We start from the raw sequence: 139,216 nt of genomic DNA on the forward strand, positions 1-139,216 counted from the left end.
AACTGTCCTTTTAAAATCACAGGGTTTTTATTTTGCTGTATAATCACAGTAAGTAATTTATATTTATCATTGATAAAATAGGAAGCATTTTTTGCTTTTCTAGATCATTGTGTATTTCTCCTTTTTTTTCTTTTTTTCATGTTATCTTTGATAAAAATATTAATTTTTTTTAAAGGAACCAGTCACTTCTCTGGAAGAGATAAATACACTTAATATAGGCCCACTGCCATGATGTTGGCGATATTTCTCCCCAGCATCTAAATTCTAACCAGCTGTAAATATATCATCAACATAAATAAAATCATTGGCTTTCTCTTAACTACAGAGAGAGCATTTTAATTTGGAGACAGGTTTCCTCACAGAGTGGAGGTATCAGTAATCTGGACTTGCCCCAAGATTATATAGCCTTAGTTCTAGAAGAAGGTGAGACAATTGCACAACAATTTATATTTTGTCCCATATTGTATGAAAATTGTTTTCCAACTTTTCCTGGACCTGTTTCCTGGTCATTATCCACAGTGCACTCAGAAATACTGTGGTACTAAGGTTCTTTCTCACCACCATAATTTTTGACCAGCCTTAAAGCATAACAAATTTAAATAATTAATGTGAATTAGTGAGATCTTTCTCCTCATCACTTTTAGGTAGGACTTACCTCCTGGTCTGAAGAAAAGGAACACACAGGCTAGAAGTAGGGAAGCTGGAGCCACATGCATCCCTACAGTCTCCAGATCAAAGCTGGTCCCCACTGGACAGACCTTTGGCACAGAGAAAGAAATTGTCCCCTCTTTTTTCTTTCTGCACTGGGCTGGACTGGCCAATGGTTTGAGGCCAGCTTGCCCTTCCAGCCTGTAATTGCTCAATTTATACAAAACCATTGTTCAGACTGAGCAGCCAAGCCAGAGAAAGCAGTTGCATTAAGTGAAATGAGCATTTCAAGTCACCTTGATATTGCTATGCATTGACCCTCTGGCCATCACCAGGGACAGCATGGCCATTTCCTCTACTTATTTCCAAAGTAGGCTCAAAGCGGCTTACAGTCGCCTTCCCATTCCTCTCCCCACAACAGACACCCTGTGGGGTGGGTGAGGCTGAGAGAGCGCTGATATCACTGCCCAGTCAGAACAGTTTTATCAGTGCTGTGGCGAGCCCAAGGTCACCCAGCTGGTTGCATGTGGGGGAGTGCAGAATCGAACCTGGCATGCCAGATTAGAAGTCCGCACTCCTAACCACTACACCAAACTGGTCAAAGAACCTTTGACCTAATCATGAAAACACTTAAATAAGGAGAAAAATCTCACACTCACAGTGTCCTTCACTCCCTTTCTCTCTTTCTGTTTCTCTCTTTATCTCCCTCCCTCCCTGATCAGTTTTTATTCTTGAAGGTCTCCAGGCCCCCACCTGGAGGTTGGTAGCCCAGCTGGCTACATATGGAAACAGAATCAGGAATCAAACTCATCTCTTGAGATTAGAGTCTGCTACTCTTTAACCACTTCACCACACAGGATCTCAAGAGCACGGGGTGGGAGAACCCAGGATGGTCACAGTGCAGGTGTATGTGCTAGCATCCATTTTATTCCTGGGTGCAAGGCTCTTTGCCTATCGTTTAGAATAATGACAAGAGTTGTGGACACATGGCTTTGACACTTGTGGGCTATACCTGAGGGTTTGCTCATTACTATGAAATTGGGAAATATCTGCATTTATTGTTAAGGAAATATGTTGTCCGATTATATATTTTCCCCACAAAGTATAAGAGTGGGACTCCCCTCCCTCACGACGTCTCATTTAGGATGAAGAGAGAGACTTGACTCTCTAGGTGTTTGTGTCCATGAACATGCCTGTGTTGTGAAATCCACAACCAAAACTATAAGGCCTGCACAAAGGTTGAAGCCTATGTTCATTTTCCATTTGGCCTCCTAAGACAGAATAAAAAGTCTGATAAAATGACCCATTTCACCAATCAGGCCACCTCTGAGCATCAGTCAACATGGGCTTGTAGCTGGCTTCTTATTATCTACTGAAGGTCAACTGGTATGGTAGAAAGATGCTCAAATCACTGTCAATTCTCTCCAGATCTTCCTCAAAGCACAGAAGATCTTCAAAATGCTTCCCTGGACCTGGGTTTTCTTAGTAAACTCCAAGAGTGTTTCTTCTACTCTGATAAGCTACATGGACTTTCTCAGTGGCAAGATGCATGAATTTCCTCAGGGTGTTTTTTTATTCACAGAAAGCAAACTCTAAGCAGTTATGTGACCATGCCTTGAAGGCAATGTTAACTATTGTTCAGATGACAATCTCCTAGGAGGAAAAATGTCTAGAGCTGCTTCTCGTTGCATTATGACCCCACCCTTCCCCAATCTGGGGGGGAAATACAATCCAAGGAGTCCAGCGTTTAATTTGCTCCAGTTAAATAAGACAAAGGATGAATTGGAAAATACATGAACATCCAAGTGTGTCTTCTTTTTAGAAAGGGACATAATGGACTCCCCATTGAAATGTAGTGCAGTAAACCATGTGACTGACCCAGCGTGTGATCTGCTGTGGGAGGGAGAAACAAGGCTCACACACTGATGCAGGATGACAAGCAATATTTATATGACACTTGTTTCAGCTCTTCTGTTTGCACGAATTACAATTATCTTCGGTTACAAAAATCTTTATCGGAACAGCAGAAAAGACTATATCGTTCTCCACGACGATGGAGTTTCCCTCTGGTGCCACACAATTCTATGTGTTCTTCATTACAACCCCTGTGTTGACGGATTAGAACGCGGTCTGGGTTAGGAAAGAAGATCTATTAGTGAGACGTGAAAAGAGAAGAAGGAAATCCAGGATCCCCTTAATCAAGAGCCTCTGATTGTCAGGGCTGATGGGCAGGCTTTGCCATCACCAGGGTCTGATCCACAAAAATCAGTGCTTTATTATTCCCATAGGAGGAAAGGCAGCTTTCTTCCTTTCAGGGAAAAGGGTGCAGAGGGACAACTTTTGGATAGGTCCCTGGTTTGATGATTCCAACAGAGGAGGCAGCTAGCGTTCCCAGCTCCTGGCAATGGTGAGGAGCCAGGCGACTGTGGTGTGGCCTCCGTTGAGTATGTGGCCAGCCTTCTGTGCCCCCAGGGGCATCATGGAGACTAGGGCCTAGTCTGCACACAATAGATAATGCAATTTCAATGCACTTTAGAAGTAGATTTTCCTTTTCCGCACAGGAAAATCCAGCTGCCAAAGCACATTGAAAGTGCATTATCCTGTGTGTGCAGACTAGGCCTAGGAGGAACCGAAGCCTTCCCCAGAGGAGGTGGCTGGCCTCTCGACATCCAAGGGGTAGCAAGGCATCTAGTTCCCATAGAGAGGGTCTTCCCACTGAGGGCCAATCAATGGTCCAGCATGTCGTCAGAAGGACAATCATGATTTTATGTGATATGATGATGAGATTGGGATGGGGGAGGGTTTAGAGTGGTCCTCTCATTCTGCTAGAGCAATGTCTCAGCATTTCTGAGTTTAGCCAAGAAATTTTGTCATGCTTCAACATGGTGCCCCCGCCCCATGTCTGCACTTTCCAGCAAACTTCTGGGTGCCAGGTACCTGATGAAAACACTAATACCAGACCTCCCTCCTCTTTGTATCTGTTTCATAAGGGAGTATTTGTGGCAAGGAATAACTTCTTACCTCTAAATACCTGGACGCTAGAGCAAACTCCATCCGTTTCACATGTAATGCTCATTCCCAAGTAGCACTCTTTTTCTGAATCACAGACTTGGCATTTTATGGCATCTGCTGTAAAAGATGAACATTTTTTATTCGGATGGCCCCTCTTGCAAAAATATCCCTTAGTGGAATGGTCTCCAAACTAAGGGTGTCCTTTAAAAATGGCTAGTCCCTGCCATTTTCTTAAAGGAATGCAGTGCAGGGCCCCAGTGCTGCCAACTGCAGTAAGCAGCTGTCCCTGTGGACCTCCACTGGATGAGTGAAGAAGGTGAAAATCTGGGAGGCTACCTTAGCAGACAGGCATAGCTACTGCTAGAATCTACCTGCTCTTGTCCAAGGCTATGTTTCCTGAGTCCTTTGCTGAATTCTAGAGAAGAAGATAATTAAAATCTAGGGGAATCTTTAAATTGAGTAAATCCAAATTTGTATTCCATCGTAAGGGGAAGGGAGCTTCTTCAGATGAAATCCCAGATGTGTTCAAAGCCCTTTTGCTTTTTCTACAAGGAAATGGCTGCCATTTAGTCCAAACAGGAAAAATTTTAAAAAGTTACTTGGTCCCAAAGTTGTCACATTTCCCATTGCCATTCTGGAGAAAGGTCTATAGAACAACACAGGAAGTGGACTCCAGTGATATCAATGGCCATCCAGATTCCCAAGAAAGGCTGTGTAATTCCTGGGGGACTCCAGCAGATTGAGAATCCCTGCTCCAGATTAATAGCTGGGAGGGCATTTTTGTTGACCTCCTTAGATCAAAGGGAGATCATCAAGATTGACCACATATTCTCCTAATTGCTGCTCTTTCTGTCTAAACTGTGGAAAGTACAAGTTTTTCACAGTTCTGCAGGCGGTCTGAGTGCAAGAGAAGGCAGGCATTCATGCTCCAGGTCACATCTCCTCCTTTTCATTTCTCAACTTCAACTATGAGACAAGAAATTAAACTAATTGATTGATGGATATTTTATCAGTGATGGAAAGAAGACTGCTGTGGTCGGATGCCTTTTTTCTTTAGACTATAATTCAGGACATTTAGCCTCTTAAGGATTTATTGATTAAGCTGTGGAAAGCTTAAAGAATAAAAGATTATGGGAAAGCCTGGTATTAGATTAGAAGTTTCTGTGCTTTGGAGGTTTGGGGATGTTTTTGAACTGTACTCTTCAAAAATACATTGATGTGTCAAATGTGGTGTGGGTGGAAAGTTACTGGATTTACAATGATGAACGGGACAGCTGGGGGAGCATTTGTTTATGTTCACAGGATTGTTTCAAGGGGACAGAGATAACATAAAGACTGGTTTACAGAAACCTGCTTAGAAACAGTTCTCGAATGAGGCGAGACTGAGATGATTGCACAACACTTTATATCTCGTCACACTTTATACAAAAATTGGTTTTAAATTATTCTTAAATCTGTTCCATAGAAAACCCAGAAATATCACCGTGTTAAGATTACTTCTCACCACCATAATTTCTAACCAGCCCTAAATCAACATCAAACAATTAAAACAACATGTTTCAGTGGGGTCTTTCTCCTCACCACTTTTAGGTAGGACTTACCTCCTGGTCTGAAGCACAGAAGCATGCAGACTAGAAACAGGGATGCTTGAGCCGTATGCATCCCTACATTCTCCAAAGCTGCTCCCCACTGGACAGACCTTTGGAACAGAGAAACTGTCATCTCAGAGCTGGGCAGCCTCCTTTTCCTTGCCACATCGGGCTGGGCGGGCCATTGGTGTGAGGCCAACTTGGGCTTCAAGCTTGTAATTGCTCAATTTTACCAAACAATTGTTCAGACTGAGTAGCCAAGCTAGAGAAAGTGAAATAGGCCTTTACAGTCTCAACGGGTCCTCTTGATATTGCTGTGCAATGACCCGCTGACCATTACCAGGGACAGCATGGCTATTTCCTCTACTCTTGTAGGGTCATGTGCGATCAGATTCAAGATTTACAGATTTCAATAAATCTGTTATTGTTTATGGGGGAGAGGGAAGATGGCACTGTGTAGTCCAATCTTGAGAGTTTGGTAATTGGGTGGGCGAGTGCCAAAGAAGACTCTGCAGAGGAATCCCCCTCACTTGCTTTAAAAGCCCCTTCTGGGGTCTCTATAAGGTGATTGCAACTTGACAGCAATTATTTTAGTTAAACACAAAATGTTCCAGAGAGCCTCGAGTCTCAGCTGAGCTAGATTCAGACATGGTGGCAGCCTCCCAGCACCTGAAGTAAGTCTTCACTCATGGTTTGCAGTGTCAGACATTGTAGGGCTTCATCAATTTCTTGAACCCAGCAGAGGCCACCAACAGTTCAGAATTTCAACACATGCAGTATGGACTCTTTAGGAGCCCATGATCCTGAACAAAGGGTCCTTCCTTCTCAACTGCAGGGGAAATTTGGAAGTCCTAAAGGGCAGGGGCGTGGGGTGAGTCCCCTTGTCATCTGCCATCATTCTCGCCATATGGATCTTGATATATGAAGGGTTGGGGAGGGTTTCCATATGAAGGGTTGGGGAGGGCATAGGCCTCCTGCCGCCCATACGTAGCTGGTATAAGGGGACTTCCACATGCCTGATTTAACCTCCACCTACACCACCATGCTTTTTAAGCATCAGTTTTAAAATAGTAATTGGATATCATGATACTGATGAAATAATATAATAACAACTGTAGAAGTTCTCTGAATTTCCTAGCTTTTTTATTTTTCTTAAATGAATCTCACCCATGTTGTTAGGGAAATGTGGTATCCCATTGTATATCTCCCCCACAAAGTGGGACTCCCCTGCCTCACACTGTTTGGTCAAAGATAAAGAGAGAGACCTGACTCTTCACCCATCCTGCTCTTCATATATTTGTGTGTCCATGAACTTGGCTATGGTATAAGTTCTGCAACCAAAACAATAAGGTGGGCACAAAGGTTAGAGCCTGATTATGTATTTGGCCTCCAAAAATAGAACAGAAAGGCTGAGAAGATGGCCCATTTCACCAATCAGGCCACCACTGAGCATGTCAACACAGGCTTCTGGCTGGCATCCTATTATCTGTTGAAGGTCAACTAGTATGGTAGAAAGACACTCAAATCACTGTCATTTCTCTCCAAATCCTCCTCAAAGCACAGGAGAGCTTCAAAATGCTTCGCTGGACCAGAGTTTTCTTACTGAACTCCAGGAGTTCTTTTTTGTACCCTGATATGCTAGCTGGGCTATCTCAATGGCAAGATGCATGAATCTTGAGTTGAGGGAGTTTCCCCAGGGTGCTTTTTTTATTCACAGAAAGCAAACTCTAAGCTGTAAGTGACGGTGCCTTGGAGGCAATGTTTACTGTTGTTCAGGTGACCATCTCCTAGGTGGAAACATATTCAGAACATATTCTGAAACTTATCTTTGCATTCTGACCACCCCTCCCCAATCTGGGGAGGAAATAAGGTAAAGGATGAAATGGGAACATACATGAACATCCAAGTGCATCTTCTTTTTAAAAAGGGACAAAATGGACTTCCCATTGAAATGAAGAGGTGGGGCAATAAACCATGTAGCTGATCTAGCATGTGATCTGCTGTGACTTTAAATGGCAAAGGGAGGGAGGAACAAGTCTCACACACTGATGCTGGATGACAACTAATATTTATGTTCTACTTAATTGGCAGAAGGGTTACAAGCGAAGGTGCTCTAGGCACTGCACCCACTCCTCGGGTGATTCCTCCTCAGGGGAAGAAAGGGAGGATGCCCACAAAGAGGGGTGGTTTGGTTGGAGGGGGCATTTGTACCAGGCTTGGGTGCTTGGCTTCACAGGAGGCGGGCTGAGGCCAAGCACCTAGTGGAATCTGGAAAGCCAGTTGGGGCCCTTTGGAAACCCCAGGTATTCAGATACTGATGCTCCCCCAGGTATCCACCTCCCTAGGAAGTTGTGGGAGAGAGCCCTTGGAGGGGGGTATTGACATCAACTTTGTGCAAACTGGAAAATGGGGTGGAAATAAGAGGAAGTGGCATGATAAGAAGAAGCAGGAGGCACCAAAATGTGAGCAGACCTTCGCTCATTGGTTGCAGGGGTCTGCTGAATATATAGCCCTCTTGGTGGTGGCCAAGCCAGAAACGGGTTGGCAACTTGCCTGACCCAAAGTCCAAAGAATATGCAAGGGAGGAGGCAGTCCTCAAGTATGATCAAGATTTTACCAGGTAGGATTTAAAACATCATGACACCTGGCTGGTGAAGGTGGGGCCCAGTATGCAGGTCCAAAGGGAGAAGGAGCATAGAGGCACTCAAGGATGAGAGCCCCTTCTGGTGTCTCTATAAGGTGATTGCAACTTCACAGCAATTACTTTAGTTAAACACAAAATATTCCACAGAGCAGGGAGACTCAGCTGAGCTAGATTCAGACATGGTGGAACCCTCCCAGCACCTGAAGGAAGTCTTCACTCATGGTTTGCAGTGTCAGAGATGGGGCAGTAAACCATGTAGCTGATATAGCTTGTGATTTGCTGTGACTTTAAATGGCAAAGGGAGGGAGAAACAAGGCTCACACACCGATGCTGGATGACAATTAATATTTATGTGCTACTTCTCTTAATTCTTGCGTTTTCATGAGTGTATCTCCTAGGTTACAAAAATCTTTATCAGAACAGCAGTACAGTTCATATCGATGATTTTTAAGCGGAGGGTAATTCCCTTTGGTCCCACAAAAACTTTGCCCTCACCAGGTCTGATCTACAAAAATCAGTACTTTATTGTTCCCATTGCATAGAAAGGGAACTTTCTTCCTTACAGTAAGGGTGGGTGGGAAAGGGTGTGAAGGGACAACTTTTGGATAGGTCTCTGGTCTTGATGATTCGGGCAAAGTCTGCCACGTGCAGCACAAATCCCCATACTGAGGTCTTCTTCTGGGTAGAGTGATGTGATGTGGCAACTTGTAGCTTCTGGTCCTGGCTCCAACCTAGTGGAATGAGCTCCCAGAAGAGCTGAGGGTCCTGCTGGAGTTGTCAACTTTTCACAGGACCTGCAAGATGGAGCTCTTCCACCAGGCGCATGGTTGAGGCCAGGGCAGAGCCCCAGCATTCCAACTAAGGAACCCCCCAAGGCCTATCAGAACTGCTCCCACTCTCTCCGGAAGAGAACTTGGCCTCTGGCTAAACAGGGTGGGATAGGATTGGGTAGAGAGGATGTAACCACTGCTGCCTTGAGGTTGTTGATGTGATATGGGGGAATTTTATTGGGGTTTTATTATATTTTAATGTTTTACTATGTGAACCACCGCGAGACCAACTGGGGAGTAGCGATATATAAATTGAAAGAAAGAAAGAAAGAAAGAAAGAAAGAAAGAAAGAAAGAAAGAAAGAAAGAAAGAAAGAAAGAAAGAAAGAAAGAAAGAAAGAAAGAAGAAGAAGAAGAAGAGTTGGTTCTTATATGCCGCTTTTCCCTACCTGAAGGAGGCTCAAAACGGCTTACAGTCGCCTTCCCGTTCCTCTCCCCACAACAGACACCCTGTGGGGTGGGTGAGGCTGAGAGAGTGCTGATATCACTGCTCGGTCAGAACAGTTTTATCAGTGCCGTGGCGAGCCCAAGGTCACCCAGCTGGTTGCATGTGGGGGAGTGCAGAATCGAACCTGGCATGCCAGATTAGAAGTCCGCACTCCTAACCACTACACCAAACTGGCTCTCAGAAAGAAAGAAAGAAAGAAAGAAAGAAAGAAAGAAAGAAAGAAAGAAAGAAAGAAAGAAAGAAAGAAAGAAAGGCCCAAATAGATCTTTGATATCACCAGCAATTTGACCTTGAGTGTGTTAAAGCGTTAAATTTCCTTCTAGCATCAGTATCTGTCATTGAACCACTGTTTCAATGAAAGGTGCAGTTTTAGTTGCCCTTTAAGTAGTATAATAAAAGTTCCTTCTTCCTCCCTGTCACTCTGGACTCTGAGGTCTGAACTGCTCCTCTCTGAGCACTTCATTCCAATTGTCCTTCATGATACTGAAAACATTGTATAGCTTGAAGAGAGCTGTCAGGTAAAACCCAACAAATAGTCCTTGGGTCCCATGAAGACTAACAAGGCATGGTGGAAAAAGCATTGGGGAAAGGGGAAATAATCTGTAGAGCTTCTGTTCTGCACAAGTGTTAGATACACCAGAGTATGAGATAAGGCCCCAGTCAGAACTGCCATACATCCACACTTCCCAGCATTCTGCTGGGTGCCAGCTACAAGGGGGAAACCCTAATACCAGACCTCCCTCCTCTTTGCATCTGTTTCATAAGAGAGTTGTAGAAAATGAGTCTACGTGGAACAACTTCTTACCTGGTTTTAATTTGAGGATAGAGCAACCTTTGTCACTTTCACGTATCTTGCCATATCCCAATTGACAGGATTCTGCAGTTCTACAGATAATGCATTTTATGGCATCTGCTGTAAGAGACAAAAAAAAATGTATTCTGATGACCCCCAACATCCTTAGTGGGATGTGCCCCAAAACAAGGGCATTCTTTTAAAACGGCCAGTGCCTCTCCTTTTCTAAAAGGAAGGCGTTGCTAGGGGCCGATGGTGCCAACTGCAGGTGTCCATGTGGACCTCCACTGGATGAACGAAGAAGATGAAAATCTGGGAGGTTATCTTAGCAGAAAGGCATTCTCTGGGCTGGGCTGGGCTGGGCAGTGATATGCTGCCGCCCTCGATCTGTGTAAGTTCTCATGTGGCTGAAGAGCAATAATGTATTGTACGTAGAAAGCAAAGCTCTGCACTTGGAAATAACTGAATGATTTATTTTATTCATGTTACCTTTCTTACTTGGAGTCAAGGTGAATTACACGGAGTGAGCCAGTACAATTGAATGGTAGAACTAACCAAAAGTCTAAAAACAGAACTGAAGCAAAGCATTAAGTAGCAAAATGTAGCAGTATAGAACATTTTCCCTAATAATTTTTTCAAGTATTGGTCTCCAGTAAATAAAATCATTGGGTTTAGTGTATTCTTTCGCCTCACACAGGACTGTATTCTGTCCAGACCAGACAGCTGGAATGTTTCAAATATTATACTATTTTAATTATCAATGATTCTTTTATGTAACTTGATCACTGGTCTAGTTCCGTAATAAAGTTTTTGATTTGATTCTTTCACCAACACTACAGAGAGAGCATTTTAATTTGGAGACAGATTTCCTTACAGAGTGGAGGTATCAGTAACCTCGATATGCCCCAAGATCATATAGCCTTCGTTCTAGGAGAAGAAGAAGAGTTGGTTCATATATGCCGCTTTTCCCTACCCGAAGGAGGCTCAAAGCGGCTTACAGTCGCCTTCCCATTCCTCTCCCCACAACAGACACCCTGTGAGGTGGGTGAGGCTGAGAGAGCCCAGATATCACTGCTCGGTCAGAACAGTTTTATCAGTGCCGTGGTGAGCCCAAGGTCACCCAGCTGGTTGCATGTGGAGGAGCGCAGAATTGAACCCGGCATGCCAGATTAGAAGTCCGCACTCCTAACCACTACACCAAACTGGCAAGACCATTGCACAACAATTTCTATTTCGTCCCATGTTGTATGAAAGTTGTTTTCAAATTGTTCCTAAACCTGTTGGCCATTATCCGTAGTGCACTCAGAAATACTGCGGTGGTAAGTTTCCTTCTCACCACCATAATTTTCAACCAACCTTAAAACAAGATCAAGCTTAAATAATTAAATTAATGTCCTTTTAGGAGATCTTTCTGGTCACCACTTTTATGCAGGACTTTCCTCCTGGTCTGAGGCAAAGAAACACACAGGCTAGCTGCAGGGAAGCCTGAACTAAATGCATCCCTACAGCCTCCGGATCAAAGCTACTCCCCACTAGAGAGTCCTTATTCTTAAATCTGTTAGTCATTATCCATAGGAAACCGAGAAATATCGCTGTGTTAAGGTTACTTCTCACCACCATAATTTCTAACCAGCCCTAAATCAACATCAAACAATTAAAACAACATGTTTCAGTGAGATCTTTCTCCTTACCACTTTTAGGTAGGACTTACCTCCTGGTCTGAAGCACAGCAACACACAGACTAGAAACAGGGAAGCTTGAGCCACATACATCCCTACAGTCTCCAAATCTTCTCCCCACTGGACAGACCTTTGAAACAGAGAAACTGTCCTCTCAGAGCTGGGATGCCTCCTTTTTCTTGCTGCACTGGGCTGGCCAAGCCATTGGTTTGAGGCCAGCTGGTGCTTCCAGCCCATAATTGCTCAATTTATATTAAGCCATTGTTCGGACTGAGCAGCCAAGCCAGAGAAAGCAACTTGTATCAAGTGAAATGGGTCTTTACTGGCTCCAGGGGTCACCTTGATATTGCTGTGCATTGACCCTCGGACCATCACCAGGGACAGCATGGCCAGTTCCTCCACTCGTTTTCACATGGATGTAGGGTCATGTGCAATTAGATTCAAGATTTACAGACTTCAATTAATCTGTTATTGTTTTATGCGGGGAAGGGAAGGTGGCAGGGTGTAGTCCGATCTTGAGAGCTAAGCAAGGTTGGTGCTTGGGTGGGCGAGTGCCAAGGAAGGCTGCAGAGGAAGGCCATGGGAATCCACCTCACTTGCTTTAAAAGCCCCTTTCTGGGGTCTCCATAAGTTGGTTGCAACTTGACAGCAATTACATGTATTTTGTTTAAGATTCCGCAAGACTCCACTTTGTTTTAAAATCTGAGAACCTATGACCAAATCATGAACACCATTAAATAAGGAGGAAAATCTCACAACCTTTCCTCCTCCCCTTGAACCAGACCTTGGCTTCCAAAGCAGCTCATATTAATCCCAAAGAAACAACAGCTTTAGTTAAACACAGAATGTTCCACAGAGCGGGGATTCAGGCATGGTGGGAGCCTTCAAGCACCTTTTCATGCTCATCGTTGCAGGAGATGGAGATGGAGATTTGGCTCTAGGAGCACTGAAGCATTTAAGCACTGCTGAGAGCTGTATAAAAGCCACTCTTCTCCTGCCAAAGCAATTTCTGCCACTTGCTGCCAGCACATCTTTGGATGTGCCAGAGCATGTTCAGGATAAGGGCTATGAGAAGCAGGACTACTTCTTATAGGACATTTATTGTTATTGTTATTGTTGTTGTTGTTGTTGTTGTTGTTATTATTATTAATGATGCCAGTTTGGTGTAGTGGTTAGGAGTGCGGACTTCTAATCTGGCATGCCGGGTTCGACTCTGCGCTCCCCCACATGCGACCAGCTGGATGACCTTGGGCTCGCCACGACACTGATAAAACTGTTCTGACCAGGCAGGAATATCAGGGCTCTCTCAGCCTCACCCTGTGGGGTGCCACAGGGTGTCTGTTGTGGGGAGAGGAAAGGGAAGGCGATCGTAAACTGCTTTGAGCCTCCTTCGGGTAGGGAAAAGCGGCATATAAGAACCAACTCTTCTTCTTCTTCATTATTATTATTATTATTTGATTTATTTCCCGGCACTCCCTAAATAGGCTCGTGGCGGGTAACAATAGCCTTAAAACCCCACATTAAAACTCCCATTAAAAGACTTTAAAAATTCCCAACATGGCGGGAAAAAATACCACTCCACCCCGTACCAGCCAAGGCGATGGAGAATGGAGAACGGCGATGTACACTTCAAACCTTGGGTGGGCAGGGGGAGGAATTCTCTACAATTTAGAATTGTATTCATTTCCAAACATCCCCAGGCAAATTGTTTCTTTGTATAGTTTACTCATCTCTTCCCTTAACAATCAAAGCATAAAAGGGAATGTTTCCAAACTGCACCTCCTGTAATTACAATCAACATGTACCTAGGAGGTGTCTGATTCGGGAGCAAGTGGGCATTCTGCGCATTCACCAGAAGCTTCAGGATAATGGCTGAGCTAGCATTCCGTTGTCGTAGTCCAGACGGGGAGCAAGAGGCATGCAGCCTTGCCCAGGGTCATGGTTCCTCATGTCTGTCTTCATTTCCTCATAGGCAAACTCCTACCCCTTATCCCTGCAATCTCTCTATATGAACAGCAGTTGCTTTCTGACTTGATTCCCTCCTTCAGCTATGTCGCTTTATTGACTGCCCTTTATTGACTTGAATCCCTGCCCCAATTCTCAGACTGAAAAAAGATTATTTAGGAGAGGGTTTGTTAGAATTATAGAATAGAAACAGAGTTGGAAGGGACGTCCGGAGTCATCTGGTCAAACCCCCAGCACAAAGCTAGGATTGTAGCCAGGATTGCAGGTTGGTGTAGTGGTTAAGAGTGCAGATTTTTAATCTGCCGAGCTGGATTTGATTCCCCAGTCCTCCCCCACATGCAGCCAGCTGGGTGACCTTGAGCTCCTCACAGTCCTGATAAAGCTGCTCTGACTAATATCAGGGGGCTTTTTGCACGCCTTCAAAATCGCACAATGGTTGCCAATTGGAAACGCTATTGATTTGCCATAACGCATGACGTCGTAGACAATCTGCCACACACCTGAAACCAATCTGCAAAAAGCGCTTCCTTGTAGCGCTTTCAGGGGAATCCCAAAAAGTGGATTCACCCTCCGGAAAGCGCTACACTCTTGCAACCAATCTGCAACACTAGCGAAAAAGACCTGTGCGTTAACATTGTTGCGGTTTCTTCAAAGTCCCTCCTCCTGAGCCTGTCCTCCAAACTTCCGGCGAAGCGATCGCCATTTTTTTTTCTCCGAGCGAGCGGGGATAAACGCACCAGCGAGCCTCTTTCTGTTTAGAGGCTTCCCTGGCTTCAGTCCTTCACCTTTAGTCACTAAGCACAAACCACAGAAAAGCCCGTTTGCTGAAATAAAGTCCCTTTATTTTTTACACATTAATTCAGCCGAAAATCGGGCCCGTGAGAGGGGGGGGGATTTTTTTTTTCACTCGAGGCAGCGTGGCAACGATCATACGATCAAACGACAGCTCACATTAGGCAGCTGGATGGGTCTCTCCGTTGCAACGAATCTACACAGATTCGTTACAATGGGTCTGTTTTTTTTTTTAAAAAAACCTTTCTTAAAGGGAAAGGGGCTGTTTGGGAGCATGCTAACGGCTGCCCATTGGCTGCTTGACGGCCAGGGGCGGGACGAGCTTGGCAATAGCGCTTCCTTTCTAGCGATTTCTGCCGAGACCGGAAGCTGTGGGAAACGCTACAAAACGCAACTGGATTCCACTACAAAGGCAGGTATGCATAACGACGAATTCCACTATTTTAAATGGCGATTTTTCATTCAGTGACCAATTTGCAACAAAGATCCCGGTGCGTAAAGCCCCCAGGGCTCTCTCAGCCTCACCTCCCTCACAGTCTGTTGAGGGGAGAGGAAAGGGAAGGCAATTGGAAGCCACTTTGAGACTCCTTCAGGTAGAGAAAAGCGGCATATAAGAACCAACTCTTCTTTTTCAGTAATTTCAGGGCTCTCTCAGCCTCACTTCCCTCACAGGGCATCTGTTGTGGGGAGAGGAAAGTGAAGGCAAATGTAAGCCACTTTGAGACTCCTTTACGTAGAGAAAAGTGGCATATAAGAACCAACTCTTCTTCTTCTACATTGCACACAAATTCCACCACCATGGAAAATGGCATAATCCACAAATCAGTCTACCAGAATGAGGAATGTCTTGAAACAAGTTTAGTAATGCGCAGCAAATAAAACATCATGTCTCTAAGGTCTGTTGTAGAACTGAGGCAGGATGAGATGTCGGGGCATGGCCTTAGTTTTTTCATTCATAATGGAATCTTTCTAAACAACATGTTCTGTCTCTACAATGCAATCACCATGGGAATAGGAGCAGTTGTGAACTTTCACCAGAAACCTGCGGGAGGGTCAGAATAATAGCTGAGCCAGCATCCGATTTGTTGTATGCCAGAGAGGAAGGTGTAGGCTTTCATGGTAGCCCAGAGACACAATTTCTCACGACTGGCTGGACCTTTCCACGAGCAAATTACATATCATCGCTGCAAAAATCCCTATCTGAACAGCACTCGATTTGCATCCGGAAATTGTCCACCGGAACGGTCGCTTCGACTCCACAGTGTAGATTATCTAGAGCACACCTCATAAAGGTTTGTATCAATTTCTCATCTGGGGACAGGGAGACAAAAGGAATCTTTGTGTTAGGTTTTGTTGCAGCGATAGGATTAGTTTGTTTATTTATTTGTTTTCTTATTTCAGTGTGGCCCTTCCCCAATTGCTCAGGGCGGCTTACAACATCCTATATAATAAAACAATAATGAAAACGTTTTAAACATTTTTTAAAAATCAGGCTTACATTTAAAAATAGTCAGAGCCCATTACCTTCCCTCCAACAAGGAGTGCTTGCTGTTAATGATATCCCAGGGCCTGGTCTGGGCGTTTTGGAATCGTTTGGCTAGTGTGCAGCACCCAAACAGAGTGGAAACAGCACCCAAACTAGACTGGAAAACCTTTTCAAAATGTTATTCAACTGCAGAAGAACAAAATGACACAGGGTTGTTTTTTCTCTCCAGAAAAGCCTGTGTGTCAAACAAAGGATTACATGAGATTTTATAATATTCCATTGAAGGCAGGGAAAGATGATGCTTTTCAAGTCAAACCAATAACCTGGGGTCTTCACCCCTTGCATATCTCACAGGATCACCCATTGCCATTTTGCTAAGTCACCGGAAAAAGGTTACAAAAGGCAATTGCCCATTCTTTCTCAATCCTCTGGTAACATAAACAACGGCATGATATAAACAATTATCTCTGCCCTCGAGAATAGAACATATCAGATACCGTCAAAAGCAAGTTCCTGGGCCTTCTATTACGAAACAATCTTGTACACTAAGCTGCTCTTTACAGAACAATTGTTTTAAAAAAATATTATTTCACTCTCCTATACATCATAGAAGAGCCTCTTGTGGAGAAGAGCCTCTTGTGGCGCAGAGTGGTAAGGCAGCCGTCTGAAAGCTTTGCCCATGAGGCTGGGAGTTCGATCCCAGCAGCCGGCTCAAGGTTGACTCAGCCTTCCATCCTTCTGAGGTCGGTAAAATGAGTACCCAGCTTGCTGGGGGGTAAACGGTAATGACTGGGGAAGGCACTGGCAAACCACCCCGTATTGAGTCTGCCATGAAAACGCTGGAGGGCGTCACCCCAAGGGTCAGACATGACCCGGTGCTTGCACAGGGGATACCTTTACCTTTACCTTTATACATCATTAACTAGCTTTTGTGTTGATGTAGGAAGGCCAGCTCATTCGTGGTGTTTATAGGCCTCGGGCGTAGGCTCGGTGGAACAGCCATATCTTGTATGCCCTGCGGAACTGTTTTATGTCCCGCAAAGCCCTGATCTCACCTGGGAGAGTGTTCCACCAAGCCAGCGCTTGGGCTAAAAAAGCCCTGGCCCTGGTTGAGGCCAATTTAAGTTCTCTGGGGCTGGAGAGCTTGAGCAAGTTTTGTGCGCTCAACCATAGCTTTCTTTAGGAGGCATAATGGAGAAGGTACGTAGTTCTCTGACCAATTAGGGCCTTAAAGGTAAGAACCACAACCTTGAACCTAGTTCAGTCCTCAGTGCAGCTGACCCACTGCAGCTGGCACAGCACTGGTCGCGTATGACACAGGGGGTATATATTTCGAGGGAGGAAATGCAGAATCGCCAACAACAGAATTTCCCGGGTCGGGGCAGGCTTCCTCTTCGATGCCCAGAGGCAGACAGTGCAGAACTTATTTTCCCCTATCGAAACTAGGAATGGCAAATATATGTGTAGAAAGGAGAGAACATGGTGAGCCTTGGGCTTTACTGGAACAGATGTTAAACTCGCTTCATGCCCTAGATCAGGGGTAGTCAAACTGCGGCCCTCCAGATGTCCATGGACTACAATTCCCAGAAGCCCCTGCCAGCATTCGCTGGCAGGGACTCCTGGGAATTGTAGTCCATGGACATCTGGAGGGCCGCAGTTTGACTACCCCTGCCCTAGATGAATGGACTGACTTTTACTGTAGACTCCTTACTTCTTGCTATTCTGCTGTGCATTGTGTTCCTCCTTTCTTACAAGAAGTGGCTGTCAACGTAAGCTGGAAGTCAGCCTTCTGTGGGAGCCTCTTGTTGTGACAGAGTTAGGCTTCTTTTCCTGGAAGGGACAAGAGCCCAGTCAAGGTCCGGACTGGCTGAACTAAGCATGTGGGCTGTTACACCGTTCAGCAGCCAATAAGGATGACTTCAGTTCAACCTATCATCAAAAGCTCCCCGTTCAAATAGCAGCTCCTTTTCCAGTTCTCTCCGAGAATTAATTGGGGAACAGAGAACCATGTTTGCCCCCCAAAGCTTCCTGGAGGGAGGGCATGATAAAAAATGTCGATTAAAATGTCACATGTCCGTCCCATGGAAAGGAGCAAGACTTGCTTTAGGGCAGTGGTTCTCAACCTGGGGGCCGGGGCCCCTTTGGGGGTCGAATGACACTTTCACAGGGGTCATGGCAGGGTAAGCAGCTTGGCCAGGGGAGGGGAGCCATCCACACAACAGCCTTGTGGGTTGATCGAGATAGAGCGTCCGTCTGTCTGGAGCAGCGGAAAAGAGTGAGATCGGCATGGTGGGACAAGAGGCAGAACTGAACTGAGAAACCCCGGGGAAAAACAAATTTGTATACAATGATGAACAATGGAGCTTCACGCCACTGGTCAGTTTTTGTTTAATTTCCGTGAAAGAAGACTTGCATAATTTCATGGTTGGGGGGTCACCACAACATGAGGAACTATATTAAAGGGTCGCGGCATTAGGAAGGTTGAGAACCACTGCTTTAGGGACTATGATGGGAATCTGACTGCTGGATCATAACCCATCTGGAACATTCCATGCAGCACCCTTGGATAAGCCTTGATGGAATGGCCACTCTTTGGGAGGACATTATGTTCCATATGGCTACAGTTGAGCTGCAACATTCAGTAATAGCTTTAAAGTTCCCAGGAAAACAGAGCAAAAATTTTTGCCTCCAAACAAATTGTGAAGGAACAGATTCTTGGATAAGCAAGGCTGTGTGGAATGGTTTTAGAGACCTAGGTAGGCCACTCTTTAGCTTCTGATCCTTCGCATTACTTTGATGAAGGAGTGAGAGAAAAGGAAATCATGCGTTTCAGACAGACTCCATACCTGTGTACTTCCTCCCAATCATGCATACGGCATTTTCACGAGTCTCTTCACAAGTCCTTGTGTGAAAACGGCATTTCTGATCGTTCTTAGCACGGCACTTTCGGCATGTTAGGGCTTCTGCTGTAAAAGGCAAGGACTGAGAGTTTCAACTACTCTTGTCAAAAAACAGCCCCCCCCCTGTTGGAGGTGAGCAGAGACTGAAGCTAGAAGGACAATCAACTTGGTGAGGAGACTGGACCCTCATTCCAGGGGCTACAATGCCGAATTCTAAACATGCCTTTCTCTCTGTGTGTTTCTTTTACATGAACGTAGGCACTCAACGAATTCTTTCAGAAGATGTCCCAGCAGAACCTCCTTCCAAAGAAGCCCTTAGATCCCCCAGTTCAGTAAGCAATAGCAATCTGCATCTATGTATCAGTAGATACATAGGACTTATAACTAAGGACTTATAACTAAGGACTTATATGGGACTTACCTCCTGGTAATAGGGACATGACAAGGCAGGCTGCAAGTGCCATGAAGAGCCCCTGATTCCACTGGCAGAATCGGTGCCCCATTGGATAGCCGTTGTGTACGTAGAAATATTGGCACGTCTTCAGTGGGCAATCTGCTTTGTACTCCCAGGCAGGGCTGGCAGCTGGGAGACACACTCGGTGACCAATAGGCTCAAGCAGAGCTTTTTGGGAACCAGTAGCAGCACAATTTACCCTCAAACTGAAGGAAGCCGACCACAGCATTTATATCAGGCCAGGTGAGACCTTATTGGTTCTTCAGGTCATATGATATCTTGGGCTTAGAAAGCTGCAGGACTCTGATGCCATATGCCTAGGTGGAGTGTGCAGTAGCAGAGACTTGGTCAGCAGTTCCTCCTGCTCTAAAGCCACTCTGTAAGTGCGGAAAGAATGAAACACTCTCTTGTTAGGACCAGAATCTCAAGTTCAAAAGTTCTGGCATTGTGTAGCACTAGCCTAAAAGACGCTGACCTTCCAGCTGTAGTCCACTCAATAGGAAAATGCTAAAGAATGTGGCTTCTTTTATGTTATCTCTGCAATGGAACACAAGAGGCTTTTGAAAGTTAATAATAATAATAATAATAATAACAACAACAACAACAACAACAACAACAACAACAACAACAACAACAACCAAATGATGAGGTGGATGCCTCTGAGGAAGAGGCAGAAGACACTCTCTCACCCCCCCCCCAAAGAAAGCTGGGGTGAATCTGCACTGGGCTTTTTATTCCCGGTGACCCCAAATTAAAGGAAGTCATCTACACATTATTTGACTCCCATTTTAATATCTAGTGCTTTAAATTTTCCCTCTGCAACATCTATGATTGATCCACAGTGACACCACCTTCACCCTGCGATATCCAGGAGTGGATACAGTTTGTTACATTTGAGGAAACCGCTCCGAGAGCCCCAGTTTTATGTGTAGATGTTCTGTGTTTTGCCAGATTAACTTCCTGCCCCGTGCCTCCAATGCTGATGTAGTGAAACAATCTGTTGCTGATTGGTCAGGGTGTTAGTTCAAAGACTGCCTAGTTCTTGGTTGCCATTCCCTTGCAAGACTTATTTTTGTCCTCATTTCTAAAATGACTGTACTCCAAGCCCCCACTTCTGTGTCAAGATTTGCCTCTTGGATTTACTTTCCCCTCCTCATTCTCTGTGAGGCTCCCCTGCTCCCCTCCTGCAGGAAGAGAAAGATAAACAAGCAACCTCGTGCCCCTGGCTTGCTTTGACTATAGACTTGGGAGTCAGAAGGCAGGAAATAAAGCACTCTCCATCCTTGTACTCCTTCAATGCTGGCTGGAGCTTCACCTGACCCCCCCCCCCATCCAATGGGAAGGAGACTGAAAGTTGGAACAATGCAAATGCAAAAGGGCGATGTGTTTATAATCGGGGAAAAAGAAGGCTGTAGATACAGGTTTAAATTAACCAGAATTCAGCAAGATTTACAGTGGGGGAAAATGTGAGTGCAGATTCTACCCTGGAATACTCATTGATGGCTTCTCATGATTTCCACGAGAAACTTTCATTGTACTTCTGAAAAAGGATTCGGTATTTAAATAAGGCAAAGGATAAATGGGAACATTCAAATGGAACAAAATAGGCCGCCTTTGTAAATGATGTTGTGGGAACAAGAAAATAAGCAACTCACCTAGTATACAATTTAATGTTACATATGAGTCAGGAAGAAACTAGATCACACGCTGGCTCAAAGGCACGAGTAATTTTAATATGGCCTCTCCCTTCATACTTGCTTGCCAATGAGTTACATCCAAGTGGAACAAAAATTTTTCTTAGAACAGCACTCGATTTCATATCGTAGTCCATTATGAGGGATTTTCCCTCTGCTTCCACATGTTTTGGTATCTGCTGCACAAGTCTTCACGGTATTCATCAGATGATGACCTGAGATTGGAAAAGATCCCATCATCCCGGCAAGCGGAATGGGAAGAAAAACATGCTTCAATGAGGGCTTTCAGTTGTCAGGCAAAGGGCGCTTTTTGTCTGTTAAAAAAAGTGATCTCCACAATGTTATTCGTTAGACATGAGAAAATGAGTGTGCTGAGAGACGTCTTTGGGAGGTGTCCCTATTCCTGGTGATGCCTGCAAAGTCAGCATTTGGGCTACAAGCCCATGTCTAGTTATCAAAATGTAACATCTTGAGGTCTAGTTCTAGATCGTATCCTCTGGGGCAAGGCTTCCCAACCAGGAGTCTGTGGACCCCTGGAGTTCATGGGAGCTTTGGAGGGGTCCATGGCCTTTCCTCTCCTGCCTTGATAGATCTGGCCACAAGCTAAGGAACTAGCTGCTTCCATTGCTCCCCCCTCCCAAATGTGTGTGAGTTCTCTCATGGTTTCTGTGCCTGGGAGGGGGCGAAGCCTACATAGAGTCTACTCCTGTCTTAAACCACATCCTGTCTCTCCTCCCCCCCTCCTCAATTTTGAGTGTGCCAACCAGTTGGGTGACCTTGGGCTCGCCACAGCGCTGATAAAGCTGTTCTGACCCAGCAGTGATATCAGGGCTCTCCCAGCTTCACCCACCTCACAAGGTGTCTGTTGTGGGGAGAGGAAAGGAAAGGTGATTGTAAGCCACTTTGAGATTCCTTCAGGTAAAGCAGCATATAAGAACCAACTCTTCTTCTTCTTCTTTTAATATCAATAGGCCATTGGCTCAAAGATACTGGGGAATGCTAGTCAAAGACCATTCCAGGGGGTGTGGCAGGGAGGTGTAGCCAGCTGACTGTTTCCAGGGCTCCTTGAAGCCTGAATAATTATTTCAGGGATTCCTCCATGGTCGAAAGGTTGAAAAAGACTGCTCTGAGGTCATGTCAGAGAGATTTTTCAGGGGTACATTGGCTCTCTCTAAGTCTGCATACGTATGGCAGCAGTCCAATGGTCCAACTCACCTTTTCCCTTCTGAGTAGCTATAACTAGTAAACTTGGCCATTGGAGACAGTTGCCCTCTGCCTTTAATGGCCATGGACAAGAGAAGCAGCAGAGAAGGCACCATGCTTGCTTGTCATGCACAAAACAACAAATAATTCTTTGGTTTCCCTGAAGACTGACAAACATATTTGGACAGATGCCTCTTATTGAGCAGGAGTAGGGAGAACTGTCCCTGCGGAACTTCTGCCCAGCCAACAAGAATTCCAAAGCCCTCTCCTGGCCATATCTGGGCTTCATAAGGTGCCTGTCTGAGAAAGGAATGCCCGAACCCAGGAACAACTTCTTACCTGCAAAGTATTTGATGTTAACACAGACCCCTTTCTTCACTTCACATGCTCTCATAACAGGGAGACAGAGCTTCGATAAACCTAAAGCACTGCACAATCGGCATTTGATGGCATCTGTGATAAACAACAAGCACTGCTCAATGTCACTACTCTGTGCAAAAATCTCCCTCCGTGGAATGAAGGGCTCCCTGCTTAAAACAAAGAGTGGTCTCGATTGTGCTAAAGGAGGGCGCTGGGGGGAGCCCGTGCTGCTAAGTGCCACTCTCGGTTGCCCCCCTGTTGCTCTGGAGCAGGGGTAGTCAAACTGCGGCCCTCCAGATGTCCATGGACTACAATTCCCAGAAGCCCCTGCCAGCATTCGCTGGCAGGGGCTTCTGGGAATTGTAGTCCATGGACATCTGGAGGGCCGCAGTTTGACTACCCCTGCTCTGTAGGATCCAAGAGGCGGAGGAAAGTCCCAAGGGATTCGTGCTAAGGGCATGGAACTCTAGTGGCAGAATTGCAATTTGCAAGCTTTGCCCCAAATGGCCTCTCTGCTTGCTCTGGGAAGTGTATCTGTACCATTACCCAGGAAAAGTTTAAGGATTTGTGGGGTCCTAAGAGTACAATTGTTGTAGGAGCAGCAAGACTGGGGACAGAGGGACCCCCCGCCCCAGTGGAAACGGGTGCAGTGTCCTTAAAGAGTGGAAAGGAGGGAGGAGAGAAGTTACACCCTTGATTCATGGGGGGGGGGAGACATCATGTGGGGGCCCTGGAAGTATGGTGCCCATAGCACGTGCTGCATGTGCTACATGAATAAACTGGCCCTGCCATTACCATTGGCTAATGGGGGTAGGTGTGCCAGCTCCAGGTTGGGGAACTCCTGTTGATTTGAGGGTGGAGCCTGGGGAGGACAGGGACCTCATGGGGTACAAGGCCTTAGAGCCCACCCTCCAAAGCATCCATTTTCTCCAAGGGAATTGATCTCTAGTCTGGAGAGGAGCTGTAATTCTGGGGGATCCCTTCCTTCTTCCGTCATCCATAGATGGAGCCACTGAGGAGAAGGCAGAAATAGCCCTGGTCCGTCTGGGAGTCTGCTCCCGCAGGAATATTTGCTTGGATTCAGTTTAAAGTCTTGTCTTTGGTAGGTTTTGATTCCTTTTTTGCGAGTCAGTTTTCGGCTTTCACAAAGAGCAACCGAGTAACAAATAATTCCCCTTTTATTCTCCTTACCTCCTGGTCCCGGGCAGAGGAAGACACAGGCTGCAAGTAGCCAAGTCTGAACCACAAACGGCCTCTGAATCCCCGTGAAGAAGATGGGCCCCATGAAGCAGCTTTTGAGTCTGGAAAGAAAAACTGACCTTTGGACAGGTTTCTTGTTTTTTAGCCTCTTGACAATTCAGGAGACTAGTCAGGGCCTCCCGACAGCCAATCACATCTTAACGTTGGCTAACAAGCTACCCAAATGGAGCGGCCAGGTCAAGGGACAGATGGCACTGGATTGGTTCCTCAGGTCACCTTCTGGGCTTGAATGCTCCAGTAAACATTGGCCATACAAGGGATGGTCCAACTAAGGTTGCCAACCTCCAGGTGGGGCCAGAAGCTGTCCTAGAATTGCAATTTACTTCTAGTCTACATAAATCAGTTCCCCTGGGTCCTTCCTCAATAGCTGATATTTTCTCCAGGGGAACTGATTTATGTAGAAGTCTACAGAAGTCTTCATGTTCCTGCTGAATTCCTCCATAAATTCTACCTTTCCGGTCTCCAGTCACAAATTTCCAGGAAATTCTCAGCCGTTTGGTAGCAGCCCTGGACACCGCATAGATTTGACTGCCATTTCCCTGCCTTTAAGTAGCTCTATAGTTCCAGGGAGTAAGCAGCCCCCACTGCTGAAACTCCTAGGTCAAGATATCTGTTGGGGTCTTAAAACCTTGCTATACAATTTACCTAAATGCCAAAAATAAACCCACCTTTTTCAAGATGCACCAGGATAGTTCCTGGCAGACCATAAGATTAGCAGTGAATTTCAAACATTGACTGCTTAAACTAAAAGTCTTCCTTGCACCTCCTACAAGTTCTGATGCTCCGTGCACACAGGTTACTCATTGCTGTGGTTCATCAAACCCGGTTGTGTGGGATGAGTCTGTACTTAGTATACCTTTATAGTTATCACACCCTGAAGCTTACACCTCTCAGAAGAACTGTGCTTTTCCTCTCGGTGCCCACATGGCCATCCTGTCTCAGGACACTTTGCTTCCGGTGTGCTGCAGTTCATTTACTTCTCTGGCTGTCCCCAAACATTTTGTTCCTTTGCAGTCTTCCCCTATTCCATGGATGAGTTGTAGAAAGTAAAACCTGTAGAAGGGAATGAAATCCACCCCCCCCCCCTCCCAATGACCATTATCAGGTAAACAAGAACTGAGAAAACTTTCCTTGGCAGAAAACATGTCAGTGGCTCAAGGTAATGCAGAAGCCATCCATGGTAGATCAGGGGGACTGAACTTCTGGCTCCTACATCCCAATCACTCTCACTACTGCACCACATGGTCTCTGATAAATCAGGGAAGTTGTTAAGTTTCCTTTGTCTTGTAATGGAAGGGATTTGTTGGACAGGAAAAGGTAAAGTTGCACCTGGAAAAGTTCTCTTCTGTAGAACCTAAGAATACTGGAGCTGTTCTTTAAATCTTGCCATTAGAAGGGAACTGTACAAAATGATTGTATGCGACCAGGAAAGACTTCTTACCCCTACCTCTCCCCTCACCAAACAGTGCTTTAAGAATTTGCAGGGCCTGTAGCACCAGAGTCTATTTTGGGGGTGAAACCTAAAAGGGTAGGGTTTGGGGAAGGGAGGACTTCACTTGGGTATAATGCCATATAGTCTTCCTTCCCAAGTGGCCATTTTCTCCAGGGGAACTGATCTGTCACCTGGAGATCACATGCAATTCCAGAAGATGTCCAGCCACCACCTGGAGGTTATCAGCTCTAACCACCTGCCTAATCTCAGACGGTGGGGACATCCAAAGTGGGGCCTTCAAAGATTACTTTAATGGTCAGCCCCATAAGGGACTAAGGAGTCCTAATGTTGCAGCTAGGGATGGATATGAATTGGAAAAATGCAGCTCGGTGCAATTCGTGGTTCATAGCATGTGCGGTAGATAAACCACAGACTGTCACAACTTTTAGCCACTTTACAGGTTTGGAACATTCTCCCCAGCATGTAGATACATCAAATTAATGGGTGTGTGTGTGGGGGGGGGGGAAATCTCTGAATGGCTTTCCTTTACCAACCTTTCAGGTAGGGACTGGATTTACAGGGTTCAAATTGTGGGCCCCTCCAGTGCCCTAGAAAAATGCTTTCTGGAGAAATTATCACCTGTCAGATCCCGTTGTCCTATTAAAAGCTTAATAACAAAAACTTGCAACTTAATTTTTTAAAGATGAAAAGACCCTACAGGCCAAAATGAACCCCTCTTATAGGGGTTTAAGATAAGATGGTATCCATAGACTATAAAATTATGGGGCACTTTGAAACTGCTGCAGTTCATTTACTTATGTGGCTGCCTAGGAATGTTCTGCTCTATCATGTTCTTTTCTTCCATGCATCAGCTCTAGAGAGCGGATTAATATGCAAAGCTTGAAGTAGGTGGTCGACATCCGATAACCAAGAATAGACAGAACGTTCTTTTGCTTCTAGTCCTGTGATATCATCTGGTTTGAGGATTAACAAAATTAGGGAAGAACATTTAGGAGAGTTTATTCATATCCAGTTTTTTTTTCAAGTGAAGCTTTAAAAAAAGTATTTGATCCTAAGGAGGGTGTGTATTGTGTGCGGATACTGTCCATTCTGGATCAATTCAATTGTATTTATAATTTATGTATTTAGATTTTTATACCGCCCTTATAAGAGCCTCTTGTGGCGCAGAGTGGTAAGGCAGCCGTCTGAAAGCTTTGCCCATGAGGTTGGGAGTTCAATCCCAGCAGCCGGCTCAAGGTTGACTCAGCCTTCCATCCTTCCGAGGTGGGTAAAATGAGTACCCAGCTTGCTTGCTGGGGGGTAAACGGTAATGACTGGGGAAGGCACTGGCAAACCACCCCGTATTGAGTCTGCCATGAAAACGCTGGAGGGCGTCACCCCAAGGGTCAGACATGACTCGGTGCTTGCACAGGGGATACCTTTACCTTTACCTTTTTTACCGCCCTTCCATATGGCTCTGGGTGGTTTACATCAGTGGTCCCCAACTTTTTTATCACCGGAGACCGGTCAACGCATGGCAATTTTACTGAGGGCTGGGAGGGGGGGTCTCTTTTGCTGAGGGACGTCACGGCTGCCGCCTGAGCCCCTGCTCCACTTGCTTTCCTGCCAGCGCCACTGACTTCCCGCTGCCCTCTGGGGGGTGCTGCCAGCAGCAGCTGTGCAGTGTCATGCTGAGGGGGAGCCCCAGCCATGGCAGCCGCAGTAGAGCACCAAAGGTGAGCTGACGGCAGAGTGGCAGGGCAGCCCCTGAGGCAGCAGCCAGGGAGGAGGACAAGGAGGAGCCACGGCCCGGTACCGACTGATCCACGGACTGGTCCTGGTCCCCGGACTAGGGGTTGGGGACCACTGGTTTACATAAAACGTCATAAGGTAATTACATAGAACATCAGAACAAATATTTAATTGTTTTGTATTTATATACTGCCCTCCCCTGAGGCTCCGGACAGTTATAACATAACATATCAAACAGAACAATATTTCAACAGGAAAGGTAACTTTGACAGAAGCCTTTGGTAGGTCATAGTGGGGTGTCTGAGGGGGGACCAGCATAGGTTGTTGGATCAGTCAGCCTCAAGCAAATGCCTGGATTTATTACATATTTCCTGATTTTTTTTTCCAAATAATCTACACCAGCATCAACTAGAGACTTTCAGCTCCTTTGAGCACACATCCCTCTCCACAACTAACGGAATGAACACAGAATAGTTAGACCAGCCTCTCTCAAACTTTTTACTGTTCAGAAACCCCAGAAGTGGCGCGATCGTGGAGAATACATTTAGGAAGCACCGCTGTGTAAATGCCCTTTGAGGGACCCTCCCCTTTCCATCCCCTCCAGGCCCATCATTGGCCAATTGGGGGGGAGGGGAGGTTGACATGATTGGATATGGTCATATCACTTGATAAATGTTTAATACATTTAAAATATACATATAAAATTAATTCTCATCTGTTCAGGAAACCCTTCCAGGTCCGTCAAGAAACCCCAGAGTTTCATGGAAGGCTGAGTGAGAAAGCCTGAGATAGACAGTTAGGAATCTCTCTCTCCTCTTTCTATGTAAAGTTTGTTTGCCTCCATGATAATACTAAAACTGGTCCTCTTGGGGGGCATGGCAGATGTGTAGGTGTGTCGACATTCGCAAAGATACAAAAGCAAGGGATGAACACAGAAGATACTCTGCTTCATTTGCCTTTTCATATTGAAACTCTCCCCGTATATTTCCCTACCCATACTGCTTTTCACAGTCATGTTTATACCAATTATCAGCATGCTCTGAAGACCCATAGTGTTAAATAGCTGAGTGAGGGAGTTTATTGATTTATTTATGGTTGGATTTATACCCTGCCACTTCTCCAAGGACTTGTGGTGGCTTACAATAAAAATATTGATAAGTTCATAAAATCCCAATAAAACGCCCAAGAACCCTCCAAGAATGACAGCCGAAAAACACCCTCTAACTCCTGAGCAGACCAACCAGGGTGGAGAGCAACGATATGCGTGCTCTAGCCGGGGGTCTGTAAAAACTGGTCCTGTTGGGGACCACAGCAGACTGCGAAGGTGTATCTTCAGTCACTTATAAGATTCCCTAGAGCAGTGGTTCTCAACCTTCCTAATGCCGCGACCCTTTAATACAGTTCCTCATGTTGTGGTGACCCCCCAACCATAAAATTATGCAAGTGTTCTTCCATAGAAATTAAACTGAAACTGACCAATGGTGTGAAGATCCATGGTTCACAATTGTATATAAATTGTATATAAATTGGCGGGTGCCTTCAGGAGGAGTGGCAACAGTGCCCTCCCTGGCCAAGCTGCTCGCCCTGCTGCGACCCCTGTGAAAGGGTCGTTTGACCCCCAAAGGGGTCCCAACCCCCAGACTGAAAACCACTGCCCTAGAGGATGGTTACCTTGTTGGACCCTTGATATTAGTAGACCCAAGATATATGTCTTTAAAAAGAAGGTTGCGTGTTGAAGACTAACTTACCACCCTGTATTGAGCCTGCCAAGAAAACGCTAGAGGGGTCACCCCAAGGGTCAGACATGACTCCGTGCTTGCACAGGGGATACCTTTACCTTTACACTATATTGATAAGTTCACTGATGAAGTAAAAATGAAGATGAGTCTGTAGTACCTAGGAACTCGTTCTGCTTATAACAGTTTATATTGTTTGAATAAAGTGTTTGCCATCACCAGTTTGAAAACTACCTTTTCTTGACTACTCTACCCTCGGCCAGTTTGGTGTAGTGGTTAGGAGTGCTGACTTCTAATCTGGCATGCCGGGTTCGATTCTGCGCTCCCCCACATGCAGCCAGCTGGGTGACCTTGGGCTCGCCACGGCACTGATAAAACTGTTCTGACCAAGCAGTGATATCAGGGCTCTCTCAGCCTCACCCACCCCACAGGGTGTCTGTTGTGGGGAGAGGAAAGGGAAGGTGACTGGAAGCCGCTTTGAGCCTCCTTTGGGTAGATAAAAGTGGCATATAAAACCAACTCTTCTTCATCTTCTTCTTCAACCCCCCCCCCCCCCCCGGCTACTATTCATCTGTCTGAGCTCGGGGTTTGGGAGAGTTTATTGCCACCGACTGGTAATATCCATTTGTAAGGGGTTTTCATGGAGTTTTCGTGGGGAGGTTCCTTTGAATATGCCAGCCGCCACAAGCTGGTCAATGGGACCATGGTAGATGTGGAGGTATGACTTCAGTCACAAAGCTATAAAAGCAAGAGACAAACACAGCAAATACATGCGTCCTAGATTATTATCAAATATTTATTGTCAAGCCATAATGGACTGTGCCCTCTATTCATGATCGCAGATTAAAACCTCCACAATTCTCACAAACATCCAACAAAAAGGGTGGGCTGTTAGTCTGACGTAGGGCTCAAGGAGAATGAACTCATCTTAACTGAATTTCCAGAGAGTTACTGGGACTTGAACTTGTTGACTGAGTACTATATTTGACAGCATTTTATTGATTTATTGATTTAGATGGTCCTCCGTTCACTCACGTCCCTTCTGCAAAAGGAAACCTCTTGTCAGCTTTAGTCCCTCACTCTGTAAAATCAGCACATGCTCACGTAATCATCTAAAGCTGAAGCAGAAGGTGAAGACAGAAAAAAACATTAGTAATGCGGGGGGGGGGGGACTCATCTGGGAGATTACCCTGGAGCAGTTCAGCAATTTTGGTTAATCAAGCTGAATCCAGATGAAGTGAAGAGGCAGGACATCTGTCTTCCCCCAAGCGAACTACATGTCATTGTTGCAGAAGTCTCCGTCAGAACAGCACACGTTTTCATAGTTTAGGTTGACCTCCGGAAATGACCCCGTGTTCCCACAGGCCTTATGTTCGGCATTGTCATCGAAACAGCCCATGAATTTTTTATTCAGAGTATCTTCTGGAATAGAGAGAAGGAAGGAGCGCCTTACGACTTGCATTTTCCCTTCAATAGCGGGAAAAATACATCATGATGAATAATGGAGGGTGTGCAAGGAGGAGGGCATACCGGATTTCCAGCAGCAAGGGCTCGTCTCAGAGCACTTTTGGCTGTTACCCCCACCAAGCCCCCAAAACAACAATTTCTCTTTCTCCTTCGCACTGAATTACTTACATGGAGGGGGGAAGGATGCATTTTGGTTGAGATGTGGACTACGTAGGAATATACAAGATCTACTGTGCATAAATAGAGAGCTGAGGGTCCTGATGGAACTCTCGAAGTGCCACAGTGCCAGCAAGGCAGAGCTCTTCCGCTAGGTCTTTGGGTGAGGCCAGGGTTATTGAGATCTGGGCTCCTCCGCTCTTGAGTGAATAAGATCTATGCAGCTCCCTCCAACCCCCCTCTCTATCTGAGCTCAGGGTTTGGGAGAGTTAATTGTCATCGAATGGTTCTGGATTGCGATGTCCATTTGCAAGGGGTTTCTGTGGAGTTTGCACGGGGTTTTTACTTTGAATTTGTTAGCTGCCACAAGCTGGTCAGCAGGAGTGGCGGGATAGAAGTTAAATTATGAATGAATGAATGAATGAATGAATGAATGAATGAATGAATGAATGAATGAATGAATGAATGAATGAATGAATGAATACAGAGAGATGGCTTGAAAATCCTTCGGGGGGAGTAATGGGGACAGCTAGCTCACTAGCTTAGCAAGGTTAGGGACCTCCCCCTATTTCAGTTGGCTTACTGAAGTTGTCCTGGTTCACCTGAGAACAGTTAGTCTCTTTCTCACTCCCAGCCAGATTGATTATTTATTTATTTATTTATTTATTTATTTATTTATTTATTTATTTATTTATTTATATGCCACCACTCTCCGAATGAACGAACTCGCAGCGGTTTACAATAAAACAATAAAAAACAGTATAACCCCATAAAAACCCCTTAATGCATTAACTTCAACAGTGAGCATTAAAAGCATTAGACAGGCTTCTCTCTTTCCTCCTTCTTTTCTTTAACAAACCTATTTTGTTCCTAAGCAGCACGTGCTCAACTTTTCTGCGTATTTAGACTCTGCCAACATGCTCAACCTGCTTCCTACCCCGGTGACTCGGCTCCTGTCTATGGATGCCGCAGTTTTTGCATGGGATGTGTTTGTCAGTCATCTTTGCCTTGTTTGACTGCGATGATCAGATGGGAGCTGATCCGAAGGACCCTTTGGTTCAGCACCAAACTACCCAAAACGCCTGCCAGTTTGGCTGTGTTTTACTCCCCAAAACATTACAGATCAAAACGTATCAGCAGCAGTTAACGTTGCTAAAGTCAGGGAGTCAAACAGCAGCCAATCTGATTGTTTTCTTTAAAAAATCTTTAAAAAATCTTTAAAAAATGAATTGTAACTCATTGTACTGGTGGCCTTCTGCCGTATCATCAGGCGGAGTAGCCCAGACTAAGTCACTCTCTTTAGATCTTGCATGTTAAACAGTGTCGGCCCCAGGTAGTATTTGGATGGGGAGACTACCAAGGAGGTCCAAGGTTCCTAGGCAGAGACAGCCAGTGGCAAACCACCTTTGAATGTTTCTTGCCTTGAAAACTCTTTGAAGAGTCACTATTAGTTAGTTGGAACTTTATTATTGCAATCGTTATTTATTGTTGCAATCATGACACTGGAGGGCTTTTCTCCTACCTGGGCCTATTCTGCACACAATAGATAATGCACTTTCAATGCACTTTAGAAGTAGATTTTCCTGCTCTGCAGAAGAATATCCAGCTGCCAAAGCAGAATGAAAATGCATTATCCTATGTCTGTGGAATGGGCCCGGGTCTCACCAGGCATGGGCTCCAAAGATTAGAGGTGCACAAAGAAGGTACACAACCTGGGAAAGATTCCTTACCTAAATAGACCTTGCTTGTCATGCAGACTGGATTCTCACCCACGGAATTGCAAGTCGATTCTACAGGCTCACACGGTTGGTCTGGACTCCAAGATGCACAATGTTTGCATTCAAGGGAATCTGATGTAAAAAGGGAATTTGTCTTTCAGATACATGCAGCTCTCACCTTGAACCATTCACCAAACCAACCACGTCCTTGTGGAATTGCCAGTGGCGTGCTACAGAAGGATATCGCTGAGATCACCTTTGCTGCCCTCGGTTCTTTGTTCCGTAGAGCTCATAAAGACAGAATAAATTGATGGCCATTTGGAAGGTTTCAACACATAGCCCTTGCTTTGGGAGAGGGCGTTACTCTTAACCCCTTAGCTCCTCTCAAACAGATGTGATAATGTGTGGAAAGGAAGGTCCATCGATGAGGTAGTAGGAGTGCCGACAAGGTCAGGGCTTACCCTAACCAAGGAGATGGCTGTGGTAGGGGTAGGGAGGAAGAAAAGATTCTGTACTGGAGGAAAGAGGGTTTTGTCTCTGCTTCTACAGCTTGGAAACCCCATGGGGGATGCTTTTTTTTTTTTTACCATGGTGAAGATGTGGTTGCTACCTTCCTTGAGCAGCTTGATAGAACATGTAGGCAACAGGACCTTCTAATTCTGAGTAACTTCCCAGTGCCCTTGATGTGTGCTGGGAAACAAAGTCTGCTAAGCAACTTTCTGATCAGCCTGGTTGACAATTTAATTTATCACATGGTGGAAGAACTTACGAGAGACTTGGCCATATTCGACTTAACAGACAGGAGTTGGTAGATGGGGTAAAGAAAGTGGGAACCCTGGGGGGGGGGGAGTGACCATGTCCACCTAGAATTCCTTTTGAAATTGGGGGGGGGGGCAAGGAGGTTTGTAGCCAGGTGGGCATGTTATCTCATTACCCATAAGCAATGGTTGGACAGCTACTTCTCATGGATCCTGCACCGAGCACGGGGGTTTGACTAGATGGCCTGTCTGGCCCCTTTCAACTCTATGATACTAGATAATTGTTAACATCAGAATTATGTCCACATTTCTGAGTGGCATTCACACTGTTTTCTTTCCCCCCTCCGAGTTAGCAATTCAGAAGAGGCCCCAGCAGGTCTCTCCCCCCCCCCCCCCCCCCGATCACTACACCTACTAAAGACATCACCTTGTAAAGTTGTCATTTTACAGAAGAAAGGGGCCTAGCACCACTACACTAGGTGACAAGATCTCCTGGTTTCTGTTAGGTGCAACTTACCTCCTGGCCTGAGGCAGAAGAGAACACAGGCTGCAAACAGACAAGTCTGAGCAAGGCGTATCTCTTGGGTCCCGAAGAAGTATCTGTGCCCCATTGGGCCCGTGGGGATGAGAGGGGGGCGCTGAGAGAGAAATGAATCCTCACCGGTGGGCACTCTGGGTTTTATCCCCTGGTAGTCCAGTCAGCTCTGACAAAGCTTCAAAGGAGAAACACTGCAGCTGTTCAACTTACAGTAAGAAGCAAAACGCTTAAACCCATGTCAGAGAAACAGAAGTTGCTTAAGATCCGGTGAGACTTTATTGGCTTCTCAGGTCACCTGATCTCTCTGGGTTGGAAGGTGCCTTTTTGCGGGGGCGAAGCTGCAGAACTGAAGAGTTCAGGCCTGTCATTTGCCTTGCTTGCAGGCTGCCAAGTGTACATGGGAATCTCACAGAAGTTCTTCAAGCTGCACGGCATTTCCATCATTAAAAAGAGGCTATATTGCCAATCTCAAACCACCTTTGAGGAGGAGGACTAAGAATGTCGAAGCATGGAATAGAATATTAAAATTGGCCCCTCCAACTACGAGAACAAGTATCCCCGGCCTCCATGGTCTGCGTTTTTTCATGCCTCAGAGAACTCGTTGCATAGAGTGGGATGGGTATGCACACCATGAGCCAAGATCCTTCTATCATCCCTCACATCTCTTGGGGGCGGGGAACGGACATCCCAGCTCTGTACCCATTTCATTCATGCACACTTGGCTCACAGCGCCCTCGCACTCTGCCTTCTTATCTGGTGGCCACTAACAGTGGCGTTCCATCACTCTTCCTACCTTCCAAGCATCGTTTCTGGAAAGCGGATCAGTATCTCACAGCAGGTGATGGGACATTTGGAAAACCACCCGTACATCCGTGTCCCACCTTAGTGCTCCAGGACAGAACGTTCAGGGCCTGCACAGAATCCATGGGTTGAACCGCATTGATCTGGGATTGTGCATTTCTTGGGTTCGTTGGGCACATTGCTGTTCACTAATTGCTCTGTCACATTGGCAGTTAAGCACACTAGACCTGAGAAGCCATATTTGTGTCATAGAATCATAGAATCATAGAATCATAGAGTTGGAAGGGGCCATACATACTTCATGTTAGAAGTAATATTTTTATTCTGTTGCTGTTGCTGCTACTGGGTGGGCAATGAAGTGCTCACCTAAGTACTTATTTGTATGCAGAGATAAACATAAGAATAAATTAAAAACAAGAGTCGGGCACAGACCCTGACTGTTAATGTTTCATGACTGAACAAAAGCAGATTGGACATTTCCTGCCAAGCACATATATTACTTTCCTGTTGGCAAAGTTCTGACTGTTGCATCCTTTAAAAACCTAATTATGAAACATTAGATCAGGGGTTCACAACCTGGGGGTCGGGACCCCTTTGGGGGTCGAATGACCCTTTCACAAGTCGTGGCAGGGCAAACAGCTTGGCCAGGGGGGGCTCCATCCACACAACAGCCTTGCGGGGTAGATCAAGATAGAGTGTTCATCTGTCTGGTGCAGCGGGAAAGAGCGAGATCGGCAAGAAGCAGAACTGAACTGAGAAACCCCGGAAAAAAACCAGTTTATATCCAATCATGTACAATGGATCTTCCCGGCACTGGCCAGTTTCGGTTTAATGTCTGTGAAAGAACCCTTGCATAATTTTATGGTTGGGGGTTGCCACAACGACCGTTTATGCACTGGCAACTTCATTGCCCCACCCCCCTGTCAGGAGCACAGATCGAGGGTGGATGAGATGCACCAGGCCAAGTACTCCCCCATGTGAGTGCAGGAAGAGGTGGGACAACCTGCCACGACTAAAACTCCAGCCTGCAACCTGGCATGAAACCTCTAGTGCGTAAACGGTCAACATGAGGAACTGTATTAAAGGGTCGTGGCATTAGGAAGGTTGAGAACCACTGCATTAGATGCATGCCCAGATTTAAATGTTACAATATGGAGAAGGAAGAGAACACTGATTTGCTAGAGGAATTTCTGTGGGAAGGCTAATTGCAAGTTCAGGCACACATCATATATTTGGAGGAGAGAAATGAACTGGTTTTATAGAGTCATGTGGGTTTCACGTAACTATATAAGATGACCACACTCCAAAAGTCCCTGAATCTCTTAGACAGAGATTCTAAGGACATGAGGTTATATAATCTTTTCTGAAGGCACTATGGTGAGATTTTAGGTTAAGGTGACCAGATTGTCCCACTTTTGGAGGGACATCTGGGGGCACCTGGCAAATTGTAAAAGGTAAAGGTAATGGTATCCCCTGTGCAAGCACCGAGTCATGTCTGACCCTTGGGGTGACGCCCTCTAGCGTTTTCATGGCAGACTCAATACGGGGTGGTTTGCCAGTGCCTTCCCCAGTCATGACCGTTTACCCCCCAGCAGCAAGCTGGGTACTCATTTTACCAACCTCGGAAGGATGGAAGGCTGAGTCAACCTTGAGCCGGCTGCTGGGATCGAACTCCCAACCTCATGAGCAAAGCTTTCAGGCGGCTGCCTTACCACTCTGCGCCACAAGAGGCTCATAAGGACATGAGGTTATATAATCTTTTCTGAAGGCACTATGGTGAGATTTTAGGTTAAGGTGACCAGATTGTCCCACTTTTGGAGGGACATCTGGGGGCACCTGGCAAATTGTACTTATGTTGAAATTAAAAAATATATATTTATTTATCTATAGTTGGATTTCTAGAGCCTCTTGTGGCGCAGAGTGGTAAGGCAGCCGTCTGAAAGCTTTGCCCATGAGGCTGGGAGTTCAGTCCCAGCAGCCGGCTCAAGGTTGACTCAGCCTTCCATCCTTCCGAGGTCGGTAAAATGAGTACCCAGCTTGCTGGGGGGTAAACGGTCATGACTGGGGAAGGCACTGGCAAACCACCCCGTATTGAGTCTGCCATGAAAACGCTGGAGGGCGTCACCCCAAGGGTCAGACATGACCGGTGTTTGCACAGGGGATACTTTTACCTTTACCTTAGTTGGATTTCTATACCGCCGTTCGCCAAAAGGTCTCACGGCGGTTCACAATAAAATATAAAATCAAAGTAAAATCACATAAAACCCCATAAATACCCCATTATTGCAATAAAAAGATGGCATTCTATTCTACAACTCTCCCCACTTTCCCCGCTTGTTCAGAGAGAGGTCGGACGTTAATTCTGTAAGAGAGAGAAGGAGAGAAAACCTGGCCAATGGATTAGGGATCTTGGATGGAACCCGGGCTCTGCCCTGGCCTCAACCATACGCCTGGCGGAAGAGCTCTGTCTTACAGGCCCTGCGGAAAGATGGTAGTTCCAACAGGGCCCTTAGCTCCTCCGGGAACTCATTCCACCAGGTTGGGGCCGGGACCGAAAAGGCAGGGATATAGTAAAATATATAGTAAAATATATATTACTATGCATTCTATGAAAATTTTTGTTGCTCCATATAGACCAAATTTTTAATCAAGAACCTTCCCCCCGGTCAATGGTGTCCCGTTTACCAATGTTAAAATCTGGTCACCTTATTTTAGGTAAATAAGGGACGCTATAGAAGTGTTTCTGGTTGTGAGTTCATTTTGTTGAGGAATTGTGAACCTGTCATAATTGATCCTTTCGAGAGTGATTAGATTTTAAATAAAAACTTTAAACGGAAACATAAGTGACCTTTGCCTGGGATGGCAGGTTTTCACTTGCTGCCATGTGCTTCTGACTTCTCTTCAGTCAGAGGGCTGTTAGCCTAAAAAGGTAAAGGTAAAGGTATCCCCTGTGCAAGCACCGAGTCATGTCTGACCCTTGGGGTGACGCCCTCTAGCGTTTTCATGGCAGACTCAATACGGGGTGGTTTGCCAGTGCCTTCCCCAGTCATGACCGTTTACCCCCCAGCAGCAAGCTGGGTACTCATTTTACCGACCTCGGAAGGATGGAAGGCTGAGTCAACCTTGAGCCGGCTGCTGGGATTGAACTCCCAACCTCATGGGCAAAGCTTTCAGGCAGCTGCCTTACCACTCTGCACCACAAGAGGCTCTTATTGTTATTGTTATTGTTATATAGGCTGTTAACCTATATAGATTGATTAGAGAAGGGGGGAGAATCTCAATACAGCCCTGTGATTAGTAGTTAATGTGTTAATTTGGAGGACAGAAAGAAAGAAGCTCGGTTTCCACATCTCTGCTTCAAAGGGAACGTTTCACTTGATGATGGGTAAGACTTCCTTGCAGTCCAAAAAGACACACAGAGGCTTGCCTGATATGCACTCTTTATTTCTCGGTAGAAACTTGAATCTATAAAGGCAGATTAAAACAGGCATGGATTCCCTCACAAGCCTCCACCTCGTCGCAATTATGATAAAGAACTGAAAATGAACTAAGCAGTAGTAAATAATTTGCACAAATCTGTTGTCTCTGTTAGCCTCTTCTTTCATTTGTCCCTTTTGTTTTCCAAAAATACATCAAAGGCTGACAAATTCATAAACCATCAGGACCTAGCTACATACTACAAAGTGCCGTAGTGTTCTCCTGCAGGTCCACTCCAGTCCCTTCAACCCAACATCCTCCGGGAATTTCATGTCCAGAACTTAATACCTACGCATGTGCTGGTCAAATTTGGATTAGGACTTGGTGTATAGTGAGAGGAGCTTTAAGACTTTCCCCTAAGCTAGGTGTGGCCAAACTGGCTCTCCAGATGTCCATGGACTACAATTCACATGAGCATCTGCCAGCATGTAGTCCATTAACATCTGGAGAGCCACAATTTGGCCACCGCTGCCCTCTACCATGTTCCCAATCTGAAACAGCCCTAACAACTAATTGCTTACTGCAGCTCATCACTACATATAAGTTTCCCCAGCTGCACAAATAGGTTTTGGGTCAGGAAAATGGTGTGTACAGAGAGACTTAAGCTCCCTCTCCTCTGGGCCACAGCCGCGTTCTGCACATACCGGGGAATTAAGTCCTGACCATGGAATTCTCTGGGCATATCTGGTCAAGGGGACTGGGGCAGACAGGTGGGAGATGGAGAGATGCAGCACAGGGGGAATCAATAGATTCGAGGAAGGCAGGTGTGGCATTACTACTGAAGTGTGGCAGATCTCAAATGGGCCTCAGTTTTACTTATCCAAAAGAACTTCATGGGGGAAATTCATATTAAGGAGGAGGAATGTTTCTACAAGTTTGCAACACAGGGAGCCAAGAGAGGATAACAGCACTGATTGACTCATGTCTATGGTCTTCTACAGCCTTCTCCACACAATTACAATGGCAGGATTTGAAAAACATTATTTTGAGGGAAGGAGAAAAGAGTACGATGGACCGGATGAATAGACATTAATTAGCAATGTCTGCAGTTGGTCCTTTTGTGAAAAGCAGGAGAGAGGACTGTCCATCTGGAGGATGGTGGCTGAAAGAGCCCTGAAGTCACGGTTGGCTTATCGTGACCCTGGAGGGTTCTCCAGGCCACAGACTAGATGGTTTGCCTGAAGGACCTCCAAGTACCAACTAGGGCCAATATTCTGAGCTCCCAAGATTGGAGGAGAACAGGCTAGCCTGGCCCATCCAATTTAGGGACACACCGTAAACGCAGGGACAGCCAAAGAAGATCTGATCCAAAATTCAGTTGACCAGTATATACCCTAAAAACAAACTACAGATTGCAGCCCAAAATGGGGAGACGCGTCTTCTTAACATGACATCTGCCTTCATTCACAGTCTCAATGCAGCTACAAAAAATTGCTGCAGAAATCTTTATTGGAGCAGCAGTCATGTTTGTAGAACATCCCACTCCTTGGCAGTATCCCTTTCTTTCCACAGGTATTCACACTGCCTACTAAGCAGCTCAGCACTTTCCTGTCCAAGACGTTACCTAGAGTGGGGAAGACAAGGGGCAGCTTGGTGTTACCACTGATGTTAACTGCAGAAATACCCATCATTTCGAGAGGAAACATGCCCATTTGCGGGAGCACAGGCAGGATCTCTTCTAGCAAGAGAGAGGCTAAGGGCCCGGAGTGAAAAGGGAAGGCAATGCAACAGAGTCCCTAAATGTCATTTCCCCCTGTTTGGAATAAGATAAAGGTAAAGGTATCCCCTATGCAAGCACCGAGTCATGTCTGACCCTTGGGATGACACCCTCTAGTGTTTTCATGGCAGACTCAATACAGGGTGGTTTGCCAGTGCCTTCCCCAGTGATTACCATTTTTTTGGAATAAAAAAAAAGGTAAAGGTATCCCCTGTGCAAGCACCGAGTCATGTCTGACCCTTGGGGTGACGCCCTCCAGCATTTTCATGGCAGACTCAATATGGGGCGGTTTGCCAGTGCCTTCCCCAGTCATTACCGTTTGCCCCCAGCAAGCTGGGTACTCATTTTACCGACCTCGGAAGGATGGAAGGCTGAGTCAACCTTGAGCCAGCTGCTGGGATCGAACTCCCAGCCTCATGGGCGGCAGACAGCTTCAGACAGCGTGTCGCTGCCTTACCACTCTGCGCCACAAAAAGCTCTTTTTTTTTTTTTGAATACACAGGCCTAAATAACCTAGTGAAGTGGAGCTAAACCAACTGGCCATGGTGGAATGAGTTCCCACAAGAGCTGATATCCCTGCAGGAACTTCGACAATCCTGCTGGGCCTGTAAAATGGAGCTCTTCTGTCAGGTCTTTGGTTGAGGTTGGGGCATGGAAGATCTGGGGTCCCTCTGCACATGTTTGCTAGCACCATTTTCCATCTGGCATGGCAGGCATCTCTAGACCCTCCCCCTGAGACACTGGGTGGAGGACGGTTGGAGGGGGAAGGGAGGGAGTTGGGGTTTTATTTCTGCATCCAGGTTATTGGTTATTGATTATTTTGGGGTTTTTAAAACTTTTCTCTCATGTGGGGATTTCTATTGTTTTTACTGTCGTAACCCACCGCGAGGCAATTTTTCCGGGAAATAAATCTAAGCAATAAATAAAGTAAAATAAAATAAAAACGCAAGCTCCTTTCTGTCTACACCAGTGGTCCCCAACCTGCGGGCCGCGGCCCGGTGCCGGGCCGCAAAGGCCATGGCACCGGGCCGCGGCTCCCTCTCCCCGCCCCGCCCCCGCAGTAAAAAACTTCCCAGGCCGCAAGCTTGCGGCCCGGGAAGCTTCTTACTGCGGGAGGCGGGGAGAGGGAATCAGGGCCGGGCCGCGCCTGTGCGGGCCACGCCCGCTCGGCCCGATCCGCGGGCGCGGCCCGATCCGTGGGCGCGGCCCGGGCGCGGCTCGCGGGCGCGGCTCGGGCGCGGCCCGATCCGTGGGCGCGGCCCGGGCGCGGCTCGCGGGCGCGGCTCGGGTGCGGCCCGATCCGCGGGCGCGGCGTGGGCGCGGCCCGCGGGTGCGGCCCGATCCGTGGGCGCGGCCCGCGGGCGCGGCCCGATCCGCGGGCGTGGCCGCGGTCCGCGGGGGCGCGGCCCGATGCCCTGCCGGTCCCCAGCCTCGGAAAGGTTGGGGACCACTGGTCTACACCACAGTGAGCCAAAGCAGAGCGAATGCACAGCAGGGAAGATTCCTACCCGAATAGAACTTCATGGCTATGCAAACGGCCCCGTTCATTTGGCACGTCTTCCCTGGAGGGAGGCAAGGCTGGCCTGGTTTCTCCATAGTGCAGGACTTGCATTTAATAGCAGTGACTGTCAAACACAGAAATGAGGACTTCAGAAACCATCATGTTGAGGTCAAGGAGGGCATGGTGTGTCAGTGTCATCCGGACGATTGATATTGCATTGAGGAGTCATTTCTCTCTTACTTAAGAACAGGGATAGATCGGCAGCCCCCGATTGTGTGAAAGCTCATCTGGGTTCTTTATTGTCCTGCTGACATTCCCAGGGGACTGTAACCCTGACTAAACGGGTCCTTTGTCTTCCAGAAATGCAGGTTAATAGGAGGAAGGGGTTGTGTTTCATAATCAATTGGAATTCTCACTTGGGCAACCGGGGGCAGATTGCAGTAACAATATAAGGACATGAATCCTAGAATCATAGAGTTGGTAGGGGCCATACAGGCCATCTAGTCCAACCCCCTGCTCAACGCAGGATCAGCCCTAAGCATCCTAAAGCAATATGAAATCAGACTAAGAACTTCCTCAGACTAAGAACTCCCTGCATGGGCTTGGTGGCAGCAGAAGCAGCAGATGGGGCTGGTGGCTTAAGGCCTGAATGCAGGGAGAGCCTTCAGCCACCAGCCCGTCTTCTGCTGCTGCTGCCGACCTTATGCAGGGAGTTCTTAGTCTGAGGAAGAGTGCTTGCACTCCAAAGCTCACATTTTGTTGGTCTTAAAGGTGCAACTGGACAGTTTTGCCGTTATGCACAACGTCGTTGACAATCTGCCACACACCTGAAACCGATCCGCAAAAAGCGCTTCGTTGTAGCGCTTTCAGGGAAATCCCAGAAAGTTGATTCACCGTCCGGAAAGTGCTACACTCCTGCAACCAATCTGCAACACTAGCGGGAAAGTTTTTTTTTTAACTTCCTTAAAGGGAAAGGGGCTGTTTTGGAGCATGCTAACGGCCGCCCATTGGCTGCTTGACGGCCAGGGGCGGGATGAGCTAAGCAATAGCACTTCCTGGCTAGCGATTTTTGCCGAGACCGGAAGCCTGTGGGAAACGATAGAAACGCAACTGGATTCCACTACAAAGGGAGGTGTGCATAATGACGAATATTTTAAATGGCGATTTTTCGTTCTGCAAACAATTTGCAACATGGATCCCGTTGCGGAATGGCCCTATGATTCTGTGGGGGGCGGGGGTAGCGGGCCTACTTTTAATGAAATTAGAGGCCAGTAATGCCACATCATTCCCTTCTTTGAGGTCTTACCTCACTGCTCTCTGGCAATTACTATCAGCATTTTTCCCTGAGCCCCATTCCAATGAATGACATCACTTATGATGGGTGACAACTGTACGAAATGCTAGAGCAAGCTGATGTGGACACAGAGTTTGCCTTGCTGAGCTCATAGCCACAGGATTTGCTCAAGCCTTACCTTTTTGCCGCTGACACTTACCTGGTTGGAGGCAGAGGAAAACACAGGCTGTCAGTAAGCAAGCCTGAGCCATGTGTGACCCCCAAAACCCCACAAGGAAGCTGTGCCCCATTGGATAGCCTTCAGGCAAGAAGAACCGACCCCTCTTGAGACAACAGCCAACCGGTTGATGCCCTGTCCACAGTGGCCACGCAGGACAGTCAGGTCAGCTTGCTGGCAGCAGAAGAGACTCAAGATCAGTCAAGAAAGAGCTGTTTTATAAGGCCAGGAGGGACCTGATTGGCTCCTTCAGTCACTTGAATGAATTCGTTGGACCTGAAAGCTGAACTGATGAACCTTCCAGCCATCTGTAGAGATTACGCTGCAGAATCTGGCCAGCGATTTCCGCTGCTTGCCAGCTAATCTGGTGATAGGAGACCAGATATATTTTGTGTGCTTCATGAATTCTCTTCTTTGGAAGTTTCTAAGCAGAGGCTAGATAGTCACGGCCCCGTTTGCTGGTTTATTTTCCCTTTATTTTTCACTCTATTTTCGGCCGAAAATGGCGCCCGTGCGGGGGGGGGGGTCACTGGGGGGAGCATGGCAACGATGAAACGGCAGCTCAGACACCACCTGTTAGCTGCAACGAATCAACGCAGATTTGTTGCAACGTTTGTGTGTGTGTTTTTTTTAAAGAAAACCTTCCTTAAAGGGAAAGGGGCTTTTCGGGAGCATGATAACAGCCGCCCATTAGCTGCTCGTTTGATTGACGGCCAGAGGAGGGACAAAGCTCGGCAATATCGCTTCCTGGCTAGCAATTTTTGCCGAGACCGGAAACCTGTGGGAAACAATAGAAACGCAACTGGATTCCACTACAAAGGCAGGTATGCATAACGACGAATTCCACTATTTAAAATGGTGTTTTTTCGTTCCGAAACCAATTTGCTACATAGATCCTGGTGTGGAATGGCCCTAGTGCTCCCCCCCCCCCTTTAAGTGCTTTAAAACAGGGGTAGTTAACCTGTGGTCCTCCAGATGTTCATGGACTACAATTCCTATGAGCCCCTTCCAGCAAATGCTGATAGGGGCTCATGGGAATTGTAGTCCATGAACATCTGGAGGACCACAGGTTGAATACCCCTGCTTTAAAACATCCGCCAACCCACCTTGGATTTTATGCACCTTCCCACAGAATAGCGGAGCTGCTCACTGACTGCTCTCAGACTGTGTATCTGGCGCTCCCTGGCGGATGCTAGACACGGTCCAAGGAGAGACTCCACCTGCCTCAAGAAATCTGGTCTACACACCAGCACGTCAGATCTGGTGAAGGGTAAGCCAGGAGAAGCAGAAAGGGAATCATTGTGTATCACGGGGCCGTGGCAGAGGCCCATGGAATGAAGTTCACTGGTTGGTCATCGGTGGTACTACAGGCATTATCCAGTGCTTAGAGCTCCAATTCAGGAAACTGTAGATGACCAGGATGAGAATTGCATTTTTCAACAATTCCAGGCTATGCTTTGAATATTAGGGGGGGGGGGGAATGTTAAAGCAACCCCCCCCCCCAAACCGTCTGATGCTCAAGACCAGTTTGGGTTGCCCAGCAAATGGCCAACAACTGCTTTAGTTGTTAAATTGTTCATTCAGCCTGGAGAAAAGGAGGTTGAGAGGGGACATGATAGCCCTCTTTAAGTATTTGAAAGGTTGTCACTTGGAGGAAGGCAGGAGGCTGTTTCCGTTGGCTGCAGAGGAGAGGACACGCAGTAATGGGTTTAAACTTCAAGTACAACGATATAGGCTAGATATCAGGAAAAAAAAACTCACAGTCAGAGTAGTTCAGCAGTGGAATAGGCTGCCTAAGGAGGTGGTGAGCTCCCCCTCACTGGCAGTCTTCAAGCAAAGGTTGGATACACACTTTTCTTGGATGCTTTAGGATGCTTAGGGCTAATCCTGCGTTGAGCAGGGGGTTGGACTAGATGGCCTGTATGGCCCCTTCCAACTCTATGATTCTATGATTCTATGATTCTATGATTCTATGATTCTATGATTCTATGATTCTATGATTCATTTTGGGGAGAGAATGCAGCTCTTGGTTTTGACGTGTTTGTTTCAAAGGTGGGTAAGACTCCACTGTAGTCCAATAAGGTGCACAGGAGCCTGCCTGATGCTGTCTTCAATCAATCAAGCTTTATTTCTCAGTCATTCAGAGCAAAATTCAGGTACAAATATGCCTTCTTTATTTCTCTGTAGCAACCAGAAAACTGAATCCACGAAGGCAGATTAAAACAAGCATGATTTCCCCCACAAGCCTCCACCTATTTGCAAGAATGACAATGTGCTGAAACTAAACTAAACAGCCATTGCATGGATCTAGTGTCCCTCTTAGCCTGTTCTTTCTCCCCACCCCACCCCAAAAAAATACAACTTGGGCTGACAAGTTCATAAACAAAGTGCTGTATTTTCCTCCATGTCCACTTGGTCCTTCCAAGCCAACGTCCTCCAGGAGTTTTATGTCCAGAACTTCATTCCTGGGCATAAAATGGCCAGATTTAGTTTGGGACCTCCTATCTGAAATCACTCCAAGAGCTAATTGCCCCACTGGGAGGCCTACTGAAGCCCATCACTACATGTAAGTTTCCCCAGCTGCACAAATAGCTGTTTTGAGTCAGGAGAATGGTGTGTACAGAGAGACTTAAGCTCCCTCTCCTCTGGGACACAGCCGCAATCTGCTCATACCTGGGAATTAAGTCCTGACCGTGGAATTCTCTGGGCATATCTGGTCAAGGGGACTGGGGCAGACAGGTGGGAGATGGAGAGATGAGGGCTTTGCAGCACTGGGGGAGGCACTCTGTCAATAGCTTCAAGGAGGACAGGAGGAAGGCAGGTGTGGCATTACCACTGAGGTGTGGCAGAGCTCAAATGGCCCTCAGTTTTACTCATCCAAAAGACCTTCGTGGGGGAAATTGATATTAAGGAGGAGGAGTGTTTCTACAAGTTTGCAACACAGGGAGCCAAGAGAAGATAACAGCACTGATTGACTCATGTCTATGGTCTTCTACAGCCTTCTCCACACAATTACAATGGCAGGATTTGAAAAACATTATTTTGAGGGAAGGAGAAAAGAGTACGATGGACCGGATGAATAGACATTAATTAGCAATGTCTGCAGTTGGTCCTTTTGTGAAAAGCAGGAGTGAGGACTGTCCATCTGGAGGATGGTGGCTGAAAGAGCCCTGAAGTCACGGTTGGCTTATCGTGACCCTGGAGGGTTCTCCAGGCCACAGACGAGATGTTTTGCCTGAAGGACCTCCAAGTACCAACTAGGGCCAATATTCTGAGCTCCCAAGATTGGAGGAGAACAGGCTAGCCTGGGCCAGCCAATTTAGGGACACACCGTAAACGCAGGGACAGCCAAAGAAGATCTGATCCAAAATTCAGTTGACCAGTATATACCCTAAAAACAAACTACAAATTGCAGCCCAAAATGGGGAGACGCGTCTTCTTAACACGACATCTGCCTTCATTCACAGTCTCAATGCAGCTACAAATTATTGTTGCAGTAATCTTTATTGGAGCAGCAGACATGTTCGTAGCGCTGTCCGCTCGTGGGCAGTATCCCTTTCTTTCCACAGGTCCTCACAGTGTCAACAAAGCAACTCAGCACTTTCCTTTCCAAGACGTTACCTAGAGTGGGGAAGACAAGGGGCAGCTTGGCGTTACCACTGATGTTAACTGCAGAAATACCCATCATTTCAAGAGGAAACATGCCCATTTGCGGGAGCACAGGCAGGATCTCTTCTAGCAAGAGAGAGGCTAAGGGCCCGGAGTGAAAAGGGAAGGCAATGCAACAGAGTCCCTAAATGTCATTTTTCCCTGTTTGGAATAAGATAAAGGTAAAGCTATCCCCTATGCAAGCACCGAGTCTCACGTGGGGATTTCTATGTTTTTACTATCGTAACCCACCGCGAGACAGTTTTTCCGGGAAATAAATCTAAGCAATAAATAAAGTAAAATAAAATAAAAATGCAAGCTCCTTTCCGTTTACACCACAGTGAGCCAAAGCAGAGCGAATGCACAGCAGGGAAGATTCCTACCTGAATAGAACTTCATGGCCATGCAGACGGCCCCGTTCATTTGGCACGTCTTCCCTATAGGGATGCAAGGCTGGCCTGGTTTCTCCACAGTGCAGGATTTGCACTTAATAGCAGTGACTGTCAAACACAGAAATGAGGACTTCAGAAACCATCATGTTGAGGTCAAGGAGGGCATGGTGTGTCAGTGTCATCCGGACGATTGATATTGCATTGAGGAGTCATTTCTCTCTTACTTAAGAACAGGGATAGATCGGCAGCCCCCGATTGTGTGAAAGCTCATCTGGGTTCTTTATTGTCCTCCTGACATTCCCAGGGGACTGTAACCCTGACTAAACGGGTCCTTTGTCTTCCAGAAATGCAGGTTAATAGGAGGAAGGGGTTGTGTTTCATAATCAATTGGATTTCTCACTTGGGCAACCGGGGGCAGATTGCAGTAACAATATAAGGACATGAATCCTAGAATCAGAGAGTTGGTAGGGGCCATACAGGCCATCTAGTCCAACCCCCTGCTCAACGCAGGATCAGCCCTAAGCATCCTAAAGCAATATGAAATCAGACTAAGAACTTCCTCCGACTAAGAACTCCCTGCATGGGCTTGGTGGCAGCAGAAGCAGCAGATGGGGCTGGTGGCTCAAGGCCTGAATGCAGGGAGAGCCTTCAGCCACCAGCCCGTCTTCTGCTGCTGCTGCTGCCGACCTTTTGCAGGGAGTTCTTAGGGGCTTTTCGCACCGGGATCTTTGTAGCAAATTGGTTGCTGAATGAAAAATCGCCATTTAAAATAGTGGAATTCGTTGTTATGCATACCTGCCTTTGTAGTGGAATCCAGTTGCGTTTTGTAGCGTTTCCCACAGGCTTCCGGTCTCGGCAAAAATCGGTAGAAAGGAAGCACTCTTGCCAAGCTCGTCCCGCCCCTGGCCGTCAAGCAGCCAATGGGCAGCCGTTAGCATGCTCCCAAACAGCCCCTTTCCCTTTTAGAAAGTTTTTTTTTTTAAAAAACCAGACCCATTGCAACGAATCTGTGTTGATTCGTTGCAACGGAGAGACCCATCCAGCTGCCTGGTGTGTTTGAGCTGTCATTTATTCATTGCCACGCTCCCTCCGAGTGAAAAAAAAAAATCCCCCCTCCTCTCACGGGCCCGATTTTCGGCTGAAAATCCAATGGGCAGCCGTTAGCATGCTTCCAAACAGCCCCTTTCCCTTTAAGAAAGTTAAAAAAAAAACCAGACCCATTGCAACGAATCTGTGTTGATTCGTTGCAACGGAGAGACCCATCCAGCTGCCTGGTGTGTTTGAGCTGTCATTTATTCGTTGCCATGCTCCCTCCGAGTGAAACCCCCCACCTCTCACGGGCCCGATTTTCGGCTGAATGAATGTGTCAAAAATAAAGGGAAAATACATCAGCAAACGGGCTTCTCTTGTTTGTGCTTAGTGACTGAAGGGGAGGGACTGAAGCCGGGGAAGCCTCTAAACAGAGGCTCGCTGGTGCGTTTATCCCCGCTCGCTCGGAGAAAAAAAAATGGCGATCGCTTCGCCGGAAGATCAGAGGAGAGAACCAGGGGGAGGGACTTTGTAGAAACCGCAACAATGTTAACGCACAGGTCTTTTTTGCTAGTGTTGCAGATTGGTTGCAGGAGTGTATCGCTTTCCGGAGGGTGAATCCACTTTTGGGGATTTCCCTGAAAGCGCTACAAGGAAGCGCTTTTTGCAGATCGTTTTCAGGTGTGTGGCAGATTGTCAACGACGTTGTGCATAACGGCAAATCAGTAGCGTTTTCAATTGGCAACCATTGTGCGATTTTGAAGGCGTGCGAAAAGCCCCTTAGTCTGAGGAAGAGTGCTTGCACTCCAAAGCTCACATTTTTGTTGGTCTTAAAGGTGCAACTGGACTCTGGTTTTATTGTGCTGCTCCAGACCAACACGGCTACTCATTTGAATATAAGCATATGGGCATTCCCATACATCCCCTCCTACAGGACTCCTCAAGTCGGCTGTGAAGGTGTGAAGGTTCAAGGGGGTGAAGATTCCGTGACGGTTCAAGGGGGTGGCAGGTTACAGTGGATGAGCGATAGGGTGGGAGTGCCCTGCATAGTGCAGGGGGTTGGACTAGATGACCCAGGAGGTCCCTTCCAATTCTATGATTCTGTGGGGGGCGGGGGTAGCGGACCTACTTTTAATCAAATTCGAGGCCAGTAATGCCACATCATTCCCTGCTTTGAGGTCTTACCTCACTGCTCTCTGGCACTTACTGTCAGCATTTTTCCCTGAGCCCCATTCCAGTACCTGACATCACTTATGATGGGTGACAACTGTACGAAATGCTAGAGCAAGCTGATGTGGACACAGAGTTTGGCTTGCTGAGCTCATAGCCACAGGGTTTCTCTAGCCTTACCTTTTTGCTGCTGAGACTTACCTGGTTGGAGGCAGAGGAAAACACAGGCTGTCAGTAAGCAAGCCTGAGCCATGTGTGACCCCCAAAACCCCACAAGGAAGCTGTGCCCCATTGGATAGCCTTCAGGCAAGAAGAACCGACCCCTCTTGAGACAACAGCCAACCGGTTGATGCCCTGTCTACGGTGGCCACGCAGGACAGTCAGGTCAGCTTGCTGGCAGCAGAAGAGACTCAAGATCAGTCAAGAACCAGCTGTTATATAAGGCCAGGAGGGACCTGATTGGCTCCTTCAGTCACTTGAATGAATTCGCTGGACCTGAAAGCTGAACTGATGACCCTTCCAGCCATCTGTAGAGATTACGCTGCAGAATCTGGCCAGCGATTTCCGCTGCTTGCCAGCTAATCTGGCGATAGGAGACCAGATATATTGTGTGTGCTTCATGAATTCGCTTCTTTGGAAGTTTCTGAGCAGAGGCTAGATAGTCATCTGACAGAAATGCTGATTTTTTTGAACTTCGGCAGATTGTGAGTGGGTGGGCAGGAAGGGATGTTTCAGTGTGTCTTTTGTGGCCTTTTCTTTGCATACCCAGGGAATTGCTGATCGCCACTGTGGGATGGTAGGTGCATTTCCTCCAGGCCAGGCTGGATTCTGAAGATTTTTGGTGGGGGAATCACTTGGGCATGAAACTGGGGTCACTGTGGGTGGGCAGGTAGTTGCGAATTTCCTGCATTCTGTGGGGGTTGGACTACTTGACCCTGGAGTTTCCCTCCAACACTCTGATTCTATTCTGTGCTTCTAGGTCTTCATATCCTGGTGACAGAATGCACTGAAGGTTCACCCGCTCCTTAGGAAGGCTACAAAGATCTGTTCAAATGAGTAGCCGTGTTGGTCTGAAGGAGCACAAGAAAATCAGAGTCCAGTGGCACCTGTAAGGCCAACAAAGATTTATTCAAGGCGGGCGCATAGGCACACTTTGACAGTTTTATTTCTGACATGTCTTTGTAACCTACAAATGGGTTCGAGGGGTCTGATTGGCTGGTTTGGCAGGGAATTATCATGTGTCTGTGTGTGGATGCTGTGACACAGTTTACTAATGTAACAGGATTAACTTTTGCTTATATATTCCCACTGTCACGATGGCCAGCTCATAGTCTGAGGAAGAGCGCATGCACTCGAAAGCTCACGCCTGGAATAAATCTTTGTTGGTCTTAAAGGTGCCACTGGACTCACATTTTATTGCACAAAGAACAGTGTGGCTGAAAGGTCCAGCCAAGCACCTCAGAATTCTGGCACAAACAGCTTCGGCTTATATGTCATTTGTTGTGCTATGACTTCTGAAGCTCAACACAGACCTCTAGAGGGGTCGCTTCCACACAGCACCTCTCTTCAGGTTTTGTGGGGGGTTTTAGGAATCTCTACCTGATGTGCCTATTCCAAATCAGAGGCCACAGATATACACAGCTTTAAAGGCTACTGTGTCCTTAGGCGGAACGAGCCTTGGATGGACATGGATAGATATCTCTGTAATCAGCTCCATCTCCTGCTGGGCTCATGTGGGCATCCTGGTTTGGAGCGCTTGGCTGCTGGCCCTGCAAGTTCCCATCTCCTTATCAGGCCGTTCCCAAATGTTCCGCTCCATGGCCACTTATGTCCCTTTCAAAGATTCCTTCCGTAAAGCAGATCAGCAGATCGTGGGGATGTAGTTAATTAGAAGAAGAGTTGGTTCTTATATGCTGCTTTTCTCTCCCCGAAGGAGTCTCAAAGCGGCTTACAGTTGCCTTCCCTTTCCTCTCCCCACAACAGACCCCCTGTGAGGGAGGTGAGGCTGAGAGAGCCCTGATATTACTGAAGAAGAAGAGTTGGTTCTTATATGCTGCTTTTCTCTCCCCGAAGGAGTCTCAAAGCGGCTTACAGTTGCCTTCCCTTTCCTCTCCCCACAACAGACACCTTGTGAGGGAGGTGAGGCTGAGGGAGCCCTGAGATTACTGAAGAAGAAGAGTTGGTTCTTATATGCTGCTTTTCTCTCCCTGAAGGAGTCTCAAAGCGGCTTACAGTCACCTTCCCTTTCCTCCCCCCACAACAGACACCCTCTGAGGGAGGTGAGGCTGAGCGAGCCCAGATATCACTGCTTGGTCACAACAGCTTTCTCCGTGCTGTGGGGAGCCCATGGTCACCCAGCTGGCTGCATGTGGGGCAGGAGCGGGGAATCAAACCCAGCTCGCCAGATTACAAATCCGCACTCCTAACCACTACACCAAACTGGGATTGAGATTGTTGTTAATCATGCTTCAAAACTTATTCTCTAAACTGGGAGGAGGAAGAGGATGGGGGATCAGGGCTTTGTGACTCAGGGAAGACTTCGAGTTAGCACGCATTTGAACTCGAGGAAGCCCCATAAGAACACATTGAAAAGGTCATCATACGCTATTCAGAAAAAAAGATTGTTATCCAAGGGACCAGTTAGATGTGTGTCTGCGCTGTATTTTAACTTTTGCAAGTAGCTCAAAAGCAACTGGAAAATATACTGACCACATGGAATGGATACAAGGCAGGATAGGTGCACAAGGAATTGCCTTCCTGCTGTTTTCTAGTGCTCCCCCCCCTTTAAGTGCTTTAAAACAGGGGTAGTCAACCTGTGGTCCTCCAGATATTCATGGACTTACAATTCCCATGAGCCCCTGCCAGCAAATGCTGGCAGGGGCTCATGGGAATTATAGTCCATGAACATCTAGAGGACCACAGGTTGAATACCCCTGCTTTAAAACATCCTCCAACCCACCCTGGATTTTCTGCACCTTCCCACAGAATAGCAGAGCTGCTCACTGGAGCAATCCAAAGATCACTGGACTGGAACTTGCTGGCCCTCCTGTTCTCAGACTGTGTGTCTGGCGCTCCCTGGCAGATGCTAGACACAGTCCAAGGAGAGACTCCACCTGCCTCAAGAAATCTGGTCTGCACACCAGCAATTCAGATCTGGTGAAGGGTAAGCCATGAGAAGCAGAAGGGGAATCATTGTGTATCACGGGGTCGTGGCAGAGGCACATGGAATGAAGTTCACTGGTTGGTCATCGGTTGTACTACAGGCATTATCCAGTGCTCAGAGCTCCAATTCAGGAAACTGTAGATGACCAGGATGAGAATTGCATTTTCCAACAATTCCAGGCTATGCTTTGAATACTAGGGGGGGGGGATTTAAAGCAACCCCCCCCCCCAAACCCTCTGATGCTCAAGACCAGTTTAGGTTGCCCAGCAAATGACCAACAACTGCTTTAGTTGTTAAATTGTTAATTTTGAGGAGAGAATGCAGCTCTTGGTTTTGACGTGTTTGTTTCAAAGGTGGGTAAGACTCCACTGTAGTACAATAAGGTGCACAGAAGCCTGCCTGATATGCTGTCTTCAATCAATCAAGCTTTATTTCACAGTCATTCAGACCAAAATTCAGGTACAAATATGCCCTCTTTATTTCTCTGTAGCCACCAGAAAATTGAATCCACGAAGGCAGATTAAAACAGGCATGGTTTTCCCCACAAGCCTCTACCTATTTGCAAGAATGACAATGTGCTGAAATTAAACTAAACAGCCATTAATAATTTGAATGCCTCTGTTAGCCTGTTCCTTCTCCCCACCCCACCCCCCCAAAAATACAACTTGGGCTGACAAGTTCATAAACAAAGTGCTGTATTTTCCTCCATGTCCACTTGGTCCTTTCAAGCCAACGTCCTCCAGGAGTTTTATGTCCAGAACTTCATTCCTGGGCATAAGATGGCCAGATTTAGTTTGGGACCTCCTATCTGAAATCACTCCAAGAGCTAATTGCCCCACTGGGAGGCCTACTGAAGTCCATCTCTACATGTAAGTTTCCCCAGCTGCACAAATAGCTGTTTTGGGTCAGGAAAGTGGTGTGTACAGAGAGACGTAAGCTCCCTCTCCTCTGGGACACAGCCGCAATCTGCACATACCTGGGAATTAAGTCCTGACCGTGGAATTCTCTGGGCATACCTGGTCAAGGGGACTGGGGCAGACAGGTGGGAGATGGAGAGATGAGGGCTTTGCAGCACAGGGGGAGGCACTCTGTCAATAGTTTCGAGGAGGACAGGAGGAAGGCAGGTGTGGCATTACCACTGAGGTGTGGCAGATCTCAAATGGGCCTCAGTTTTACTCATCCAAAAGACCTTCGTGGGGGAAATTGATATTAAGGAGGAGGAGTGTTTCTACAAGTTTGCAACACAGGGAGCCAAGAGAAGATAACAGCACTGATTGACTCATGTCTATGGTCTTCTACAGCCTTCTCCACACAATTACAATGGCAGGATTTGAAAAACATTATTTTGAGGGAAGGAGAAAAGAGTACGATGGACCGGATGAATAGACATTAATTAGCAATGTCTGCAGTTGGTCCTTTTGTGAAAAGCAGGAGTGAGGACTGTCCATCTGGAGGATGGTGGCTGAAAGAGCCCTGAAGTCACGGTTGGCTTATCGTGACCCTGGAGGGTTCTCCAGGCCACAGACGAGATGTTTTGCCTGAAGGACCTCCAAGTACCAACTAGGGCCAATATTCTGAGCTCCCAAGATTGGAGGAGAACAGGCTAGCCTGGGCCAGCCAATTTAGGGACACACCGTAAACGCAGGGACAGCCAAAGAAGATCTGATCCAAAATTCAGTTGACCAGTATATACCCTAAAAACAAACTACAAATTGCAGCCCAAAATGGGGAGACGCGTCTTCTTAACACGACATCTGCCTTCATTCACAGTCTCAATGCAGCTACAAATTATTGTTGCAGTAATCTTTATTGGAGCAGCAGACATGTTCGTAGCGCTGTCCGCTCGTGGGCAGTATCCCTTTCTTTCCACAGGTCCTCACAGTGTCAACAAAGCAACTCAGCACTTTCCTTTCCAAGACGTTACCTAGAGTGGGGAAGACAAGGGGCAGCTTGGCGTTACCACTGATGTTAACTGCAGAAATACCCATCATTTCAAGAGGAAACATGCCCATTTGCGGGAGCACAGGCAGGATCTCTTCTAGCAAGAGAGAGGCTAAGGGCCCGGAGTGAAAAGGGAAGGCAATGCAACAGAGTCCCTAAATGTCATTTTTCCCTGTTTGGAATAAGATAAAGGTAAAGCTATCCCCTATGCAAGCACCGAGTCTCACGTGGGGATTTCTATGTTTTTACTATCGTAACCCACCGCGAGACAGTTTTTCCGGGAAATAAATCTAAGCAATAAATAAAGTAAAATAAAATAAAAATGCAAGCTCCTTTCCGTTTACACCACAGTGAGCCAAAGCAGAGCGAATGCACAGCAGGGAAGATTCCTACCTGAATAGAACTTCATGGCCATGCAGACGGCCCCGTTCATTTGGCACGTCTTCCCTATAGGGATGCAAGGCTGGCCTGGTTTCTCCACAGTGCAGGATTTGCACTTAATAGCAGTGACTGTCAAACACAGAAATGAGGACTTCAGAAACCATCATGTTGAGGTCAAGGAGGGCATGGTGTGTCAGTGTCATCCGGACGATTGATATTGCATTGAGGAGTCATTTCTCTCTTACTTAAGAACAGGGATAGATCGGCAGCCCCCGATTGTGTGAAAGCTCATCTGGGTCCTTTATTGTCCTCCTGACATTCCCAGGGGACTGTAACCCTGACTAAACGGGTCCTTTGTCTTCCAGAAATGCAGGTTAATAGGAGGAAGGGGTTGTGTTTCATAATCAATTGGAATTCTGACTTGGGCAACCGGGGACAGATTGCAGTAACAATATAAGGACATGAATCCTAGAATCATAGAGTTGGTAGGGGCCATACAGGCCATCTAGTCCAACCCCCTGCTCAACGCAGGATCAGCCCTAAGCATCCTAAAGCAATATGAAATCAGACTAAGAACTTCCTCAGACTAAGAACTCCCTGCATGGGCTTGGTGGCAGCAGAAGCAGCAGATGGGGCTGGTGACTCAAGGCCCGAATGCAGGGAAAGCCTTAGAGCCACCAGCCCGTCTTCTGCTGCTGCTGCCGACCTTATGCAGGGAGTTCTTAGGGGCTTTTCGCACCGGGATCTTTGTAGCAAATTGGTTGCTGAATGAAAAATCGCCATTTAAAATAGTGGAATTCGTCGTTATGCATACCTGCCTTTGTAGTGGAATCCAGTTGCGTTTTGTAGCGTTTCCCACAGGCTTCCGGTCTCGGCAAAAATCGCTAGAAAGGAAGCGCTCTTGCCAAGCTCGTCCCGCCCCTGGCCGTCAAGCAGCCAATGGGCAGCCGTTAGCATGCTCTCAAACAGCCCCTTTCCCTTTTAGAAAGTTAAAAAAAAAAAAAAACCAGACCCATTGCAACGAATCTGTGTTGATTCGTTGCAACGGAGAGACCCATCCAGCTGCCTGGTGTGTTTGAGCTGTCATTTATTCGTTGCCACGCTCCCTCCGAGTGAAAAAAAAAATCCCCCCCCCTCCCACGGGCCCGATTTTCGGCTGAAAATCCAATGGGCAGCCGTTAGCATGCTTCCAAACAGCCCCTTTCCCTTTAAGAAAGTTTAAAAAAAAAAAAAAACAGACCCATTGCAACGAATCTGTGTTGATTCGTTGCAACGGAGAGACCCATCCAGCTGCCTGGTGTGTTTGAGCTGTCATTTATTCGTTGCCACGCTCCCTCCGAGTGAAACCCCCCTCACGGGCCCGATTTTCGGCTGAATAAATGTGTCAAAAATAAAGGGAAAATACATCAGCAAACGGGCTTCTCTTGTTTGTGCTTAGTGACTGAAGGGGAGGGACTGAAGCCGGGGAAGCCTCTAAAGGCTCGCTGGCTTGCTGGTGCGTTTATCCCCGCTCGCTCGGAGAAAAAAAAAATGGCGATCGCTTCGCCGGAAGATCAGAGGAGAGAACCAAGGGGAAGGACTTTGTAGAAACCGCAACAATGTTAACGCACAGGTCTTTTTCGCTAGTGTTGCAGATTGGTTGCAGGAGTATATCGCTTTCCGGAGGGTGAATCCACTTTTGGGGATTCCCCTGAAAGCGCTACAAGGAAGGGCTTTTTGCAGATCGTTTTCAGGTGTGTGGCAGATTGTCAATGACGTTGTACATAACGGCAAATCAGTAGCGTTTTCAATTGGCAACCATTGTGGGATTTTGAAGGCGTGCGAAAAGCCCCTTAGTCTGAGGAAGAGTGCTTGCACTCCAAAGCTCACATTTTTGTTGGTCTTAAAGGTGCAACTGGACTCTGGTTTTATTGTGCAGCTCCAGACCAACACGGCTACTCATTTGAATATAAGCATATGGGCATTCCCATACATCCCCTCCTATGATGGGTGACAACTGTACAAAATGCTAGAGCAAGCTGATGTGGACACAGAGTTTGGCTTGCTGAGCTCATAGCCACAGGGTTTCTCTAGCCTTAACTTTTTGCCGCTGAGACTTACCTGGTTGGAGGCAGAGGAAAACACAGGCTGTCAGTAAGCAAGCCTGAGCCATGTGTGACCCCCAAAACCCCACAAGGAAGCTGTGCCCCATTGGATAGCCTTCAGGCAAGAAGAACCGACCCCTCTTGAGACAACAGCCAACCGGTTGATGCCCTGTCTACGGTGGCCACACAGGACAGTCAGGTCAGCTTGCTGGCAGCAGAAGAGACTCAAGATCAGTCAAGAACCAGCTGTTTTATAAGGCCAGGAGGGACCTGATTGGCTCCTTCAGTCACTTGAATGAATTCGCTGGACCTGAAAGCTGAACTGATGACCCTTCCAGCCATCTGTAGAGATTACGCTGCAGAATCTGGCCAGCGATTTCCGCTGCTTGCCAGCTAATCTGGCGATAGGAGACCAGATATATTGTGTGTGCTTCATGAATTCTCTTCTTTGAAAGTTTTTAAGCAGAGGCTAGATAGTCATCTGACAGAAATGCTGATTTTTTTGAACTTCGGCAGATTGTGAGTGGGTGGGCAGGAAGGGATGTTTCACTGTGTCTCTTGTGGTCTTTTCTTTGCATACCCAGGGAATTGCTGGTCGCCACTATGGGATGGTAGGTGCATTTCCTCCAGGCCAGGCTGGATTCTGAAGATTTTTGGTGGGGGAATCACTTGGGCATGAAACTGGGGTCACTGTGGGTGGGCAGGTAGTTGTGAATTTCCTGCATTCTGTGGGGGTTGGACTACTTGACCCTGGAGTTTCCCTCCAACACTCTGATTCTATTCTGTGCTTCTAGGTCTTCATATCCTGGTGACAGAATGCACTGAAGGTTCACCCGCTCCTTAGGAAGGCTACAAAGATCTGTTCAAATGAGTAGCCGTGTTGGTCTGAAGGAGCACAAGAAAATCAGAGTCCAGTGGCACCTGTAAGGCCAACAAAGATTTATTCAAGGCGGGCGCATAGGCACACTTTGACAGTTTTATTTCTGACATGTCTTTGTAACCTACAAATGGGTTCGAGGGGTCTGATTGGCTGGTTTGGCAGGGAATTATCATGTGTCTGTGTGTGGATGCTGTGACACAGTTTACTAATGTAACAGGATTAACTTTTGCTTATATATTCCCACTGTCATGATGGCCAGCTCATAGTCTGAGGAAGAGCGCATGCACTCTAAAGCTCACGCCTGGAATAAATCTTTGTTGGTCTTAAAGGTGCCACTGGACTCACATTTTATTGCACAAAGAACGGTGTGGCTGAAAGGTCCAGCCAAGCACCTCAGAATTCTGGCACAAACAGCTTCGGCTTATATGTCATTGGTTGTGCTATGACTTCTGAAGCTCAACACAGACCTCTAGAGGGGTCGCTTCCACACAGCACCTCTCTTCCGGTTTTGTGGGGGTTTTTAGGAATCTCTACCTGATGTGCCTATTCCAGATCAGAGGCCACAGGCATACACAGCTTTAAAGGCTACTGTGTCCTTAGGCGGAAGGAGCCTTGGATGGACATGGATAGATCTCTCTGTAATCAGCTCCATCTCCTGCTGGGCTCATGTGGGCATCCTGGTTTGGAGCGCTTGGCTGCTGGCCCTGCAAGTTCCCATCTCCTTATCAGGCCGTTCCCAAATGTTCCGCTCCATGGCCACTTATGTCCCTTTCAAAGATTCCTTCCGTAAAGCAGATCAGCAGATGGTGGGGATGTAGTTAATTAGAAGAAGAGTTGGTTCTTATATGCTGCTTTTCTCTCCCCGAAGGAGTCTCAAAGCGGCTTACAGTCGCCTTCCCTTTCCTCTCCCCACAACAGACCCCCTGTGAGGGAGGTGAGGCTGAGAGAGCCCTGATATTACTGAAGAAGAAGAGCTGGTTCTTATATGCTGCTTTTCTCTCCCCGAAGGAGTCTCAAAGCGGCTTACAGTTGCCTTCCCTTTCCTCTCCCCACAACAGACACCCTGTGAGGGAGGTGAGGCTGAGAGAGCCCTGATATTACTGAAGAAGAAGAGTTGGTTCTTATATGCTGCTTTTCTCTCCCCGAAGGAGTCTCAAAGCGGCTTACAGTTGCCTTCCCTTTCCTCTCCCCACAACAGACACCCTGTGAGGGAGGTGAGGCTGAGAGAGCCCTGATATTACTGAAGAAGAGTTGGTTCTTATATGCTGCTTTTCTCTCCCCGAAGGAGTCTCAAAGCGGCTTACAGTCACCTTCCCTTTCCTCTCCTCACAACAGACACCCTGTGAGGGAGGTGAGGCTGAGCGAGCCCAGATATCACTGCTTGGTCACAACAGCTTTCTCCGTGCTGTGGGGAGCCCATGGTCACCCAGCTGGCTGCATGTGGGGCAGGAGCGGGGAATCAAACCCAGCTCGCCAGATTACAAATCCGCACTCCTAACCACTACTCCAAACTGGGATTGAGATTGTTGTTAAATATGCTTCAAAACTTATTCTCTAAACTGGGAGGAGGAAGAGGATGGGGGATCAGGGCTTTGTGACACAGGGAAGACTTCGAGTTAGCACGCATTTGAACTCGAGGAAGCCCCATAAGAACACATTGAAAAGGTCATCATACGCTATTCAGAAAGATGATTGTTATCCAAGGGACCAGTTAGATGTGTGTCTGCGCTGTATTTTAACTTTTGCAAGTAGCTCAAAAGCAACTGGAAAATATACTACCACATGGAATGGATACAAGTCAGGATTGGTGCACAAGGAATTGCCTTCCTGCTGTTTTCTAGTGCTCCCCCCCTTTAAAGTGCTTTAAAACAGGGGTAGTCAACCTGTGGTCCTCCAGATCTTCATGGACTTACAATTCCCAAGAGCCCCTGCCAGCAAATGCTGGCAGGGGCTCATGGGAATTGTAGTCCATGAACATCTAGAGGACCACAGGTTGAATACCCCTGCTTTAAAACATCCTCCAACCCACCCTGGATTTTCTGCACCTTCCCACAGAATAGCAGAGCTGCTCACTGGAGCAATCCAAAGATCACTGGAGTGGAACTTGCTGGCCCTCCTGTTCTCAGACTGTGTGTCTGGCGCTCCCTGGCAGATGCTAGACACAGTCCAAGGAGAGACTCCACCTGCCTCAAGAAATCTGGTCTGCACACCAGCAATTCAGATCTGGTGAAGGGTAAGCCATGAGAAGCAGAAGGGGAATCATTGTGTATCACGGGGTCGTGGCAGAGGCACATGGAATGAAGTTCACTGGTTGGTCATCGGTTGTACTACAGGCATTATCCAGTGCTCAGAGCTCCAATTCAGGAAACTGTAGATGACCAGGATGAGAATTGCATTTTCCAACAATTCCAGGCTATGCTTTGAATACTAGGGGGGGGGGATTTAAAGCAACCCCCCCCCAAACCCTCTGATGCTCAAGACCAGTTTAGGTTGCCCAGCAAATGACCAACAACTGCTTTAGTTGTTAAATTGTTAATTTTGAGGAGAGAATGCAGCTCTTGGTTTTGACGTGTTTGTTTCAAAGGTGGGTAAGACTCCACTGTAGTACAATAAGGTGCACAGAAGCCTGCCTGATATGCTGTCTTCAATCAATCAAGCTTTATTTCACAGTCATTCAGACCAAAATTCAGGTACAAATATGCCCTCTTTATTTCTCTGTAGCCACCAGAAAATTGAATCCACGAAGGCAGATTAAAACAGGCATGGTTTTCCCCACAAGCCTCTACCTATTTGGAAGAATGACAATGTGCTGAAATTAAACTAAACAGCCATTAATAATTTGAATGCCTCTGTTAGCCTGTTCCTTCTCCCCACCCCACCCCCCCAAAAATACAACTTGGGCTGACAAGTTCATAAACAAAGTGCTGTATTTTCCTCCAGGTCCACTTGGTCCTTCCAAGCCAACGTCCTCCAGGAGTTTTATGTCCAGAACTTCATTCCTGGGCATAAGATGGCCAGATTTAGTTTGGGACCTCCTATCTGAAATCACTCCAAGAGCTAATTGCCCCACTGGGAGGCCTACTGAAGCCCATCACTACATGTAAGTTTCCCCAGCTGCACAAATAGCTGTTTTGGGTGAGGAAAGTGGTGTGTACAGAGAGACTTAAGCTCCCTCTCCTCTGGGACACAGCCGCAATCTGCTCATACCTGGGAATTAAGTCCTGACTGTGGAATTCTCTGGGCATATCTGGTCAAGGGGACTGGGGCAGACAGGTGGGAGATGGAGAGATGCAGCACAGGGGGAGGCACTCTGTCAATAGTTTCGAGGAGGACAGGAGGAAGGCAGGTGTGGCATTACCACTGAGGTGTGGCAGATCTCAAATGGGCCTCAGTTTTACTCATCCAAAAGAACTTCATGGGGGAAATTGATATTAAGGAGGAGGAGTGTTTCTACAAGTTTGCAACACAGGGAGCCAAGAGAAGATAACAGCACTGATTGACTCATGTCTATGGTCTTCTACAGCCTTCTCCACACAATTACAATGGCAGGATTTGAAAAACATTATTTTGAGGGAAGGAGAAAAGAGTACGATGGACCGGATGAATAGACATTAATTAGCAATGTCTGCAGTTGGTCCTTTTGTGAAAAGCAGGAGAGAGGACTGTCCATCTGGAGGATGGTGGCTTATCGTGACCCTGGAGGATTCTCCAGGCCACAGACGAGATGGTTTGCCTGAAGGACCTCCAAGTACCAACTAGGGCCAATATTCTGAGCTCCCAAGATTGGAGGAGAACAGGCTAGCCTGGCCCATCCAATTTAGGGACACACCGTAAACGCAGGGACAGCCAAAGAAGATCTGATCCAAAATTCAGTCCAAACTACAAATTGCAGCCCAAAATGGGGAGACGCATCTTCTTAACATGTCATCTGCCTTCATTCACAGTCTCAATGCAGCTAAAAATTATTGCTGCAGAAATCTTTATTAGAGCAGCAGAGATATTCGTAGCGCTGTCCATTCGTGGGCAGTATCCTTTTCGTTCCACAGGTCTTCAAATTGTCAACATAGCAGCTCAGCACTTTCCTTTCCAAGACGTTACCTAGAGTGGGGAAGACAAGGGGCAGCTTGGCGTTACCACTGATGTTAACTGCAGAAATACCCATCATTTCGAGAGGAAACATGCCCATTTGCGGGAGCACAGGCAGGATCTCTTCTAGCAAGAGAGAGGCTAAGGGCCTGGAGTGAAAAGGGAAGGCAATGCAACAGAGTCCCTAAATGTCATTTTTCCCTGTTTGGAATAAGATAAAGGTAAAGCTATCCCCTATGCAAGCACCGAGTCTCACGTGGGGATTTCTATGTTTTTACTATCGTAACCCACCGCGAGACAGTTTTTCTGGGAAATAAATCTAAGCAATAAATAAAGTAAAATAAAATAAAAATGCAAGCTCCTTTCCGTTTACACCACAGTGAGCCAAAGCAGAGCGAATGCACAGCAGGAAAGATTCCTACCTGAATAGAAGTTCGTGGCCATGCAGACGGCCCCCTTCATTTGGCACGTCTTCCCTGGAGGGAGGCAAGGCCGGCCTGGTTTCTCCACAGTGCAGGACTTGCATTTAATAGCAGTGACTGTCAAACACAGAAATGAGGACTTCAGAAACCATCATGTTGAGGTCAAGGAGGGCATGGTTTGTCAGTGTCATCAGGACGATTGATATTGCATTGAGGAGTCATTTCTCTCTTACTTAAGAACAGGGATAGATCGGCAGCCCCCAATTGTGTGAAAGCTCATCTGGGTTCTTTATTGTCCTGCTGACACGGGTCCTTTGTCTTCCAGAAATGCAGGTTAATAGGAGGAAGGGGTTGTGTTTCATAATCAATTGGAATTCTCACTTGGGCAACCGGGGACAGATTGCAGTAACAATATAAGGATATGAATCCTAGAAACATAGAGTTGGAAGGGGCCATACAGGCCATCTAGTCCAACCCCCTGCTCAACGCAGGATCAACCCTAAGCATCCTATAGCAATATGAAATCAGAGTCCAGTAGCACCTGTAAGACCAACAAAGATTTATTCAAGGCATGAGCTTTTGAGTGCAAGCACTCTTCCTCAGACTAAGAACTCCCTGCATGGGCTTGGTGGCAGCAGAAGCAGCAGATGGGGCTGGTGACTCAAGGCCTGAATGCTGGGAGAGCCTTCAGCCACCAGCCCGTCTTCTGCTGCTGCTGCCGACCTTATGCAGGGAGTTCTTAGTCTGAGGAAGGGTGCTTGCACTCCAAAGCTCACATTTTTGTTCGTCTTAAAGGTGCAACTGGACTCTGGTTTTATTGTGCTACTCCAGACCAACACGGCTACTCACTTGAATATAAGCATATGGGCATTCCCATACATCCCCTCCTACAGGACTCCTCAAGTCGGCTGTGAAGGTGTGAAGGTTCAAGGGGGTGAAGATTCCGTGACGGTTCAAGGGGGTGGCAGGTTACAGTGGATGAGCGATAGGGTGGGAGTGTCCTGCATAGTGCAGGGGGTTGGACTAGATGACCCAGGAGGTCCCTTCCAGTTCTATGATTCTGTGGGGGGAGGGGGTAGCGGGCCTACTTTTAATCAAATTCGAGGCCAGTAATGCCACATCATTCCCTGCTTTGAGGTCTTACCTCACTGCTCTCTGGCACTTACTGTCAGCATTTTTCCCTGAGCCCCATTCCAGTACCTGACATCACTTATGATGGGTGACAACTGTACGAAATGCTAGAGCAAGCTGATGTGGACACAGAGTTTGGCTTGCTGAGCTCATAGCCACAGGGTTTCTCTAGCCTTACCTTTTTGCTGCTGAGACTTACCTGGTTGGAGGCAGAGGAAAACACAGGCTGTCAGTAAGCAAGCCTGAGCCATGTGTGACCCCCAAAACCCCACAAGGAAGCTGTGCCCCATTGGATAGCCTTCAGGCAAGAAGAACCGACCCCTCTTGAGACAACAGCCAATCGGTTGATGCCCTGTCTACGGTGGCCACGGAGGACAGTCAGGTCAGCTTGCTGGCAGCAGAAGAGACTCAAGATCAGTCAAGAACGAGCTGTTATATAAGGCCAGGAGGGACCTGATTGGCTCCTTCAGTCACTTGAATGAATTCGCTGGACCTGAAAGCTGAACTGATGACCCTTCCTGCCATCTGTAGAGATTACGCTGCAGAATCTGGCCAGCGATTTCCGCTGCTTGCCAGCTAATCTGGCGATAGGAGACCAGATATATTGTGTGTGCTTCATGAATTCGCTTCTTTGGAAGTTTCTAAGCAGAGGCTAGATAGTCACGGCCCCGTTTGCTGGTTTATTTTCCCTTTATTTTTCACTCTATTTTCGCCCGAAAATGGCGCCCGTGCGGGGGGGGGGTCACTGGGGGGAGCGTGGCAACGATGAAACGGCAGCTCAAACACCACCTGCTAGCTGCAACGAATCAACGCAGATTTGTTGCAACGTTTGTATGTGTGTTTTTTTTAAAGAAAACCTTCCTTAAAGGGAAAGGGGCTTTTCGGGAGCATGATAACAGCCGCCCATTAGCTGCTCGTTTGATTGACGGCCAGAGGCGGGACAAAGCTCGGCAATATCGCTTCCTGGCTAGCAATTTTTGCCGACACCGGAAACCTGTGGGAAACAATAGAAACGCAACTGGATTCCACTACAAAGGCAGGTATGCATAACGACGAATTCCTCTATTTAAAATGGTGTTTTTTCGTTCCGAAACCAATTTGCTACATAGATCCTGGTGTGGAATGGCCCTAGTGCTCCCCCCCCCCTTTAAGTGCTTTAAAACAGGGGTAGTTAACCTGTGGTCCTCCAGATGTTCATGGACTACAATTCCTATGAGCCCCTTCCAGCAAATGCTGATAGGGGCTCATGGGAATTGTAGTCCATGAACATCGGGAGGACCACAGGTTGAATACCCCTGCTTTAAAACATCCGCCAACCCACCCTGGATTTTATGCACCTTCCCACAGAATAGCAGAGCTGCTCACTGACTGCTCTCAGACTGTGTATCTGGCGCTCCCTGGCGGATGCTAGACACGGTCCAAGGAGAGACTCCACCTGCCTCAAGAAATCTGGTCTGCACACCAGCAAGTAAGATCTGGTGAAGGGTAAGCCATGAGAAGCAGAAGGGGAATCATTGTGTATCACGGGGTCGTGGCAGAGGCACATGGAATGAAGTTCACTGGTTGGTCACCGGTGGTACTACAGGCATTATCCAGTGCTCAGAGCTCCAATTCAGTAAACTATAGATGACCAGGATGAGAATTGCATTTTTCAACAATTCCAGGCCGTGCTTTGAATATTGGGGGGGGGGGAATGTTAAAGCAATGCCCCCCCAAACCGTCTGATGCTCAAGACCAGTTTGGGTTGCCCAGCAAATGGCCAACAACTGCTTTAGTTGTTAAATTGTTCATTCAGCCTGGAGAAAAGGAGGTTGAGAGGGGACATGATAGCCCTCTTTAAGTATTTGAAAGGTTGTCACTTGGAGGAGGGCAGGAGGCTGTTTCCGTTGGCTGCAGAGGAGAGGACATGCAGTAATGGGTTTAAACTTCAAGTACAATGATATAGGCTAGATATCAGGAAAATATTTTTCACAGTCAGAGTAGTTCAGCAGTGGAATAGGCTGCCTAAGGAGGTGGTGAGCTCCCCCTCACTGGCAGTCTTCAAGCAAAGGTTGGATACACACTTTTCTTGGATGCTTTAGGATGCTTAGGGCTAATCCTGCGTTGAGCAGGGGGTTGGACTAGATGGCCTGTATGGCCCCTTCCAACTCTATGATTCTATGATTCTATGATTCTATGATTCTATGAATCTATTATTCATTTTGGGGAGAGAATGCAGCTCTTGGTTTTGACGTGTTTGTTTCAAAGGTGGGTAAGACTCCACTGTAGTCCAATAAGGTGCACAGGAGCCTTCCTGATGCTGTCTTCAATCAATCAAGCTTTATTTCTCAGTCATTCAGAGCAAAATTCAGGTACAAATATGCCCTCTTCATTTCTCTGTAGCAACCAGAAAACTGAATCCACGAAGGCAGATTAAAACAGGCATGATTTTCCCCACAAGCCTCCACCTATTTGCAAGAATGACAATGTGCTGAAATTAAACTAAACAGCCATTAATAATTTGAATGTCTCTGTTAGCCTGTTCCTTCTCCCCACCCCCCACCCCAAAAAATACAACTTGGGCTGACAAGTTCATAAACAAAGTGCTGTATTTTCCTCCAGGTCCACTTGGTCCTTCCAAGCCAACGTCCTCCAGGAGTTTTATGTCCAGAACTTCATTCCTGGGCATAAGATGGCCAGATTTAGTTTGGGACCTCCTATCTGAAATCACTCCAAGAGCTAATTGCCCCACTGGGAGGCCTACTGAAGCCCATCACTACATATAAGATTCCCCAGCTGCACAAATAGCTGTTTTGAGTCAGGAGAATGGTGTGTACAAAGAGACTTAAGCTCCCTCTCCTCTGGGACACAGCCGCAATCTGCACATACCTGGGAATTAAGTCCTGACTGTGGAATTCTCTGGGCATACCTGGTCAAGGGGACTGGGGCAGACAGGTGGGAGATGGAGAGATGAGGGCTTTGCAGCACTGGGGGAGGCACTCTGTCAATAGCTTCAAGGAGGACAGGAGGAAGGCAGGTGTGGCATTACCACTGAGGTGTGACAGAGCTCAAATGGCCCTCAGTTTTACTCATCCAAAAGAACTTCATGGGGGAAATTGATATTAAGGAGGAGGAGTGTTTCTACAAGTTTGCAACACAGGGAGCCAAGAGAAGGTAACAGCACTGATTGACTAATGTCTATGGTCTTCTACAGACTTCTCCACACAATTACAATGGCAGGATTTGAAAAACATTATTTTGAGGGAAGGAGAAAAGAGTACGATGGACCGGATGAATAGACATTAATTAGCAATGTCTGCAGTTGGTCCTTTTGTGAAAAGCAGGAGAGAGGACTGTCCATCTGGAGGATGGTGGCTGAAAGAGCCCTGAAGTCATGGTTGGCTTATCGTGACCCTGGAGGGTTCTCCAGGCCACAGACGAGATGGTTTGTCTGAAGGACCTCCAAGTACCAACTAGGGCCAATATTCTGAGCTCCCAAGATTGGAGGAGAACAGGCTAGCCTGGGCCATCCAATTTAGGGACACACCGTAAACGCAGGGACAGCCAAAGAAGATCTGATCCAAAATTCAGTCCAAACTACAAATTGCAGCCCAAAATGGGGAGACGAGTCTTCTTAACATGACATCTGCCTTCATTCACAGTCTCAATGCAGCTACAAATTATTGCTGCAGAAATCTTCATTGGAGCAGCAGACATGTTCATAGCGCTGTCTGCTTCTGGGCATTATCCCTTTCTTTCCACAGATCTTCACAGTGTCAACATAGCAGCTCAGCACTTTCCATTCCAAGACGTTACCTAGAGTGGGGAAGACAAGGGGCAGCTTGGCGTTACCACTGATGTTAACTGCAGAAATACCCATCATTTCGAGAGGAAACATGCCCATTTGCGGGAGCACAGGCAGGATCTCTTCTAGCAAGAGAGAGGCTAAGGGCCCGGAGTGAAAAGGGAAGGCAAAGCAACAGAGTCCCTAAATGTCGTTTTCCCCTGTTTGGAATAAGATAAAGGTAAAGCTATCCCCTATGCAAGCACCGAGTCTCACGTGGGGATTTCTATGTTTTTACTATCGTAACCCACCGCGAGACAGTTTTTCTGGGAAACAAATCTAAGCAATAAATAAAGTAAAATAAAATAAAAATGCAAGCTCCTTTCCGTTTACACCACAGTGAGCCAAAGCAGAGCGAATGCACAGCAGGGAAGATTCCTACCTGAATAGATATTCCAGGCCATGCAGACGGCCCCCTTCCTTTCGCACGTCTTCCCTAGAGGGAGGCAAGGCTGGCCTGGTTTCTCCATAGCGCAGGACTTGCACTTAATAGCAGTGACTGTCAAACACAGAAATGAGGACTTCAGAAACCATCATGTTGAGGTCAAGGAGGGCATGGTTTGTCAGTGTCATCCGGACGATTTATATTGCATTGAGGAGTCATTTTTCTCTTACTTAAGAACAGGGATAGATCGGCAGCCCCAGTTTGTGTGAAAGCTCATCTGGGTTCTTTATTGTCCTGCTGACACGGGTCCTTTGTCTTCCAGAAATGCAGGTTAATAGGAGGAAGGGGTTGTGTTTCATAATCAATTGGAATTCTCACTTGGGCAACCGGGGACAGATTGCAGTAACAATATAAGGATATGAATCCTAGAAACATAGAGTTGGAAGGGGCCATACAGGCCATCTAGTCCAACCCCCTGCTCAACGCAGGATCAACCCTAAGCATCCTATAGCAATATGAAATCAGAGTCCAGTAGCACCTGTAAGACCAACAAAGATTTATTCAAGGCATGAGCTTTTGAGTGCAAGCACTCTTCCTCAGACTAAGAACTCCCTGCATGGGCTTGGTGGCAGCAGAAGCAGCAGATGGGGCTGGTGACTCAAGGCCTGAATGCTGGGAGAGCCTTCAGCCACCAGCCCGTCTTCTGCTGCTGCTGCCGACCTTATGCAGGGAGTTCTTAATCTGAGGAAGAGGGCTTGCACTCCAAAGCTCACATTTTTGTTGGTCTTAAAGGTGCAACTGGACTCTGGTTTTATTGTGCTACTCCAGACCAACACGGCTACTCACTTGAATATAAGCATATGGGCATTCCCATACATCCCCTCCTACAGGACTCCTCAAGTCGGCTGTGAAGGTGTGAAGGTTCAAGGGGGTGAAGATTCCGTGACGGTTCAAGGGGGTGGCAGGTTACAGTGGATGAGCGATAGGGTGGGAGTGTCCTGCATAGTGCAGGGGGTTGGACTAGATGACCCAGGAGGTCCCTTCCAATTCTATGATTCTGTGGGGGGCGGGGGTAGGGGGCCTACTTTTAATCAAATTCGAGGCCAGTAATGCCACATCATTCCCTGCTTTGAGGTCTTACCTCACTGCTCTCTGGCACTTACTGTCAGCATTTTTCCCTGAACCCCATTCCAGTACCTGACATCACTTATGATGGGTGACAACTGTACGAAATGCTAGAGCAAGCTGATGTGGACACAGAGTTTGGCTTGCTGAGCTCATAGCCACAGGGTTTCTCTAGCCTTACCTTTTTGCTGCTGAGACTTACCTGGTTGGAGGCAGAGGAAAACACAGGCTGTCAGTAAGCAAGCCTGAGCCATGTGTGACCCCCAAAACCCCACAAGGAAGCTGTGCCCCATTGGATAGCCTTCAGGCAAGAAGAACCGACCCCTCTTGAGACAACAGCCAATCGGTTGATGCCCTGTCTACGGTGGCCACGCAGGACAGTCAGGTCAGCTTGCTGGCAGCAGAAGAGACTCAAGATCAGTCAAGAACGAGCTGTTTTATAAGGCCAGGAGGGACCTGATTGGCTCCTTCAGTCACTTGAATGAATTCGCTGGACCTGAAAGCTGAACTGATGACCCTTCCTGCCATCTGTAGAGATTACGCTGCAGAATCTGGCCAGCGATTTCCGCTGCTTGCCAGCTAATCTGGCGAAAGGAGACCAGATATATTATGTGTGCTTCATGAATTCTCTTCTTTGGAAGTTTCTAAGCAGAGGCTAGATAGTCACGGCCCCGTTTGCTGGTTTATTTTCCCTTTATTTTTCACTCTATTTTCGCCCGAAAATGGCGCCCGTGCGGGGGGGGGGTCACTGGGGGGAGCGTGGCAACGATGAAACGGCAGCTCAAACACCACCTGCTAGCTGCAACGAATCAACGCAGATTTGTTGCAACGTTTGTATGTGTGTTTTTTTTAAAGAAAACCTTCCTTAAAGGGAAAGGGGCTTTTCGGGAGCATGATAACAGCCGCCCATTAGCTGCTCGTTTGATTGACGGCCAGAGGCGGGACAAAGCTCGGCAATATCGCTTCCTGGCTAGCAATTTTTGCCGAGACCGGAAACCTGTGGGAAACAATAGAAACACAACTGGATTCCACTACAAAGGCAGGTATGCATAACGACGAATTCCACTATTTAAAATGGTGTTTTTTCGTTCCGAAACCAATTTGCTACATAGATCCTGGTGTGGAATGGCCCTAGTGCTCCCCCCCCCCTTTAAGTGCTTTAAAACAGGGGTAGTTAACCTGTGGTCCTCCAGATGTTCATGGACTACAATTCCTATGAGCCCCTTCCAGCAAATGCTGATAGGGGCTCATGGGAATTGTAGTCCATGAACATCGGGAGGACCACAGGTTGAATACCCCTGCTTTAAAACATCCGCCAACCCACCCTGGATTTTATGCACCTTCCCACAGAATAGCAGAGCTGCTCACTGACTGCTCTCAGACTGTGTATCTGGCGCTCCCTGGCGGATGCTAGACACGGTCCAAGGAGAGACTCCACCTGCCTCAAGAAATCTGGTCTGCACACCAGCAAGTCAGATCTGGTGAAGGGTAAGCCATGAGAAGCAGAAGGGGAATCATTGTGTATCACGGGGTCGTGGCAGAGGCACATGGAATGAAGTTCACTGGTTGGTCACCGGTGGTACTACAGGCATTATCCAGTGCTCAGAGCTCCAATTCAGTAAACTATAGATGACCAGGATGAGAATTGCATTTTTCAACAATTCCAGGCCGTGCTTTGAATATTGGGGGGGGGGGGAATGTTAAAGCAATGCCCCCCCAAACCGTCTGATGCTCAAGACCAGTTTGGGTTGCCCAGTAAATAGCCAACAACTGCTTTAGTTGTTAAATTGTTCATTCAGCCTGGAGAAAAGGAGGTTGAGAGGGGACATGATAGCCCTCTTTAAGTATTTGAAAGGTTGTCACTTGGAGGAGGGCAGGAGGCTGTTTCCGTTGGCTGCAGAGGAGAGGACATGCAGTAATGGGTTTAAACTTCAAGTACAATGATATAGGCTAGATATCAGGAAAAGATTTTTCACAGTCAGAGTAGTTCAGCAGTGGAATAGGCTGCCTAAGGAGGTGGTGAGCTCCCCCTCACTGGCAGTCTTCAAGCAAAGGTTGGATACACACTTTTCTTGGATGCTTTAGGATGCTTAGGGCTAATCCTGCGTTGAGCAGGGGGTTGGACTAGATGGCCTGTATGGCCCCTTCCAACTCTATGATTCTATGATTCTATGATTCTATGATTCTATGATTCATTTTGGGGAGAGAATGCAGCTCTTGGTTTTGACGTGTTTGTTTCAAAGGTGGGTAAGACTCCACTGTAGTCCAATAAGGTGCACAGGAGCCTGCCTGATGCTGTCTTCAATCAATCAAGCTTTATTTCTCAGTCATTCAGAGCAAAATTCAGGTACAAATATGCCCTCTTTATTTCTCTGTAGCAACCAGAAAACTGAATCCACGAAGGCAGATTAAAACAAGCATGATTTCCCCCACAAGCCTCCACCTATTTGCAAGAATGACAATGTGCTGAAACTAAACTAAACAGCCATTAATAATTTGCATGGATCTAGTGTCCCTCTTAGCCTGTTCTTTCTCCCCACCACACCCCCCCAAAAAAAATACAACTTGGGCTGACAAGTTCATAAACAAAGTGCTGTATTTTCCTCCAGGTCCACTTGGTCCTTCCAAGCCAACGTCCTCCAGGAGTTTTATGTCCAGAACTTCATTCCTGGGCATAAGATGGCCAGATTTAGTTTGGGACCTCCTATCTGAAATCACTCCAAGAGCTAATTGCCCCACTGGGAGGCCTACTAAAGCCCATCACTACATATAAGTTTCCCCAGCTGCACAAATAGCTGTTTTGAGTCAGGAGAATGGTGTGTACAAAGAGACGTAAGTTCCCTCTCCTCTGGGACACAGCCGCAATCTGCACATACCTGGGAATTAAGTCCTGACCGTGGAATTCTCTGGGCATACCTGGTCAAGGGGACTGGGGCAGACAGGTGGGAGATGGAGAGATGAGGGCTTTGCAGCACTGGGGGAGGCACTCTGTCAATAGCTTCAAGGAGGACAGGAGGAAGGCAGGTGTGGCATTACCACTGAGGTGTGACAGAGCTCAAATGGCCCTCAGTTTTACTCATCCAAAAGAACTTCATGGGGGAAATTGATATTAAGGAGGAGGAGTGTTTCTACAAGTTTGCAACACAGGGAGCCAAGAGAAGATAACAGCACTGATTGACTAATGTCTATGGTCTTCTACAGACTTCTCCACACAATTACAATGGCAGGATTTGAAAAACATTATTTTGAGGGAAGGAGAAAAGAGTACGATGGACCGGATGAATAGACATTAATTAGCAATGTCTGCAGTTGGTCCTTTTGTGAAAAGCAGGAGAGAGGACTGTCCATCTGGAGGACGGTGGCTGAAAGAGCCCTGAAGTCACGGTTGGCTTATCGTGACCCTGGAGGGTTCTCCAGGCCACAGACGAGATGGTTTGTCTGAAGGACCTCCAAGTACCAACTAGGGCCAATATTCTGAGCTCCCAAGATTGGAGGATGGCCTGGGCCATCCAATTTAGGGACACACCATAAACGCAGGGACAGCCAAAGAAGATCTGATCCAAAATTCAGTCCAAACTACAAATTGCAGCCCAAAATGGGGAGACGAGTCTTCTTAACATGACATCTGCCTTCATTCATAGTCTCAATGCAGCTACAAATTATTGCTGCAGAAATCTTTATTGGAGCAGCAGACATGTTCGTAGCGCTGTCCGCTCGTGGGCAGTATCCCTTTCTTTCCACAGGTCCTCACAGTGTCAACAAAGCAACTCAGCACTTTCCTTTCCAAGACGTTACCTAGAGTGGGGAAGACAAGGGGCAGCTTGGCGTTACCACTGATGTTAACTGCAGAAATACCCATCATTTCGAGAGGAAACATGCCCATTTGCGGGAGCACAGGCAGGATCTCTTCTAGCAAGAGAGAGGCTAAGGGCCCGGAGTGAAAAGGTAAGGCAATGCAACAGAGTCCCTAAATGTCATTTTTCCCTGTTTGGAATAAGATAAAGGTAAAGCTATCCCCTATGCAAGCACCGAGTCTCACGTGGGGATTTCTATGTTTTTACTATCGTAACCCACCGCGAGACAGTTTTTCCGGGAAATAAATCTAAGCAATAAATAAAGTAAAATAAAATAAAAATGCAAGCTCCTTTCCGTTTACACCACAGTGAGCCAAAGCAGAGCGAATGCACAGTAGGGAAGATTCCTACCTGAATAGAACTTCATGGCCATGCAGACGGCCCCGTTCATTTGGCACGTCTTCCCTAGAGGGATGCAAGGCTGGCCTGGTTTCTCCACAGTGCAGGACTTGCACTTAATAGCAGTGACTGTCAAACACAGAAATGAGGACTTCAGAAACCATCATGTTGAGGTCAAGGAGGGCATGGTTTGTCAGTGTCATCCGGACGATTGATATTGCATTGAGGAGTCATTTCTCTCTTACTTAAGAACAGGGATAGATCGGCAGCCCCCGATTGTGTGAAAGCTCATCTGGGTCCTTTATTGTCCTCCTGACATTCCCAGGGGACTGTAACCCTGACTAAACGGGTCCTTTGTCTTCCAGAAATGCAGGTTAATAGGAGGAAGGGGTTGTGTTTCATAATCAATTGGAATTCTCACTTGGGCAACCCGGGACAGATTGCAGTAACAATATAAGGATATGAATCCTAGAATCATAGAGTTGGAAGGGGCCATACAGGCCATCTAGTCCAACCCCCTGCTCAACGCAGGATCAGCCCTAAGCATCCTAAAGCAATATGAAATCAGACTAAGAACTTCCTCAGACTAAGAACTCCCTGCATGGGCTTGGTGGCAGCAGAAGCAGCAGATGGGGCTGGTGACTCAAGGCCTGAATGCAGGGAGAGCCTTCAGCCACCAGCCCGTCTTCTGCTGCTGCTGCTGCCGACCTTATGCAGGGAGTTCTTAGGGGCTTTTCGCACCGGGATCTTTGTAGCAAATTGGTTGCTGAATGAAAAATCGCCATTTAAAACAGTGGAATTCGTCGTTATGCATACCTGCCTTTGTAGTGGAATCCAGTTGCGTTTTGTAGCGTTTCCCACAGGCTTCCGGTCTCGGCAAAAATCGGTAGAAAGGAAGCACTCTTGCCAAGCTCGTCCCGCCCCTGGCCGTCAAGCAGCCAATGGGCAGCCGTTAGCATGCTCCCAAACAGCCCCTTTCCCTTTAAGAAAGTTTTTTTTTAAAAAAAAACCAGACCCATTGCAACGAATCTGTGTTGATTCGTTGCAACGGAGAGACCCATCCAGCTGCCTGGTGTGTTTTAGCTGTCATTTATTCGTTGCCACGCTCCCTCCGAGTGAAACCCCCCCCCTCTCACGGGCCCGATTTTCGGCTGAATGAATGTGTCAAAAATAAAGGGAAAATACATCAGCAAACGGGCTTCTCTTGTTTGTGCTTAGTGACTGAAGGGGAGGGACTGAAGCCGGGGAAGCCTCTAAAGGCTCGCTGGCTCGCTGGTGCGTTTATCCCCGCTCGCTCGGAGAAAAAAAAAATGGCGACCGCTTCGCCGGAAGATCAGAGGAGAGAACCAAGGGGAGGGACTTTGTAGAAACCGCAACAATGTTAACGCACAGGTCTTTTTCGCTAGTGTTGCAGATTGGTTGCAGGAGTGTATCGCTTTCCGGAGGGTGAATCCACTTTTGGTGATTTCCCTGAAAGCGCTACAAGGAAGCGCTTTTTGCAGATCGTTTTCAGGTGTGTGGCAGATTGTCAATGACGTTGTGCATAACGGCAAATCAGTAGCGTTTTCAATTGGCAACCATTGTGCGATTTTGAAGGCGTGCGAAAAGCCCCTTAGTCTGAGGAAGAGTGCTTGCACTCCGAAGCTCACATTTTTGTTGGTCTTAAAGGTGCAACTGGACTCTGGTTTTATTGTGCTGCTCCAGACCAACAGGGCTACTCATTTGAATATAAGCATATGGGCATTCCCATACATCCCCTCCTACAGGACTCCTCAAGTCGGCTGTGAAGGTGTGAAGGTTCAAGGGGGTGAAGATTCCGTGACGGTTCAAGGGGGTGGCAGGTTACAGTGGATGAGCGATAGGGTGGAGTGTCCTGCATAGTGCAGGGGTTGGACTAGATGACCCAGGAGGTCCCTTCCAGTTCTATGATTCTGTGGGGGGAGGGGGTAGCGGGCCTACTTTTAATCAAATTCGAGGCCAGTAATGCCACATCATTCCCTGCTTTGAGGTCTTACCTCACTGCTCTCTGGCAATTACTATCAGCATTTTTCCCTGAGTCCCATTCCAGTACCTGACATCACTTATGATGGATGACAGCTGTACGAAATGCTAGAGCAAGCTGATGTGGACACAGAGTTTGGCTTGCTGAGCTCATAGCCACAGGGTTTCTCTAGCCTTACCTTTTTGCTGCTGAGACTTACCTGGTTGGAGGCAGAGGAAAACACAGGCTGTCAGTAAGCAAGCCTGAGCCATGTGTGACCCCCAAAACCCCACAAGGAAGCTGTGCCCCATTGGATAGCCTTCAGGCAAGAAGAACCGACCCCTCTTGAGACAACAGCCAATCGGTTGATGCCCTGTCTACGGTGGCCACGCAGGACAGTCAGATCAGCTTGCTGGCAGCAGAAGAGACTCAAGATCAGTCAAGAAAGAGCTGTTTTATAAGGCCAGGAGGGACCTGATTGGCTCCTTCAGTCACTTGAATGAATTCGCTGGACCTGAAAGCTGAACTGATGAACCTTCCAGCCATCTGTAGAGATTACGCTGCAGAATCTGGCCAGCGATTTCCGCTGCTTGCCAGCTAATCTGGCGATAGGAGACCAGATATATTGTGTGTGCTTCATGAATTCGCTTCTTTGGAAGTTTCTGAGCAGAGGCTAGATAGTCATCTGACAGAAATGCTGATTTTTTTGAACTTCGGCAGATTGTGAGTGGGTGGGCAGGAAGGGATGTTTCACTGTGTCTCTTGTGGTCTTTTCTTTGCATACCCAGGGAATTGCTGGTCGCCACTATGGGATGGTAGGTGCATTTCCTCCAGGCCAGGCTGGATTCTGAAGATTTTTGGTGGGGGGATCTCTTGGGCATGAAACTGGGGTCACTGTGGGTGGGCAGGTAGTTGTGAATTTCCTGCATTCTGTGGGGGTTGGACTACTTGACCCTGGAGTTTCCCTCCAACACTCTGATTCTATTCTGTGCTTCTAGGTCTTCATATCCTGGTGACAGAATGCACTGAAGGTTCACCCGCTCCTTAGGAAGGCTACAAAGATCTGTTCAAATGAGTAGCCGTGTTGGTCTGAAGGAGCACAAGAAAATCAGAGTCCAGTGGCACCTGTAAGGCCAACAAAGATTTATTCAAGGCGGGCGCATAGGCACACTTTGACAGTTTTATTTCTGACATGTCTTTGTAACCTACAAATGGGTTCGAGGGGTCTGATTGGCTGGTTTGGCAGGGAATTATCATGTGTCTGTGTGTGGATGCTGTGACACAGTTTACTAATGTAACAGGATTAACTTTTGCTTATATATTCCCACTGTCACGATGGCCAGCTCATAGTCTGAGGAAGAGCGCATGCACTCTAAAGCTCACGCCTGGAATAAATCTTTGTTGGTCTTAAAGGTGCCACTGGACTCACATTTTATTGCACAAAGAACGGTGTGGCTGAAAGGTCCAGCCAAGCACCTCAGAATTCTGGCACAAACAGCTTCGGCTTATATGTCATTTGTTGTGCTATGACTTCTGAAGCTCAACACAGACCTCTAGAGGGGTCGCTTCCACACAGCACCTCTCTTCCGGTTTTGTGGGGGGTTTTAGGAATCTCTACCTGATGTGCCTATTCCAGATCAGAGGCCACAGGCATACACAGCTTTAAAGGCTACTGTGTCCTTAGGCGGAACGAGCCTGGGATGGACATGGATAGATATCTCTGTAATCAGCTCCATCTCCTGCTGGGCTCATGTGGGCATCCTGGTTTGGAGCGCTTGGCTGCTGGCCCTGCAAGTTCCCATCTCCTTATCAGGCCGTTCCCAAATGTTCCGCTCCATGGCAACTTATGTCCATTTCAAAGATTCCTTCCGTAAAGCAGATCAGCAGATGGTGGGGATGTAGTTAATTAGAAGAAGAGTTGGTTCTTATATGCTGCTTTTCTCTCCCCGAAGGAGTCTCAAAGTGGCTTACAGTCGCCTTCCCTTTCCTCTCCCCACAACAGACCCCCTGTGAGGGAGGTGAAGCTGAGAGAGCCCTGAGATTACTGAAGAAGAAGATTTGGTTCTTATATGCTGCTTTTCTCTCCCTGAAGGAGTCTCAAAGCGGCTTACAATTGCCTTCCCTTTCCTCTCCCCACAACAGACCCCCTGTGAGGGAGGTGAGGCTGAGAGAGCCCTGATATTACTGAAGAAGAAGAGTTGGTTCTTATATGCTGCTTTTCTCTCCCCGAAGGAGTCTCAAAGCGGCTTACAGTTGCCTTCCCTTTCCTCTCCCCACAACAGACACCCTGTGAGGGAGGTGAGGCTGAGAGAGCCCTGATATTACTGAAGAAGAAGAGTTGGTTCTTATATGCTGCTTTTCTCTCCCCGAAGGAGTCTCAAAGCGGCTTACAGTTGCCTTCCCTTTCCTCTCCCCACAACAGACCCCCTGTGAGGGAGGTGAGGCTGAGAGAGCCCTGATATTACTGAAGAAGAGTTGGTTCTTATATGCTGCTTTTCTCTCCCCGAAGGAGTCTCAAAGCGGCTTACAGTCACCTTCCCTTTCCTCTCCTCACAACAGACACCCTGTGAGGGAGGTGAGGCTGAGCGAGCCCAGATATCACTGCTTGGTCACAACAGCTTTCTCCGTGCTGTGGGAGCCCATGGTCACCCAGCTGGCTGCATGTGGGGCAGGAGCGGGGAATCAAACCCAGCTCGCCAGATTACAAATCCGCACTCCTAACCACTACACCAAACTGGGATTGAGATTGTTGTTAAATATGCTTCAAAACTTATTCTCTAAACTGGGAGGAGGAAGAGGATGGGGGATCAGGGCTTTGTGACACAGGGAAGACTTCGAGTTAGCACGCATTTGAACTCGAGGAAGCCCCATAAGAACACATTGAAAAGGTCATCATACGCTATTCAGAAAGATGATTGTTATCCAAGGGACCAGTTAGATGTGTGTCTGCGCTGTATTTTAACTTTTGCAAGTAGCTCAAAAGCAACTGGAAAATATACTGACCACATGGAATGGATACAAGTCAGGATTGGTGCACAAGGAATTGCCTTCCTGCTGTTTTCTAGTGCTCCCCCCCTTTAAAGTGCTTTAAAACAGGGGTAGTCAACCTGTGGTCCTCCAGATCTTCATGGACTTACAATTCCCAAGAGCCCCTGCCAGCAAATGCTGGCAGGGGCTCATGGGAATTGTAGTCCATGAACATCTAGAGGACCACAGGTTGAATACCCCTGCTTTAAAACATCCTCCAACCCACCCTGGATTTTATGCACCTTCCCACAGAATAGCAGAGCTGCTCACTGGAGCAATCCAAAGATCACTCGAGTGGAACTTGCTGGCCCTCCTGTTCTCAGACTGTGTGTCTGGCGCTCCCTGGCAGATGCTAGACACAGTCCAAGGAGAGACTCCACCTGCCTCAAGAAATCTGGTCTGCACACCAGCAATTCAGATCTGGTGAAGGGTAAGCCATGAGAAGCAGAAGGGGAATCATTGTGTATCACGGGGTCGTGGCAGAGGCACATGGAATGAAGTTCACTGGTTGGTCATCGGTTGTACTACAAGCATTATCCAGTGCTCAGAGCTCCAATTCAGGAAACTGTAGATGACCAGGATGAGAATTGCATTTTCCCACAATTCCAGGCTATGCTTTGAATACTAGGGGGGGGGGGGATTTAAAGCAACCCCCCCCCCAAACCCTCTGATGCTCAAGACCAGTTTAGGTTGCCCAGCAAATGACCAATAACTGCTTTAGTTGTTAAATTGTTAATTTTGAGGAGAGAATGCAGCTCTTGGTTTTGACGTGTTTGTTTCAAAGGTGGGTAAGACTCCACTGTAGTACAATAAGGTGCACAGAAGCCTGCCTGATATGCTGTCTTCAATCAATCAAGCTTTATTTCACAGTCATTCAGAGCAAAATTCAGGTACAAATATGCCCTCTTTATTTCTCTGTAGCCACCAGAAAATTGAATCCACGAAGGCAGATTAAAACAGGCATGGTTTTCCCCACAAGCCTCTACCTATTTGCAAGAATGACAATGTGCTGAAATTAAACTAAACAGCCATTAATAATTTGAATGCCTCTGTTAGCCTGTTCCTTCTCCCCCCCCCCCCCCAAAAATACAACTTGGGCTGACAAGTTCATAAACAAAGTGCTGTATTTTCCTCCATGTCCACTTGGTCCTTTCAAGCCAACGTCCTCCAGGAGTTTTATGTCCAGAACTTCATTCCTGGGCATAAGATGGCCAGATTTAGTTTGGGACCTCCTATCTGAAATCACTCCAAGAGCTAATTGCCCCACTGGGGAAGCCTACTGAAGCCCATCACTACATGTAAGTTTCCCCAGCTGCACAAATAGCTGTTTTGAGTCAGGAAAATGGTGTGTACAGAGAGACGTAAGTTCCCTCTCCTCTGGGACACAGCCGCAATCTGCACATACCTGGGAATTAAGTCCTGACCGTGGAATTCTCTGGGCATATCTGGTCAAGGGGACTGGGGCAGACAGGTGGGAGATGGAGAGATGCAGCACAGGGGGAGGCACTCTGTCAATAGCTTCAAGGAGGACAGGAGGAAGGCAGGTGTGGCATTACCACTGAGGTGTGGCAGATCTCAAATGGCCCTCAGTTTTACTCATCCAAAAGAACTTCATGGGGGAAATTGATATTAAGGAGGAGGAGTGTTTCTACAAGTTTGCAACACAGGGAGCCAAGAGAAGATAACAGCACTGATTGACTCATGTCTATGGTCTTCTACAGCCTTCTCCACACAATTACAATGGCAGGATTTGAAAAACATTATTTTGAGGGAAGGAGAAAAGAGTACGATGGACCGGATGAATAGACATTAATTAGCAATGTCTGCAGTTGGTCCTTTTGTGAAAAGCAGGAGAGAGGACTGTCCATCTGGAGGATGGTGGCTTATCGTGACCCTGGAGGATTCTCCAGGCCACAGACGAGATGGTTTGCCTGAAGGACCTCCAAGTACCAACTAGCGCCAATATTCTGAGCTCCCAAGATTGGAGGAGAACAGGCTAGCCTGGCCCATCCAATTTAGGGACACACCGTAAACGCAGGGACAGCCAAAGAAGATCTGATCCAAAATTCAGTCCAAACTACAAATTGCAGCCCAAAATGGGGAGACGCATCTTCTTAACATGTCATCTGCCTTCATTCACAGTCTCAATGCAGCTAAAAATTATTGCTGCAGAAATCTTTATTAGAGCAGCAGAGATATTCGTAGCGCTGTCCATTCGTGGGCAGTATCCTTTTCGTTCCACAGGTCTTCAAATTGTCAACATAGCAGCTCAGCACTTTCCTTTCCAAGACGTTACCTAGAGTGGGGAAGACAAGGGGCAGCTTGGCGTTACCACTGATGTTAACTGCAGAAATACCCATCATTTCGAGAGGAAACATGCCCATTTGCGGGAGCACAGGCAGGATCTCTTCTAGCAAGAGAGAGGCTAAGGGCCCGGAGTGAAAAGGGAAGGCAATGCAACAGAGTCCCTAAATGTCATTTTTCCCTGTTTGGAATAAGATAAAGGTAAAGCTATCCCCTATGCAAGCACCGAGTCTCACGTGGGGATTTCTATGTTTTTACTATCGTAACCCACCGCGAGACAGTTTTTCTGGGAAATAAATCTAAGCAATAAATAAAGTAAAATAAAATAAAAATGCAAGCTCCTTTCCGTTTACACCACAGTGAGCCAAAGCAGAGCGAATGCACAGCAGGAAAGATTCCTACCTGAATAGAAGTTCGTGGCCATGCAGACGGCCCCCTTCATTTGGCACGTCTTCCCTGGAGGGAGGCAAGGCCGGCCTGGTTTCTCCACAGTGCAGGACTTGCATTTAATAGCAGTGACTGTCAAACACAGAAATGAGGACTTCAGAAACCATCATGTTGAGGTCAAGGAGGGCATGGTTTGTCAGTGTCATCAGGACGATTGATATTGCATTGAGGAGTCATTTCTCTCTTACTTAAGAACAGGGATAGATCGGCAGCCCCCAATTGTGTGAAAGCTCATCTGGGTTCTTTATTGTCCTGCTGACACGGGTCCTTTGTCTTCCAGAAATGCAGGTTAATAGGAGGAAGGGGTTGTGTTTCATAATCAATTGGAATTCTCACTTGGGCAACCGGGGACAGATTGCAGTAACAATATAAGGATATGAATCCTAGAAACATAGAGTTGGAAGGGGCCATACAGGCCATCTAGTCCAACCCCCTGCTCAACGCAGGATCAACCCTAAGCATCCTATAGCAATATGAAATCAGAGTCCAGTAGCACCTGTAAGACCAACAAAGATTTATTCAAGGCATGAGCTTTTGAGTGCAAGCACTCTTCCTCAGACTAAGAACTCCCTGCATGGGCTTGGTGGCAGCAGAAGCAGGAGATGGGGCTGGTGGCCCAAGGCCTGAATGCAGGGAGAGCCTTCAGCCACCAGCCCGTCTTCTGCTGCTGCTGCCGACCTTATGCAGGGAGTTCTTAGTCTGAGGAAGAGGGCTTGCTCTTCAAAGCTCACATTTTTGTTCATCTTAAAGGTGCAACTGGACTCTGGTTTTATTGTGCTACTCCAGACCAATACGGCTACTCACTTGAATATAAGCATATGGGCATTCCCATACATCCCCTCCTACAGGACTCCTCAAGTCGGCTGTGAAGGTGTGAAGGTTCAAGGGGGTGAAGATTCCGTGACGGTTCAAGGGGGTGGCAGGTTACAGTGGATGAGCGATAGGGTGGGAGTGCCCTGCATAGTGCAGGGGGTTGGACTAGATGACCCAGGAGGTCCCTTCCAATTCTATGATTCTGTGGGGGGCGGGGGTAGGGGGCCTACTTTTAATCAAATTCGAGGCCAGTAATGCCACATCATTCCCTGCTTTGAGGTCTTACCTCACTGCTCTCTGGCACTTACTGTCAGCATTTTCCCCTGAGCCCCATTCCAGTACCTGACATCACTTATGATGGGTGACAACTGTACGAAATGCTAGAGCAAGCTGATGTGGACACAGAGTTTGGCTTGCTGAGCTCATAGCCACAGGGTTTCTCTAGCCTTACCTTTTTGCCGGTGAGACTTACCTGGTTGGAGGCAGAGGAAAACACAGGCTGTCAGTAAGCAAGCCTGAGCCATGTGTGACCCCCAAAACCCCACAAGGAAGCTGTGCCCCATTGGATAGCCTTCAGGCAAGAAGAACCGACCCCTCTTGAGACAACAGCCAACCGGTTGATGCCCTGTCTATGGTGGCCACGCAGGACAGTCAGGTCAGCTTGCTGGCAGCAGAAGAGACTCAAGATCAGTCAAGAACGAGCTGTTTTATAAGGCCAGGAGGGACCTGATTGGCTCCTTCAGTCAATTGAATGAATTCGTTGGACCTGAAAGCTGAACTGATGACCCTTCCTGCCATCTGTAGAGATTACGCTGCAGAATCTGGCCAGCGATTTCCGCTGCTTGCCAGCTAATCTGGCGATAGGAGACCAGATATATTGTGTGTGCTTCATGAATTCGCTTCTTTGGAAGTTTCTGAGCAGAGGCTAGATAGTCATCTGACAGAAATGCTGATTTTTTTGAACTTCGGCAGATTGTGAGTGGGTGGGCAGGAAGGGATGTTTCAGTGTGTCTCTTGTGGCCTTTTCTTTGCATACCCATGGAATTGCTGGTCGCCACTATGGGATGGTAGGTGCATTTCCTCCAGGCCAGGCTGGATTCTGAAGATTTTTGGTGGGGGAATCACTTGGGCATGAAAGTGGGGTCACTGTGGGTGGGCAGGTAGTTGCGAATTTCCTGCATTCTGTGGGGGTTGGACTACTTGACCCTGGAGTTTCCCTCCAACACTCTGATTCTATTCTGTGCTTCTAGGTCTTCATATCCTGGTGACAGAATGCACTGAAGGTTCACACGCTCCTTAGGAAGGCTACAAAGATCTGTTCAAATGAGTAGCCATGTTGGTCTGAAGGAGCACAAGAAAATCAGAGTCCAGTGGCACCTGTAAGGCCAACAAAGATTTATTCAAGGCGGGCGCATAGGCACACTTTGACAGTTTTATTTCTGACATGTCTTTGTAACCTACAAATGGGTTCGAGGGGTCTGATTGGCTGGTTTGGCAGGGAATTATCATGTGTCTGTGTGTGGATGCTGTGACACAGTTTACTAATGTAACAGGATTAACTTTTGCTTATATATTCCCACTGTCACGATGGCCAGCTCATAGTCTGAGGAAGAGCGCATGCACTCTAAAGCTCACGCCTGGAATAAATCTTTGTTGGTCTTAAAGGTGCCACTGGACTCACATTTTATTGCACAAAGAACGGTGTGGCTGAAAGGTCCAGCCAAGCACCTCAGAATTCTGGCACAAACAGCTTCGGCTTATATGTCATTTGTTGTGCTATGACTTCTGAAGCTCAACACAGACCTCTAGAGGGGTCGCTTCCACACAGCACCTCTCTTCCGGTTTTGTGGGGGGTTTTAGGAATCTCTACCTGATGTGCCTATTCCAGATCAGAGGCCACAGGCATACACAGCTTTAAAGGCTACTGTGTCCTTAGGCGGAACGAGCCTGGGATGGACATGGATAGATATCTCTGTAATCAGCTCCATCTCCTGCTGGGCTCATGTGGGCATCCTGGTTTGGAGCGCTTGGCTGCTGGCCCTGCAAGTTCCCATCTCCTTATCAGGCCGTTCCCAAATGTTCCGCTCCATGGCCACTTATGTCCCTTTCAAAGATTCCTTCCGTAAAGCAGATCAGCAGATCGTGGGGATGTAGTTAATTAGAAGAAGAGTTGGTTCTTATATGCTGCTTTTCTCTCCCCGAAGGAGTCTCAAAGCGGCTTACAGTCGCCTTCCCTTTCCTCTCCCCACAACAGACCCCCTGTGAGGGAGGTGAGGCTGAGGGAGCCCTGAGATTACTGAAGAAGAAGAGTTGGTTCTTATATGCTGCTTTTCTCTCCCCGAAAGAGTCTCAAAGCGGCTTACAGTTGCCTTCCCTTTCCTCTCCCCTCAACAGACACCCTGTGAGGGAGGTGAGGCTGAGCGAGCCCTGAGATTACTGAAGAAGAAGAGTTGGTTCTTATATGCTGCTTTTCTCTCCCCGAAGGAGTCTCAAAGCGGCTTACAGTCGCCTTCCCTTTCCTCTCCCCACAACAGACCCCCTGTGAGGGAGGTGAGGCTGAGGGAGCCCTGAGATTACTGAAGAAGAAGAGTTGGTTCTTATATGCTGCTTGTCTCTCCCCGAAGGAGTCTCAAAGCGGCTTACAGTTGCCTTCCCTTTCCTCTCCCCTCAACAGACACCCTGTGAGGGAGGTGAGGCTGAGCGAGCCCTGAGATTACTGAAGAAGAAGAGTTGGTTCTTATATGCTGCTTTTCTCTCCCCGAAGGAGTCTCAAAGCGGCTTACGGTCACCTTCCCTTTCCTCTCCTCACAACAGACACCCTGTGAGGGAGGTGAGGCTGAGCGAGCCCAGATATCACTGCTTGGTCACAACAGCTTTCTCCGTGCTGTGGGGAGCCCATGGTCACCCAGCTGGCTGCATGTGGGGCAGGAGCGGGGAATCAAACCCAGCTCGCCAGATTACAAATCCGCACTCCTAACCACTGCACCAAACTGGGATTGAGATTGTTGTTAAATATGCTTCAAAACTTATTCTCTAAACTGGAAGGAGGAAGAGGATGGGGGATCAGGACTTTGTGACACAGGGAAGACTTTGAGTTAGCACGCATTTGAACTCGAGGAAGCCCCATAAGAACACATTGAAAAGGTCATCATACGCTATTCAGAAAGATGATTGTTATCCAAGGGACCAGTTAGATGTGTGTCTGCGCTGTGTTTTAACTTTTGCAAGTAGCTCAAAATCAACGGGAAAATATACTGACCACATGGAATGGATACAAGGCAGGATTGGTGCACAAGGAATTGCCTTCCTGCTGTTTTCTAGTGCTCCCCCCCCCCTTTTAAGTGCTTTAAAACAGGGGTAGCAAATGCTGGCAGGGGCTCATGGGAATTGTAGTCCATGAACATCTGGAGAACCGCAGGTTGACTACCCCTGCTTTAAAACATCCTCCAACCCACCCTGGATTTTATGCACCTTCCCACAGAATAGCAGAGCTGCTCACTGGAGCAATCCAAAGATCACTGGAGTGGAACTTGCTGGCCCTCCTGTTCTCAGACTGTGTGTCTGGCGCTCCCTGGCAGATGCTAGACACAGTTCAAGGAGAGACTCCACCTGCCTCAAGAAATCTGGTCTGCACACCAGCAATTCAGATCTGGTGAAGGGTAAGCCATGAGAAGCAGAAGGGGAATCATTGTGTATCACGGGGTCGTGGCAGAGGCACATGGAATGAAGTTCACTGGTTGGTCATCGGTTGTACTACAGGCATTATCCAGTGCTTAGAGCTCCAATTCAGGAAACTGTAGATGACCAGGATGAGAATTGCATTTTCCAACAATTCCAGGCTATGCTTTGAATACTAGGGGGGGGGGGGATTTAAAGCAACCCCCCCCCCAAAACCCTCTGATGCTCAAGACCAGTTTAGGTTGCCCAGCAAATGACTAACAACTGCTTTAGTTGTTAAATTGTTAATTTTGAGGAGAGAATGCAGTTCTTGGTTTTGACGTGTTTGTTTCAAAGGTGGGTAAGACTCCACTGCAGTCCAATAAGGTGCACAGAAGCCTGCCTGATATGCTGTCTTCAATCAATCAAGCTTTATTTCACAGTCATTCAGACCAAAATTCAGGTACAAATATGCCCTCTTTATTTCTCTGTAGCCACCAGAAAATTGAATCCACGAAGGCAGATTAAAACAGGCATGATTTTCCCCACAAGCCTCCACCTATTTGCAAGAATGACAATGTGCTGAAACTAAACTAAACAGCCATTAATAATTTGCATGGATCTTGTGTCCCTCTTAGCCTGTTCTTTCTCCCCACCCCCACCCCCCCAAAAATACAACTTGGGCTGACAAGTTCATAAACAAAGTGCTGTATTTTCCTCCAGGTCCACTTGGTCCTTCCAAGCCAACGTCCTCCAGGAGTTTTATGTCCAGAACTTCATTCCTGGGCATAAAATGGCCAGATTTAGTTTGGGACCTCCTATCTGAAATCACTCCAAGAGCTAATTGCCCCACTGGGAGGCCTACTGAAGCCCATCACTACATATAAGTTTCCCCAGCTGCACAAATAGCTGTTTTGAGTCAGGAAAGTGGTGTGTACAGAGAGACGTAAGCTCCCTCTCCTCTGGGACACAGCCGCAATCTGCACATACCTGGGAATTAAGTCCTGACCGTGGAATTCTCTGGGCATACCTGGTCAAGGGGACTGGGGCAGACAGGTGGGAGATGGAGAGATGAGGGCTTTGCTGCACTGGGGGAGGCACTCTGTCAATAGCTTCAAGGATGACAGGAGGAAGGCAGGTGTGGCATTACCACTGAGGTGTGGCAGATCTCAAATGGGCCTCAGTTTTACTCATCCAAAAGAACTTCATGGGGGAAATTGATATTAAGGAGGAGGAGTGTTTCTACAAGTTTGCAACACAGGGAACCAAGAGAAGATAACAGCACTGATTGACTAATGTCTATGGTCTTCTACAGCCTTCTCCACACAATTACAATGGCAGGATTTGAAAAACATTATTTTGAGGGAAGGAGAAAAGAGTACGATGGACCGGATGAATAGACATTAATTAGCAATGTCTGCAGTTGGTCCTTTTGTGAAAAGCAGGAGAGAGGACTGTCCATCTGGAGGATGGTGGCTGAAAGAGCCCTGAAGTCACGGTTGGCTTATCGTGACCCTGGAGGGTTCTCCAGGCCACAGACGAGATGGTTTGCCTGAAGGACCTCCAAGTACCAACTAGGGCCAATATTCTGAGCTCCCAAGATTGGAGGAGAGCAGGCTAGCCTGGGCCATCCAATTTAAGGACACACCGTAAACGCAGGAACAGCCAAAGAAGATCTGATCCAAAATTCAGTTGACCAGTATATACCCTAAAAACAAACTACAAATTGCAGCCCAAAATGGGGAGACGCGTCTTCTTAACATGACATCTGCCTTCATTCACAGTCTCAATGCAGCTACAAATTATTGTTGCAGTAATCTTTATTGGAGCAGCAGACATGTTCGTAGCGCTGTCCGCTCGTGGGCAGTATCCCTTTCTTTCCACAGGTCCTCACAGTGTCAACAAAGCAACTCAGCACTTTCCTTTCCAAGACGTTACCTAGAGTGGGGAAGACAAGGGGCAGCTTGGCGTTACCACTGGTGTTAACTGCAGAAATACCCATCATTTCGAGAGGAAACATGCCCATTTGCGGGAGCACAGGCAGGATCTCTTCTAGCAAGAGAGAGGCTAAGGGCCCGGAGTGAAAAGGGAAGGCAAAGCAACAGAGTCCCTAAATGTCACTTTTCCCTGTTTGGAATAAGATAAAGGTATAGCTATCCCCTATGCAAGCACCGAGTCTCACGTGGGGATTTCTATGTTTTTACTATCGTAACCCACCGAAAGACAGTTTTTCCGGGAAATAAATCTAAGCAATAAATAAAGTAAAATAAAATAAAAATGCAAGCTCCTTTCCGTTTACACCACAGTGAGCCAAAGCAGAGCGAATGCACAGCAGGGAAGATTCCTACCTGAATAGAACTTCATGGCCATGCAGACAGCCCCGTTCATTTGGCACGTCTTCCCTATAGGGATGCAAGGCTGGCCTGGTTTCTCCACAGTGCAGGATTTGCACTTAATAGCAGTGACTGTCAAACACAGAAATGAGGACTTCAGAAACCATCATGTTGAGGTCAAGGAGGGCATGGTGTGTCAGTGTCATCCGGACGATTGATATTGCATTGAGGAGTCATTTCTCTCTTACTTAAGAACAGGGATAGATCGGCAGCCCCCGATTGTGTGAAAGCTCATCTGGGTCCTTTATTGTCCTCCTGACATTCCCAGGGGACTGTAACCCTGACTAAACGGGTCCTTTGTCTTCCAGAAATGCAGGTTAATAGGAGGAAGGGGTTGTGTTTCATAATCAATTGGAATTCTGACTTGGGCAACCGGGGACAGATTGCAGTAACAATATAAGGACATGAATCCTAGAATCATAGAGTTGGTAGGGGCCATACAGGCCATCTAGTCCAACCCCCTGCTCAACGCAGGATCAGCCCTAAGCATCCTAAAGCAATATGAAATCAGACTAAGAACTTCCTCAGACTAAGAACTCCCTGCATGGGCTTGGTGGCAGCAGAAGCAGCAGATGGGGCTGGTGACTCAAGGCCCGAATGCAGGGAAAGCCTTAGAGCCACCAGCCCGTCTTCTGCTGCTGCTGCCGACCTTATGCAGGGAGTTCTTAGGGGCTTTTCGCACCGGGATCTTTGTAGCAAATTGGTTGCTGAATGAAAAATCGCCATTTAAAATAGTGGAATTCGTCGTTATGCATACCTGCCTTTGTAGTGGAATCCAGTTGCGTTTTGTAGCGTTTCCCACAGGCTTCCGGTCTCGGCAAAAATCGGTAGAAAGGAAGCACTCTTGCCAAGCTCGTCCCGCCCCTGGCCGTCAAGCAGCCAATGGGCAGCCGTTAGCATGCTCCCAAACAGCCCCTTTCCCTTTTAGAAAGTTTTTTTTTTAAAAAAACCAGACCCATTGCAACGAATCTGTGTTGATTCGTTGCAACGGAGAGACCCATCCAGCTGCCTGGTGTGTTTGAGCTGTCATTTATTTGTTGCCATGCTCCCTCCGAGTGAAACCCCCCCCCTCTCACGGGCCCGATTTTCGGCTGAATGAATGTGTCAAAAATAAAGGGAAAATACATCAGCAAACGGGCTTCTCTTGTTTGTGCTTAGTGACTGAAGGGGAGGGACTGAAGCCGGGGAAGCCTCTAAACAGAGGCTCGCTGGTGCGTTTATCCCCGCTCGCTCGGAGAAAAAAAAATGGCGATCGCTTCGCCGGAAGATCAGAGGAGAGAACCAGGGGGAGGGACTTTGTAGAAACCGCAACAATGTTAACGCACAGGTCTTTTTTGCTAGTGTTCCAGATTGGTTGCAGGAGTGTATCGCTTTCCGGAGGGTGAATCCACTTTTTGGATTTCCCTGAAAGCGCTACAAGGAAGCGCTTTTTGCAGATCGTTTTCAGGTGTGTGGCAGATTGTCAGCGACGTTGTGCATAACGGCAAATCAGTAGCGTTTTCAATTAGCAACCATTGTGCGATTTTGAAGGCGTGCGAAAAGCCCCTTAGTCTGAGGAAGAGTGCTTGCACTCCAAAGCTCACATTTTTGTTGGTCTTAAAGGTGCAACTGGACTCTGGTTTTATTGTGCTACTCCAGACCAACACGGCTACTCACTTGAATATAAGCATATGGGCATTCCCATACATCCCCTCCTACAGGACTCCTCAAGTCGGCTGTGAAGGTGTGAAGGTTCAAGGGGGTGAAGATTCCGTGACGGTTCAAGGGGGTGGCAGGTTACAGTGGATGAGCGATAGGGTGGGAGTGTCCTGCATAGTGCAGGGGGTTGGACTAGATGACCCAGGAGGTCCCTTCCAATTCTATGATTCTGTGGGGGGCGGGGGTAGGGGGCCTACTTTTAATCAAATTCGAGGCCAGTAATGCCACATCATTCCCTGCTTTGAGGTCTTACCTCACTGCTCTCTGGCACTTACTGTCAGCATTTTTCCCTGAGCCCCATTCCAGTACCTGACATCACTTATGATGGGTGACAACTGTACGAAATGCTAGAGCAAGCTGATGTGGACACAGAGTTTGGCTTGCTGAGCTCATAGCCACAGGGTTTCTCTAGCCTTACCTTTTTGCTGCTGAGACTTACCTGGTTGGAGGCAGAGGAAAACAAAGGCTGTCAGTAAGCAAGCCTGAGCCATGTGTGACCCCCAAAACCCCACAAGGAAGCTGTGCCCCATTGGATAGCCTTTAGGCAAGAAGAACCGACCCCTCTTGAGACAACAGCCAATCGGTTGATGCCCTGTCTACGGTGGCCACGCAGGACAGTCAGGTCAGCTTGCTGGCAGCAGAAGAGACTCAAGATCAGTCAAGAACGAGCTGTTTTATAAGGCCAGGAGGGACCTGATTGGCTCCTTCAGTCACTTGAATGAATTCGCTGGACCTGAAAGCTGAACTGATGACCCTTCCTGCCATCTGTAGAGATTACGCTGCAGAATCTGGCCAGCGATTTCCGCTGCTTGCCAGCTAATCTGGCGATAGGAGACCAGATATATTGTGTGTGCTTCATGAATTCTCTTCTTTGGAAGTTTCTGAGCAGAGGCTAGATAGTCATCTGACAGAAATGCTGATTTTTTTGAACTTCGGCAGATTGTGAGTGGGTGGGCAGGAAGGGATGTTTCAGTGTGTCTTTTGTGGCCTTTTCTTTGCATACCCAGGGAATTGCTGGTCGCCACTGTGGGATGGTAGGTGCATTTCCTCCAGGCCAGGCTGGATTCTGAAGATTTTTGGTGGGGGAATCACTTGGGCATGAAACTGGGGTCACTGTGGGTGGGCAGGTAGTTGTGAATTTCCTGCATTCTGTGGGGGTTGGACTACTTGACCCTGGAGTTTCCCTCCAACACTCTGATTCTATTCTGTGCTTCTAGGTCTTCATATCCTGGTGACAGAATGCACTGAAGGTTCACCCGCTCCTTAGGAAGGCTACAAAGATCTGTTCAAATGAGTAGCCGTGTTGGTCTGAAGGAGCACAAGAAAATCAGAGTCCAGTGGCACCTGCAAGGCCAACAAAGATTTCTTCAAGGCGGGCGCATAGGCACACTTTGACAGTTTTATTTCTGACATGTCTTTGTAACCTACAAATGGGTTCGAGGGGTCTGATTGGCTGGTTTGGCAGGGAATTATCATGTGTCTGTGTGTGGATGCTGTGACACAGTTTACTAATGTAACAGGATTAACTTTTGCTTATATATTCCCACTGTCACGATGGCCAGCTCATAGTCTGAGGAAGAGCGCATGCACTCGAAAGCTCACGCCTGGAATAAATCTTTGTTGGTCTTAAAGGTGCCGCTGGACTCACATTTTATTGCACAAAGAACGGTGTGGCTGAAAGGTCCAGCCAAGCACCTCAGAATTCTGGCACAAACAGCTTCGGCTTATATGTCATTTGTTGTGCTATGACTTCTGAAGCTCAACACAGACCTCTAGAGGGGTCGCTTCCACACAGCACCTCTCTTCCGGTTTTGTGGGGTTTTTTAGGAATCTCTACCTGATGTGCCTATTCCAAATCAGAGGCCACAGGCATACACAGCTTTAAAGGCTACTGTGTCCTTATGCGGAACGAGCCTGGGATGGACATGGATAGATATCTCTGTAATCAGCTCCATCTCCTGCTGGGCTCATGTGGGCATCCTGGTTTGGAGCGCTTGGCTGCTGGCCCTGCAAGTTCCCATCTCCTTATCAGGCCGTTCCCAAATGTTCCGCTCCATGGCCACTTATGTCCCTTTCAAAGATTCCTTCCGTAAAGCAGATCAGCAGATCGTGGGGATGTAGTTAATTAGAAGAAGAGTTGGTTCTTATATGCTGCTTTTCTCTCCCCGAAGGAGTCTCAAAGTGGCTTACAGTCGCCTTCCCTTTCCTCTCCCCACAACAGACCCCCTGTGAGGGAGGTGAAGCTGAGAGAGCCCTGAGATTACTGAAGAAGAAGATTTGGTTCTTATATGCTGCTTTTCTCTCCCCGAAGGAGTCTCAAAGCGGCTTACAGTTGCCTTCCCTTTCCTCTCCCCACAACAGACACCTTGTGAGGGAGGTGAGGCTGAGGGAGCCCTGAGATTACTGAAGAAGAAGATTTGGTTCTTATATGCTGCTTTTCTCTCCCCGAAGGAGTCTCAAAGCGGCTTACAGTTGCCTTCCCTTTCCTCTCCCCACAACAGACACCTTGTGAGGGTGGTGAGGCTGAGGGAGCCCTGAGATTACTGAAGAAGAAGAGTTGGTTCTTATATGCTGCTTTTCTCTCCCTGAAGGAGTCTCAAAGCGGCTTACAGTCACCTTCCCTTTCCTCTCCCCACAACAGACACCCTGTGAGGGAGGTGAGGCTGAGCGAGCCCAGATATCACTGCTTGGTCACAACAGCTTTCTCAGTGCTGTGGGGAGCCCATGGTCACCCAGCTGGCTGCATGTGGGGCAGGAGCGGGGAATCAAACCCAGCTCACCAGATTACAAATCCGCACTCCTAACCACTACACCAAACTGGGATTGAGATTGTTGTTAATCATGCTTCAAAACTTATTCTCTAAACTGGGAGGAGGAAGAGGATGGGGGATCAGGGCTTTGTGACACAGGGAAGACTTCGAGTTAGCACGCAATTGAACTCGAGGAAGCCCCATAAGAACACATTGAAAAGGTCATCATACGCTATTCAGAAAAAAAGATTGTTATCCAAGGGACCAGTTAGATGTGTGTCTGCGCTGTATTTTAACTTTTGCAAGTAGCTCAAAAGCAACTGGAAAATATACTGACCACATGGAATGGATACAAGGCAGGATTGGTGCACAAGGAATTGCCTTCCTGCTGTTTTCTAGTGCTCCCCCCTTTAAAGTGCTTTAAAACAGGGGTAGTCAACCTGTGGTCCTCCAGATCTTCATGGACTTACAATTCCCAAGAGCCCCTGCCAGCAAATGGTGGCAGGGGCTCATGGGAATTGTAGTCCATGAACATCTAGAGGACCACAGGTTGAATACCCCTGCTTTAAAACATCCTCCAACCCACCCTGGATTTTATGCCCCTTCCCACAGAATAGCAGAGCTGCTCACTGGAGCAATCCAAAGATCACTGGAGTGGAACTTGCTGGCCCTCCTGTTCTCAGACTGTGTGTCTGGCGCTCCCTGGCAGATGCTAGACACAGTTCAAGGAGAGACTCCACTTGCCTCAAGAAATCTGGTCTGCACACCAGCAATTCAGATCTGGTGAAGGGTAAGCCATGAGAAGCAGAAGGGGAATCATTGTGTATCACGGGGTCGTGGCAGAGGCACATGGAATGAAGTTGGTCATCGGTTGTACTACAGGCATTATCCAGTGCTTAGAGCTCCAATTCAGGAAACTGTAGATGACCAGGATGAGAATTGCATTTTCCAACAATTCCAGGCTATGCTTTGAATACTAGGGGGGGGGGGGGGATTTAAAGCAACCCCCCCCCCCAAAACCCTCTGATGCTCAAGACCAGTTTAGGTTGCCCAGCAAATGACCAACAACTGCTTTAGTTGTTAAATTGTTAATTTTGAGGAGAGAATGCAGTTCTTGGTTTTGACGTGTTTGTTTCAAAGGTGGGTAAGACTCCACTGCAGTCCAATAAGGTGCACAGAAGCCTGCCTTATATGTTGTCTTCAATCAGTCAAGCTTTATTTCACAGTCATTTAGAACAAAATTCAGGTACAAATATGCCCTCTTTATTTCTCTGTAGCCACCAGAAAATTGAATCCACGAAGGCAGATTAAAACAGGCATGATTTTCCCCACAAGCCTCCACCTATTTGCAAGAATGACAATGTGCTGAAATTAAACTAAACAGCCATTAATAATTTGAATGCCTCTGTTAGCCTGTTCCTTCTCCCCACCCCACCCCCCCAAAAATACAACTTGGGCTGACAAGTTCATAAACAAAGTGCTGTATTTTCCTCCATGTCCACTTGGTCCTTCCAAGCCAACGTCCTCCAGGAGTTTTATGTCCAGAACTTCATTCCTGGGCATAAAATGGCCAGATTTAATTTGGGACCTCCTATCTGAAATCACTCCAAGAGCTAATTGCCCCACTGGGAGGCCTACTGAAGCCCATCACTACATGTAAGTTTCCCCAGCTGCACAAATAGCTGTTTTGGGTCAGGAAAGTGGTGTGTACAGAGAGACGTAAGCTCCCTCTCCTCTGGGACACAGCCGCAATCTGCACAGACCTGGGAATTAAGTCCTGACCGTGGAATTCTCTGGGCATACCTGGTCAAGGGGACTGGGGCAGACAGGTGGGAGATGGAGAGATGAGGGCTTTGCAGCACTGGGGGAGGCACTCTGTCAATAGCTTCAAGGAGGACAGGAGGAAGGCAGGTGTGGCATTACCACTGAGGTGTGGCAGATCTCAAATGGGCCTCAGTTTTACTCATCCAAAAGAACTTCATGGGGGAAATTGATATTAAGGAGGAGGAGTGTTTCTACAAGTTTGCAACACAGGGAGCCAAGAGAAGATAACAGCACTGATTGACTCATGTCTATGGTCTTCTACAGCCTTCTCCACACAATTACAATGGCAGGATTTGAAAAACATTATTTTGAGGGAAGGAGAAAAGAGTACGATGGACCGGATGAATAGACATTAATTAGCAATGTCTGCAGTTGGTCCTTTTGTGAAAAGCAGGAGAGAGGACTGTCCATCTGGAGGATGGTGGCTGAAAGAGCCCTGAAGTCACGGTTGGCTTATCGTGACCCTGGAGGGTTCTCCAGGCCACAGAAGAGATGGTTTGCCTGAAGGACCTCCAAGTACCAACTAGGGCCAATATTCTGAGCTCCCAAGATTGGAGGAGAACAGGCTAGCCTGGCCCATCCAATTTAGGGACACACCGTAAACGCAGGGACAGCCAAAGAAGATCTGATCCAAAATTCAGTTGACCAGTATATACCCTAAAAACAAACTACAAATTGCAGCCCAAAATGGGGAGACGAGTCTTCTTAACATGACATCTGCCTTCATTCACAGTCTCAATGCAGCTACAAATCATTGCTGCAGAAATCTTTATTGAAGCAGCAGACATGTTCGTAGTGCTTTCCACTCGTGGGCAGTATGCCTTTCCTTCCACAGGTCCTAACAGTGTCAACAAAGCAGTTCAGCACTTTCCTTTCCAAGACGTTACCTAGAATGGGGAAGACAAGGGGCAGCTTGGCGTTACCACTGATGTTAACTGCAGAAATACCCGTCATTTCGAGAGGAAACATGCCCATTTGCGGGAGCACAGGCAGGATCTCTTCTAGCAAGAGAGAGGCTAAGGGCCCGGAGTGAAAAGGGAAGGCAATGCAACAGAGTCCCTAAATGTCACTTTTCCCTGTTTGGAATAAGATAAAGGTAAAGCTATCCCCTATGCAAGCACCGAGTCTCACGTGGGAATTTCTGTGTTTTTACTATTGAGACAGTTATTCCGGGAAATAAATCTAAGCAATAAATAAAGTAAAATAAAATAAATATGCAAGCTCCTTTCCGTTTACACCACAGTGAGCCAAAGCAGAGCGAATGCACAGCAGGGAAGATTCCTACCTGAATAGAACTTCATGGCCATGCAGACGGCCCCGTCCATTTGGCACGTCTTCCCTGGAGGGAGGCAAGGCTGGCCTGGTTTCTCCACAGTGCAGGACTTGCACTTAATAGCAGTGACTGTCAAACACAGAAATGAGGACTTCAGAAACCATCATGTTGAGGTCAAAGAGGGCATGGTTTGTCAGTGTCATCCGGACGATTGATATTGCATTGAGGAGTCATTTCTCTCTTACTTAAGAACAGGGATAGATCGGCAGCCCCCGATTGTGTGAAAGCTCATCTGGGTTCTTTATTGTCCTGCTGACATTCCCAGGGGACTGTAACCCTGACTAAACGGGTCCTTTGTCTTCCAGAAATGCAGGTTAATAGGAGGAAGGGGTTGTGTTTCATAATCAATTGGAATTCTCACTTGGGCAACCGGGGACAGATTGCAGTAACAATATAAGGATATGAATCCTAGAAACATAGAGTTGGAAGGGGCCATACAGGCCATCTAGTCCAACCCCCTGCTCAACGCAGGATCAGCCCTAAGCATCCTAAAGCAATATGAAATCAGACTAAGAACTTCCTCAGACTAAGAACTCCCTGCATGGGCTTGGTGGCAGCAGAAGCAGCAGATGGGGCTGGTGGCCCAAGGCCTGAATGCAGGGAGAGCCTTCAGCCACCAGCCCGTCTTCTGCTGCTGCTGCCGACCTTATGCAGGGAGTTCTTAGTCTGAGGAAGAGTGCTTGCACTCCAAAGCTCACATTTTTGTTGGTCTTAAAGGTGCAACTGGACTCTGGTTTTATTGTGCTGCTCCAGACCAACACGGCTACTCACTTGAATATAAGCATATGGGCATTCCCATACATCCCCTCCTACAGGACTCCTCAAGTCGGCTGTGAAGGTGTGAAGGTTCAAGGGGGTGAAGATTCCGTGACGGTTCAAGGGGGTGGCAGGTTACAGTGGATGAGCGATTGGGTTGGGAGTGCCCTGCATAGTGCAGGGGTTGGACTAGATGACCCAGGAGGTCCCTTCCAATTATATGATTCTGTGGGGGGAGGGGGTAGCGGGCTTACTTTTAATCAAATTCGAGGCCAGTAATGCCACATCATTCCCTTCTTTGAGGTCTTACCTCACTGCTCTCTGGCAATTACTATCAGCATTTTTCCCTGAGTCCCATTCCAGTACCTGACATCACTTATGATGGGTGACAACTGTACGAAATGCTAGAGCAAGCTGATGTGGACACAGAGTTTGGCTTGCTGAGCTCATAGCCACAGGGTTTCTCTAGCTTTACCTTTTTGCCGTTGAGACTTACCTGGTTGGAGGCAGAGGAAAACACAGGCTGTCAGTAAGCAAGCCTGAGCCATGTGTGACCCCCAAAACCCCACAAGGAAGCTGTGCCCCATTGGATAGCCTTCAGGCAAGAAGAACCAACCCCTCTTGAGACAACAGCCAACCGGTTGATGCCCTGTCCACGGTGGCCACGCAGGACAGTCAGGTCAGCTTGCTGGCAGCAGAAGAGACTCAAGACCAGTCAAGAAAAAGCTGTTATATAAGGCCAGGAGGGACCTGATTGGCTCCTTTAGTCATTTGAAAGAATCCGTTGGACCTGAAAGCTGAACTGATGACCCTTCCAGCCATCTGTAGAGATTACGCTGCAGAATCTGGCCAGCGATTTCCGCTGCTGGCCAGCTAATCTGGCGATAGGAGACCAGATATATTGTGTGTGCTTCCTGAATTCTCTTCTTTGGAAGTTTTTAAGCAGAGGCTAGATAGTCACAGACCCGTTTGCTCGTTTATTTTCCCTTTAATTTTCACTAGGGGCGCCCATGCGGGGGGGGGTATTTTTTTTTCACTCAGGGGGAGCGTGGCAACGATGAAACGGCAGCTCAAACACTACCTGCTAGCTGCAACGAATCAACACACGTTGTTAAATTGTTCATTCAGCCTGGAGAAAAGGAGGTTGAGAGGGGACATGATAGCCCTCTTTAAGTATTTGAAAGGTTGTCACTTGGAGGAGGGCAGGACGCTGTTTCTGCTGGCTGCAGAGGAGAGGACATGCAGTAATGGGTTTAAACTACAAGTTCAATGATATAGGCTAGATATCAGGGGAAAAAATTCACAGTCAGAGTAGTTCAGCAGTGGAAAAGGCTGCCTAAGGAGGTGGTGAGCTCCCCCTCACTGGCAGTCTTCAAGCAAAGGTTGGATACACACTTTTCTTGGATGCTTTAGGATGCTTAGGGCTAATCCTGCGTTGAGCAGGGGGTTGGACTAGATGGCCTGTATGGCCCCTTCCAACTCTATGATTCTATGATTCATTTTGAGGAGAGAATGCAGCTCTTGGTTTTGACGTGTTTGTTTCAAAGGTGAGTAAGACTCCACTGCAGTCCAATAAGGTGCACAGGAGCCTGCCTGATGCTGTCTTCAATCAATCAAGCTTTATTTCTCAGTCATTCAGACCAAAATTCAGGTACAAATATGCCCTCTTTGTTTCAAAATACAGGTACAAATATGCCCTCTTTGTTTCTCTCTGCAACCAGAAAACTGAATCCACGAAGGCAGATTAAAACAGGCATGATTTTCCCCACAAGCCTCCACCTATTTGCAAGAATGACTCTTTTCTTTTCTCCTTCCCTCAAAATAATGTTTTTCAAATCCTGCCATTGTAATTGTGTGGAGAAGGCTGTAGAAGACCATAGACATGAGTCAATCAGTGCTGTTATCTTCTCTTGGCTCCCTGTGTTGCAAACTTGTAGAAACACTCCTCCTCCTTAATATCAATTTCCCCCATGAAGTTCTTTTGGATGAGTAAAACTGAGGGCCATTTGAGATCTGCCACACTTCAGTAGTAATGCCACACCTGCCTTCCTCCTGTCCTCCTCGAAACTATTGACAGAGTGCCTCCCCCTGTGCTGCATCTCTCCATCTCCCACCTGTCTGCCCCAGTCCACTTGACCAGATATGCCCAGAGAATTCCACAGTCAGGACTTAATTCCCAGGTATGAGCAGATTGCGGCTGTGTCCCAGAGGAGAGGGAACTTACGTCTCTCTGTACACACCATTTTCCTGACTCAAAACAGCTATTTGTGCAGCTGGGGAAACTTACATGTAGTGATGGGCTTCAGTAGGCCTCCCAGTGGGGCAATTAGCTCTTGGAGTGATTTCAGATAGGAGGTCCCAAACTAAATCTGGCCATCTTATGCCCAGGAATGAAGTTCTGGACATAAAACTCCTGGAGGACGTTGGCTTGAAAGGACCAAGTGGACATGGAGGAAAATACAGCACTTTGTTTATGAACTTGTCAGCCCAAGTTGTATTTTGGGGGGGGGGGGTGGGGGGGGGAGAAGGAACAGGCTAACAGAGGCATTCAAATTATTAATGGCTGTTTAGTTTAATTTCAGCACATTGTCATTCTTCCAAATAGGTAGAGGCTTGTGGGGAAAACCATGCCTGTTTTAATCTGCCTTCGTGGATTCAATTTTCTGGTGGCTACAGAGAAATAAAGAGGGCATATTTGTACCTGAATTTTGGTCTGAATGACTGTGAAATAAAGCTTGATTGATTGAAGACAGCATATCAGGCAGGCTTCTGTGCACCTTATTGGACTGCAGTGGAGTCTTACCCACCTTTGAAACAAACACGTCAAAACCAAGAGCTGCATTCTCTCCTCAAAATTAACAATTTAACAACTAAAGCAGTTGTTGGTCATTTGCTGGGCAACCTAAACTGGTCTTGAGCATCAGAGGGTTTGGGTATTCAAAGCCTAGTATTCAAAGCATAGCCTGGAATTGTTGGAAAATGCAATTCTCATCCTGGTCATCTACAGTTTCCTGAATTGGAGCTCTAAGCACTGGATAATGCCTGTAGTACAACCGATGACCAACCAGTGAACTTCATTCCATGAGCCTCTGCCACGACCCCGTGATACACAATGTTTCCCCTTCTGCTTCTCATGGCTTACCCTTCACCAGATCTGAATTGCTGGTGTGCAGACCAGATTTCTTGAGGCAGGTGGAGTCTCTCCTTGAACTGTGTCTAGCATCTGCCAGGGAGCGCCAGACACACAGTCTGAGAACAGGAGGGCCAGCAAGTTCCACTCCAGTGATCTTTGGATTGCTCCAGTGAGCAGCTCTGCTATTCTGTGGGAAGGTGCATAAAATCCAGGGTGGGTTGTAGGATGTTTTAAAGCAGGGGTATTCAACCTGTGGTCCTCTAGATGTTCATGGACTACAATTCCCATGAGCCCCTGCCAGCATTTGTTGGCAGGGGCTCTTGGGAATTGTAAGTCCATGAAGATCTGGAAGACCACAGGTTGACTACCCCTGTTTTAAAGCACTTTAAAAGGGGGGGAGCACTAGAAAACAGCAGGAAGGCAATTCCTTGTGCACCAATCCTGCCTTGTATCCATTCCATGTGGTCAGTATATTTTCCAGTTGCTTTTGAGCTACTTGCAAAAGTTAAAATACAGCGCAGACACACATCTAACTGGTCCCTTGGATAACAATCATCTTTCTGAATAGCGTATGATGACCTTTTCAATGTGTTCTTATGGGGCTTCCTCGAGTTCAAATGCGTGCTAACTCGAAGTCTTCCCTGTGTCACAAAGCCCTGATCCCCCATCCTCTTCCTCCTCCCAGTTTAGAGAATAAGTTTTGAAGCATATTTAACAACAATCTCAATCCCAGTTTGGTGTAGTGGTTAGGAGTGCGGATTTGTAATCTGGCGAGCTGGGTTTGATTCCCCGCTCCTGCCCCACATGCAGCCAGCTGGGTGACCATGGGCTCCCCATAGCACGGAGAAAGCTGTTTGGCCAAGCAGTGATATCTGGGCTCGCTCAGCCTCACCTCCCTCACAGGGTGTCTGTTGTGAGGAGAGGAAAGGGAAGGTGACTGTAAGCCGCTTTGAGACTCCTTCGGGGAGAGAAAAGCAGCATATAAGAACCAACTCTTCTTCTTCAGTAATCTCAGGGCTCCCTCAGCCTCATCTCCCTCACAGGCTGTCTGTTGAGGGGAGAGGAAAGGGAAGGCGACTGTAAGCCGCTTTGAGACTCCTTCGGGGAGAGAAAAGCAGCATATAAGAACCAGCTCTTCTTCAGTAATATCAGGGCTCTCTCAGCCTCACCTCCCTCACAGGGTGTCTGTTGTGGGGAGAGGAAAGGGAAGGCAACTGTAAGCCGCTTTGAGACTCCTTCGGGGAGAGAAAAGCAGCATATAAGAACCAACTCTTCTTCTTCAGTAATCTCAGGGCTCCCTCAGCCTCACCTCCCTCACAGGGGGTCTGTTGTGGGGAGAGGAAAGGGAAGGCGACTGTAAGCCGCTTTGAGACTCCTTCGGGGAGAGAAAAGCAGCATATAAGAACCAAATCTTCTTCTTCAGTAATCTCAGGGCTCTCTCAGCTTCACCTCCCTCACAGGGGGTCTGTTGTGGGGAGAGGAAAGGGAAGGCGACTGTAAGCCACTTTGAGACTCCTTCGGGGAGAGAAAAGCAGCATATAAGAACCAACTCTTCTTCTAATTAACTACATCCCCACGATCTGCTGATCTGCTTTACGGAAGGAATCTTTGAAAGGGACATAAGTGGCCATGGAGCGGAACATTTGGGAACGGCCTGATAAGGAGATGGGAACTTGCAGGGCCAGCAGCCAAGCGCTCCAAACCAGGATGCCCACATGAGCCCAGCAGGAGATGGAGCTGATTACAGAGATATCTATCCATGTCCATCCAAGGCTCGTTCCGCCTAAGGACACAGTAGCCTTTAAAGCTGTGTATGCCTGTGGCCTCTGATTTGGAATAGGCACATCAGGTAGAGATTCCTAAAAACCCCCACAAAACCGGAAGAGAGGTGCTGTGTGGAAGCGACCCCTCTAGAGGTCTGTGTTGAGCTTCAGAAGTCATAGCACAACAAATGACATATAAGCCGAAGCTGTTTGTGCCACAATTCTGAGGTGCTTGGCTGGACCTTTCAGCCACACCGTTCTTTGTGCAATAAAATGTGAGTCCAGCGGCACCTTTAAGACCAACAAAGATTTATTCCAGGCGTGAGCTTTCGAGTGCATGCGCTCTTCCTCAGACTATGAGCTGGCCATCGTGACAGTGGGAATATATAAGCAAAAGTTAATCCTGTTACATTAGTAAACTGTGTCACAGCATCCACACACAGACACATGATAATTCCCTGCCAAACCAGCCAATCAGACCCCTCGAACCCATTTGTAGGTTACAAAGACATGTCAGAAATAAAACTGTCAAAGTGTGCCTATGCGCCCGCCTTGAATAAATCTTTGTTGGCCTTACAGGTGCCACTGGACTCTGATTTTCTTGTGCTCCTTCAGACCAACACGGCTACTCATTTGAACAGATCTTTGTAGCCTTCCTAAGGAGCGGGTGAACCTTCAGTGCATTCTGTCACCAGGATATGAAGACCTAGAAGCACAGAATAGAATCAGAGTGTTGGAGGGAAACTCCAGGGTCAAGTAGTCCAACCCCCACAGAATGCAGGAAATTCACAACTACCTGCCCACCCACAGTGACCCCAGTTTCATGCCCAAGTGATTCCCCCACCAAAAATCTTCAGAATCCAGCCTGGCCTGGAGGAAATGCACCTACCATCCCACAGTGGCGATCAGCAATTCCATGGGTATGCAAAGAAAAGGTCAGATGACTATCTAGCCTCTGCTTAAAAACTTCCAAAGCTTGCATATTTATTTTATTTTACTTTATTTATTGCTTAGATTTATATCCCGGAAAAACTGTCTCGCGGTGGGTTACAATAGTAAAAACACAGAAATCCCCACGTGAGACCCGGTGCTTGCATAGGGGATAGCTTTACCTTTATCTTATTCCAAACAGGGAAAAGTGACATTTAGGGACTCTGTTGCATTGCCTTCCCTTTTCACTCCGGGCCCTTAGCCTCTCTCTTGCTAGAAGAGATCCTGCCTGTGCTCCCGCAAATGGGCATGTTTCCTCTCGAAATGATGGGTATTTCTGCAGTTAACATCAGTGGTAACGCCAAGCTGCCCCTTGTCTTCCCCATTCTAGGTAACGTCTTCGAAAGGAAAGTGCAGAGCTGCTATGTTGACAATTTGAAAACCTGTGGAAGGAAAGGGAAACTGTCAACGAGAGGACAGCGCTACGAATATGTCTACTGCTCCAATGAAGATTTCTGCAACAATACTTTCTAGCTGCATTGAGACAGTGAATGTAGGCAGATGTCATGTTAAGAAGACGCGTCTCCCCATTTTGGGTTGCAATTTGTAGTTTGGACTGAATTTTGGATCAGATCTTCTTTGGCTGTCCCTGCGTTTGCGGCGTGTCCCTAAATTGGATGGCCCAGGCTAGCCTGTTCTCCTCCAATCTTGAGAGCTCAGAATATTGGCCCTAGTTGGTACTTGGAGGTCCTTCAGACAAACCATCTCGTCTGTGGCCTGGAGAACCCTCCAGGGTCACGATAAGCCAACCGTGACTTCAGGGCTCTTTCAGCCACCGTCCTCCAGATGGACAGTCCTCTCTCCTGCTTTTCACAAAAGGACCAACTGCAGACATTGCTAATTAATGTCTATTCATCCGGTCCATCGTACTCTTTTCTCCTTCCCTCAAAATAATGTTTTTCAAATCCTGCCATTGTAATTGTGTGGAGAAGGCTGTAGAAGACCATAGACATGAGTCAATCAGTGCTGTTATCTTCTCTTGGCTCCCTGTGTTGCAAACTTGTAGAAACACTCCTCCTCCTTAATATCAATTTCCCCCATGAAGTTCTTTTGGATGAGTAAAACTGAGGGCCATTTGAGATCTGCCACACTTCAGTAGTAATGCCACACCTGCCTTCCTCCTGTCCTCCTCGAAACTATTGACAGAGTGCCTCCCCCTGTGCTGCATCTCTCCATCTCCCACCTGTCTGCCCCAGTCCACTTGACCAGATATGCCCAGAGAATTCCACAGTCAGGACTTAATTCCCAGGTATGAGCAGATTGCGGCTGTGTCCCAGAGGAGAGGGAACTTACGTCTCTCTGTACACACCATTTTCCTGACTCAAAACAGCTATTTGTGCAGCTGGGGAAACTTACATGTAGTGATGGGCTTCAGTAGGCCTCCCAGTGGGGCAATTAGCTCTTGGAGTGATTTCAGATAGGAGGTCCCAAACTAAATCTGGCCATCTTATGCCCAGGAAGTTTGGAGGACAGGCTCAGGAGGAGGGACTTTGAAGAAACCGCAACAATGTTAACGCACAGGTCTTTATCGCTATTGTTGCAGATTGGTTGCAGGAGTGTATTGCTTTCCGGAGGGTGAATCCACTTTTTGGAATTCCCCTGAAAGCGCTACAACGAAGCGCTTTTTGCGGGTCGGTTTCAGGAGTGTTGCAGATTGTCTACGACGTCGTGGGTTATTCCAAATTAGTAGCGTTTTCAATTAGCAACCATTGTGCTATTTTGAAGCCGTGCGAAATGGCCCTGTGTGTCTGGCGCTCCCTGGCGGATGCTAGACACAGTCCAAGGAGAGACTCTACCTGCCTCATGAAATCTGGTCTGCACACCAGCAAGTCAGATCTGGTGAAGGGTAAGCCATGAGAAGCAGAAGGGGGATCATTGTGTATCACGGGGCCGTGGCAGAGGCCCATGGAATGAAGTTCACTGGTTGGTCATCGGTGGTACTACAGGCATTATCCAGTGCTTAGAGCTCCAATTCAGGAAACTGTAGATGACCAGGATGAGAATTGCATTTTCCAACAATTCCAGGCTATGCTTTGAATATTAGGGGGCGGGGAAATTTTAAAGCAACCCCCCCCCCCGAAAAAAACCCTCTGATGCTCAAGACCAGTTTGGGTTGCCCAGCAAATGACTAACAACTGCTTTAGTTGTTAAATTGTTAATTTTGAGGAGAGAATGCAACTCTTGGTTTTGACGTGTTTGTTTCAAAGGTGGGTAAGACTCCACTGCAGTCCAATAACGTGCACAGAAGCCAGCCTGATATGCTGTCTTCAATCAATCAAGCTTTATTTCACAGTCATTCAGACCAAAATTCAGGTACAAATATGCCCTCTTTATTTCTCTGTAGCAACCAGAAAACTGAATCCACGAAGGCAGATTAAAACAGGCATGATTTTCCCCACAAGCCTCCACCTATTTGCAAGAATGACAATGTGCTGAAATTAAACTAAACAGCCATTAATAATTTGCATGGATCTAGTGTCTCTGTTAGCCTGTTCTTTCTCCCCACCCCACCCCCCAAAAAATACAACTTGGGCTGACAAGTTCATAAACAAAGTGCTGTATTTTCCTCCATGTCCACTTGGTCCTCCCAAGCCAACATCCTCCAGGAGTTTTATGTCCAGAACTTCATTCCTGGGCATAAGATGGCCAGATTTAGTTTGGGACCTCCAATCTGAAATAACTCCAAGAGCTAATTGCCCCACTGGGAGGCCTACTGAAGCCCATCACTACATGTAAGTTTCCCCAGCTGCACAAATAGCTGTTTTGAGTCAGGAAAATGGTGTGTACAGAGAGACGTAAGTTCCCTCTCCTCTGGGACACAGCCGCAATCTGCTCATACCTGGGAATTAAGTCCTGACTGTGGAATTCTCTGGGCATACCTGGTCAAGGGGACTGGGGCAGACAGGTGGGAGATGGAGAGATGAGGGCTTTGCAGCACTGGGGGAGGCACTCTGTCAATAGCTTTGAGAAGGACAGGAGGAAGGTAGGTGTGGCATTACCACTGAGGTGTGGCAGATCTCAAATGGCCCTCAGTTTTACTCATCCAGTCTTTTCAGGGAAGGAGAATATAGTACAAGGAACCAAATGCTGATGAAGAAGAAGAATACCTGAAGGACTCTCCAAGTGGCTTACAATCACCTTCCCTTCCCTTCCTCTCCTTACAACACAAACCCTGTGGGCTAGGTGGGACTGAGAGAGCCCTGATAGGACTGCTTTGCAGTAACAGCTCTAACAGGACTGTGACTAGTCCAAGGTCGCTCAGCTGGCTGCAGGTGGAAGAGCAGGGAATCAAACCCGGTTCTCCAGATTAGAGGCCGTTGCTCTTAACCACTAGACAAAGCTGATTCTATTAACTATTACTGTGATTGGTCCTTTTGTAAAACTGTAGATGAGCGGAGAATCCATCTGGTGCATGGTGGCTGAAAGCGCCATGAAGTCATGGTCGGCTCATGGTGACCCTGCAGGGCTTTCAAGGCCAGAGACCAGCAGAAGCAGTTGCCATTGCCTGTCTGTATTCCTTCCTTGGTGGTCTCCCATCCAACTACCAACGATGGCCAACATTCTTCACTTCCACAATCTTATGAGAGCAAGCTAGACTGGTCCATCCAATTTAGGGACACACCATAAGCCTAGGGACAGCCAAAGAATATCTGATCCAAAATTCAGTTGACCAGTATTGTACTCTAAAACCAAATTGCAAATGGCATCCCAGTGAAAGGAGATGAGTTTTCTGAACATGACATCTGCCTTCATCCAGACTCTTAAACAAAGACATTGCTGCAGAAATCTTCATTGGAGCAGCATAAGTTTTCAAATCGCTGTCCAGTCAGATGCAATATCCCTCTCTTTCCACACTCCACAGTGTAACGAAAGCAGCTCATTACTGTTGTCTCCAAGGTGTCACCTAGAGTGGGGAAGACAAGGGGCACCCTTTGTTACCAGTGATGTTAACTGTAGAAATTTCCACCACTTTGGTAGACGACTTGCACATCAGTGGGAACACAGGCAGAATCGCTTCTAGCACGAGAGGCAGGCTAAGGGCCAAGATTGAAAGTGAAGGCAATGCAACAGAGTCCCTAAATGTCATTCTCTCCCTGTTTGGAATAGATATTCAGATATACATTCCTAAAGCACCTAGTCCATTGGGGCGAAACCTGCTCCTTGCTTCAGTGGGCCTAAGTACTTCAGCCATGGAGAGTCCAACCTGCTCTTATTTCCTTGTACAACCCCCATCTGTTTTTTGCATAGTAGTCTGATAGAACCTGATAGTGCAGGCTTTTCTGTAGGGGGATAACTAGTTTAGCAGGGATTTGGTTTGAGCTTTATTTATTTATTTATTTATTTATTTTTCTATTTGTATTTCCCCACTGACGACAGGTCGTCTTGTGGCGGATCCCAGAACAAGCCATGAAACGCTTATCCATGGTTCCTCTATATATTTGTGAAACAGCCTGGGGGGTGGAATGTGTTTGGCTGTCCAAATTGGAATAAGGCCAATCAGGATGCAGCCAGCTTGCCCCTGCAGCTCCTGCCCTCCATCCCTGGACTCGAGCATCTTTGCTCTCAGATGCACATCAGTGCCTGGAGCAAGTAAGTGCCTGGAGCAGCAGGTAAGGGCCCTGAGCAAAGGATCTTGGTGGAGGGCCTGCTAAGGAGGGCCTCTTGGCCTGCTAGGCTAGGCCTGCTAAGGAGGACCTCTTGGCCTGCTAGGCAGGGCTGCTAATGAGGGCCTCCCGGCCTGCTAGGCTAGACCTGCTAAGGAGCTCTGTCCCAGGCCTGCTAATGAGCTGGCCAGCCCCTGCCTGCCCCACTTGATCCAACTGCGAGCTGCAGCCCAAAGCCACCTTGAGCTGCCTAGCCAGGGGCCAGGGGAGGGGACCCTTTCAAGGCCCATTCTTAGGAACGGGCTTTGAAGCTAGTACAATATAAAATCCTCATAAAAAAACCCATAAAACAACAGAAACCGCAACAGATGGCGGCTAAATTAAAATCCTAAACCCAGCTGCACTCAGCTGCACTCAGCCCCCCTCCCTCCCAACATTCTTCACTTCCACGATCTTATGAGAGCAAGCGAGACTGGTCCATCCAATTTAGGGACACACCATGAGCCTAGGGACAGCCAAAGAACATCTGATCCAAAATTCAGTTGACCAGTATGGACTCTGAAACCGAACTGCAAATGCCATCCCAAAGCAAGGAGATGAGTTTTCTGAACATGACATCTGCTTCATCCAGACTCTTAAACCAAGACATTGGTGCAAAAATCTTCATTGGAGCAGCAGAAGTTTTCAAATCGCTGTCCAGTCTTTGGTAATTTCGCGCTCTTTATACACCCAAAAATGTAACCAAAGCAGCTCATTACTGTAGTCTCCAAGGTGTTACCTAGAATGGGGAAGACAAGGGGCACCCTATGTTACCAGTGATGTTAACTATAGAAATATCCATCGTTTTGACAGACAACTTGCACATCAGTGGGAGCACAGGCAGAATCACTTCTAGCAAGAGAGAGGCTAAGGGCCCGGATTGAAAGGGAAGGCAATGCAACCTGCTCCTTGCTTCAGTGGGCCTAAGTACTTCAGGCATGGAGAGTCCAACCTGCTCTTATTTCCTTGTGCAATCTCATCTGTTTTTTGCATAGTAGTCTGATAGAAACTTCAATGCAGACTTTTCTATGGGGAAATCACTTGTTTAGCGGGGACTTGGGTTGAGCTTTATTTTTCTATTTGTATACCGCTACTCACGACGGGTCGTCTCATGGCGGATCACAGAACAAGCAGCAAAATACTATATAAAATCCCCATAAAAACCCCATACAACATAAACAACAACAGATGGCGGATAAATTAAAGTCTAAATTAAAATCTAAACCCACCTGCACCCAGCCCCACTGTCCCAGCCAATGGACCCAGCTGATGACCCTAAACAAGGTGACCCGGGGGTTGTGATCGTTAAAGTTAAAATTAGGGGAGGGGATCCGCAGTTCAAAGATATGGTCGTCACCTTGGCCTCATCCAAAGGCGTGGCGGAAGAGCTCCATTTTATAAGCCCTGTGAAACTCAGAAAGCTCCATCAGGGCCCTCAGCTTTTCCGAGCGCTCATTCCACCAGGTTGGGACCAAGGCTGAAAAGTCCCTGGCCCTGGTCGAAACCAGCTGGACATCCTGGGGGCCCGGGACAACCAACAAATTCATACCCATAGAGCGAAGAACCCTGCAGGGGGCATAAGCAGATCGGTTGGATTCCTTCCAACTATGGCAGCATTTACTTCATTGCACCCTCTTCCAAGACTCAGGGTGCCCTGTGGAGTGCACCTTTAGGCCATGTGAGAAACAAAAATGACCAACATAGATGATGGAGCTGCACCAAGCTCACTTGCACAGAATGCCACTGTACAGAAGGGAATTCCAATTCCGGATCTAATGCAAACCATGTATTAGTACAATAAACAACTGCATGAAATGGCACAGCTCAAGGGACAGTTGTCATGCCATGAGACCATGAAAACCTTTTCCGCCTGGACTGCTTTCTGCACGGCAGTCTTCCAGCTCCAGCCCTAGAGTCCTCCAAGATACTGCCAGTGAGCATGGAAACAGGCTGAATCCACAGGGAAATCATGCCACTGACCTCTGCCTATCTCCTTATTGCACCCTTCCTTCAAGCAGCTCAGGACAGCATTCGTGGTTCTTCCCCTTCAATGTAGGCTTTACAGAATCTCTGTAGGGTGAACCAGTCCCAGTTCCATCTTGCAGGCCCTGCGAAGTGCCGTAGGCTTTCCCCAGAGGTTTGGATGGTGGCTGACACCACTAGATGTCCCTGGAGCTCACATCTCCAGTTGCTCTATCAGCCTAAGCCCTTTCTCCACAATAGAAAAATGATGATTGATTGATTGATTGATTGATTGATTGATTGATTGATTGATTGATTGGCTGGTTGGCTGGTTGGCTGGCTGGTTGGCTGGTTGGCTGGCTGGCCCCTGCATCTCACTTCCATGTTTTTTCCATGTTTTTTCCATGTTTTCCAGAAGTATGTCTCACTTAATTTAATGTGCTTTACTGCCTAGAAACATCTGTAACGTCAGGTAAGCTTCTGCCCCAAACTCAACTTTGACAGTGATTGAACTGTTTACTAGTATGAACTAGGTTTCTCCAAATATGTGGGTTTTTCCCCCACAAATGCCGATTTGCAGTTGGTGATTTTTTACTTGAAAGGGGATCACGATCATGTGGGGAGGGCAGATGGGGGCCCATGACAGCTCCTGGTAGGCTTGAATGCAGCTTGTCAAACAAGAACGCAACAACTGGCACCTACCAAAATTCTCTTCTGTGTGGCCGTTAAAGATACTTGCTCCTTTCCTTTATACTGGAGTGGCCCAAAACACAATGAGCAAACAACAGGAAAGACTCATACCTGAATAGTACTTTGTGACAATGCAGGAGCCGCCCTGAATGTTACATGTCCAGTGTGGAGGGTAGCAAGGCTGGCCTGGTGTCCTAATACTGCAGCGTTTGCATCTAAGGGCAGCCACTGTCAAACACAGAGATGTGGAACTCAATCATAGTTTGATGTCCATATCAGAAAGTCAAGGTGGACATCATTGACACTGTCATTGGAATGATTCATATCAAACTGAGGACTCGTGGGGGGGGAGGAGGGATTTCCCTCTTAGTTAAGAAATGGAAAGCATTAGTAGTCCCCAAATTGCGTGAAAGCTCATCTAAGTTCTTTATTGTACTTGATTTTCATCTCAACTAAGCAGAAATCTTCAGGGAACTGTAGCCCTCACTAAGAGACAGCTTGGTGTAGTGGTTAGGAGTGTGGAATTCTAATCTGGCAAGCTGGGTTCAATTCTGCACTCCCCCACATGCAGCCAGCTGGGTGACCTTGGGCTCACCACAGCACTGATAAAGCTGTTGACCGAGTAGTAATCTCAGGGCTCTCTCAGCCTCACCCACCTCACAGGGTGTCTGTTGTGGGGAGAGGAAAGGGAAGGTGATTGGAAGCCGCTTTGAGCCTCCTTCTGGTAGAGAAAAGTGGCATATAAGAACCAACTCTTCTTCTTCAGTAATCTCAGGGCTCTCTAAGCCTCATCTCCCGCACAAGGTGTCTGTTGTGGGGAGAGGAAAGGGAAGGTGATTGGAAGCCGCTTTGAGCCTCCTTCTGGTGGAGAAAATTGGCATATAAGAACCAACTCTTCTTCTTCAGTAATCTCAGGGCTCTCTCAGCCTCACCTCCCTCACAGGGGGTCTGTTGTGGGGAGAGGAAAGGGAAGGCAACTGTAAGCCGCTTTGAGCCTCCTTCTGGTAGAGAAAAGTGGCATATAAGAACCAACTCTTCTTCTTCAGTAATCTCAGGGCTCTCTCAGCCTCACCTCCCTCACAGGGTGTCTGTTGTGGGGAGAGGAAAGGGAAGGTGAATGTAAGCCGCTTTGAGCCTCCTTCTGGTAGAGAAAAGTGGCATATAAGAACCAACTCTTCTTCTTCAGTAATCTCAGGGCTCCCTCAGCCTCACCCACCTCACAGGGTGTCTGTTGTGGGGAGAGGAAAGGGAAGGTGATTGGAAGCCGCTTTGAGCCTCCTTCTGGTAGAGAAAAGTGGCATATAAGAACCAACTCTTCTTCTTCAGTAATATCAGGGCCCTCTCAGCCTCACCTCCCTCACAGGGGGTCTGTTGTGGGGAGAGGAAAGGGAAGGAGATTAGAAGCTGTTTTGAGACTCCTTTGGGTAGAGAAGAGCAGCATATATGCAACTCTTCTTTTTCTAAAGGGGTCTTTCGTCTTTCAAAAATGCAGGTAGGAGAAAGGGGGTGTTCCTCGGAACCAACTGAAATTCTGACCTGGAAATCAGGACACAGTTCGATGTAACAATATAAACATACTAGTAAAAGAGCCCATTGTAAACAAAATACAATGGGCGCTAGAATGTGGGGGATAGGGAGGGACAGGCCAGCGCGCGGCAAGGAAGCTGACCTTAGAGAGGGCGGGCGGCGGCGCGCGGCTCGCAGTTGCTGCGGCTGGGAATTGGAGGGACCAATCGGCAGGCGCTTCGTGCCTGCCAATTGGTCCCTCCGACTGTCTGTCATGAGGAAGGGTCCAATCCGGACCCTTCCTCATCCCGGACACAGCCCGCCCCAGGAGGGCTTACTGTTTTATTTAGTCCGTGGCGCCCGTGGCACCACGGGCGGTGTACAGATGGGCATTCCCAGGCCCCTTCCCTCCAGGGCGCCTACTGTAGGCTGTTTGAAAGTGTGGTTGTGGGAGGCATACTTTAAACAATATTCGAAGCTACATCTTTCCCTGCTTTCATGTCTTACCTCACTGCTCTCTGGCACTCACGGTCAGCAGTTTCCTCTGAGCCCAGCTCCAATACCTGAAGTCAGCTAGTATGGGTGAAAACTGTACCAAGTGCTAGAGCGAGCTGACATGGACAGAGGGTTTGCCTTCCTGCACCTGTAGCCACAGGGTTTTGCTAGCCTTACCTTTTTGCAGCTGAGACTTACCTGGTTGGAGGCAAATGAAGACGCAGGCTGTCAGGAACCAAGTCTGAGCCATGTATGACCTCCAAAACCCCACAAAGAAGCTGTGCTCCTTTGGATTGATCCCTCCTCAGTCAACGGTCAACCGGGTGATGCCCTGTCCAAGGTGGCCACATTGGACAGTCAGGGCAGCTTGCTGGCAGCTTAAGAGACTCAAGATCAGTCAAGAAAGCTGTTATATAAGGCCAGGAGGGGCCCAATTGGCTCCCACAGTCACTTGAATGAATCTGTTAGACCTGGAAGCTGAACTAATGAACCTTCCAGCCATCTGTAAAGAAAGCGCTGTCGAATCTGGCCAGCAATTTCCTGTACTTGCCGGCTATTCTGGTGATAGGAGACCAGATGTCCTTTGTGTGCCTCATGAACTCTCAGGTCTTACATCCTGGTCACAGAATGCACTGGAGGTTGACGTGGTCCTTAGGAAGACGTACAAGAATTCTGTGGCTGAAAGGTCCAGCCAAGCTCCTCGGAATTCTTGCACAAACAACTTCGGCTTATTTGTCATTCATTGTGGTGTGACTTATCAAGGTCAACACAGATTCCAAGATGGGTTGCTTCCACACAGGACCCCTCTTCAGGTCTCTCTCTTTTTTAAATTGTGTTTATTTCAAGTAAGAGGATGTTATGATGGCCACAGGCATACACAGCTTTAAAAGCAACTAGAACAGTGGTTCTCAACCTGGGGGTCAGGACCCCTTTGGGAGTCAAACAACCCTTTCACAGGGGTCACGGCAGGGCAAGCAGCTTTGCTGGGGGGGGGGGGTGCCACCACTGTTGCCGCTCCTCCTGAAGGCACCTGCCAATTTATATCCAGTTTATAACCAATTTATATACCATCATGAACCATGGATCTTCACGCCATTGGTCAGTTTTGGATTAATTTCTGTGAAAGAACCCTTGCATCATTTTATGGTTGGGGGCCACCACAACATGGGGAACTGTATTAAAGGGTCGAGGCATTAGGAAGGTTGAGAACCACTGAACTATACAGATGCACAGCAGACAGGTTTGCCAGGGGATAGGGGATAGGTGACTGAGGGGAATCTCCACCTTCAGGGCCAATCAACCCCCCCCCCCCCATTGCCAGGAGGCACCCTCAGCATATGGCCTGAATTTCTGTGCCCTGTCGTTGGACCTTCAAAGGAACTAAGTTATCACTGGGTGAGACAGGAAGCTAAACTAGATGGACCACTAGTCTGATCCAGCAGGGCTCTTCTTATGTTTTAACATTTTTATGTGCCTAGGGTTTTCCCTTTTAATCAGATCAAAGAAAATGTTCCTTTCCTTTGACCATTTGATAGCTGTGGACAAAGCTGTTGTGTGGATGTTCTGCCCACAGTCAGTCCAGGAGATGGAGTGTCCTGGCCACTGGCAGAAAATGCGGCAGGCAATGGCTTTGGGGGGAGGGGGAGCAATCAATGTCATTGGGGTCATAATGTCACTTCCAGCATGAGCCAGAAGTGACATCATTGCACTGCAGAAGGGGGGTTGTTGTGACGCTTTATGGTTTTAACCATAGAGTTTTTTGGGAATGTCCACTTTTTGTATATGAACTCGAGTGTCACACTATCTGATGATGTCACTTCTGGATCACACTGGAAGTGGCATCATTGCACCAGGTGATGCTGTAAAAGGTCTGAAACATTCATAGCAAACATCATTGAGAAGCAAGCTTTGCGACCCATCACTGAATAAAATTTGGTTCCGTGTGTCACTAGCCTCTCCTACACACGTATACGCATATTCGTTGCTCCAGGCACATCGCCATTTTTAAAAAGAAAAAAAAAATTCCCATTCTTGGGAAGAAGGGAGAGGGAGGCGTGTACGAAGGTGGGATATTGCAGGCATGACTGTAGCACGATTGAGCCTCCAAAGGTTTCTGAGCCAAGTGTTTGCAATTAAGCACAGGACGCATTTTCTGTCCCTGTTATACTCCACCAGAGAACATTCCCTCCCATAAACACAAACCCATTCTTATCAAAACAACCTGAGTCAGTCTGCTTGAACCTCCTTTCCACTGCATCCAGTCTCAGTTAGGAAATGCAAACAACATTTCACAGCAGGACAATCACAAAGTTTATTTAACTTACAATCTCCCACGGCAGTTTCATTTCACAATTCTTCAGTCCCATTTGGGTAAGGCAGGTGTCTTATCACAATCCTTCTTCTTTTTGATGCTATCAAAAGTTGAACGCAGGCAATTGGGGGGGTATTAATCACTGGGCACTGCCTTGAGGGTCCGCTGCTCAAGCCTGTAGTCCAGAGACTATTTTCCACAGTCTCTATTCCATGACAAGCTTGCTTTGGAGCATTAGTGGGCTGCCTCCTTCTGGCCTCCGCTTCCTACGGCACAGTTCTCAGGGGAGCAAAGTTGTAATATTCTCCCCAGATCCTCCCTTATCACTCATAGTTCAAACAGTCACGAGAGCTGCGCCTCACCCCATGCTGCAAGCAGCCCGGAGTGCTCTAGCTCCATCTCTTTAAGGCAGTGGCAATCTGTACAACTTGGTATAGTGGTTAAGAGCAGCGGCTCCTAATATGGCAAGCTGGATTTGATTCCCTGCTCCTCCACATGCTGAGTGACCTTGGGCTAGTCACAGTGCTGTTAGAGCATTTTTTTTCCCCAGAGCTCTCTCAGCCTCACTTACCTCACTGGGTTTTGTTGTGGGGAAAGGAAGGGAAGACTATTATAAGCCACTCTGAGATTCCTTAGGACAGTGAAAAGCGGGTGGGGGGGAGCAATCAGGTAGGGAGTGAGTTGTCTGCATGCAATTTGAGCTGATTGGTCCCCACCGGCAGACTGCAATTTGAACTCATTCCCAGCCTGTGCAGGGCCAGGATCCCGGGGGTCTTACACTCCTCCCCAGCATCCCAGCACCCCCTAGTAACTACATAAGATGATCATAGGGATGTACGATTTGACCTGAAGTGGCCCCTTTGGCACCAGATCGGGGCTGATTTGGTGACAGATCATTTTGGGGCAGTCCGAATCACTCACACACACCCCTCGCCAAAGAGACAGAGTCGAATCAGCCGCCTCAGAGCGGCCATTTAAAATGTAAAGGGAATTTCTGCTTTCCCACCTTTCCCGGGAAAGTTATACTCATCAAAGTTTCAGGGTAGCTCCGGGAGGGGCTTCCCTGGCTCCCCTCCAATTTTCAAAAAGACTGAACCACAGGGTGCAATCCCAGGGGCCCCAAAAGAGGGTGCCCCCATCCGCTCCATCATATCCCATGGGACAGACTCTCCACTGGATATACTCTCTTGTGTGGCTGGCATGCGGTTATATAATTGTTTCTGAAAGCACTTTGGTGAGATTTTAGGTAAATACGAGATGATATCGATATTCTTCTAGTTTTGATATCATTTACATAAGCAAGTTCCTTGCGTAATAATGAATCTATCACATTTCATCCTTTCCAGAGTGATTGGATTTTATATAAAACTAGATGAGTGATCTTTGGCTGGGATACCTGGGCCTAGTCTGCACACAATAGATAACGCACTTTAGAAGTAGATTCTCCTGTTCTGCACAGGAAAATCCAGCTGCCAAAGCACAGTTGAAGTGCATTATCCTATGCATGTGGAATGGGCCCTGGTTTCCACTTACCACCTGGGATATATTTCTGACTTCAGAGAGCTGTTGACCCAGAAAGATTTATAGAAGAAAATAATCTCAGTACAGCCCTGTGATTAGCAACTGATGGATGAATTTGGAGGAGAGAAAGAGGCTCTTGGTTTCCACGTCTGCTTCAAAGGGAAGGTTTCCCTTGAAGGTGGGGAAGACTCCGTTGCAGTCCAATAAGGCACACAGAAGCTTGCATGATATGCTCTCTTTATTTCTGGGTAGAAACCTTAATTCAGGAGGACAGATTAAAAGAGACATAAGGCTTTCACAAGCCTGCGCCTAGTTGCAAGTATGACAATGTAGTTCAAACGAAGCACGCCCGACTTTGCAAACGACATCCCATGGCAGGGAGACGAATTTTTCATCCAGCGTCATTCACACTCTTAAGCAAGCTACAACTTAAGTGTTGCAAAAATCTTCATTGGAGCAACAGAAGTGTTGAAGAGGATGATGACGGTCCTTTCTTTCACACAGCTTTGATTCAGCAACGGGACATCGCCCCCTCGCCCCGCCCAGCCACTGCCGCCCTCCGGAGGATGCCGCGGGAGCTCCGCCACCAGCGACATGCTTCAGGAGCCCCCAGCGCCGGTGCCGCCGCCCTCCACCACGGCCTGCCAGCCTACCGCACTCCAGGTAGGCCACGAGCCCCCGGCCCCACAGCACAAACCCGCCCTTGCCAAGCCAGCCCACTGAGCCCCACCGCCCTCATGGCCTGCCCTCCTAGCGCCCACTGCATTTTGACTGCAGTGGGCTTTTTTACTAGCTATTACAATAAAAAGATAGCATTCTATTCTATAACTTTCCCCACTTTCTCCGCTTGTTCAGAGAGAGGTCGGACGTTAATTCTGTAAGAGAGAGAGGGGAGAAAGAATGGCCGATGGATTAGGGGTCTTGGATGGAACCCGGGCTCTGCCCTGGCCTCAACCATACGCCTGGCGGAAGGGCTCTGTCTTACAGGCCCTGCGGAAAGATGGTAGTTCCGACAGGGCCCTTAGCTCCTCTGGGAGCTCATTCCACCAGGTTGGGGCCAGGACCAAAAAGGCCCTGGCCGTGGTCGAGGCCAGGCGAATGTCCCGGGGGCCCGGGACAGTCAGTAGATTCATACCCGCAGAGCGGAGAGCCCTGCGGGGGGCATAAGTTTGGAACATGGACAGGTGACACAATAAATTATATTTTTAGTTGAACAATTGGCAGAGAAAAACAATTATTAACCTGAATTTTCAAACAAATGAATATACACTATAATGTCCACATTTGTAGGAACCTCTAACACTAGATACATGCTGTTTAATATCCAGTATATCAGAATGAGTTAACTTTAATTGATCAGGTTTCTGAACTTGACTGTGTCTTCCTATACATAATATAGTGTCTTCTGTATTTCTGAATGATGCATTGTAATTTATAGTTCACCACATGAACTAGAAAACTTTTTGGGTTTAGAAAATAATATATGTTAATGAATTATAGCCGTTAGCTTTTACAAGCATTTCAAAATATGATTCAAGTAACCTCCCAGACTTTGAGAGTAACAGGTGTGTTAAATCAGCTCATTTATGCTGGGATTTAGAGCAGTTTATTGTTTTTGACAGTTCTTAGCATGGGCTGCTACCGTAGAAGGCTGAATTTGTTTATTGCATTCAAAATCGCCCTGTTTCAGACCCGGTTTTTCTCTACTGTGTTACTGAGCTCATAGCCAAAGGGTTCGCTAGCCTAATCTTTTTGCAGATGAGACTTACCTGGTTGGAGGCAGAGGAAAATACAGGCTGTCAGTAAGCAAGCCTGAGCCAAAACCCCACAAAACCCCACAAAGAAGCTGTACCCCATTGGATAGTAGGAAGAATCGACCCCTCCTGAGACAACAGTTAACCAGTTGATGCCTTGTCCACAGTGGCTACGCTGAACAGTCAGGTCAGCTTGCTGGCAGCAGAAGAGACTCAAGACCAGTCAAGAAAGAGCTGTTATATAAGGCCAGGAGGGACCTGATTGGCTCCTTTAGTCACTTGAAAGAATCCGTTGGACCTGAAAGCTGAACTAATGACCCTTCCTGCCATCTGTAGAGATAACACTGCAGGATCTGACAAGCAATTTCAGGAGACAAGATGTCCTTTGTGCGCTTCATGAATTCTCAGGTCTCACATCCTGGTCACAGAATGCACTGAAGATCAACATGCTCCTTAGGCAGACAACGAAGATTTGGGTGACTGAAAGGTCCAGCAGAGTTCCTCAGAATTCTGGCACAAACAACTTCAACTTGTATGCAATCCATTGTGGTTCATTGTGGTTTGACTTATCAAGGTCAGCACAGACCCCAAGATGGGTTGCTTCCACACAGCATCTCTCTTCAGGGATTTTTATTTTTTTAGGAATCTTTACCAGATGTTGAGCGTATTTCAAGTAAGAGGATGTTATGGTGGCCATAGACATACCCAGGCAGATTCTCAGCAGACAGGGGAACCTCCATGTTTAGAGCCAGTCAGCCCCTAAAAACCATCACCAGGAGGCACCATAAATCGAAGGCCACAATCTTCATGTCCTGTTGTTGAACTTTCAAAGTAACTAGTTTATCACTGTGACCATTTACGCACTGAGAACTTCACTGCCTCAGCTTCTGTGCAGGAGCAGAAATCGGGGGTAGATGAGGTGCACTGGGCCAAATGCTCCCCCATGTGGGTGCAGGAAGAGGTGGGGCAACCTGCCATGACTAAAACTCCAGCCTGCAGCCCGGCATGAAACCTCCAGTGCATAAACGGTCTGTGTGAGAGAGGATGGACCACTGTGTGAGAGAGGATGGATTTTCCAGCAGGGTTCTTATCTTGTCATGTTCTTATGCTCCTCTGGTTTTCCCTTTTGACAAAATCAAAGAAAACATGCCTTTCTTTGAGAGCAGGCTAGCTCACATTTAATTCCCCAACACAAACACACCACTACGCTAACTCAAACAGCATGATGTCAGCCCCACCATAAATTGTCAGCCCTTCTCTGGAGGGATCTGTGATAACATCAAATTGCCTAGTCTCTTCCTACTGGGGTCACACCAAAGCAACACTGGGCAAAATGGTCAGGGCAACACATCTTTTATATTACTCATCAAAGATGCCTCACTGGTTATAAATGGAAACAGTTTCTTAGACCGGGAGCCTCATTCTTGCAGATCCTAAATTCCATCCACAGGGACTCTGCCAGTGCGCAAAGTACCTTAAAGGAGAATTACAATTAACATGAACCTCGCCTGTCTCCCAGTTGTAGGGGGAGACAGGATTAGACAGGGTCCCCCTTTGCTTTCTGTCACACAGCATCTCTGCATTTATTTTCAAGTTGTATGTATCTTTGGAATGTGTTTTTTTCAATAGATCTTTTTCCTTTTTCACCTATTTGGCCTCACTGTGTTTATTGACTTTCTGCAATTGGTAGAACCCACGGAGGTTGGAAGGGAACTTACCCAAACCTTCCTTACACTTTCCTTTGGCCATTTTCGCGGGTTTAATGGTAAAAATTTTGAGGGTAGTATTGGGATTCTGATTTCTACCAATATCTTAACTGGAAGAAAAAATATGACAAAATCTTTTGTGGAAGTGGGTCAGCTTACATTAATCTTAGAGTTTGTTCAGTGGAGTGCGAAAACTGTATATTAAAGCTGCCAGGTGACAACAGCAATTCCTTGGGTTATTTTCTTCTTATTTCAAATAATAAGGTAGATCATCTTCTGTAGTAATGCTGAAAATGTTTACTTACATACTAGCGAACAGTCAGGCACCATCTTTAACAGTAACTTTTTCTCTGAGGTAAAATAACTGGTCTTCAGAGATACACTTTCTTTTTGTCTTGTTGACATAGAGTTGACAATCTGGTAGTTACATTGTTTCATTTGATATTCACAATACAGAAATAGTGATTACTTTATATTTTCTGACAGATAAACCTGAACATGAACAGAGAGACTCTCAGTCTAATCTGTCTCTCTCACACGTCAAAAGCTGTCAAATGCAACACTCCCATCATGCATCACTTCAGCCTCAGGCCATGCATGCCAAACAATAATTCCAACACTTTTGGTGGTTGTGGGCCAAGCTGCTGTGTGAAAGTTCTGCCCCCAATCAATCCAGGAGAAGGAGAGTCCTGGCAACTGGCAGAAAATGGGACAGTCAATGACTTTGGAGTGAGGGGGTTAATCAATGTCATTGGGGCTATGATGTCACTTCCAGCATGAGCCAGAAGTGACATCAGTGTACTGTGGTGGTGGGGGGATGTGAGGCTTTATGGTTTTAATCATAGAGTCTTTTGTGTCTGATCGAGAACGTCACCCTATCTGATGTTGTCCCTTCTAGATCCCTGGAAATGGCCTTAGTAATTTATAATTATAATTTACAACTTTAAATGTAAAGGTAAAGGTATTCCCTGTGCAAGCACCAGGTCATCTGACCCTTGGGGCGACACCCTCTAGCGTTTCCATGGCAGACTCAATACGGGGTGGTTTGCCAGTGCCTTCCCCAGTCATTACCGTTTACCCCCCAGCAAGCTGGGTACTCATTTTACCGACCTCGGAAGGATGGAACGCTGAGTCAACCCTGAGCCGGCTGCTGGGATTGAACTCCCAGCCTCATGGGCAAAGCTTCAGACGCATGTCTGCTGCCTTGCCACTCTGCGCCACAAGAGGCTCATATGGACAACTCTAAAAGGCAATAAAAGAATAAAACATTTATTATTTATTATTTAAAAGTCCCAGGTTTTAATGACCTCTAAGTGGGGTAATTGCCCCTTCCCATGTTTTGCCCATTAAAGGGCAAGTGATACTGGAAGACCTGATAACCCAGGAGTGACACCTCCTTGAAACTCGATTTTTCTCCTTCCATTAACCCTTTAATGGGATTTATCTTTAAAAGAGGGGTGGCTCTAGCAGAAAGTGGTCCAAGCAGAGGCTTGCAGGTGCAGTCCTCCTATGCCTCCCTGCCATTCCCGCAGTGGGTGGGGAGCCATTTTATGTCCTTAGATGGAACAAGCCTTGGATGGACAAGAGCTCTCTCTAATCAGCTCCATCTCCTTCTGTGCTCATTTGGGCATCCTGGCTTGGAGCGCTTGACTGCTGGTGCTGCAAGTTCCCATCTTATCAAGCTGTTCCCAAATGTCCAGCCCCATGGTGACTTATGTCCCTTTCAAACATCCCTTCTGTAAACTTGATCAGCATTTGATGCCTGCGGCAGGAGAGCAAAATGTTCAAACAACTATCCACAAATGCTGCAGGCACTATCCGACAAAAGTTTAGCATTTTTCAATGCAATATGAAGCTGAATCCCTTGACGTCAACGGGCTGAGGAGGGTGTAGCTCTGCTTGGGGAGAGCACTGTTTAGCGTCCATTCTTTCGACAGGAGAGTTAAGAACATCTCTTACGTCTCTCCGAGTGAAAGTGATGGGACTTTAAAACCCTTACAATCAACAGATTTTTTAAAAATTCCTTACCTTTATTTGCAAGTACAGAATCAGGTTAAAAATAAATTATTCCCAGGAAAATCATTCTTGGTTTTTATAACAGCCAATAGGACAGTGGAGAACATAGGTAGTTCAATCTAAAAGAACAGGATAATTATAAAGTTTGGAGAGAAAGCAGTCAATTAATTACACATACAACAGAATTAACAATAGACAATAAAGAACAAATCCCACCTTTGAGAGTCTTACAGCTACACTTACAGAGAGTCTTACAGCTACACTTATATTGATATACCTATGTACTCATCCACCACTTCAGTTTCACACCTCTTATCACCTACTTCTGCACAACCCAATAGTTTGTTTAACAGGTTAGTTTCTAAAATGGAAGAGGATGGGGGATCAGGGCTTTGCATTAGAGGGAGGAGTTTGAGTTAAACTCCAGAAATACCCATTTACAGCGCAGTCATAACAACACTTTTCTGGATGTAAACCCCACAGATCCTGAATAGGATTCTGAGTTCTGTTAAAGACTGTCGTCCTAGAAACACCCACCTATATATGAAGTTGCCTTAATAGTAGCTGTGTTACATTGCGTGAATATACAAACTATACACACCTGTTTGCCAAAAGGAACCAAAACTCTTTCCCTTTACAGATGGAACCAGGGATCGGTACTTGGATAAATGTGGGGTTTCATCCCCTTATTCAGCTGGATCTAACAGAGCAAAATCCAGTGCTCATTGCATACAGATTGTACATGCATTCACTGTGGCCCATTCCGCACTCACTGGATAATGCACTTTCGGTGTGCTTTTGCAGCTGGATTTTCCTGCGCAGAACAGGAAAACCTACTTCGAAAGTGCACTGAAAGCACATCATCTGGCGTGTGCAGAATGGACCTGGAACATGTGATCAGGATTAAAGCAAATGACTGGTCTGTCCAGGGCTGTCCTGTCCAGTTGGGCGCTTTACGTCGACCTGCTCCCTGAACATTTTCGCCGGAGATTGAACCACGGGACCATCCGCAGGCGAACCAGCCCGTCCCACCACCGAGCCACATCGCGAGCGCTCCAAGCCGAGGAAGGGCGGCGCTCTAGGCCGGTCGTCTCTACGGCCCTTCCCCCCTTCCCGGTCTCGGCGTTGTCATGGAGACCCAAGCCTCGGACTCCATGGTGGAAACTCTCCGAGGGACGACTTCCGGGAGCGTCAGAACCGCTTCCGGTGGAGGCGTTCGCAAGCGAAGAAGAGGAGGGGGGGGGGAGACAAGAAAGGTGTTTTTGTTGCGCGGAGCCGGTGCGGGGCTGCGGTGGCTGGACCCCGGAACAAGCGGCTGCCCCCCCTCCTCCCGTTGCCCAGGCGCCAGGGAAGCATCCGGGGGGGGTCAAGGAAGGAAGGCAGGAAGGAGGGGGGGGGCAGGAGAGGGGAAAGACGGAGCCGTCCCTAATTGCCCACCTTGGGCTGGGGCTGCCTGAAGAAGCTTTGCGGGGCCGGCCGTCACTGCTTCTCCGCAGCGCTTCAGGTATATTTCAGACCTCCCTTTGCTTGGCCGCCCTTTCAGGAAACTACTTTCTCCCGACCCGCCCCCAGCCTTCTCTCCCGGGAGCTTCTTCCAGCAGCCCCGCCGGCTTCGGCGCAAGAGCCTCCTGCCGAGCTTTCCCCTCCCAAGACGATGGGGGTGTAGGTCGCGCCTCCCCCGGTGCTCCCTGTCTGGCCGAAAGTGGCTCATATGCGGCCAGCTGGGAAGTGCCGGCCGGAGAAGGCTGCCCCCCGGCCCTTGGGTTGCGGCGGGGGGGGGGGCGAGGACCCTTGTGAAGACTAGCGAGGCACCGACTGGAGAGTGCCCACAATGCTTTTAACCCGAAGGCACCACGAAGGCCAGTTGCTGCTGCTGATCGCATTGGAAGTGTCATCGCCTGCTGTTCAGAAAGACGGCGGTGATCCGAGTGACTAGTTAGACGCGTGTGTGGCGTTTCAGCCTTTGGGGTTAGTTCACAAGTGGCTGGGAAATATACCGGCCGAACGCAATGGACGCTGCATGGGGGATTGCCTTCCTGCCGCTTTATAGTGCTGTCCCTTAAGGGGTTGACAAGACCCACCAACCCACCTTGGATTGGACGCTCCTTCACATAGAGTAGCAGGACTGCTCAGCATGCACAACAAGGAGGTGGGGGGGAGGTTTAGCTCACTGGAGTGAAACTGAATGGTGTTCTCAAGCTGTGTGCCCGGCGCCCCTTGGAGGATGGTAGAAACATTTGAAGGAGAGACTCCACCTGCCTCAAGAAATCTGGTCTGCACACCAGCAAGTCAGATCTGGTGAGAGGAAAGCCATGAGAAACAGAAGGGAAATTAATGTAAACAAGAGTGGTGTATCACAGGGTCATGGCACAGGCACGTGGAATCAAGCTCACTGGCTTGTCATCTGGGATGCCATAGGCCAGGCTTTCTCAACCAGGGTTTCTTGGCAGCCCTGAAGGGGTTTCCTAAATGGGTGGGAGTTAATTTTCTATGTTTATATTTTAAGTGTTGAATATTTATTGGGTGATATGCCTGCATACAGTCATGTCAACCTACCCTTCCCCTCCAGATGGCTCATGATGGGCCTGGAGGGGTGGGGAGGGCCCCCAACTGGACATGTAGACAACTATGCTTCCCAACCATATTCTGTACGATCCTGCCACTTCTTGGTTTCTTGAAGCCTGAAGAATGTGTCAGGGGTTTCTCAATGGTAAAAAGGTTGAGAAAGGCTGCCATAGGCACTATCCAATATGTTCAGTTGTAATGCATAGGACTACCATTCAGGTAACTTCAGATGATTAGGAAAAGAATGGGGTCATTTCCGCACATCGGTAAAAATAGTGTTACACCAACTAAATGCCATAACGCTAAATATAATTGCGCTCCCGGTCCCTCCTCATTTTTTTCCTGTCTTGCTCTTCTCTGCCACCTTTTTGCACTTCTCACCCTCCACATGCCTGCTTGAAATGGTGGAAGAGAGCAACATGCTTTACACTTCTCTTCAGCCTGTGAATCAAGCCAGGCAACCAATCCCCTTTCTCAACTTTTTAAAGGGCTCACAATGCCCACTATTTTTTTTATTCAATCCTTCTCCATTGAGACACCTGTTAGTGCTTTTTAAAATGCCACCCATTATGGAATCACCAGTCTTGATACTTGAAAAAATATATATTTTTCCTGATGGGGGGGGGGACTTTAGAGAAGCATGCTTTGTGTTACAACTTTGGGAGAAAATTATTTTTGGCTTTGCTTGCACGCTTGTATGCTTATTTGTTGTTCCAGGCAGTTCGCTTAAAAAAACGAACAAACCCCCATACCCAGGAGAAGGGAGAGAGAGGCGGGTGCAAGGCCGGGACGTTGGAGGCAGAGATAGCACTTCTTTCTCCTCCATACCTTTCTTTGGTGGGCTGCTGGTTGCTCTCCGTTAGATAGCGCTAGATAGGTTGGTGAAACAGCTAGCGCTTTAAAATGGAGGATGTAGCCAGCTGTTTACTGCCCAAACATTGCATGTCATATGGAGGGGCTGGAATATAAAGAAAGCAAAATCATTTCACTATTTTTAATGGGTGCGGAAATGCCCTTGCATTTTTCCAGCAATGCCAGGCTGTGGTTTGAATGCTAGGAAAATGAAGGGGAAAAAACTGTCTGAAGCTAAAGACCAGCTTGGCCTCTGCACTTATGATATTTTAAACCAATTACTAGAAGGACCATTAATTGCCAGTTGGCAATTATAAGCCTGGAGGGCAAGATGGCTGGCTACAAGTCAGGAAGTTTCCAATTCAGATCTTGCCTCAGCCACTGTTAGTTCAGGCAGTCCTTTCTTTTTTAATCTATTGGAGTATATGCAATATGGGGGAAATGCTATTGGATTTCAAAGCTGTTTTAAGAGTACCTAGATAATGTAGGTGGAATATATTTTTTAAAACTCAAAAGTATATTATGCAAATGCAGTGTTATGTTATTCTTCTCTAATGATGCTGTCCTCCCTTTCAGTTGCATAGCCAGCATTTAACACCTGAGGGAAAGTAACCATCTCAGACAATTACTTGGAGTACAGAGGATGTAAAATAGCCACCTCTAAACGGACCCGTCCCTTCTCTAGCTGTGGTTTCGCACCATCTTGACATAAGAACTCTTCTCCATCTGAAACCACAGCCAAAGAAAACAGGCAGGCCAATCAAGAAGCTCTAGATGACTTGAACAAGATGCAGGTAGGTGTCTGAGCCCCAATGTGCTCTTTGGTTCTTGCCCAAATGCTCTTTTTGTATAGGCATTGTAGCCTTTCATGGATGCTCCTGCAAGTGCAAAGTCAAAGGCAACTACGCTAAAATGAATGGAGGTTTGAGAAGGAGCAGGGCAGTCAAGGTGTTGCTTTCCTTTAAGAAAAATGAATGTGTTAAAACTGACTATTCCAACAAACCTTATTTTCCTATAGCCAAAGACCCAAAAAGGAAGGGAGCATGATGTAGCCTGATCTCGTCCGATCTGGGGAGCTAAGCTGGGTCTGTACTTGTGCGGGATCTCACCAAGGAAGCTAAGCCAGCCCCTGAGTTTTTCATTCTCGGGTCTACTAGACCCCCGGAGGAAAAAACCCCGATCCAAATAACATACTGGTATTAGGATTTGTGATTTTATTTTTTATTTTTTGAAACACCATATTTTGGTGGGGTCCTATAGACTCGAACTGAAAAAATAAAAAACTTTTTTTGCACTCCTTTATTTTGTTTCATTATGGCTACCACAAAGCCTAATCCTTGCCTCTTTGCTATTCTGTTTGACAAAAGGAACATCCATAAATATGGGAGTGTAATGCTGCTTGTCATCACTACAGCAAACAGCTAACCTCTCCCCTAACTCTCCATTTTCTCCTAATTCCATTATTGCTTAAAACAAATCTCTGTCTTAATTGAACATTAGGAATTAAAACATAAAGGAAACAACTGGTCACGAAATTAATTCATCTACCCCATTGAAGGGTATCAAGTTAACACAAAAAAAAAATGATCGGGGTCAAGACCATTACAGTGAAATCCTCTTGAAAATGCTTGGCACTGCAATGAAATTTCTAGGCGCATGATGGACTGAGATTTTGTATGTCATGATCTAGTCATGGTCTAGAGCAGTGGTCCCCAACCTTTTTATCACCGGGGACCACTCAATGCCTTTTACTGAGGCCCGGTGTGTGTGGGGGGGTAGTTTACTCCTCTACTCTCAACCACTGCCCTAACGCTCTCTGATCACTATGGTAATGTTTAAACATCCCTTCAAAATAAGATACAGACACGCCACAACAATGAACATAAAGAACATTTTATTTTCATGGAAATTTTAACTCATGACAATGACAAATCAATGGGAACCCTGAGCTTGTTTCTCTGCAACGAGATAGTCCCATCTGGGAGTGATGGGAGACAATGACACCCGAAGTGTGTTGTAAAGGGCCGGGGGGATGAAGTAAAGGGCTGGGGGGGGGGGAGGCATCCTTCGGGGCCCACCTCCAATTAGTCGAAGGACCGCAGGTGGTCCGCCGCCCACAGGTTGGGGATCGCTAGTCTAGAAGATTGTGTTAATATAGTTGGATTGGGATGTAGAAGATATCTTATAGAGAAGCCAAACTGGTCTGAGCTAATTTATTGGGTGGGAAGGAAGTGAAGAAAACCACATTAATTTAGGTTAGCTGACCTACTTGCTTCTGCTTTGGGCAATTGACATTATTTTTTTTCCTTGTTTTTATCCCCATAAACTCCCTGTTTATGTCTTCTCAGCCGTTGACTGCCCAAGTCCTGCATGATTCATGCGTCCTCCTGCCCTTGTTAGGATCTGCTGTCGCCTTGATCTGTGTGGATTAAGTGATTCCTCTTAGCCGAACAGTGCCACAGAGTGAGTACATGCAATCTCCTTGTCCAGAGAATACACATTCCTTGATCCTGTCAGGCACCCACTTGCAGTTGAAATGTTAGGCATTATTTCCGGTTTGTTATCCTGAGAAAGCAACCCGTGCCCACTCATAAACAAGGAATAAGATCACCGTAAGAGCCATACTAGATCAGCCAAACTATTGGTCTACCCTAGTATTTAGTTTCCAAAAAGCAGCCAGCCTGACGAACGCTCCTGAGAAGCTCACAAACCAAAGACAGAGTCAACATGTAGTTGGTTTGCAGCGTACTAATCTGCTGTGGGAAATTGAGTGCCGGACTAGGTGGGCCTTTGCTCTGATTCACCAGGGCTCCTCAGATGTTCTTAGTCTTGTATGGTGTTTAGATTCCCAGCTCAAACCTGCGACTCCTGTTTTATGTACGCAAACAGTTCAGAGACAGCTTCTGTACTTTTATATGTAGGTTTCTGTCGAGGTGGCAAATATTTATTTGTACTTGGATGAGGGGAATCACTGAGAAACGTGAATGTCTTAGAGCAGGGGTAGTCAACCTGTGGTCCTCCAGATGTTCCTGGACTACAATTCTCTTCAGCCCCTGCCAGCGTTTGCTGGCAGGGGCTCATGGGAATTGTAGTCCGTGGACATCTGGAGGACCACAGGTTGACTACCCCTGTCTTTAGAGCTTTTTTAAAAGGAGAAGAAGGATATATATAATGGTTTGAAAACCTTGCAGTTGGTTTGGTTCTGATTGTAGTGTCTCCCCCCCCCCCCCGGAACCTTTTAGGAATCATGGCCACCACAAACCCTTTGGAGAACCTCCAGGTGGAAGCCAGCTGCTCCGTCTGCCTGGAGTACCTGAAAGACCCCGTGATCATTGACTGCGGCCACAACTTTTGCCGGGTTTGCATCACCCGCTGGTGGGAGGAGCTGAACCGTGACTTCCCTTGCCCCGTCTGCCGCAAGACTTTCCGGCATCGCACGCTGAAACCCAACCGGCAGCTAGGCAACATGGTGGAGATAGCAAAGCAGCTGCAGGTCACCAACAAGCGCAAGGTGCGGGATGAGAACTTGTGCGAGAAGCACAACGAGGTGCTCCGCCTCTTCTGCAAGGACGATCAGGAGGCTGTTTGCTTGGTGTGTGAGATTTCCCACGAGCACCGATCCCACACGGTCGTATCCTTGGATGATGCCTCCACGGAATACAAGGTAGGACAGATCTTAGATTAAGAATGAAGCTAATGTGGGATGGAGGAGGGGGGAAAGGTGCTATGGGAGAGCATTGAAAGTAATATGGTTGATACTGTGATGTGTGCATTTGATCCGTGTATGCAGGCACATCTACCTGTGTTTGATGATACACCTTTCCCTTGTGGCTTTGGCACAATAACAGAAGCACCAGATATGGAAATCAGCAACAAAATGCTGCATCCCCCCAGTAGCCTCTTAACTATTATAGGTCACTGCTCCCAATCTGTTGGCTCTATGGTCATGGAGTCAAAGAGCATGAAGGGATGTTTCTTACCCGCCTCGGATCACAAGTTCTGTAGAGCTGGAATACTTGATTAGAGCACTCCATCTTGATTTATGCATTTCCATTACCCTACTTAATTTAAAAATGAGATACAAGTCTAATAAATGTAATTCCTTCCTCCAAAAATACAAAAAAGGATTCCCAGCTGTCAAAAAATATGCTTTATAAATATGGCTTTTGCTGAGCCGATAGACTTTCTGAATCCAAAATTTGTAATGTGATAAATTGTGTAAAAACCTTAGATCTATTTTGGTTTTTTTAGTAACAGTTAGTTGATAAATTAACATTATCTTTAAACCGCTCCTACGGAGCGATAAAAATAAAACAGTAAAGGGTAGGTGAGAGGAGAAAGGGGTGGGCTGAGTCCATGATAAAACTTCGGAGGGGCCAATCGGGAGCCGTGAAGTCGTGGCGGCCCTGCTCCTTTCTCACCGGTGAGCCCAGGACCTTGGGCGGGGAGGGGGTGGCGGCAAGGCTTCGACGCGCCCTGAAGAGCAGGCCCACCGTGTCAGAGACGCGGCGGCCCTGTTCTTCTGGGCGCACCGACGGCGGGACCTTGGGGAGGGGGAAACCAACGCCGTGGCAAGAACAGCAGGCCCAACGCATCTCTGGGCCCGCAAGCAGCCCTGCGAGCCCCCCTGCCTCACCGGCACCCATGCTAGTGCCTATTGTATTTAAAAATACAATGGGCTTTGCACCTAGCCAAAAAATCATTTGAATGAGACTTGTAAGACGGAGCTCTTCTGACAGGCCTTTGGTTAAAGCCAGGCTAGGAAGAACGAGTCCCTCCTGATATAAGCCCATAGGTTGGAGAGCACCATTAGACCCACATTGTTTTTTTTTGCCGTCATTGTTATTGTTTTATGATATTGTCTGTATTTTTATCTGGGTCTGGGAGTGGCAGTCAACAAATACAAATATATAAATAAATAAAAGGTATCTCAGGAAATGACTTCACGCCTTTCTAAAGTTCATGTCAGTTTCCTATTTCAAGCCATTCTTGCTGTTTTGGCTCTCTGGAGAGAAGCCATTGTATTCCTAATATAACCACTGATACTTACCAGCCATTCCCGAAAAGGATAAGCCGGATTGCAGTTGTACACCCTTGAAAAGGCAGATACCCAGACGGAGATGAAAGTAGGCTGGGTGTATCAGAACAGGATTTGAATTCAGTAGCATCTTGGGAACCATGAAGATTTTCAGGGTATAAGCTTTTGACAGATACATACAAAATCTTCTTGGTCTCTGAGGCAGGGGTAGTCAACCTGTGGTCCTCCAGATGTTCATGAACTACAATTCCCATGAGCCCCTGCCAGCATTTGCTCTAAGGTACTGTACTCTTGGATTCAAATCTAGTTTGGCTGCAGATCAACTTAGCAGCCCACCTGGAAACTATCTGGATATTGCATCTTTCAGATCAGCGGGGCTTTTTCATGAGTAGGTGCAGTGTTGATGAGCATTCCGTTGCCTCAGAATACCCAGGAACAGTTGAGAACAAAAGATTTGTTTTTGTTCTTGCGGGTCGGGGAGGGGGGGGGCAGGATTGGCTTTGTTTTCTTATTCCTTTTCGAAGTAAGGGAGGTAAATTTTCCCCAAACCTCTTGAGGATTTTTGTGTTAATTCATCCTGAGTTCTTTTGAATTGCTCAATGATTTTCTTATTCCCCCCCTCCAAACACTTCTGTGCAATAAATGGTCTGAGAAGGGGGACTAAGAGGATGTGAGGTTTGTCTCCCTGCCACTGTTCAGGTTGGGATCCTTTGGCAGGGTGAAAAGTCAAGTTGTCCTCCCCACCCACCTATCCACCCACCCACCCACCTACCTATATATCAGAACCTTGATGGTCTCTGCTAGGCTTACCAACCCTAACAGAATTGCATGTAGCCCAAGGACACCCAGCTGGCTGCATGTGTCAGAATGAGGAATCGAACCCAGTTCTCCAGACTAGAGGCTGCCACTCTTAACCACTATGCTACACTGGATCTTCTCCTTGGCTCCTTCCTTCTTGCCAGAGATAAGGAGTTATCTCCTGACTGCAGGCTGGCCTTCTGCAAATTTACCACATGGCACCAATTCCTGAAAAGGGCCAGTGGGAATGAAAAGAAACTTCCTTGCTCTCTCTTTTGCTTTGTTTCCCTAGTTCTCTGTAGAGGACAGGAGGGGGTAATGGTCTGGGCCTGGGGCCTTCTGTGTGCAAAGCTGTTCCACAGAGGTATGACCTAAAGGCAGAGGAGAGTGCTTGGCAGAAAGCAGCAGGATGGTTGGGTTGCCAGGCTGTCTAGGTAGTTTCCTGGCCTAGGGTGAGATTTGAACCAGGTACTTCCCTGCCCCTTTTATTGATTCTAATAATAATTTCTGTGCCACTTTCCCAAGGCAGCATAACTCCTCTCTGTGCTGTGCCACACTCGGTCTCAGTGATGCCACCTCCTCTTCTTTGCAGGAAAAGTTGCAGAAATGCCTGGCACCACTAGAGCGGAAGCTGCAGGATATTGCTCACTGCAAATCCCGGGAGGAAAAGAAGCCCGGAGAGCTTAAGGTCAGTGGCACCACCTTGCTGTCCCTTCTCTGTCACTGGGAGGTGGATTTGCTTTCTGGAGCATTGGGCCTCGGGTTGGCTCTGGCCCTGGGAAGCCCTGGTTCTGAACCCTGCTGGCTCTTTCACTTGTATGGATGTGTACAACTGATTTGGACTGTTAAATCCTCTAGTCTAGTGGTTCAGAATGGGCTGCTGTAAAATAAAATCCAAAGCCTGGGTGGTTCTCCAGCAGCTGCGTTGGCTACCAGTTGTATACTGGACCAAGTTCAGGGTTTCAGTTTTGACCTTAAAGGACCATAGACAGTCTCAGCCCAGCGTACCTTAGGGACCGTCTAACCCCCTATGCTCCTCGCAGGGCTCTTTGCTCTGCAAGTCTGAACAAGTTGGTGATCCCTGGCCCATGAGAAGTTCACTTGGCCTCGACCAGAGGCAGGGCCTTTTTTCGTCTTGGCCCCTACCTGGTGGACTGAGCACTCAGAAGAGCCCTAACGGAGCTGTCACAGTTCTGCAGGACTTGCAAGATGGAGCTCTTTCACCAGGCATTTGGTTGAGGCCAGGGCAAGGAACATCTACAAGGCCCTTCCCCTGAGCACCTGCCCTGAGGCGCCGGGTTGAAGGGGTCCATCGAGTTTTTAGGGATTGGTGGGGTGAGGGAGTGTATGGAGGATTTGGTTTTGATGGTTTTATGGCATTATTTTATTGTATACTGCTGCAAGCTGGCTGGCCCAAGGCCACAATGTAAGCATAAGTGAAGAAATTGTGCTTTAATGCTCTCCCCTTATCCTTTTGTTGCTGCTTCCACCTGTTCTGTTTTGAGACGGCTCCTTTCCCAGTTCCCTTGGGAAAGGAATAAACCTGCCTTTTCTAAGTCGGCATGTTTTAGTATGTTGTTGGGGGTGGGACGGTTGGGAAATATATTGATCTGTATGTACCTAACAAATCATTTTCAATGAGGTATATCACAAGCTTCATTTCATTTTATCAAAATAAAAAAAAACCCTGCTTTTGGTGAAATGCCATGTCTGTTTAATTGAGAAGTCGGCCGGAGAGGTGACAGTTTTTAATTCGAGTCAGCGCAAAATAGTGCTTACAGCACTGGACCAATTGTGATACTTTACTATTCCTCAATCATGGAGTTGCTCGGTTTCACTGGGCACGCACATCTGCTGCTGCCGGTTTTGCTCTGGCTCCAACTTTCTGCCCTCCCTCTGCAGCGGAAAGTTGAGAGCCGCCGGCAGCTCCTCATCAGCGAGTTTGAGGAGCTGCACCAGTTCCTGGAGGAGGAGCAGCAGATACTCCTTTTGCGGCTGGAGGATGAGGAGAAGGAGATCCTGCAGAAGCTGAAGGACAACGTGACGCAGCTGTCGGAGCAGCGGCTCTACCTCAACAACCTCATTGCGGAGATTGAGGAGAAGTGCTTGCAGTCGGGCATAGAGATGCTCAAGGTGAGGGCTCCTTTCCTTTGGGTCTCTTTGAAGAAGTGATGCTTGGCACAGCCCCTGCAACTTGTCAAGACTGCTTAGGAAGTCAGGGTTGCAGAAAGAGACCATTTAACCTCATCCAAGTGCTAAAACGCTTTATTGGGGGGGGGGGGCAGTAGGAGAAAAGACCTGTTGCGGGGGGCCGAGGGGGGCTAGGGAGGCTTTTGAGTTTGGTTACTGCACTGTGTAACTGAGATGCCTGAGAGCAGAGATTTTTTTAAATAGTTTGGACATCAAACAGAGCCTATTGGCTTTCTAGAAGCCCAAGTGATCAGGGATATTGGATGCTTCCAGTCATGTAAGAGAAAGCTCTTTCAGATCTTTTATATTGACTGTTAGAGATGGTAGTTTGCTGCTCTGCCACAGACTGTGGATTTGGTTTTTGAATGTGGCAGTTAGGTCTTGTCTTCACATTTTTAAGGATTTTGGTTGGGAAAGTTAAGATGCTATCCCATAAGTCCTTGCAGGTTCTGTAGCAGGGCTCAGCCTGGCAGCTGACACTGCACAACTGGACTAAAGTTTCCCCGGTAGAGGCAACCAGAGGGCACGAAATCTGAAGCCATGGGGGGCAGATAAAGGTAGATTTGCTGGTGGGTGGGAAAGAGCCAGAAGCAGGAAAAAGGGAGAAGCTATGGGGGCTCTCAGGGAAGGGAAAGAGGAGATGGTGGAGGAGGAGAGGGAAATGAGATGCCCCCTGCAAGTCCTTCATATAAAGGTTAAAAGGGACAGAAAGATGTGGTTTATGTTGGCTAAAGATAACAGAGGTGGGCTCCTCCCAGCTTCACCTTCTAAGGCGAATGGAAGGATATTTGTGAGTCAGTGGGTGAGTTTCTTCATGGTCAGATGAGCCCTAAACAGCCTTAATTCTTTTATTTCTCGTGCAGGATGTCAGGAACACTCTGGAAAGGTAAGCTCCCTCTCTGTTCCTTCTGGTATCCTTTACTTTGAATAAATAACAGAAGCTTTAGGTAGTTCTAATCTGTCATTTTGTCTACTAGTAGTGGCCAGCCTTCTGCCCCAGGAAGTTCACCAGCCGGTTGTCCCTAGAACCCAATATTTAGCAGCATGCTGAACATGGAGCTATCATAACTTGGGAGCAGATTGCAATTGTCAAGCTAAATTAGTGCCTCATTAAGTCTGGTGGCTGTGAAGTGGGGCAAAAAGCTGTAGAAGGGTTTGAAGCCATGATTCCTAGGAAGTCCAGCCCCAGCTTTACTGAACTGCTGCCATTTAGCCACCAGACATAGGCAACACCACTGAATCACGTGAGATTCGAATTTTCTGGTGAGCATGAAATGGAAGATGATTAGGAGACTTCTGTAGGAGTGACCTCACCTCCCTTGCATTTCCTCCACGGCCTTACAGATGTGAGGAGATCCAAGCCCAAGAGCCGACTTTGATTTCCATCGAGCTGGAGAAGAATTTCTGCAACTTCCCCAGGCAGTACTTCATCCTGCGCAAAATCATCAAAAGGCTGACGGGTAAGTTGGCACACCTAAGTGTTATTTCCAAGGGAGGAAGGAGGATGACCCCTTTCCTTTTTCTGCAGGTACATCCCAGGGTTAAGAAACCTCTTGTTCAAAATGAATCTGAGGGATTATCACAGCCTAGGCAGCTTTGCTTAACATAGCTCCTTCGCTCTAAAACAGGCTGTTACGCCATTTAAAACTTGGGTAGTGGTGTCAGCATGGTGTTGGGTAAGCATGTGCACAGGAAGGAGGAAGTAAGGAGTCTGTATTCTTAGCAAAGCTAAAGGAGGTTTGGTGTTAATCCTGTCGGACAGAGACCTTATTTCATTTACACACACACACTTATATTTTAAATAATTTTTTTAAAGACCCAAGGGTAATATTTGTGGCACATCACCCAATATTACAGTCACTGTGGTCTCTTGTGGGATATATTCCAGGGCAAAAAGCCATTCTGAGAAACGTGCATGTAAACAAGCTACTGTTATTTCAGTTAGAAATTTATTCTTGTTACTTTGAGAATGTCAAGAAAAATCAAAGTACTATGAAACACCAGACAATAGACAACTGAAGGCCCAGAATCTAGGCTCTATCCTCCTGTTCCACTCATTTGCCATTTAGCTCTCTGCCCCTGCTTGCTCTACAGGCAGTGTTTGAACATATTTTTCCCTCCCATAATGATCACTGTTCTCAATACATGTTGTTTGACACCTCCCCCCCCAGAAAAACCCAACCTTTTTAGTAAAAGTAATCATGCTCAATTGTATGTTAATTTGTTCAAATGTTAATGCAGGTGGGTCTCCAGTTTGGAGACCATTGGTGTTAATTTTTGATAAGTTAAGCTTCCCACAATCAGGGCTGCTGATGTAAATAGCATGGGAGAGGAGGCTTTCTGGAACTAATTGAACAAGGTTTGAGTCCAGTGGCACCTTTAAGACCAACCAAGTTTCATTCTGGGTATAAGCTTTCATTGTTGGCCCTGCAAGTCCCATGGATTTCTTTATGCTGATCATGGATGCTTTAGGCTGATCCTACTTTGAGCAGTGGGTTGGGCAGGATGGCCCCTTCCAACTCTATCGCTCTAAGATCGACTTGACATCGGTGGCCCGTTTTCAGATGCCTAGAGTTTTTTTCCCCTGACTAGTTATGCTTGCCACAAACAAAGAGCCTTTGCTTCTGTTGCAATTAGCTTGGGGGGGCGGGGGTAGCCTGGGCCAGGAAGTCCTGATTCTGTTCCCGTTTTGTCACTGTAACTGCCATCGTCATTCTGAAGTTGGCAGCCACTTTTGAGCCTCCTGGCTTTATTTTCTGATGCATTATGCTTACCACAGCCAGATACCTGCCTTTTTTATAGCTGTCTACGGGAATAAATCCTATATTCGACAACTATGAATAACTTCCCCAGAAAACTGTTATTGCTACCGTCTGCCATTCAAATTTGGTTCTCTCTGTCTCACACACAAACATGCACACCACCCCTTTACATTTTTCTAAGAATAGCATTCGTTAGTTAAGGTCAGTATCCATTACTGGTTCTTATCATCACATCTACCACTTCTCATTTTGAGGAAAGAAATCCCTCAACCAGAGTATTAACCCAAAAAGGGGGATCATTAGCTATTGTATCAGAAACCTGCTAATGAACAAAATTGGAAATTCATAAGAAAACCGTGTTCCTAAAGTAGGGGTGTGCAAAATAATTTTTTTTACCCAGGTTCAGGTTCATTTAGCCCCAAAATCAATTCAGTATGTGACGAATGAATTCAGTGCCTGTATTCTGGGCAGCAGGATGGGTGCTATACTGCCCAAAACATCTCTGGGACGTTCGACTCAGCTTGTGCTATCTTGCTACAGGGGCACCTTTTTTGGTGCCCATAAAATTGGACCCACTGGTCCAATGTTTTAGAAAATTGGGGGTTCTTTTGAGTGGAGGCTCCAGCAGCTATGCTGCAAATCCGGTGCCTCTACTTCAAACTCTCCCCCCCCCCATATTCACACACATACATCAGACCACTGAATAGACTTAGGCTAGATTTCCCATTGACTTCAGTAGCGATATGGGGTGACTAAACTGTGACTCTCCAGATGTCTGTGGACTACAACGTTCATGCACCCCTGCCAGCATTATGCTTTGGGCTGATCCTGCGTTGAGCAAGGGGTTGGACTAGTATGGCCTCTTCCAACTCTATCATTCTATGATTATGCTGGCAGGGGCTTGTGGGAATTGTAGTTCAGCCACCTCTGCAATGGAGCCAAATATAGATTTGGGAATCCCAAATCTCGCCGAATCGATTCAGGTTTAGCGATTCAGCTCTCAAATCAATCAGGAGAATCGGGTTCGGATTTGAAATACGGGGGGGGGGGGAACACCCTCGAATCAGCATCAATTCGGGAGCTTTTTCCAGCCGAATTGCACACCCCTATCCTGAAGCGGAACGATTACCGTTCCAGTTAAGCTATTTATGGTGGAGCCGTTGCTGCTCGTGCCAAGACTGTGCGCCTGATTTCTTCTATTTGTTATTTGGGATCAAATACCTAAAATGTATAAAGATTTTTAAAAAGGCGCTGTATAAAGATTTTAAAGTTTTGGTACTGACCTTGCATATCTAAGAGCAGAGTTTAAGTATGGATTTCTTTTTTATCCGTGTAGGTGTGAAAAGCCAGGGTAAGGAACCCAGTGCCAGGTGTAATCTGTCCTGATCCAGTTCAAGCCACGAAGAGTCCTCTTCCTTAGAATAATTAACTAATGTCAATAAGAGAGATGTATGGTAACGCAGAATAAAAATTACGAGGTCGTTGTTCCTCCTGGCTCTTGTCTGGGCCAGAGAGCGTGGAAACGGTCCTCCACACTGTGCCCCCATCCTGAGCTTGGGAGCCCACTCACACCGGGGGATATAACATTTAGTGGTGAAAAATGCAGGATTCTCTCAAGGCAAGAGACAAAGGTGGTTTTTCATTGAATGGCTCTCTGTAATTTCCCTGGACTTCCTTGGTGGTCTCCCATCCAAGCACTAACCCAGGAGTAGTCAAACTGCGGCGTTCGCTGTCAGGGGTTCATGGGAATTGTAGTCCATGGGCATCTGGAGGGCCGCAGTTTGACTACCCCTGCACTAACCAGACCTGACCCTGCTTAGCTTCTGACATTTGATGAGATGGAGCTTTCTGGATATCGCCAAGCCTTATTTTTAAGGGTTGCCCCAATCAACACGGCTCCTTTTCCGCTCCAGTCGTCACGGGAAATAGCTTCCTGTCCGAGCCTTTAGCAGACGTCATTAGAATTGGTTGAGTGAAATATAGATAGGAGAGAGGGAATATGTTGCAAACACGAGGAGGCATAATGGGACAAATATCCATTATGGGTTTTTTTTTTTATAATTTAGATATTGTTTTGATCCCTACTGGGCTTGTTGTGTGTTTTCTCCTCCTCTTCCCCCTCCATTCTCTCCTTACAACTTGGCCCAAGGAGCCTTCCTGGCATCTCCCAATTCCTAGTCTGACACTGTCCCCACACTGGGGACGGAGGTTTTTCTGCCTTCATTGGCCCATCAAGTGTGGAGCACTGCTCAGGCTGCCCCTGGAGTCCACATCAAATGTGACAGTGTGTGAGATATCTTGTGGACTTCCTGGTTTCAGCCTAGTCACCCGCTCCTCATGGTGCTACTGCTTTCTCCAAAGGTTTCTGTAAAGGGTTGTGCCAGAGGATCTTTGTCCTCGTGCATCTGCTCCCAGTGAGCAGCAGTTCCCTCCAGCACTGCCCCTGCGGATCTAGCTGCCTGCGAGTGGAAAGCAGCTTGGCTGGGCTTTGGGGCCAAAGAGATGCTGCCTGCCACACATGAACAGCCAGCCCTCTTTCCAGAAGCCCAGGAAGCCGATGCGGGAGCACAGTGTGTTCTGGCCAGAGGAGGCCAGACATTTTTAAACAGAGGCTGGATAGCCAGCTGACGGAGAGGCTGATCCTGGCTTAAAGGGATGGCAGGTTACAATGGATGAGCGATACGGTTGTGAGTGCAGGGGGTTGGACTAGATGACCCAGGAGGTCCCTTCCAACTCTATTATTCAATGATTCTATGAGGCGGGCAGTGGCAGGCGGCCCATCTCAGCCAGCGCCTTGGCCAAGGGCAGCAGGCGGGCTTCAAGGAACTGGCTAGACAAAGCCTGGGTCCAAAGCAGCCCTCCTCACCCCCTTATAGTTGCCAAATCTGGGTTGGGCAATCCCTGGCAATCTGGGGGAGGAGCCCCCATTTGAGGATGGGAGGGGATCTTAACAGGAAGACTAATATCCTAATACCAACCCATCCAGTCTACATTCAGACTGGTCCCGTCCCCCTGTCCCCCCAGTTAGTCACGGGCCAGATAAGAGATGCTTTTTTAATCCCTTGGAAAGCATAATCTAGTACAAAGGCAAGAAAGGATACAGCCTTTCCTACCTATTATTGGAACAGAGCCCAGACAAGTCTCTCTCTGTCTCTCTCTCCCCCACTAGGAGATTTGACTCTTGACCCTGAAACAGCCCACCCCAACCTCGTACTCTCCGAGGACCGCAAGAGCGTCAAGTTCGTGGAGCAGCGTCTGCGAGACCTGCCGGACAGCCCGAGGCGCTTCAGCGTGTATCCTTGCGTCTTGGCAACGGAAGGCTTCACCTCGGGCCGCCACTACTGGGAAGTGGAAGTGGGCGAGAAAACCCACTGGGCCCTGGGGGTGTGCAACGACTCGGTCAGCCGCAAGGGGGAGACGACCTCCCTGCCCGAGACGGGCTACTGGCGCGTGAGGCTGTTCAACGGAGACAAGTACGCCGCCACCACCACTCCGTTCACCCCGCTCAACGTGACTGTCAAGCCCAAGCGAGTGGGGGTCTTCCTGGACTACGAGGCCGGCAAGCTGTCGTTCTACAACGTGACGGACCGCTCCCACATCTTCACCTTCACCGACAACTTCACCGAGAAACTGTGGCCGCTCTTCTACCCAGGGATCCGAGCGGGCCGCAAGAACGCCGCCCCCCTCATCCTTAGGCCTCCCACAGACTGGGAGTGACGACGGAGGCTCGGTGCAGCCTTGCAGGATTAGCCCCGGCTTTCTCGACTTGGGAGACAGCGGGAGAGGGCAACGGCCGTGGGAGGGAGGGTCCCAGCAGTGTCACTCCCCCAAGGGAGACGAGATAAAAACGGCGCAGGGTGTGTGCTCTCGAGGGGAGGGGGAAAAAGGAAAAATATTGTATTTTAGACACGCTCTATTAAAAGAAAGATGGTAAGTAAAGGAAGACATGGTCATTGTGCAAACCCCCTCCCCCCCAGGAATGGTGGATTGGTAACTTTACGAGGGCCAATGAAAAGCTGGTTTCCTTCTGCAACGCCAACTTCCCCTGCCCGGGAGTTAAGTCAGAGACAATGACACCCCAGCGTAGTCTGGTATTGGGCAGAAGGTCACATGGGGGGGGGGGTGCACTAGCTGCAGGCAGAGCTGGTGAGAAATCGTGCAGGTCAAAAAGGTCAGCGTTCTGGGAAATACTAAAGGCGCACACGACACGGGGTATGTGGAACTGACTCATCAGTTGAAAGATTGGATGAATTATGGATTTTTGTGCATAGACAATGTGGAAATCAAACGCTACAGGTTTTATTTTTGTTGCGCTCCTTGGTAGGGTGCTATAGGAGCTGGGCGGGAGCAAGGAAAACAGCTCAGGAATAGGCTGGTGCCTCATCTTCTGGCACAGCCATGCGTACTTCAAGAGGTCACCTCTGCAGACTCCTCAGCCCCATCGAGTACTGGGGTGGGGGGGTCAGTTGCCCTGTTGGTTGGACCGCCCCAATGGGAAATCCAGAACAGGGACTCCAGCCTTTTCTTCCCCAATCTCTCTCTGGAAGGTAGACGCTGTCCGGTAGCCATCTTGGACAACTGGCCCCTGGCCCCCAATGTGACTGATAGTCTCTGAAAGGGCAGCACTCTCAACCTCCCAGTGATAGATGCTTTAATTTTTGTCCGTGGCAGCTTCCTGCTCAGGGCGCTTGGGTCAACTGACCCTACTCCCCAGGTCCCCCATTGCAACTGCCCTCAGCGGCGACTTTGGCAGTGTGTAGCACCGAGACTTCCGATTGTGGGCGGTGAGGGAGGGACCGACATCCACCTAAGATTGACCCCGGTCAGGGAGCCCCGAGGGGCTCAAGTGGGGCTTGAATGTCTTCCAGTCATTCACTTGAATGGAGAGAGAGAGAGAGGCTCCTCTCCCGGACCTCTTTCTTTAGGGAATTCACTTTTGTAGCATGTTTTTTTTTAACATTGAAAAGTATGTGTGCGTGTACATGCATGCATGATGCTTTTCATGCAGTCTAACTCCTCCCACCCGCCCGCCCACATGCACACTCACTCATTCTGGTGTTTGAATAGAGGAGCAGCTAAAAAGAAACCGTAGTGAGGGCAGATCTGATTAAATTGCACGGGGATGTGTCCGAATGCTGCCTGTGTGACCACCCCTTGATGGACTGGAATGGCCGTAGGAAGAAGCCTGTTTTGTTTAAAATTTGAAGCCGGGACCTGCAGATCAGGGCAAGAAGCAGCTGCAAAGACGTAGAGGCAAGAGAGATAAACGGGGGCCTTCCATGGGCCCCCGGTCTCCTCTCCCTTGGGCCCCTTAAAATGTGAAATGTTGTCACAGGTGCATTCTCAGCAGGTTTATGGGCCAATG

General features: G+C 47.5%; 7 protein-coding genes and 5 long non-coding RNA genes across 20 annotated transcripts in view; 2 read left to right on the forward strand and 10 right to left on the reverse strand.

The window, feature by feature from the left end:
* Positions 1 to 15,580: 15,580 nt before the first annotated feature.
* On the reverse strand, positions 15,581 to 24,709 carry LOC143831566 (uncharacterized). 5 transcript variants are annotated; one of them, XR_013228920.1, is made up of 7 exons: positions 24,425 to 24,709; positions 23,688 to 23,797; positions 22,476 to 22,589; positions 20,895 to 21,148; positions 18,732 to 19,776; positions 15,924 to 16,120; positions 15,581 to 15,710 (listed from the first exon to the last, which is right to left on the reverse strand). It is a non-coding gene; the product is annotated as an uncharacterized LOC143831566 (long non-coding RNA). The 5 variants fall into 5 exon arrangements; XR_013228919.1 differs by having other exon boundaries at positions 18,732 to 18,851; positions 19,207 to 21,148; XR_013228918.1 differs by having other exon boundaries at positions 15,924 to 16,071; positions 18,732 to 21,148.
* A 4,734-nt stretch (positions 24,710 to 29,443) lies between these two features.
* On the reverse strand, positions 29,444 to 33,701 carry LOC143831568 (uncharacterized). Its single transcript, XR_013228922.1, has 3 exons — positions 33,293 to 33,701; positions 32,030 to 32,149; positions 29,444 to 30,098 (listed from the first exon to the last, which is right to left on the reverse strand). It is a non-coding gene; the product is annotated as an uncharacterized LOC143831568 (long non-coding RNA).
* Positions 33,702 to 39,007: 5,306 nt separating this feature from the next.
* Positions 39,008 to 42,489, reverse strand: LOC143834528 (uncharacterized). The gene is made up of 3 exons (XR_013229801.1): positions 42,303 to 42,489; positions 40,817 to 40,933; positions 39,008 to 39,155 (listed from the first exon to the last, which is right to left on the reverse strand). It is a non-coding gene; the product is annotated as an uncharacterized LOC143834528 (long non-coding RNA).
* Positions 42,490 to 44,274: 1,785 nt separating this feature from the next.
* On the reverse strand, positions 44,275 to 49,113 carry LOC143831569 (uncharacterized). Its single transcript, XM_077324650.1, has 3 exons — positions 48,761 to 49,113; positions 46,352 to 46,468; positions 44,275 to 45,941 (listed from the first exon to the last, which is right to left on the reverse strand). The coding sequence occupies exons 1-3, from the start codon at positions 48,849 to 48,851 to the stop codon at positions 45,799 to 45,801; spliced, it is 351 nt and encodes a 116-aa protein (XP_077180765.1). The 5' UTR covers positions 48,852 to 49,113; the 3' UTR covers positions 44,275 to 45,798.
* A 3,283-nt stretch (positions 49,114 to 52,396) lies between these two features.
* On the reverse strand, positions 52,397 to 56,325 carry LOC143834529 (uncharacterized). The gene is made up of 3 exons (XM_077331346.1): positions 56,145 to 56,325; positions 54,057 to 54,173; positions 52,397 to 53,646 (listed from the first exon to the last, which is right to left on the reverse strand). The coding sequence occupies exons 1-3, from the start codon at positions 56,233 to 56,235 to the stop codon at positions 53,504 to 53,506; spliced, it is 351 nt and encodes a 116-aa protein (XP_077187461.1). The 5' UTR covers positions 56,236 to 56,325; the 3' UTR covers positions 52,397 to 53,503.
* Positions 56,326 to 59,106: 2,781 nt separating this feature from the next.
* On the forward strand, positions 59,107 to 66,748 carry LOC143834531 (uncharacterized). Its single transcript, XR_013229802.1, has 4 exons — positions 59,107 to 59,241; positions 59,949 to 60,108; positions 63,500 to 63,687; positions 66,391 to 66,748. It is a non-coding gene; the product is annotated as an uncharacterized LOC143834531 (long non-coding RNA).
* Positions 60,902 to 63,067, reverse strand: LOC143834530 (uncharacterized). Its single transcript, XM_077331347.1, has 3 exons — positions 62,847 to 63,067; positions 61,517 to 61,633; positions 60,902 to 61,106 (listed from the first exon to the last, which is right to left on the reverse strand). The coding sequence occupies exons 1-3, from the start codon at positions 62,935 to 62,937 to the stop codon at positions 60,964 to 60,966; spliced, it is 351 nt and encodes a 116-aa protein (XP_077187462.1). The 5' UTR covers positions 62,938 to 63,067; the 3' UTR covers positions 60,902 to 60,963.
* Positions 66,749 to 70,273: 3,525 nt separating the features above from the next.
* Positions 70,274 to 74,569, reverse strand: LOC143831570 (uncharacterized). The gene is made up of 3 exons (XM_077324652.1): positions 74,375 to 74,569; positions 72,186 to 72,302; positions 70,274 to 71,775 (listed from the first exon to the last, which is right to left on the reverse strand). Exons 1-3 carry the CDS (start codon positions 74,463 to 74,465, stop codon positions 71,633 to 71,635), a joined length of 351 nt encoding a protein of 116 aa, XP_077180767.1. The 5' UTR covers positions 74,466 to 74,569; the 3' UTR covers positions 70,274 to 71,632.
* A 3,693-nt stretch (positions 74,570 to 78,262) lies between these two features.
* LOC143834532 (uncharacterized) lies at positions 78,263 to 81,392 on the reverse strand. The gene is made up of 3 exons (XM_077331348.1): positions 81,218 to 81,392; positions 79,888 to 80,004; positions 78,263 to 79,477 (listed from the first exon to the last, which is right to left on the reverse strand). The coding sequence occupies exons 1-3, from the start codon at positions 81,306 to 81,308 to the stop codon at positions 79,335 to 79,337; spliced, it is 351 nt and encodes a 116-aa protein (XP_077187463.1). The 5' UTR covers positions 81,309 to 81,392; the 3' UTR covers positions 78,263 to 79,334.
* Positions 81,393 to 86,159: 4,767 nt separating this feature from the next.
* Positions 86,160 to 95,830, reverse strand: LOC143834533 (uncharacterized). 3 transcript variants are annotated; one of them, XR_013229803.1, is made up of 3 exons: positions 88,933 to 88,956; positions 86,751 to 86,867; positions 86,160 to 86,340 (listed from the first exon to the last, which is right to left on the reverse strand). XR_013229803.1 is itself a non-coding variant. In XM_077331349.1 (3 exons), exons 1-3 carry the CDS (start codon positions 95,741 to 95,743, stop codon positions 86,198 to 86,200), a joined length of 351 nt encoding a protein of 116 aa, XP_077187464.1. In that variant the 5' UTR covers positions 95,744 to 95,830; the 3' UTR covers positions 86,160 to 86,197. The 3 variants fall into 3 exon arrangements, 2 of the variants coding, with proteins under 2 accessions (XP_077187464.1, XP_077187465.1); XM_077331349.1 differs by lacking the exon at positions 88,933 to 88,956 and adding an exon at positions 95,653 to 95,830; XM_077331350.1 differs by lacking the exons at positions 86,160 to 86,340; positions 86,751 to 86,867; positions 88,933 to 88,956 and adding exons at positions 92,703 to 93,954; positions 94,353 to 94,469; positions 95,653 to 95,830.
* An 18,590-nt stretch (positions 95,831 to 114,420) lies between these two features.
* On the reverse strand, positions 114,421 to 120,822 carry LOC143831572 (uncharacterized). The gene is made up of 3 exons (XR_013228923.1): positions 120,248 to 120,822; positions 119,659 to 119,765; positions 114,421 to 117,047 (listed from the first exon to the last, which is right to left on the reverse strand). It is a non-coding gene; the product is annotated as an uncharacterized LOC143831572 (long non-coding RNA).
* Positions 120,823 to 120,840: 18 nt separating this feature from the next.
* The window catches only part of TRIM39 (tripartite motif containing 39), a 19,394-nt gene continuing 1,018 nt past the window's right edge, over positions 120,841 to 139,216 (forward strand). Inside the window, exons 1-10 of one of the 3 annotated variants that reach the window (XM_077324653.1) lie at positions 120,841 to 121,944; positions 123,640 to 123,857; positions 125,412 to 125,526; positions 126,306 to 126,727; positions 129,492 to 129,587; positions 130,802 to 131,032; positions 131,953 to 131,975; positions 132,434 to 132,549; positions 135,188 to 135,202; positions 137,021 to 139,216. The exon at positions 137,021 to 139,216 is cut by the window's right edge and continues 1,018 nt beyond it. In XM_077324653.1, the coding sequence (XP_077180768.1) occupies positions 126,311 to 126,727; positions 129,492 to 129,587; positions 130,802 to 131,032; positions 131,953 to 131,975; positions 132,434 to 132,549; positions 135,188 to 135,202; positions 137,021 to 137,568 (1,446 nt within the window). In that variant the 5' untranslated portion in view covers positions 120,841 to 121,944; positions 123,640 to 123,857; positions 125,412 to 125,526; positions 126,306 to 126,310 and the 3' untranslated portion in view covers positions 137,569 to 139,216. The remainder of the gene's footprint in view (positions 121,945 to 123,639; positions 123,858 to 125,411; positions 125,527 to 126,305; positions 126,728 to 129,491; positions 129,588 to 130,801; positions 131,033 to 131,952; positions 131,976 to 132,433; positions 132,550 to 135,187; positions 135,203 to 137,020) is intronic. The other 2 variants (XM_077324654.1, XM_077324655.1) reach the window with 2 other exon arrangements.

The sequence above is a fragment of the Paroedura picta genome, chromosome 3, assembly GCF_049243985.1.
Source record: "Paroedura picta isolate Pp20150507F chromosome 3, Ppicta_v3.0, whole genome shotgun sequence".
NCBI classification, from domain to species: Eukaryota; Metazoa; Chordata; class Lepidosauria; order Squamata; family Gekkonidae; genus Paroedura; species Paroedura picta.

Coding starts and splice junctions, on each gene's coding strand:
- LOC143831569 (XM_077324650.1), bottom strand. CDS start 48,851: ATGGGGCACAGCTTCCTTGTGGGGTTTTGGGGGTCACACATGGCTCAG. Junction 46,469..48,760: donor TTTCCTCTGCCTCCAACCAG/GTAAGTCTCAGC, acceptor TGTGTTTGACAG/TCACTGCTATTAAGTGCAAA. Junction 45,942..46,351: donor GGCCATGAAGTTCTATTCAG/GTAGGAATCTTC, acceptor TCCCCACTCTAG/GTAACGTCTTGGAAAGGAAA.
- LOC143834529 (XM_077331346.1), bottom strand. CDS start 56,235: ATGGGGCACAGCTTCCTTGTGGGGTTTTGGGGGTCACACATGGCTCAG. Junction 54,174..56,144: donor TTTCCTCTGCCTCCAACCAG/GTAAGTCTCAGC, acceptor TGTGTTTGACAG/TCACTGCTATTAAGTGCAAA. Junction 53,647..54,056: donor GGCCATGAAGTTCTATTCAG/GTAGGAATCTTC, acceptor TCCCCACTCTAG/GTAACGTCTTGGAAAGGAAA.
- LOC143834530 (XM_077331347.1), bottom strand. CDS start 62,937: ATGGGGCACAGCTTCCTTGTGGGGTTTTGGGGGTCACACATGGCTCAG. Junction 61,634..62,846: donor TTTCCTCTGCCTCCAACCAG/GTAAGTCTCAGC, acceptor TGTGTTTGACAG/TCACTGCTATTAAATGCAAG. Junction 61,107..61,516: donor GGCCACGAACTTCTATTCAG/GTAGGAATCTTT, acceptor TCCCCACTCTAG/GTAACGTCTTGGAAAGGAAA.
- LOC143831570 (XM_077324652.1), bottom strand. CDS start 74,465: ATGGGGCACAGCTTCCTTGTGGGGTTTTGGGGGTCACACATGGCTCAG. Junction 72,303..74,374: donor TTTCCTCTGCCTCCAACCAG/GTAAGTCTCAGC, acceptor TGTGTTTGACAG/TCACTGCTATTAAGTGCAAG. Junction 71,776..72,185: donor GGCCATGAAGTTCTATTCAG/GTAGGAATCTTC, acceptor TCCCCACTCTAG/GTAACGTCTTGGAAAGGAAA.
- LOC143834532 (XM_077331348.1), bottom strand. CDS start 81,308: ATGGGGCACAGCTTCCTTGTGGGGTTTTGGGGGTCACACATGGCTCAG. Junction 80,005..81,217: donor TTTCCTCTGCCTCCAACCAG/GTAAGTCTCACC, acceptor TGTGTTTGACAG/TCACTGCTATTAAATGCAAG. Junction 79,478..79,887: donor GGCCACGAACTTCTATTCAG/GTAGGAATCTTT, acceptor TCCCCACTCTAG/GTAACGTCTTGGAAAGGAAA.
- LOC143834533 (XM_077331349.1), bottom strand. CDS start 95,743: ATGGGGCACAGCTTCCTTGTGGGGTTTTGGGGGTCACACATGGCTCAG. Junction 86,868..95,652: donor TTTCCTCTGCCTCCAACCAG/GTAAGTCTCAAC, acceptor TGTGTTTGACAG/TCACTGCTATTAAGTGCAAA. Junction 86,341..86,750: donor GGCCATGAAGTTCTATTCAG/GTAGGAATCTTC, acceptor TCCCCACTCTAG/GTAACGTCTTGGAAAGGAAA.